The sequence below is a fragment of the Ranitomeya imitator genome, chromosome 1 (genome assembly GCF_032444005.1).
Source record: "Ranitomeya imitator isolate aRanImi1 chromosome 1, aRanImi1.pri, whole genome shotgun sequence".
Classification (NCBI taxonomy): domain Eukaryota; kingdom Metazoa; phylum Chordata; class Amphibia; order Anura; family Dendrobatidae; genus Ranitomeya; species Ranitomeya imitator.
In genome coordinates, this window is record NC_091282.1 from 592,270,190 (window position 1) to 592,414,368 (window position 144,179).

General features: G+C 47.6%; 1 protein-coding gene and 1 long non-coding RNA gene across 2 annotated transcripts; one reads left to right on the forward strand and one right to left on the reverse strand.

The window, feature by feature from the left end:
* Positions 1–8,642: 8,642 nt before the first annotated feature.
* LOC138680672 (acyl-coenzyme A thioesterase THEM4-like) lies at positions 8,643–117,529 on the reverse strand. The gene is made up of 7 exons (XM_069767981.1): positions 117,481–117,529; positions 91,582–91,693; positions 91,355–91,511; positions 15,628–15,781; positions 15,444–15,554; positions 15,244–15,368; positions 8,643–10,260 (listed from the first exon to the last, which is right to left on the reverse strand). The coding sequence occupies exons 2-7, from the start codon at positions 91,678–91,680 to the stop codon at positions 10,211–10,213; spliced, it is 696 nt and encodes a 231-aa protein (XP_069624082.1). The 5' UTR covers positions 91,681–91,693; positions 117,481–117,529; the 3' UTR covers positions 8,643–10,210.
* LOC138680682 (uncharacterized) lies at positions 98,309–106,692 on the forward strand. The gene is made up of 2 exons (XR_011321730.1): positions 98,309–98,403; positions 105,168–106,692. It is a non-coding gene; the product is annotated as an uncharacterized lncRNA (long non-coding RNA).
* Positions 117,530–144,179: the final 26,650 nt, after the last annotated feature.

Below are 144,179 nucleotides of genomic sequence, written 5' to 3' on the forward strand. Positions count from 1 at the left end.
GAAGAATGTGAAATGGGTTTTCCTGTGGCCATCCAGTACCTGGATTCAAAGGCTTATTGGGGTGCATATGATTTGACAGCAGGGCAGGCCTTGCAGGTAATATATAAGAAAATAGTATGGCAGGACCAACTGAAGAATGTGAAGTGGGTTTTCCTGCAGCCATCCAGTACCTGTGTTCAAAGGCTTATTGGGGTGCATATGACTTGATAGCAGGGCAGGCCTTGCAGGTAATACATAAGAAAACAGTATGGCAGGACCAACTGAAGAATGTGAAGTGGGTTTTCCTGTGGCCATCCAGTACCTGTGTTCAAAGGCTTATTGGAGTGCATATAACTTGATAGCAGGGCAGTTTTTTATGCGGCCCTCCTCCATGTTTCTTCCAAGGGGGATTGGGGTGCGTGCAAATTTTGGTCAAGGTGGCCTTTGCATTCAATGCATAAGGAAACAGCATGGCAGGACCAACTGAAGAATGTGAAGTGGGTTTTCCTGTGGTCATCCAGTACCTTGGTTCCAAAGGCTTATTGGGGTGCACATGACTTGATAGCAGGGCAGGCCTTGCAGGTAATACATAAGAAAACAGTATGGCAGGACCAACTGAAGAATGTGAAGTGGGTTTTCCTGTGGCCATCCAGTACCTGGGTTCAAAGGCTTATTGGAGTGCATATAACTTGATAGCAGGGCAGGCCTTGCAGGTTATACATAAGAAAACAGTATGACAGGACCACCTGAAGAATGTGAAGTTGGTTTTCCTGTGGCCATCCAGTACCTGGGTTCAAAGGCTTATTGGGGTGTATATGACTTGATAGGAGGGCAGGCCTTGCAGGTAATACATAAGAAAACAGTATGGCAGGACCAACTGAAGAATGTGAAGTGGGTTTTCCTGTGGCCATCCAGTACCTGGGTTCAATGGCTTATTGAGGTGCATATAACTTGATAGCAGGGCAGGCCTTGCATTCAATGCAACATTTTGGAAGCCCTCCTGTATCTCTCGTGAATGGGGTATTGGGGTGCGTTGTAATTGTTGGCAGCCCAGCCACTCACTTCATAGGCAATAACAGCATAGGAGACCCACTGTTTAATAATGGCCCTTTAAGAATATTAATACAGCCTGATGCCCCTCTAAAATGGGCTTTGAGACTTTAAGACTAAGTCCCTCTTTCATAAATGAAAAAAGATGTGTCTCCTTATGTGTCACACACCACATGGCCAGCTAGGGTTGTTAAATGTTACAATGACCATTCCCAGTGAAGATACAGGAAAGATATATATCTTGGTACCGTGTTAGCCAGTAGATAGAAAAATATTTAGAATTGAGAGTCCTCAGTGGTTGATACTTTATCTAAGAACTGGTCCAATATATATGGACATACTGTAACTATTTATCACTCATGGTAATTCTGCTTCATGTCACCTGTCTTATCCATGGTTTTTTTTTCTGTGATGTGTTGTGCATAAATATGTGATTCTCCAGAATTTCTTTTAGTCTATGCCTGATGAAGAGACCTGAGTAGTCTCGAAAGCTTGCAATTTGTTACCATTTTTTCAGTTAGCCATTAAAAGGTATCAACCACTGAGGACTCTCAATACTAAATATTTTTCATTCCCAGTGAATGCATTTGTATTGGTTGAAAGCAATGTGAAAGTTGAAAAAAGCATCAAAAATGCTGCGTGTGAACATAGCTCAAGTGGTGGAGGAACATTTCGGTCTGTGGTTCATTATTTTGCATTATATACAAGTCATTACCCTGGAAAGGATGTACTTTAACATATTTCCCAGAAAAAATCCGTTTTGGTTTCGTTTTTGTATGTTTTTGGTGCAACTGTAAAAATGACAACATTGCTTACAGCTGTGACCTTGGAGTTAGAAATGCTTCCAGGGACGATCCCCATGATGTTCCCATGTCATTTGAGCAGTGTTTCCATCATTTTCAGATGTTTTAAGACCTTAAAAGGACCCCCGGGTGGGATTGCGGTAAAAATACTCAGGTTTCCCATAGACTTACATTGGGCTCGTTGCTCGGGTCGAGTACCCGAGTATTCCTATCTGCTCGACCCGAGCAATAAGCACTTGAGCATTTTAGTGCTCGCTCATCACTAGCAGACATCCCTAAAGTGGCATCAGTTTTTCCAGAGCCATGAGAAACGTGTCACAGACTGCAATAAGAGTATTAAACAGCACATTCTTCATTGATGCAAAAAGAGTTTATTTGTGGGAGCCAGTAAAGACAAAATTATAGATCTGATTGAGTGACAAAGTTTAGACGTTTTGACCCCAACAACAACAGAATAATAGACCACAATACAGTCACATTCTTAACTAATACACATCCCATCATCCGTGTATTCTGTATTTATATAACCCCTGTAAGGGGGGCTCGGTTAGCTTTAAAATGGGAGTGATCGGATGCATTCCATGGGTTAGTGGGTTGGGAAATGAGCAAGTCCATGGGTGGATCCATGAGGTCATCAGGGTGGGTTGGTCCATGAGGTCATCAAGGTGGGCGTCACTGTGGGTGAATCCATGAGGTCATCAGGGTGGGCGTCATCTTGGAAACCAGCACATGGCTCTGATACAGGAAATGGCAGCCATCTTTAGTGTCTCACTTTGATCTGAGAAAGCTTATGTAAGGTTAAACAATACACGTTATGGGTTGCTTCTCTCAATCTCTTATGTCTTGAGGTTAATTAAGTATTTGATCTTTTGGCTCTCCTCAACAGATCCATCAGGCAGTCCAATTGTGGCTTCTACGGACTCCATTCTGTCACTTCTATCAATTTTCCTGGAAAAGATTTTAACTACACTTATCAAAAATACATGCTCCTTCCTACTGGACACGGACCACTTCCTTCAAATCATTAGGGACCTCACATCTGTACTCCCCAACAGTATTTTGATCACATTTGATGCTAATAGGGTCACGATACAGCTGTCGGGTCCCTAACACTAGGAGGCGCCTTAGCTTGCCCATTTTTCCTGGCTAGAGATGGGCGAAACCGAACAGTAAAGTTCGGCGTCTGTACTGAACACCTACTGTTTGGGCACGAACACCAAACACGGACGTCACCAGGAAGTCCGTGTTACTGTTCGGGTTCGGCTGCCTGAACACCACATGTTTGTCAAGCTGTCATGTGCATGGGAGCATGGCAAATACTGCTTCTGATCGCCGGTGAAATCATCCCTGCCGGTCAGAAAGCCACGGTTCCCACGCTGTCAAAAGACAGAGTCAGAGCACAGTCGAGATCAGAGGTATAAAGTTTTCCTCCGGTCACTGGTGTCAGTTGTTGGGACTACAGCTCCCATCATCGGACATCTGCTGCCACTAATAACAGCGAGAGCACGATCGGCTGCAACCCTCAGCTGTCAGCTTCAGCAAGGCTGGTTATCAAGAATACAGGGGTCCCCATGCTGTTTTTTAAATTATTTAAATAAATAATTTTAAAAAATGGCGTGGGGTTCTCCCATTTTTGACAATCAGCCTTATTAAAGCAAACAGCTGGGGGCTGGTATTCTCAGGCTCATAAAAGGCCATGGATATTGCGCCCTCCCCACAGCCTAAAAATAGCAGCCCACAGCTGCCCAGAAAAGGCACATCTATTAGATGCACCAATTCTGGCGCTTTGCCCAGCTCTTCCCACATGCCCTGTAGCGGTGGCAAGTGGGGTTCATATTTGTGGGGTTGATGTCACCTTTGTATTGTCAGGTGACAACAAGCCCATGGCTTAGTAATAGAGAGGCGTCTATAAGACACCTATCCATTACTAATCCTGTGGTGGTATGGTAAATAAAGACACAGCCAGAATAAAGTATTTCATTAGAAATAAGATAAAACACAGTTTTCCTTTTAAAAAAAAAAAATAACAAACACAGTTATACTTCCCAAACGCCTATTCCACCAAAGCCCTCTATCTCCTGTAATGAAACAAAAATAAAAAAACAGTATCTCTCACCTCTCTGTTGTTCTCTCCCACGGCGTAATCCATGTCTAGGGGATAAACAGTTTTCAACCTAAACGGTGCTAATATGCGACCGTCCAGGCTGAGAACCACTGGTGACTGAACTGCTGGAAGAGCAGCCTCAGTGACCATTGGTGACGTCATCGAGGTTAACTCCGGTCACTGAGGCTGCGTTCCCTGCGGGGCTGAACTGCCGTGATCTCCGCTAGCACCGTGAGAGTTTCTCACTGCTGCACTCCCAGCACATAAAGTGACACTGGTCAGATTTTTAAAATTTGGCTCTGTCTCTAAGGGGTTAATGTTCCTAGAGGACAACCACACCAAGTCCCCAACACACAGGTCCGGACCCACCAAACGTCTCTGATCAGCCGCACTCTTATATCTAGATCCCATCTTCCTCAAATTATTAGTAACCCCCTGCCATACGGACGTAATAGAAGATGAAAACCGCTCCTCCTCAGGTAACCCAGAAGGACAATTTTTATTAAATGAACTGACCTTAGCACCCATATGCCCCGAAAAGCGAGGACTTACCTATGGATTCATGATGATTACAGCAAATTCGGCTAACAGTAAATAAGCCATTCCTGCTTATTTTCAGACACAAAACACCTGAGATAAGTCTCCAGATTCTGGTTAACCCGCTCAGTTTGCCCATTAGACTGTGAGTAAAAAGTGGAAGTGACAGATGTATTCCCGAACGAGTGCAAAATGCCCTCCAAAAATTGGAGACAAACTAACACTGGGTCAGAAACTATATTGGTCAGGATTCCATGTAACCTTAAAGGGACTCTGTCACCTGAATTTGGCGGGACTGGTTTTGGGTCATATGGGCGGAGTTTTCTGGTGTTTGATTCACCCTTTCCTTACCCACTGGCTGCATGCTGGGTGCAATATTGGATTGAAGTTCATTCTCTGTCCTCCATAGTACACGCCTGCGCAAAACAATCTTGCCTTGTGCAGGCGTGTACTACGGAGGACAGAGAATGAACTTCAATCCAATATTGCAGCCAGCATGCAGCCAGTGGGTAAGGAAAGGGTGAATCAAACACCAGAAAACTCCGCCCATATGACCCAAAACCAGTCCCGCCAAATTCAGGTGACAGGTTCCCTTTAAAATTTCCCTGACGAAAATTTGCACCAAGGACTTGGCATTCAGCAAGGCTGGTAAAGCGATAAAACAAAATATCTTACTGAATTTATCTACCACCACCAGAATTACAGTATTCCCTGCCGACACAGGTAGATCGGTGATAAAATCGACTGACAAGTGAGTTCAAGGTCTGCCCGGAATCTGCAACGGTTGGAGAGCCCCCAAAGATGAGTATGAGAGGTCTTAGAACACACACAGACACTGCAGTCGACTACATACTCCCAGACATCCTGATTAACACCTGGCCACCAAAAACGCCAAGTAAGAAGATCAGTGGTGTCTTAATTACCAGAATGTCAGGCCAAAACCAAATCGTGATGTTCACTAAGGACTCTAAGAAGAAGATTAACAGGAAGCAATAGTTTAACAAGTGGACAGGCAGCATGGGTGTCCCCTGAGTTTCAATAACCTCTCTTTCCAGATTGGAGCATATAAATGCTACTAGATGGTGGCCCGATTCTAATGCATCGGGTATTCTAGAATATGTATGTCCACGTAGTATATTGCCCTGTCACGTAGTATATTGCCCAGTCATGTAGTATATTGCCCAGCCACGTAGTATATTGCCCAGCCACGTAGTATATTGCCCAGCCACGTAGTATATTGCCCAGTCACGTAGTATATTGCCCAGTGAGGTAGTATATTGCCCAGTGAGGTAGTATATTGCTCAGTCACTTAGTATATTGCCCAGTGAGGTAGTATATTGCCCAGCCACATAGTATATAGCAGAGCCACGTAGTACGGTATATTGCCCAGTCACGTAGTATATTGCCCAGTCACGTAGTATATAGCAGAGCCACGTAGTATATTGCCCAGCCACATAGTATCGACGTAGTATATTGTCCAGGCACATAGTATATTGCACAGCGCCACGTAGTAAAGAGTATTAAAAAAAAAAAAAACATATACTCACCTTCCGAAGGCCCGTTGAAGTCCTGCTATACTCACCATCCGCCGCCTTTCCCGCTCCTCGTGTCGCTCCCGGGACCGCTCCTTTGCAAGCGGCAGCTTCCGGTTCCAGGGCTGGTATGAGCAGGACCTGTGGTGACGTCGCGGTCACATAAATGCCCCTCCCATATGCCTCCATGAAGACTTGCTCCCTGATGGCTCTGTGAAGTTCCGCTACCCTATGACGTCGTGAAGCCCCATTGCCTGATGGCTCCGTGAAGCCCCCTCCTTGATGGCACCATGAAGCCCCCTCCCTGAGGGGACGGTGAAGCCCCCTCCCTGATGGCACCATGAAGTCCTCTTCCGAACGGCACCGTGAAGCCCTGTACCTGATGGCTCCACAAAGGTTGCAATCTGAGAGCTCTGTGAAGCCAAGCTCCCCAATGGCTCCGCTAAGCCATGCTTCCCTATAAGACCATGAAGCCTCCTTCTTGATGACTCCATGAAGGCCACTCCCACATGGCTTCATAAAGGCTGCTCCCAGATGGTTCTACGAAACCCCCTCCATGATTACTTCACAAAACCCCATTCCTGATGGCTCCACGAATGTAGTTCTCTAAGGGTTCCACAAAGGCCCTTCCCCAATGGCTCCGTGAAATCTCTCTCCCCGATGGCGTGGTGATTCCCCGCTGTCCGATGGTGCCATGAAGCCCCCTCCCTGGTGGAACCGTGAAGCACCCTTCCTGGCACTGTGAAGCCCCCATCCCTGATGGCTCCAACAAAGGTTGTATTCTGAGGGCTCCAAGAAGCCACACTCCTCAATGTCTCAGTGAAGCCTCGCTTACCAATGGCAGTGTGAAGACCCTCCTGATGGCTCCATGAAGGCCGCTCCCATGTGGCTCCACGAAGCCCCCTCCATGATGGCCACGAAGGTTGCTCTGTAAGAACTCCGTGAAGGCCTCTCCCTGATGGCTCTGTGAAGCTACGCTCCCGATGGCTCCAGGAAGGCCGCTCCCCAATGCCACCATGAAGCCTGGTCCCTCATGGCTTTACGAAAGTTGCTCTGTAACAGCTCTGTGATGCCCCATCCCCAATGGCTCCATGAAGCCATGCTTCCTGTTGGCTTTGTGAAGCCACTCTTCTCGATGGCTCAATGAATCCTCGCTTCCTGATGGCACTGCGAAGCCCCCTCCTTGATGGCTCCATGAAGGCCGCTCCCAAATGGTTCATGAAGACAGCTCCCAGATGGCTCCACAAAGCCCCCTCCCTGATGGCTCCACGAATGTTTCTCTCTAAGGCCTTCATAAATGCACCTCTCCATGATGGCTCCATGAAGCCACGTTGCCCGATGGCACCATGAAACCCCCTACCTGATGGTACCGAGAAGCCCCCTCCAATGATGGCACTGTGAAACCCCGTACCTGATGGCTCCACAAAAATTGCATTGTGAGGGCTCCGTGAAGCCACGATCCCCGATGGTTCAGTGAAGCCCCTTCCCTGATAGCTCCATGAAGGCCGCTCCCATGTGGCTCTAAAGACTTGGAGAAGGCCCATCCTTGATGCCATCGTGATGCCCCATCTCTATGGCTCCGTGAAGCCACAATTCCCGATGTCTCCGTGAAGCCCCCTCCTTAATGGCACCGTGAAGTCTTGTCCCTGATAGCTCCACAATGATTGCATTCTGAGGGCTCCGGGAAGTCCCACTTCCCCACGGCAATGTGAAGCCACCTCCCTGATGGCTCCATGAAGGCCACTCCCATGTGGTTCCACGAAGCCCCTTCCATGATGGCCACGAAGGTTACTCTGTTTGGGATCCGTGAAGCCTCTCTCCCTGATGGCTACATGAAGGCTGCTCCCTGATGGCTTTACGAAGGTTGCTCTCTAAGGGCACCGTGACGCCCTGTCATCGATGGCTCCATGAAGCCATGCTCCCCGATGGCTCCGTGTAGTCCCACTCCCCGATGGCTCTGTGTAGTCCCGCTCCCCAATGGCACTGTGAAGCCCCCTCCCTGATGGCTCCACGAAAGCCACAAAGGTTGCTCTATAAATCTCTGTGAAGGCCCCTCCCCGATCCCTTCACGAAGGTTGTATCCCGATGGCCGCTCCCCGATGCCTCCGTGAAGGCCCATCTCCGATGGCTCCGTGAAGGCTCATCTCCGATGGCTCCGTGAAGCACCATGAAGTTTGCTCTGTAAGGCTCCTTGAATGCCCCTCCCTGATGGCTTTGAAGCCCCACTTCCCGATGGCTCTGTGAAGTTCTCTCTCTGATAGCTTCATAAAGGTCGCTCCCAGATGGATTCACGAATGTTGCTCACTAAGGGCTCCATAAAGCCCCCTTCCTGATGGGTCCGTGAAGCCCCGTCTTTGATGGCTCCTCAAAGGTTGCTCGCTAGGGCTCTATGAAGCCACTTTCCTGATGGCTCCATAAAAGCTGCCCCTAGATGGATCCATGAAGCCCCCTACCTGATGGCTTCACGAAGGATGTTCTCCAAGGGCTCTGTGAAGCCCCACTGCCCTCGATGGTTACGTGAAGGCCACTCTCAGATGGATCCACGATACCCTCCCTCAGGGCTCCATGAAGCTCCACTCCCCAATGGCTCCATGAAGGTCGCACCCTGGAGTTTATAGCGGAAGGATTTTGTAGTCATTCTCTTAATACATAACGCACGTTTATTCTTTTGCACAGAACGTGGCAAAGTCCAGTCACTGCCAAAAGTAACACAATATGAGGTCATTCCTCAATCTGCGTGGTACAGAGGATGTGGAGTACAGCACAGAGACAATGGGCCACAGTAAGGAAACCATGGGCAGAGCACAAACACGTGAAGGATACTATGAGGATGTGAGGTACAGTACAGACACGTGAAACACAGTATATTAAGAGCAACTCGCAATATGGAAGCTGTGAGGTACATGAGGGAGGCTGTGGAGTAGGGTGCAGAGGATGTAGAGTATGGTGCGGAGACCGTGAGACACAATGAGGAGATGGCAGAGAATGGTCCAAAAAGTGTTGAGTACAGTGCAGAAACTGAAATGCAGTAAGAAGTTAGCAAAGTTTGGTGCGGAGCATGTGGAGTACGGTGCGGAGCCAGTAAGATACAGTAAAGAGTCAGCAGAGTACAGTACGGAAGACGTGTAGTACGGTGCAGAGACAGTGAGATGCAGTAAGGAGGATGTTCAGTATGGTGCGGGTGATGATGGCGTATGATGTGGAGTATGGTGGAGTGTGGTCCGGAGGATGTGGAGTATGGTGCGGAGACAGTGAGATGCAGAAAGGAGTCAGCAGAGTACAGTACAGAAGATGTGGAGTATGATGCGGAGACATTGAGATGCAGTAAGGAGTCAGCAGAGCACAGTATGAAGGATGTGGAGTATGGTGCGGAGCTTATGGAGTATGGTGTGGAGACAGTGAGATAGAGTAAGGAGTCAGCAGACTGCAGTATGGAGGATGTGGAGTATGGTGCGGAGACAGTGAGATGCAATAAGAAATCAGCAGAGTACAGTGCGGAGGATGTGGAATATGGTGCAAAAACAGTGAGATGCAGTAAGCTGTGGACAGAATAATATGGAGACCTTTCTGTAAAACAGATTCAATAACTTATGTAAAAACAAGAAATAAACTTTCACTAAAAAGCAAGTGCAAATCCCGCATTGTCTGGCAGGACTTGACCGCACACTGTCTGTGCCGGGAACAACATCATATACAGAAAAGTTCTGCCTCATGCTTCACTAGTGTCAATATCTCTGTTCGCCATAACCAAAATGAAACATTTCCATATTACATGTGAAAATGATCCTGACCTAATCCTTCTCACAGCTGGGGACTTGCTACATGTACTCACAATCCTGTGAGAAAACACGTCAGCAGCACAAATCTGGCACTTGTGTAACAAGCCGGAGGCCAGACTGGCCAGGTCACAGCAGATCCTCCAGACTGGATGCAACAGTTACAAACCCTGAGAGAAATATTGCAGGTTTTGAAAAAAATATCTTCTACTTCTATGATAACAAAGATCTTGTTGAGGAATTCAAGAAAATGATATTAGTTAATATTAAGAACTAGTAGGCACAGAACTTTTCATACGTCCCCGAGAGTGAATCTGTACAGGTAGTCAAGGAGTCATATACGGCCAAGAAGTGACTATGGTAGAGCCACAACGAGCCGCTCCTCTGATCACCCGTGGTCCCGGGCAGCGTGCAAAGCTCCGATGTAACTCAGCCACTCCTGAACTCAACGCCACACAGGTCCAACTTTATGAAGAGACCTAGAAAGACATAACAAGCATTAAAGGAACACTGTCACCTGAATTTGGAGGGAACAATCTTCAGCCATGGAGGCGGGGTTTTTGGCTGAAGATTGTTCCCTCCAAATTCAGGTGACAGTGTCCCTTTAAGAAAGTGGAGACGATTGCGTGTGACAAGCAGTGGACATCATGCAGGGGATGAGCGGCGGAGACCATGCAGGGGGACAAGCGGCGGAGACCATGTGGGGGAGAGAGCAGTGCAGCAGCTATAGCGTATGGAGAACAGCACAGAAGTTGTGTAGGGACAGAGGAGCGAGCACCGAGCACCGCACCAGTTGTGCCCTGCGGAGGAGTGAGAAACACACCATTTGTGCCCTGCAGAAGGGAGAGTAGCACACCAGTTGTGCCCTGCGGAGGATAGAGTAGCGCACTAGTTGTGCCCTACAGGTTTGCGAACATAGCAGCAGTTGTGCCCCGTGGAGGGGCAAGTAGGGCAGCAGTTGTGCCCTGCGGAGGAGAGAGCATCGCAGCAATTTTGCTGTGTGGAGGAGAGGGCACGCAGCGATTGTGTGGGGATGGAGGAGAGAGCAGTGCAGCAGCTGAGTAGGGACGGAGGAGTAGTGAAGAAATTATGTAGGGGAGGAGGAGAGAGCAGAACAGAAGTTGTGTAGGAGCAGAGGAGAGAGCAGCGCAGCAGTTGTATAGGGACAGAGGAGAGAGCAGGGCAGAATTGGTGTTGGGGAGGTGGAGAGAGCAGCGCAGCAGTTGTGTAGGGACGGAGGACAGAGCAGCGCAGCTGTTATGTAGGGAGGAGAAGGAACAGCGCATTAGTTGTGTAGGGGAGGAGAGCAGCGCCGCAGCTGTGTAGGAACAGAGGAGGAGCAGAGCATCACAGCAGTTGTGTAGGGACGGAGGAAAGCAGGGCAGCAATTGTGTAGGGACAGATGAGAGAGCAGAGCAGCAGCTGTGAACGGGTAGAAGAGAAAGAAGCGCAGCAGTTGTGTAGGAACGGAAGACAGAGCAAAGCAGCAGTTGTGTAGGGGAGGAGGAGAGAGCAGCACAGCAGTTGTGTAGGAGTGGAGGAGAGAGCAGCACAGAAGTTGTGTAAGGGCTGAGAAGAGAGCAGAGCAGCAGTTGTGTAGGAGCGGAGAGAGCAGCACAGTAGTTGCGTAGGGGAGAAGGAGAGAGCAGGGCAGCAGTTGTGTAGTGTGGAGAAGAGAGCAGCGCAGCAGTTGGGGACGGAGGAGGAGAGAGCAGCGCAGCAGTTGTGGATGGAGGAGGAGAGAGCAGTGCAGCAGTTGTGTAGTGGAGGAGGAGAGAACTACGCAGTTGTGTAGGGATGGAGGACAGAGCAGCGCAGCAGTTGTGTAAGGACAGAGGAGAGCAGCGCAGCAGTTGTGTAGGGGAGGAGAACAGAGTAGCGGAGCAGTTGTGCCGTGTGGAGGAGAGAGCAGTGCAGTTGTGCTGTGTTAAGGAAAGAGCAGAGCAGTTCTGTAGGGACGGAGGAGAGAGCAGCGCAGCATTTGTATAGGGGAGGAGGAGAGAGCAGCGCAGCAATTGTGCCGTGCGGAGTTGAGACCAGTGCAGCAATTGCGCTGTGTAGAGGAGAGGGAAGCGCAACAGTTGTGCCGTGTAAAGAAGAAAGCAGCACAGCAGTTGTACAGTGCTGAGGAGAGGGCGATTGTGTGGGGACGGAGGAGAGAGCAGTGCAGCAGTGGTGTAGGGACAGAGGAGAGAGTAGTGGAGAAGTTGTGTAGAGGCAGAGGAGAGAGCAGTGCAGAAGTTGTGTAGGGGAGGAGGAGAGAGCAGCGCAGCAGTTGTGTAGGGACGGAGGACAGAGCAGCCCAACGGGCAGCAGTTGTGTAGGGGAGGAGGAGACAGCAGTGCAGCATTTGTGTAGGAACGGAGGACAGAGCAGCGCAGCAGTTGTGTAGGGGGGGAGGAGAGCAGCGCAGCAGTTGTGTAGGAATAGAGGAGAGAGCAGGGCAGCAGTTGTGTTGGGACGGAGGAGAGAGCAGGGCAGCAATTGTGTAGGGACAGATGAGTTCCATAACATGTGCCACCCTGTTTTTAAAGGGACCAAAATTAATTGGACAGATTCAATAATTGTAAATAAAATGTTCATTTTTAGTACTTCGCTGAAAACCCTTTGTTGGCAATGACTGCCTGAAGTCTTGAACTCATGGACATCACCAGACGCTGTGTTTCCTCCTTTTTGACGCTCTGCCAGGCCTTCACTGCGGTGGTTTTTAGTTGCTGTTTGTTTGTGGGCCTTTCTGTCTGAAGTTTAGTCTTTAACAAGTGAAATGCATGCTCAATTGGGTTGAGATCAGGTGACTGACTTGGCCATTCAAGAATATTCCACTTCTTTGCTTTAATAAACTCCTGGGTTGCTTTGGCTTTATGTTTTGGGTCATTGTCCATCTGTAGTATGAAACGACGACCAATCAGTTTGGCTGCATTTGGCTGGATCTGAGCACACAGTATGGCTCTGAATACCTCAGAATTAATTTGGCTGCTTCTGTCCTGTGTCACATCATCAATAAACACTAGTGACCCAGTGCCACTGGCAGCCATGCATGCCCAAGCCATCACACTGCCTCTGCCGTGTTTTACAGATGATGTGGTATGCTTTGGATCATGAGCTGTACCACGCCTTCACCATACTTTTCTCTTTCCATCATTCTGGTAGAGGTTGATGTTGGTTTCAACTGTCCAAAGAATGTTCTTCCAGAATTGTGCTGGCTTTTTTAGATGTTTTTTCAGTAAAGTCCAGTCTAGTCTTCTATTCTTGATGCTTATGAGTGGCTTGCACCGTGCAGTGAACCCTCTGTATTTACTTTCATGCAGTCTTCTCTTTATGGTAGATTTGGATATTGATACGCCGACCTCCTGGAGAGTGTTGGTCACTTGGTTGGCTGTTATGAAGGGGTTTCTCTTCACCATGGAGATTATTCTGCGATCATCCACCACTGTTGTCTTCCGTGGGCGCCCAAGTCTTTTTGCATTGATGAGTTCACTAGTGCTTTCTTTCATTCTCAGGATGTACCAGACTGTAGATTTTGCCACTCCTAATATTGTAGCAATTTCTCGGATGGGTTTTTTCTGTTTCTGCAGCTTAAGGATGGCTTGTTTCACCTTCATGGAGAGCTCCTTTGACCGCATGTTTACTTCACAGCAAAACCTTCCAAATGCAAGCACCACACCTCAGATCAACTCCAGGCCTTTTATCTGCTTAATTGAGAATGACATAATGAAGGGATTGCCCACCCCTGTCCATGAAATAGCCTTGGAGACAATTGTCCAATTACTTTGGGTCCCTTTAAAAACAGGGTGGCACATGTTAAGGAGCTGAAACTCCTAAACCCTTCATCCAATTTTAATGTGGATACCCTCAAATGAAAGCTGAAAGTCTGAACTTCAACTGCATCTGAATTGTTTTGTTTAAAATTCATTGTGGTAATGTCTATAACCAAAATGAGAAAAATGTTGACTCTGTCCAAATATATATGGACCTAACTGTATGTAGGATCAGAGAAGAGAGCAGCGCAGCAGTTGTGCAGGAGCAGAGGAGAGAGCAGCGCAGCAGTTGTGCCGTGTCGAAGAGAGAGCAGCGCAACAGTTGCTCCATGTGGAGGAGAGCGCAGCAGTTGTGTGGGGACGAAGGAGAGAGCAGCACAGCAGTTGTGCAGGGATGGAGGAGAGAGCAGCACAGCAGTTGTGTAGGGATGGAGGAGAGAGCAGCACAGCAGTTGTGTAGGGGCAGAGGAGAGAGAAATGCAGCAGTTGTGTAGGGACAGAGGAGAGAGCAGCGCAGCAGTTGTGTGGGGACGAAGGAGAGAGCAGCACAGCAGTTGTGCAGGGATGGAGGAGAGAGCAGCACAGCAGTTGTGTAGGGGCAGAGGAGAGAGAAGTGCAGCAGTTGTGTAGGGACAGAGGAGAGAGCAGCGCAGCAGTTGTGTGGGGACGAAGGAGAGAGCAGCACAGCAGTTGTGCAGGGATGGAGGAGAGAGCAGCACAGCAGTTGTGTAGGGGCAGAGGAGAGAGAAGTGCAGCAGTTGTGTAGGGACAGAGGAGAGAGCAGCGCAGCAGTTGTGTGGGGACGAAGGAGAGAGCAGCACAGCAGTTGTGCAGGGATGGAGGAGAGAGCAGCACAGCTGTTTTGTAGGGGCAGAGGAGAGAGAAGTGCAGCAGTTGTGTAGGGACAGAGGAGAGAGCAGCGCAGCAGTTGTGCAGAGGTGGAGGAGAGAGCAGCGCAGCAGTTGTGCAGAGGTGGAGGAGAGAGCAGTGCAGCAGTTGTGTAGGGGCAGAGGAGAGAGAAGTGCAGCAGTTGTGTAGGGACAGAGGAGAGCGCAGCGCAGCAGTTGTACAGGGATGGAGGAGAGAGCAGCGCAGCAGTTGTGCAGAGGTGGAGGAGAGAGCAGTGCAGCAGTTGTGTAGGGGCAGAGGAGAGAGAAGTGCAGCAGTTGTGTAGGGACAGAGGAGAGAGCAGCGCAGCAGTTGTGCAGGGATGGAGGAGAGAGCAGTGCAGCAGTTGTGTAGGGGCAGAGGAGAGAGAAGTGCAGCAGTTGTGTAGAGGTGGAGGAGAGAGCAGTGCAGCAGTTGAGTAGGAGCGGAGAAGAGATCAGCCCAGCAGTTGTGTAGGGGTGGAGGAGAGCGCAGCGCAGCAGTTGTGCTGTGTGGAGAGAGCAGGGCAGCAGTTGTGTAGGGGCGGAGGAGAGATAGGAGCAGCAGTTGTGACCTGTGTAGGAGCGAACAGCGCAGCAGTTGTGTAGCGGCGGAGGAGAGAGATGTACAGCAGTTGTGTAGGGGAGGAGGAGAGAACACAGCACCTGCAGAATAAAGGCAGGGCACCAGTAGTGCTATGCGGAGGAGCGAGCAGCGCTTGTACCCTGCGGCTTTGAGAACAGTGCAGCAGTTGCGCCCAGCGGAGCAGCTCGGGAGGGGGCACTGATGGTGTGGGGTTTAGGGACAGTTGCAGATGTATATATTATAAAGCCAGACCTGTGGCCTCCGTGTGCAGGAGCTGGTCATCGTGGCTCCGGATCTGGCCGCGGGCATACACCTTCCGACCTTCTTCTTTCTCCACATGACTGTCCACAATCACAGTACACCCTAAGGGGATGGGACTGCAGAGAGAGAAGTGGAATATAAGACCCCTGGAGAGGAAAGCGCAGAGCGATGATGGTGATTAAGCCTCTTACTTCCGGTAGTCTATATTCAGATTGGCGGTCATGACGGGTCCTGCGATGTACACCGCTCCCGCACCGAGGGTGCTATCTAGGATGGTAGCAATGCAGCCGCCATGTGTGAACCTGAGGAATAGAGATGATGTGAGGGCACAGGGTGACATTACAGTCAGGAATCACATACCTGAGCAGGACTCACCCCGGAGGGCCCTCTAGGAAGGGGCCTGGCTGGAAAATACAGATCATCCTCCTCTCATCTGCATTATAAAACATGGAGTACTCAAACCCCGCACCGTCATGCTCAGTATTCCTGGTGAAGAGACGGGTGATCCGGCCACCCTCCGGGGGTGAATCTGTGACAGGGAAGGAAGAAGACAGGTAAAACCGCGGGGATGACAAGGAAAGACGAAGACGCACAGTGGGGGGATGAAAGTTGTTATCACCTGATATGTGGGGAAATGGGCCGATAGCTGCCATGTAACCGCCAGATCCTGAGCCGATATAGACTCAGAGCCCACAAACTGGCCTTTGAGGTCGTCTGGCACAGACAGAGCTACAAGCCAGGGAGGACAGACTGTGCCTACACTGTGACAAGGAGGCCCTGGAGGATGAGACCAACTTAGGCTACGTTCACACTAGCGTTCGGCTAGTGTGCGTCGCGCTAGCGTCGGGCGACGCAGCGGCGACGCACGCGTCATGCGCCCCTATGTTTAACATGGGGGACGCATGCGTTTTTGCTTGTTGCGTTTTCCGACACATGCGTCTTTTTTGACGCTAGCGTCGGACCAAGAAAACGCAACAAGTTGCATTTTTCTTGCGTCCGATTTTCGTCAAAAAACGACGCACGCGTCGAAAAACGTTGTGCGTTGTGCGTCGCCGACGCAGCGGCGCACAACGCTAGTGTGAACGTAGCCTTACTGCTACACTGCACCATATACTCAGCAGTGAGGGACACCCACCTCAGGAGACTATCCGATCTCTTCCCAGATTTCAGCTCCATGAATGAGGAAGAGAAAACATATATCTTGCTGGGGAAAGAAGAGAGCGCGGTGGAGATAGCAGCGCAGTATGTGAGCGCGTGCCATAGATTGCGAGAAAGACAACCATGATATGCCATGAACTTCCTTAGCCCCCAACCTGCAACCGATCCATCGTTCCTACAGTCCCCACCAATTATTCCAACAGTCCCTACTTTCTATTGCACATGTGCCTTGGCCAAACTAATGTTTATGTGGTCCTGCCAATAAAGCTTCTTTGAATTTGAGTTTATATATAGCGGCTGGTATATATGGTATTTTTTTGAAAAATAATTATATACCTAACACTATAATACTGCTGTAGTGGTTAAGGTGTACAACCACCAATGTGGGAGACTGGGGTTCAAATCCCTGCTCTGCCCTATTGGAAATAATATACCAGTAGTGGTCCTACCTCAATAATCCGGCTTGGACGTCGCCGAGATTAACAAGATTCGCATCTGACATGACAAAACATAGTTTTTAAGCTTGAAGGAAATCCATCTAGTTCATCCCATATCCTAATCTAACATGCTCTAATATGTTGATCCAGAGGAAGCCAAAAAACCCATGTGGCAAAGAGTGAGCTCCACATTGGGGAAAAAAATTCCTTCCCGACTCCACATAAGGCAATCAGACTAGTTCCCTGGATCAACGCCCTATCAAGGAATCTAATATGTATAAGCTGTAACATTATACTTTTTAAGAAAGGCATCCAGTCCCCTCTTAAATTTAAGTTATGAATAACTCATTACAACATCATACGGCAGAGAGTTCCATAGTCTCACTGCTCTTACAGTAAAGAATCCGCGTCTGTGATTATGATTAAACTTTCTTTCCTCCAGATGTAGAGGATGCCCCCTTGTCCCTGTCTCAGGTCTATGATTAAAAAGATCATCAGAAAGGTCCTTGTACTGTCCCCTCATATATTTATACATTAAAATAAGATCACCCCTAAGTCTCCATTTTTCCAAACTAAATAACCCCAAGTGTAATAATCTGTCTTGGTGCTTTGGTCGCTCTTGGTGCCTTGATCGCTCTTCTCTGCACCCGCTCTAGTTCAGCTACAGGGGCGGATTATAAGAGGGTCAATCTGGGCGGTAGCCCAGGGCCCAGTGGTGTGGGGGGGCCCTGGGCTACCGCACAGATTGCCCGCCGGCCGCCGCCATCAGGGCATTACTGCATGTGCCCAGGGGCAGGTTGGGCCAGGTTGCAGGAATGCATATGCCCCCCGGGTCGGTGTGTAAGCAGCTGCTGAGGGCTGCTGGAGGACCTGCACTGCAGTGTGTGATGAGCAGGAACAGGAAGGCGGGACAGGTAGCCTGCACCTGTGGCCGGAGCCATGGCCGGCTTCAGTGATGTGCAGGCTGCGGTGAGTGGGGGCAGCTCCTGGCACACAGAAGAGGAGGATGGGTGCAATACTTACATAGTGATCACACCCAGTCTCCTCCTCTTCTGTGTGCAGCACTGTGCAGATCTGTCTCTGATGTCTGATCTGCCAGGACCTGGAGGGGGAGGAGCTACAGTGTGCAGAGCAGCAGCACAGGACAGGAGGGCAGGAGAAGATGAGAGGTAGGCAGCTCTGTGTTTCCACTGCCCAGCACATTCCAGCTACTCTCTCCAGCTGCTCATCTCAAGGTTTGCTGTGCTAAGTAGCAGGGGGGAGGGGGCATTTGACAAAATAAATATGGCAGGTCAGAGTATGTGTTTTTTTTCTGAGTATGTGTGGTTTCCTATGTGTGTTTTCCTGGGTGTGTTTGTGTGCAGGGGTGTAACTACACACTGACTGGGGCAATACTGGAGGACACACTGGGGCAGATGATTGCTGGAGACACTGGGGCAGATTGCTGGACACACTGGGGGCAATGCTAGAGGACACACTGGGGCAGATGATTGCTGGACAGGAGACACTGGGGGCAATGCTGGACATACTGGGGCAGATTGCTGGACACACTAGGGGCAATGCTGGAGGACACACTGGGGCAGATGATTTCTGGACACACTGGGGCAATGCTGGAGGACACACTGGGGCAGATGATTGCTGGACACACTGGGGCAATGCTGGAGACACTGGGGCAATGCTGGAGACACTGGGGCAATGCTGGAGGACACACTGGGGCAGATGATTGCTGGACACACTAGGGCAATACTGGAGACACTGGGGCAATGCTGGAGACACTGGGGCAGATTGCTGGACACACTGGGGGCAATGCTGGAGGACACACTGGGGTAGATGATTGCTGGACACACTGGGGCAATGCTGGAGACACTGGGGCAGATTGCTGGACACACTGGGGGCAATGCTGGAGGACACACTGGGGCAGATGATTGCTGGAGACACTGGGGCAGATTGCTAAACACACTGTGGGCAATGCTGGACAATTGGACATACTGGGGCATATTGCTGCTGGACAGGAGACACTGGGGGCAATGCTGGACATACTGGGGCAGATTGCTGGACACACTGGGGGCAATGCTGAAGGATACACTGGGGCAGATGATTGCTGGACACACTGGGGCAATGCTGGAGACACTGGGGCAATGCTGGACACACTGGGGCAGATTGCTGGACACACTGTGGGCAATGCTGGACAATTGGACATACTGGGGCATATTGCTGGACAGGACACACTGGGGGCAATGCTGGACACACTGGTGGTAATATGCTGGACACACTGGGGGCAATGCTGCACATACTGGGACAGATTGCTGGACACACTGGTGGTAATATGCTATGCTGGACACACTGGTGGTAATATGCTGGACACACTGGGGCAGATTGCTGGACACACTGGGGGCAATGCTGGAGACACTGGGGCAATGCTGGAGACCCTGGGGCAATGCTGGACACACTGGGGCAGATTGCTGGACACACTGGGCAATGCTGGACAATTGGACATACTTGGGCAGATTGTTGAACACACTGTCTGGGGGCAATGCTGGACACACTGGGGCAATGCTGGAGACACTGGAGCAATGCTGGACACTGGGGCAGATTGCTGGACACACTGTGGGCAATGCTGGACAATTGGACATACTGGGGCAGATTGTTGAACACACTGTCTGGGGGCAATGTTGGAGACACTGGGGCAATGCTGGAGACACTAGGGCAATGCTGGACACTGGGGCAGATTGCTGGACACACTGTGGGTAATGCTGGACAATTGGACATACTGGGGCAGATTGTTGAACACACTGTCTGGGGGCAATGCTGGACACATTGGGGCAAGGCTGGAGACACTGGGGCAATGCTGGAGACACTGGGGCAATGATGGACACTGGGGCAGATTGCTGGACACACTGGGGGCAGGACTGGAGGCATGGGCAGAATGTAGACATGGGGCAGGATTGGATCATGGGGCAGGATGGATACGATGGAGACAGATGGGGCAGGATGGGGAGATCATATGGGGTAGAATGGATACTCATGAGGGCAGGATGCGAGAACATATGGCTGGAGCCAGGAATGAGATAAACGGGGCCAGGATGGGGAATATTATTACCATAGGGGCTAATTAAGGGATATTATTACTGCAGCGATGTATTTATTTTATTTTTTGAGTATACGGTTTTAAATGGGGGGGCGGTCCTGTTACTGTGTAGAGTGACACTATATCGCCTTTTTTTCTTCACGTGGTGTAATGTAGAAGTTGTGAAAGTAATGTGTTCTGCAAGCGGAGCTTGAGATACCTGTGTTATTTCCTGCAGAAACGAGTCCTGGCTGGAAGAAAGATGAAGGACTTCACCTAGAGACGTCACTGGTGAGTCAGTGTTACCTATACACTGACACTATACACTGTGTACTATATACAGAGGTCCTGTGTACAATGTCACCAGTGATCACTATATTACCTATACATTATATACAGAGCTCCTGTGTATAATGCCACCAGTGATCTCTGTATTACCTCTACACAGACACTGCATACTAAATACAGATCTCCTGTGAATACTGACACTTATGGTGATAGTATTGTGTTTTTATATATTTTTTATTACTGATCAGTATTGTAGTATTCAGTCACTATGTGGTGGTAATATGTGGTCTGGAAATGTTGTTGTGGTATTTGTCCCTTGTATGTGCTATTTGGTCACCAAGAGGTGGCAATATGTGGTCTTGACATGGTGCGGTGGAATTTGTTCCTTGTATGTGATATTATTCGATCACTGCGGTTGTAATTTGTGGTCTGGTCATGGTTCGGTGGTATTTGTTCCTTGTATGTGATATTGGTCAAAATATACCTAAATTGTAATGCATATTTTAACAAATATTTAATAGGTTACAGTAGAGTAGGGCCCGGCCATTTTGCTGAAATAATCTGGTTCAGGTATAACATGACCCCCGTCACATGACCCCCGTCACATGACCGCTCCTGCATCGTTCTGGAGTTGCTGTGTTTGATGTCTCTACAGCGACCTAACAGCGACGCTCCAGCGATCTAGTTTAGGTCGGATCATTGTCTATATCGCTGGAGCGTCGCTTAGTGTAACGGTACCTTAACCCCTTAGCGACCGCCGATACGCCTTTTAACGGCGGCCGCTAAGGGTACTTAAACCACAGCGCTGTTAATTAACGTCGCTGTGGAAAAAGTAAATAGCGCCCCCCAGAGTCGGAATTTCTCCTGTGTCTCGGCTGCCGGGGGTAGCCGAGACCCCAAAGAACATGATTCGGGGGGTTTTTTACCGACCCCGCATTTGCGATCGCCGGTAATTAACCGTTTACCGGCGATCGCAAAAAAACAAACAAAAGCGATTTCTTTTAAAAAAAGGGGTCCCTGATTGCCCCCCGATACTCACCTGTCTCCCCCGGTGCTCCTCGTGGCTCCCGATGGGCGCCGCCATCTTCAAAATGGCGGGCGCATACGGGGGTAGCCGAGACCCCAAAGAGCATGATCGGGGTCGGTTTTACCGACCTCTGTTTTGCGATCGCCGGTAATTAACTGTTTACCAGCGACCGCAAAAAAAAAAAAAGCAAAGTGTAATTCTCTGTCCTCTGATGTGATCGCACATCAGAGGACAGAGAAATAGGGGGATTCGGGGACCCTATCATACTCACTGGTGTTCCTGGGTCCTCCTGCTGCTCCTCCTGGCCGCCGGGGAAAAGAAAATGGTGGGCGCATGCGCAGTGCGCCCGCCATCTGTCTCCATCTGCCGGCCGGCAGAAGAGCAGTTGGGGCTAAAATTAGGGTTAGGGCTAGGGTTAAGGATAGGGTTGGGGTTAGGGCTAGGGTTAGGGCTAGGATTAGGGTTAGGGCTAGGGTTAGGGCTAAATTTAGGGTTAGGGTTGGGGCTAAATTTAGGGTTAGGGTTGGGGCTAAATTTAGGGTTAGGGTTGGCGCTAAATTTAGGGTTAGGCTTGGCGCTAAATTTAGGGTTAGGCTTCTTACGTCGGTACGGGGCCGTCGCAATGCATCGGCCCGACATACCGACGCACGTTGTGAAAATTGTGCACAACGTGGGCAGCGGATGTAGTTTTTCAACGCATCCGCTGCCCAATCTATGTCCTGGGAAGGAGGGGGCGGAGTTACGGCCACGCATGCGCGGTCAGAAATGGCGGATGCGACGTACAAAAAAAAACATTACATTGAACGTTTTTTTTGTGCTGACGGTCCGCCAAAACACTGATCCAGTGCATGACGGACGCGACGTGTGGCCATCCGTCACGATCCGTCGGCAATACAAGTCCAATTTCTCCTGTTACCCTTGTGAAAATAAAAACTTGGGGGCTACAATATCTTTTTTGTGGAAAAAAGAAAAAAATTTTATTTTCACGACTCTGCATTTTAAACTTCTGTGAAGCACTTGGGCATTCAAAGTTCTCACCACACATCTAGATAAGTTCCTTGGGGGGGTCTAGTTTCCAAAATGGGGTCACTTGTGGAGGGTTTCTACTGGTTAGGTACATCAGGGGCTCTCCAAACGCGACATGGCGTCCGATCTCAATTCCAGACAATTCTACATTGAAAAAGGAAAATGGCACTCCTTCTCTTCCAAGCTCTGCGGTGCGCCCAAACAGTGGTTTACCCCCACATATTGGGTATCAACGTACCCAGGAGAAATCACACAACAACTTTTGTGGTCTAATTTCTCCTGTTACCCTTGTGAAAATAAGAATTTGTGGGCGAAAAGATCATTTTTGTGTAAACAAAAGCGATTTTTTATTTTCACGGCTCTACGTTATAAACTTCCGTGAAGCACTTGGGGGTTCAAAGTGCTCACCACACATCTAGATAAGTTCCTTAAGGGGTCTAGTTTCCAAAATGGTGTCACTTGTGGGGGGTTTCCACTGTTTAGGCACACCAGGGGCTCTCTAAACGTGACATGGCGTCCGATCTCAATTCCAGCCAATTCTGCATTGAAAAAGTCAAACGGCGCTCCTTCACTTCCAAGCTCTGCGGTGCGCCCAAACAGTGGTTTACCCCCACATATGGGGTATTGGCTGTCTCTTTGTTTTGACAGGTTTTTTACATCTGTTACTATCCATACTCCCCCCGGCCTGGCTCTTGTCATGCCTTGGTTACTCAGCAAGGCGCACTATGCAGTGAATGCCCTGGGAGGCGGCGTCGGGTAGGAGGTATTTGCTGTTCCAACGCTGTGGTTATCACAGCGGGGTCTGTGTCAGGGGGTGTGTTTCCCCCTGTGACGATCTATGCACAAACTCTGGGAGGTGGCGCCGGTAAAGAGTTTCTTGCTTCAGCAAATATAATGGGGCTGGTGTCTTCTTTGGGGGGTGTGTTCTCCCCGCATCATAATTGACGTTTGGAATGGCGTATCTCCGCCTTGTGTAGCCGAGAAACTGGTTGGTGTACGGCATTTGGGAGTGGTTAGCCAATGGGTGCGGATGCAGGGTGACCTGCCGGGGACAGCCCCTGCATTTGATTGGTGGATGAATGGACATTGTCTCTGGGTAACGTGCTGGGGACAGCCCCCTGTATTTGATTGGTGTTTCTGTATGATGCACCAGGGATATCCCCGTACAAGGAATCTGATTGGTGTGATTGGGCTTTAAATATCTTATGATGCCTGACTTTAGACACGCCCCCAGGAGGAAGCAGATGCGAAACGCGCGTCGGGGTAGTCAAGGTGTAGCGTGCCACGAGGCAGGGGAGCAGCGGGTTAATTCAGGTAATATGTACCGAGCAGATTGCTCATAAAACTTTGTGTGATGTCTTCAGATGTGACAGACATTTTTTGATGGCGGGACTTCTCGCCCCAGGTTCTACTGATGTAGTATGAGACTACGGGATACGGAAATGTGCAATATTATTATGTGGTCCCACTTTGACTGTTTGAAAAAAGGATCGGTCTTGGGTTGTGGGTATAACCCCCCCTCTTGGTACCATCCATTGACTTATGATCATGTCTGCACTGTCACTTTGAAATTCTGAGCATTTAATGTGGGTAATTTATAGGGGCATCAGAAGTTGGTGTACCCCTTAAAGAGCAGTTACGGGTATACATGCAGTAGCAATCTTGCAAACGTCACTAGAGATTTGTGGTATTGACCACAAGGGAATGCCCTTCTGGTGATTATTAAAATCTTTACTACGAGTATGATTTCCAATTAATTAGGTGTGATATACCTGCTGCTCCTTTTGCTTACCTTGATATGAAAGTTTGATCTGATTTTGAGGCACTGTTTTAATGTTTTGTATTGTTTATATGTGAATAAAGGTTCTTTTAGTATTAAACACTTCATGACTGAGTATAGTTTAATAACTCTACGGTCATTATGTTCAAATGTGAAGACATGAAAGCTCCCCACAATGCATGGAGGTCTCCACCCTAAGCTCAACACCCAAAGATTGTATACCAACAGAAAGGAAGGTGGGAGAGGCTTGATAAGCATCTAAGCTACCATCACAGATGAAACAAGGAGTATCCAGAAATACATCAGAAAAATGGCACCAAATATGAGATGCTGAGAAAAAGCCTAAGGCAGCAATAACAACAGATCTGGAAGGAAGAACAGTAACATGAAGCGCCATGGCAAAGACAAGCCGTGCCATGGGATGTACCAATAGTGAAGTATATCGTGGCACAACTGTGTCGGTGCTCAAGAAAGGTTTCCCACACCAGTTATCATATAGTAAGTAAATAACTTGGCACTCAACTTAGTGGATAGTGATAATAAAGAAAATTATTTTATTACTTAAATAGCAGTCCAGCATAAACGTTTCGGTCAAACATTTAGACCTTCTTCAGTAAACCGACTGCTGGTATAACGGTGAGTATGGGGCACTGATAAATGTAGATAGGGTCCTATGGTGGTGTTTCTGCTGGTTTCTGCTGGTTATTTACTTACTATGGGATGTACCATTGACAGATAATGGAGGTGGCTGACATGGAGAAATCCTATCAATGGCTGGAGAAAGCTGGACTCCGAGACAGCACAGAGGCACTAATTATAGCGGCACAAGAGCAAGCACTAAGTACCAGATCCATAGAAGCAGGAATCTATCACACGAAACAAGACCCAAGGTGAAGACTATGCAAAGAAACCCCAGAAACTGTCCAACACATAGTGGCAGAATGAAAAATGCAAGCAGGACAGCGTATATGGAACACCACAATCAAGGAGCGGGGATTGTATAGTAGACAAGGATCAGAAGACAGTAATGATAATAGATGTGGCAGTGCCAGGTGTCAGCAATGTCAGAAAGAAGGAAGAATATGAGAAGCTGGAGATATTCTAGGGCCTCGAAGGACAACTCGAGAAGACCTTCCACATCTTCTCGAGTGGAAGGAGAAGGCAACAGTGATTCCAGTGATGATAGGAGCACTTGAAGCAGTGACCCCTAAGAGGTGAGAAGGAAGTTTTTTAATATATATATATATATATATATATATATATGGTACAGGGCCAATACCTGTCACGTATATACGTGTATATATATATATATATATATATATATATATATATATATATATATATACAGTACAGACCAAAGGTTTGGGCACACCTTCTCATTTAAAGATTTTTCTGTATTTTCATGACTATGAAAATTGTAAATTCACACTGAAGGCATCAAAACTATGAATTAACACATGTGGAATTATATACTTAACAAAAAAGTGTGAAACAACTGAAAATATGTCTTATATTCTTGGTTCTTCAAAGTTGCCACCTTTTGCTTTGATGACTGCTTTGCACACTCTTGGCATTCTCTTGACGGGATAGTACATTCTCTTAAGTCGCAGGGTACCTTGATGGGATAGTACGTCATATGGGATTAAGGGGTTAAAAAATGAAGGTCAGTCAGTCCGAAAAATTGTGAAAACTTTGAAAGTGTCCCCAAGTGCACTTGCAAAAACCATCAAGCAATACAAAGAAACTGGCTCACATGAGGACCGCCCCAGGAAAGGAAGACCAAGAGTCACCTCTGCTTCTGAGGATAAGTTTATCCGAGTTACCAGCCTCGGAAATTGCAGGTTAACAGCCGCTCAGTTTAGAGACCAGGTCAATGCCACACAGAGTTCTAGCAGCAGACACATCTCTACAACAACTGTTAAGAGGAGACTTTGTGCAGCAGGCCTTCATGGTAAAATAGCTGCTAGGAAACCACTGCTAAGGACAGGCAACGAGCAGAAGAGACTTGTTTTGGCTAAAGAACACAAGGAATGGACATTAGACCAGTGGAAATCTGTGCTTTGATCTGATGAGTCCAAATTTGAGATCTTTGGTTCCAACCACTGTGTCTTTGTGCGATGCAGAAAAGGTGAACGGATGGACTCTACATGCCTGGTTCTCACCATGAAGCATGGAGGAGGTGTGATGGTGTGGGAGGTGCTTTGCTGGTGACACTGTTGGGGATTTATTCAAAATTGAAGGCATACTGAACCAGCATGGCTACCACAGCATCTTGCAACGGCAAGTTATTCCATCCGGTTTGCGTTTAGTTGCACCATCATTTATTTTTCAACAGGACAATGACCCCAAACACACCTCCAGGCTGTGTAAGGGCTATCTGACCAAGAAGGAGAGTGATGGGGTGCTACGCCAGATGACCTGGCCTCCACAGTCACCAGACCTGAACCCAATCAAGACGGTTTGGGGTGAGCTGGACCGCAGAGTGAAGGCAAAAGGGCCAACAAGTGCTAAGCATCTCTGGGAACTCCTTCAAGATTGTTGGGATTCCATTTCCGGTGACTACCTCTTGAAGCTCATCAAGAGAATGCCAAGAGTGTGCAAAGCAGTTATCAAAGCAAAAGGTGGCTACTTTGAAGAACCTAGAATATAAGGCCGGGTTCACATTGCATTAACAGCAGCCCGTTCAACACATACGTTAACGGGCTGCTGTTAACGTAAGTGCCGACATTCCATTGCGCTAGCGCAGATAGAGCATCTGCTATCTCTATCTGCACTAGCAGTGACGGACCCGGAAATGCTGCAGCCCGCGTCTCAGGGTTCGTCACTCAATGACGGCACATCGTTAGCGCACACCCATTGTGGGCGTGTGCTAGCGATACGTCCAACATAGGATATAATGGCGGCCGTAAAGGAACTGCGCTACACCGCGGTGTAACGTAGTCCGTCTAACGGACGCCATTAACGCAATGTGAACCCGGCCTAAGACATATTTTCAGTTGTTTCACACTTTTTTGTTAAGTATATAATTCCACATGTGTTAATTCATAGTTTTGATGCCTTCAGTGTGAATGTACAATTTTCATAGTCATGAAAATACAGAATATTCTTTAAATGAGAAGGTGTGTCCAAACTTTTGGTCTGTACTGTATATACACATACATACATATATACATACATACACACACATACAAGCTGAAGAGTCCGGCATTGCCCAACAAATTATAATGATTATAACGCACACAAAAAATTTCACATCATATATTCAACACTACAGATTTGCAACACAAATTAACGTAACGATTACCTAAGTACTGAAAGTATTTATTTTCAACTCAATCAAGAGCCTTTTGATAAACATTTTTGCTTTTTCCTTCTGGTGCAAAGATGAACATATTACTGTCAGTTCCAACTCTGGAACAGGCCACGTAAAGTTGACCATGAGAAAAGCATGGAGATTGCAAATCGATCCCTACTAATTTCAAGGACTGTCCCTGAGCCTTGTTAATGGACATTGCAAAAGCCAGTCGAAGTGGAAACTGGAGGCATTTAAAATCAAAAGGCAAATCAGATGGAATGAGAGGAATTCTTGGAATGAAAAGGTCCTCTCCTTTGGCACATCCTGTTGCTGAGCTGTGTATCTCATCCTATCCTGTGTGATACCATCTGCTGAGCTGTGTATCTAATTCTGTCCTGTGTGATACTGTCTGCTGAGCTGTGTACCTAATTCTATCCTGTGTGATACTGTCTCCAGAGCTGTGTATCTAATCCTATCCTGTGTGATAGTGTCTGCTGAGCTGTGTATCTAATCTTATCCTTTGTGTCACTGTCTGCTGAGCTGTGTATTTAAACCTCTCCTGTGTGATTCTGGGCTGTGTATCTAATCCTATCCTGTGTGATACTGGGCTGTGTATCTAATTCTATCCTGTGCGATATAGTCTGCTGAACTGTGTATCTAATCCTATCCTGTGTGATACAGTCTGCTGAACTGTGTATCTAATCCTATCCTGTGTGATACTGAGATCCCCCTGCAGTCTGTGTGGTAGGGTGATCTGTGTCGGCACGGCAATAAATTATGTTATTTCCATATTTACAGCAGGATGATAACACCATCGAAATGATAAGAATAATTGGCCTCAGTTACCACAACTGTCTACAAGAAAAATTGCAAATCACTCACTTGTCCAGCTCATGCAAATATTGAATGGAGAAGATGAAAATAGAATAAAATCTTGTCCTTTATTAGTGCATCATAAAAACAGGTAATACTGCCCTTAGTCATAACATAATAAAAACACATTACAACACAACATATAAAGGCACATAACAAAAGGCTACAACCAATCACAATACATGTCAGTTAACCATATGTCAAACACCTGAGTACCCATTGGACGAAGTCACACTCCCTGCCCAACCTGAGTGTTATACAAATGTTATAGCCACAAAGTCTATATACAATACTGCAAATACAAATTGTAAGAATACAATACCCTTCGCCAATATATGTAAATACATATAAATACCCCCACATATATACATAAACCACATATCTTTATTATATTTATACATGAGAACATCACTTAATAAAAGTACATCAGATCTGTTTTGTAATTCATTCCTTTGGGGAAACAAGTATCTAATTTTAAGATCCAGGCTGCATCTGTGGCTTGTAGAGTAGATACTGTATCCCCTCCTCTGACTGCCCTCTTACTTGCTCAATGGCAGTTACTCTCATAGAAGTCGTTTCACCAGCATGAACCTCCTTAAAGTGTCTGGACACTCCTGACAAACAACATTTATCATTGCTACTAGATGGTGGCCCGATTCTAACGCATCGGGTATTCTAGAATATGTGTGTATGTATGTATATAGCAGCCACATAGTATATAACACAGGCCACGTAGTAGATAGGAGTACTACGTGGCCTGTGGTATATACCATGTGGCTGCTATATACATACATACTGTTATGAAAGGTAATTCAGTACCACAATGGACATAGAGGTCAGCGCACATACAGTGACCTGGCAATAACCCAAAAAACAAGAACGAGCTCTGAGACGTGGGAACTCTGTTGACCGCAATCCCTAATCCTTTCCAACCACACTAAAGGCAGCCGTGGATTGCGCCTAACGCTCCCTATGCAACTCGGCACGGCCTGAGAAACTAGCTAGCCTGAAGATAGAAAATAAGCCTACCTTGCCTCAGAGAAATATCCCCAAAGGAAAAGGCAGCCCCCCACATATAATGACTGTGAGTTAAGATGAAAAGACAAACGTAGAGATGAAATAGATTTAGCAAAGCGAGGCCCAACTTTCTGAACAGAGCGAGGATAGGAAAGGTAACTCTGCGGTCAACACAAAACCCTACAAAAACCACGCAAAGGGGGCAAAAAGACCCTCCGTACCGAACTAACGGCACGGAGGTACACCCTCTGCGTCCCAGAGCTTCCAGCAAGCAGGAAAAAACAAATAGACAAGCTGGACAGAAAAAAACAGCAAACAAATAGCAAAGACTAACTTAGCTATGCAGAGCAGCAGGCCACAGGAACGATCCAGGAGGAGACAGGTCCAATACTAGAACATTGACTGGAGGCCAGGATCAAAGCACTAGGTGGAGTTAAATAGAGCAGCACCTAATGACTTCACCATATCACCTGAGGAAGGAAACTCAGAAGCCGCAGTACCACTTTCCTCCACCAACGGAAGCTCACAGAGAGAATCAGCCGAAGTACCACTTGTGACCACAAGAGGGAGCTCTGCCACAAAATTCACAACTGTACCCCCCCTTGAGGAGGGGTCACCGAACCCTCACCAGAGCTCCCAGGACGACCAGGATGAGCCATATGAAAGGCACGAACAAGATCGGGAGCATGGACATCAGAGGCAAAGACCCAGGAATTATCTTCCTGAGCATAACCCTTCCACTTAACCAGATACTGGAGTTTCCGTCTAGAAACACGAGAATCCAAAATCTTCTCCACAATATACTCCAACTCCCCCTCCACCAAAACCGGGGCAGGAGGATCAACAGATGGAACCACGGGTGCCACGTATCTCCGCAACAATGACCTATGGAATACGTTATGTATGGAAAAAGAATCTGGAAGGGTCAGACGAAAAGACACAGGATTAAGAACCTCAGAAATCCTATACGGACCAATAAAACGAGGTTTAAACTTAGGAGAGGAAACCTTCATAGGAATATGACGAGAAGATAACCAAACCAAGTCCCCAACCCGAAGTCGGGGACCCACACAGCGTCTGCGATTAGCGAAACGTTGAGCCTTCTCCTGGGACAAGGTCAAATTGTCCACTACATGAGTCCAAATCTGCTGCAACCTGTCCACCACAGTATCCACACCAGGACAGTCCGAAGACTCAACCTGCCCTGAAGAGAAACGAGGATGGAACCCAGAGTTGCAGAAAAACGGTGAAACCAAGGTAGCCGAGCTGGCCCGATTATTAAGGGCGAACTCAGCCAAAGGCAAAAAGGACACCCAGTCATCCTGATCAGCAGAAACAAAGCATCTCAGATATGTTTCCAAGGTCTGATTGGTTCGTTCGGTCTGGCCATTAGTCTGAGGATGGAAAGCCGAGGAAAAAGACAAGTCAATGCCCATCCTTGCACAAAAGGCTCGCCAAAACCTCGAAACAAACTGGGAACCTCTGTCAGAAACGATATTCTCTGGAATGCCATGTAAACGAACCACATGCTGGAAAAACAATGGCACCAAATCAGAGGAGGAAGGCAATTTAGACAAGGGTACCAAATGGACCATCTTAGAGAAGCGATCACAGACCACCCAAATGACTGACATCTTTTGAGAGACGGGAAGATCTGAAATAAAATCCATAGAGATATGTGTCCAAGGTCTCTTCGGGACCGGCAAGGGCAAAAGCAACCCACTGGCACGAGAACAGCAGGGCTTAGCCCGAGCACAAATCCCACAGGACTGCACAAAAGTACGCACATCCCGCGACAGAGATGGCCACCAAAAGGATCTAGCCACTAACTCTCTGGTACCAAAGATTCCAGGATGACCAGCCAACACCGAACAATGAACCTCAGAGATAACTTTATTCGTCCACCTATCAGGGACAAACAGTTTCTCCGCTGGGCAACGATCAGGTTTATCAGCCTGAAATTTTTGCAGCACCCGCCGCAAATCAGGGGAGATGGCAGACACAATTACTCCCTCTTTGAGGATACCTGCCGGCTCAGATACACCCGGAGAGTCGGGCACAAAACTACTAGACAGAGCATCCGCCTTCACATTTTTAGAGCCCGGAAGATATGAAATCACAAAGTCAAAACGGGCAAAAAACAACGACCAACGAGCTTGTCTAGGATTCAACATCTTGGCGGACTCGAGATAAGTCAAGTTCCTATGATCAGTCAAGACCACCACGCGATGCTTAGCTCCTTCAAGCCAATGACGCCACTCCTCAAATGCCCACTTCATGGCCAGCAACTCTCGATTGCCCACATCATAATTTCGCTCAGCAGGCGAAAACTTCCTGGAAAAGAAGGCGCATGGTTTCATCACCGAGCAATCAGAACTTCTCTGCGACAAAACAGCCCCTGCTCCAATCTCAGAAGCATCAACCTCGACCTGGAACGGAAGCGAAACATCTGGTTGACACAACACAGGGGCAGAAGAAAAACGACGCTTCAACTCTTGAAAAGCTTCCACAGCAGCAGAAGACCAATTGACCACATCAGCACCTTTCTTGGTCAAATCGGTCAATGGTTTAGCAATACTAGAAAAATTGCAGATGAAGCGACGATAAAAATTAGCAAAGCCCAGGAACTTTTGCAGACTTTTCAGAGATGTCGGCTGAGTCCAATTATGGATGGCTTGGACCTTAACAGGGTCCATCTCAATAGTAGAAGGGGAAAAGATGAACCCCAAAAATGAAACCTTCTGGACACCAAAGAGACACTTTGATCCCTTCACAAACAAAGAATTAGCACGCAGGACCTGAAACACCGTTCTGACCTGCTTCACATGAGACTCCCAATCATCCGAGAAGATCAAAATGTCATCTAAGTACACAATCAGGAATTTATCCAGGTACTCTCGGAAGATGTCATGCATAAAGGACTGAAACACTGATGGAGCATTGGCAAGTCCGAATGGCATTACTAGATACTCAAAATGGCCCTCAGGCGTATTAAATGCAGTTTTCCACTCATCGCCTCGCTTAATACGCACAAGATTATACGCACCACGAAGATCTATCTTGGTGAACCAACTAGCCCCCTTAATGTGAGCAAACAAATCAGATAATAATGGCAAAGGGTACTGAAATTTAACCGTGATCTTATTTAGAAGGCGGTAATCTATACAAGGTCTCAGTGAACCATCCTTCTTGGCTACAAAAAAGAACCCTGCTCCTAATGGCGACGATGACGGGCGAATATGCCCCTTCTCCAAAGACTCCTTCACATAACTCCGCATAGCGGCGTACTCAGGCACAGATAAATTAAACAGTCGACCTTTTGGGAATTTACTACGAGGAATCAAATTGATAGCACAATCACAATCCCTATGCGGAGGTAGGGTATCGGACTTGGGCTCATCAAATAAATCCCGGTAATCAGACAAGAACTCAGGAACCTCAGAAGGGGTGGATGACGAAATAGTCAGAAATGGGACATCACCATGTACCCCCTGACAACCCCAGCTGGACACAGACATGGATTTCCAATCTAATACTGGATTATGGACTTGTAGCCATGGCAACCCCAACACGACCACATCATGCAGATTATGCAACACCAGAAAGCGAATAACCTCCTGATGTGCAGGAGCCATGCACATGGTCAGCTGGGTCCAGTACTGAGGCTTATTCTTGGCCAAAGGCGTAGCATCAATTCCTCTCAATGGAATAGGACACTGCAAGGGCTCCAAGAAAAACCCACAACGCCTAGCATACTCCAAGTCCATCAAATTCAGAGCAGCGCCTGAGTCCACAAATGCCATGACAGAATACGATGACAAAGAGCAGATCAAGGTAACGGACAGAAGAAATTTTGACTGTACCGTACCAATGGTGGCAGACCTAGCGAACCGCTTAGTGCGCTTAGGACAATCAGAGATAGCATGAGTGGAATCACCACAGTAGAGACACAGCCCATTCAGACGTCTGTGTTCTTGCCGTTCAACTCTGGTCAAAGTCCTATCGCACTGCATAGGCTCAGGTTTAAGCTCAGGTAATACCGCCAAATGGTGCACAGATTTACGCTCGAGCAAGCGTCGACCGATCTGAATGGCCAAAGACATAGACTCACTCAGACCAGCAGGCATAGGAAATGGCAACCATGACATCCTTAAGGGATTCAGAGAGACCTCTTCTGAAAATTAGCCGCGAGCGCACCTTCATTCCACTGAGTGAGTACGGACCACTTTCTAAATTTCTGACAATATACCTCTATCTCATCCTGACCCTGACACAGAGCCAGCAAATTCTTCTCTGCCTGATCCACAGAATTAGGCACATCGTACAGCAATCCGAGCGCCAGGAAAAACGCATCAATATTACTTAATGCAGGATCCCCTGGCGCAAGGGAAAATGCCCAGTCCTGAGGGTCGCCACGCAAAAAAGAAATAACAATTCTCACTTGTTGAACTGGATCACCAGAGGAGCGAGATTTCAAGGCCAGAAACAGTTTGAAATTATTTTTGAAATTCACAAACTTGGCTCTATCACCATAAAACAAATCAGGAATAGGAATTCTTGGTTCTAACATAGGATTCTGAACCACCAAATCTTGAATCTTTTGTACATTTATAACGAGATTATCCATTGAAGAGCATAGACCCTGAATGTCCATGTCCACACCTGTGTCCTGAACCACCCAAATGTCTAGGGGAAAAAAAAGGCAAAACACAGTGCAAAGAAAAAAAAATGGTCTCAGAACTTCTTTTTTCCCTCTATTGAGAATCATTAGTACTTTTGGCCTCCAGTACTGTTATGAAAGGTAATTCAGTACCACAATGGACATAGAGGTCAGCGCACATACAGTGACCTGGCAATAACCCAAAAAACAAGAACGAGCTCTGAGACGTGGGAACTCTGTTGACCGCAATCCCTAATCCTCTCCAACCACACTAAAGGCAGCCGTGGATTGCGCCTAACGCTCCCTATGCAACTCGGCACGGCCTGAGAAACTAGCTAGCCTGAAGATAGAAAATAAGCCTACCTTGCCTCAGAGAAATATCCCCAAAGGAAAAGGCAGCCCCCCACATATAATGACTGTGAGTTAAGATGAAAAGACAAACGTAGAGATGAAATAGATTTAGCAAAGCGAGGCCCAACTTTCTGAACAGAGCGAGGATAGGAAAGGTAACTTTGCGGTCAACACAAAACCCTACAAAAACCACGCAAAGGGGGCAAAAAGACCCTCCGTACCGAACTAACGACACGGAGGTACACCCTCTGCGTCCCAGAGCTTCCAGCAAGCAGGAAAAAACAAATAGACAAGCTGGACAGAAAAAAACAGCAAACAAATAGCAAAGAATAACTTAGCTATGCAGAGCAGCAGGCCACAGGAACGATCCAGGAGGAGACAGGTCCAATACTAGAACATTGACTGGAGGCCAGGATCAAAGCACTAGGTGGAGTTAAATAGAGCAGCACCTAACGACTTCACCATATCACCTGAGGAAGGAAACTCAGAAGCCGCAGTACCACTTTCCTCCACCAACGGAAGCTCACAGAGAGAATCAGCCGAAGTACCACTTGTGACCACAAGAGGGAGCTCTGCCACAGAATTCACAACAACATACAGTGTAGAATACCCGATGCGTTAATATAGGCCACACAGTAAATAACACAGCCCACGTAGTATATAACACAGCCCACACAGTATATAGCAGCCAAATATAGGCCACACAGAAAATAACACAGCCCACGTAGTATATAACACAGCCCACACAGTACATAGCAGCCACGCAGTATATAACGCAGCCCACGTAGTATGTAACACTGGCCACTTAATATATAGCACAGCCCACATAGTATCTATCAGTGGCCACGTAGTATATAGCACACAGTATAGAACACAGCCACGTAGTATATAACCCTGCCCACATAGTATATAGCAGCCATGTAGTATATAACGCAGCCCACGCAGTATAGAACACAGCCCACATAGTATCTAACACTGGCCAGGTAGTATATAGCAGCCACGCGGTATCTAACACAGCCGACGTAGTATTTAGCAGTGTGGGGCCATATCCTTCTTTATAAAAATAAATAAAATAAAAAATAGTTATATAATCACCCGCCGGGATCCAGCGTAGATCCAGCGAACCTCTAGCAATGGGCGCGCGGCTGCCGCCATCTTTCGTTCCCAGGATGCATTGCGAAATTACCCAGATCACTTAGCAGTCTCGCGAGACCGCTAAGTCTTCTGGGTAATTTCGCAATGCATCTCTATGGAAACGGAAGCTGGCGGCTGGCGCGAGCGCATTGTCGGACAACGGAAGGTGAGAATAGCAGGTTTTTTGTTTTTTTATTATTTTTAACATTAGATCTTTTTACTATTGATGCTGCTTAGGCAGCATCACTAGTAAAAACTTGGTCACACAGGGCTGATAGCGGCGGTAACGGAGTGAGTTACCCGGGGCATAACACAGTCCATTACCGCTGGCATTATCCCTGTGTGAGCGGTGACTGGAGGGGAGTATGGAGCGGGCGCCGGGCACTGACTGCAGGGGAGTAGGGAGGGACTAATCGGACTGTGGCCGTCGCTGATTGGCGTGGGACTTAAATCCCGCTTCGCTGATTGATCGCTCCGGCTGGGCGCGACCAATCAGCGACATTGGGCGCTACCATTCAGCAAAGCGGGATTCAAATCCCGCGCCAATGTCGCTGATTCGTCGCGCCGGCTGGGCGCGAGCAATCAGCGAAGCGGGATTCAAATCCCGCGCCAATGTCGCTGATTGGTCGCACACGCCAGCTGGGCGTGACTAATCAGCGAAGCGGGATTTAAATCCCACGCCAATGTGGCTGATTGTGCGCAACCAATCAGCGAAGCGGGATTTGAATCCCGCGGCAATGTCGCTGATTGGTCGCGTGGTGCATTGCGGTCTCGCGAGATGATGACGTAGTGGTCTCGCGAGACCGCAATGCATGGACCAATCACCGGAGCATCGCGAGGAGCGGGAAAGGCCTGGGCTGGATCCGGAAGGTGAGTATATAATGATTTTTTATTTTTTAAATTATTTTTAACATTAGATCTTTTTACTATTGATGCTGCATAGGCACCATCAATAGTAAAAAGTTGGTCACACAGGGTTAATGGCAGCTTTAACAGAGTGCGTTACACTGCGGCATAACGCGGTGTAACACAGCCATTAACCCTGTGTGAGCGCTAACTGGAGGGGAGTATGGACCGGGCGCCAGGCACTGACTGTGGGGAGGAAGGAGCGGACATTTTTCCGCCGGACTGTGCCCGTCGCTGATTGGTCGTGGCTATTTTGCCGTGACCAATCAGCGACTTGGGATTTGTGACAGACAGACAGAAAGACGGAAGTGACCCTTAGACAATCATTACTATTACCTGTAGCATCTCCTGATACATGCTCTTTAATTCTCTGCCTAAGGCCGGAGTCACACTACAGCGAGATACGGCCGAGTCTCGCAGGTTAAAAACAAGCTCTGGCACCGGCACTCCGGAGCGGAGCGTGCGGCTCCATGTATTGCTATGCGGCCGCAAACTCCGCTCCGGAGTGCCGGTGCCAGAGCTTGTTTTTAACCTGCGAGACTCGGCCGTATCTCGCTGTGTGTGACTCTGGCCTTAAATTACGTGTGGTCGATCCACCACATATATACATGAACCACATATCTTTATTATATTTATACATGAGAACATCACTTAATAAAAGTACATCAGATCTGTTTTATAATTCATTCCTCTGGGGAAACAAGTATCTAATTTTAAGATCCAGACTGCCTCTCTGGCTTGTAGAGTAGATACTGTATCCCCTCCTCTGACTGCCCTCTTACTTGCTCAATGGCATTTACTCTCATAGAAGTCGTGTCACCAGCATGAACCTCCTTAAAGTGTCTGGACACTCCTGACAAAGAGCATTTATCATGTTCTTTAATTCTCTGCTTTAATTTACGTGTGGTCGATCCCACATATTGCACATTACATGCCTGACAAGAAACCAAATATATTGCAGATCTGGAATTACAATTAGCAAAAAATGTGATAGTATAATCATGCTGTGCATCTTTTGCTCTAAATTTGGTGTTTTTTGCATATATTGACACAATCCACAGCTACTCATGCCACATTTGTAGTTACCCGTATTTTCTAACCAGGAATAAGCTTTTTTCTAAATTACTTGATCCCACATATAAACTGGGTGACAACATGCTGGCTAAGGCCGGCCTCACACTCAGCGTAAGATAATACGGTCCGTATATTACGGCCGTAATACGCTGAAAAGTCCCCAAAATAGTGGTCCGTAGCTCCTCCGTACGCAGGGTGTGTCAGCGTTTTTTGCGCATGGCATCCTCTGTATGTAATCCGTATGGCATCCGTACTGCGTGTTTTTCTCGCCGGCTTGCAAAACCAACATACGGATATACAATGGATCCATGTTTAAAAAAAAATAAAAACAACATATATACTGTCTATATATATATATACGTCAGTGGACACATATGTATATATATTATTACTTCATACAGCACTAGATAGCTTTAAAGCCGGTAATTCAATTGCCGGCTTTTGCTATGTCCTTCCTAAACCCGACATGATATGAGACCTGGTTTACATACAGTAAACCATCTCATATCACCTTTTTTTTTGCATATTCCACACTACTAATGTTAGTAGGGTGTATATGCAAAATTTGGCCGTTCTAGCCATTAAATTAAAGGGTTAAATGGCAGAAAAAATTGGCATGGGCTCCCGCGCAATTTTCTCCGCCAGAGTAGTAAAGCCAGTGACTGAGGGCAAATATTATTATTATTTATTATTATAGCGCCATTTATTCCATGGCGCTTTACATGTGAGGAGGGGTATACATAATAAAACAAGTACAGTAATCTTGAACAATACAAGTCACAACTGGTACAGGAGGACCCTGCCCACGAGGGCTCACAATATAGATATTAACAGCCTGGAGAGGGTCCACGGTTATTGACCCCCCCTGGCTAAAAACATCTGCCCCCAGCCACCCCAGAAAAGGCACATCTGGAAGATGCGCCTATTCTGGCACTTGGCCACTCTCTTCCCATTCCCGTGTAGTGGTGGGATATGGGGTAATGAAGGGTTAGGCTATGTTCACACATTCCTGATTTCCCTCCTTTTTTTTCAGGACTAAAAACCGCAGCTCTTGGCAGAAAACGAAGGTCCTTTTTTTGGTGCTTTTTTGGTGCGTTTTTTGATGCGTTTTTTTATGCAGTTTTCTATGCAGAGTCTGTGTGTTTTCTAGGAAGTTTTTTAGGGTTAAAATGGCTGAAAATACACTAACACTACCCCTAACCCTACCCCTATCCCTATTCTAGCCTTAGTGAAAAAAAAAAAATTCTTAATTTTTTTATTGTCCCTACCTATGGGGGTGACAAAGGAGGGGGGGGGGGGGGTCATTTACTATTTTTTTTAATTTGATCACTGAGATAGGTTATATCTCAGCGATCAAAATGCACTTTGTAACGAATCTGCCGGCCGGCAGATTCGGCGGGCGCACTGCGCATGCGCCCGCCATTTTGCAAGATGGAGAAGACGGCCGGACAGACACCGGGAGGCCGGGTAAGTATAAGGGGGGGAGATGAGGGCACAGGGGGGGGGGGGGCGTCGGAGCACGGGGGGGTGGCATCGGAGCATGGGGGGGTGGGATTGGGGCACGGGGGGGCAGCCACACTGCAGCGGTTCTGCACCACAAACCACAAACCGCTGAAAACCCGCAGATATTTTTTTTCATCTGCGGGTTTTACTGCGGGTTTGACCTCATAATGGAGGTCTATGGGTGCAGAACCGCTGCAGTTCCGCAAAAAGAAGTGACATGGTACTTCTTTTTTACCGCGGCTATTCAGTGCGGCTTTTTTCGCGATTTTCCGCAATGTGGGCACAGCAGTTCCTGTTTTCCATAGGGTACATTGTAATGTACCCTGCATGGAAAACAGCTGCGGACCCGCAGCGGGAAAATCGCGGCGATTCCGCATGAAAAAAAGGATGGTGTGAACATGGCCTTAATGTCACCTTGCTGTTGTAAGGTGACATTAAGCCAAATTAATAATGGAGAGGCGTCAATTATGACACCTATCCATTATTAATCCAATACTAATAAAAGGTTAAAAAAAACACACACATTATTAAAAATTATTTTAATGAAAAAATCACCCCCCTGGCAGGTGTTTTTAGCCAGGGGGGGGCCAATAACCGTAGACCCTCTCCAGGCTATTAATATCTGCCCTGAGTCACTGGCTTTACTACTCTGGCGGAGAAAATTGCGTGGGAGCCCACGCCAATTTTTTCCGCCATTAAACCCTTTAATTTACTAGCTAGAACGGCCAAATTTTGCATAGACACACTACTAACATTAGTAGTGTGGAATATGCAAAAAAAAAAGGTGATATGAGATGGTTTACTGTATGTAAACCAGGTCTCATATCATGTCGGGTTTAGGAAGGAGATAGCAAAAGCCGGTAATTGAATTACCGGCTTTCTGCTATATCGCGCTGGATGAAATATTAATATATATATATATATATATGTGTCTCACTGACATTAGATATATATTTATCCCTATACTATGTGTAGACATTTATTCTACCTATTCTATTGTAAGCTGTCAGTGTGATTTTACTGTACACCGCACTGAATTACCGGCTTTTCTCTCACCGCTGCGTATTTCTCGCAAGTCACACTGCTGGTCCGTGTGTAATCCGTATTTTTGGAGCTTCCATAGACTTTCATTGGCGTTTTATTTGCGCAATACGGTGACAAACGCAGCATGCTGCGATTTTCTACGGCCGTAGAAAGCCGTATAATACGGATCAGTAAAATACGGCAGATAGGAGCAGGGGCATAGAGAATAATTGGGACGTTTGTTTTGCGAGTTTTACGGACGTATTTTCTGCGCTCATACGTCCGTAAAACTCGCTAGTGTGACGCCGGTCTAAAGGTTTGGATTTTTTGGCTACAAGTCGCGCTCCATTATCCAAAATGGTGTTAGTTTTTTATCCTACCTCAAAACTGGAAGATGCTGTTTTATTCTATTAACTATTTGTGGATATTCCATGGAAAACGGTGTAGAAAAAACGACTTGTGATTGAGAATCACGTATACTGCGATCCATTAAACACTTTGCTCTGTTTCTACTGCATGCTATATTTCTGGCCCTGCTCACACACACCTGGGAATAACCTTGCTGCTTGGATCTCCTTGCAATTGCTTTGCACTCCTGATTGAATTCAACATCATTAGAACTCACCCTAAAAAATTCTCCTATGGGCACATTCTTTGGGCTATGTGCACACGTTGCGGTTTTTACTGCGGATCCGCAGCGTTTCGCAGCAGTTTTCCAATTGGTGTACAGTACCATGTTAACCTATGGAAAACAAAAACCGCGGTGCACATGCTGCGGAAAAAAACGCGCGGAAACGCAGCGGTTTATTTTCCGCAGCATGTCAATTCTTTGTGCGGATTCCACAGCAGTTTTTTATCTGCTCCAATAGAAAACTGCAGATGGAAAACCGCAGCAGAATCCGCATTAAAAACCGCAGTAAATCCGCAGTAAAAACCGCAGCGGTTTTTCACTCCGGATTTTGCAAATCCGCTGCGGAAAATTCCGCAATGGAATCAGCAACGTGTGCACATAGCCTTATAGTGTGAACAAAAAAGTGTGAGCAAAAAACACTTGGTGATCTCCTGCCATTTCTTTTTTGATAATAAAAATTAAATCATCAATGTTGCGTCCTGTCCACACAATCCTGTCATAATATGGCTTAGATTTTCAAATCCAATAATCATATTCCCAGCATATCATGTAAATATTTGCCAAAGAAGGGGAGCATTTGCCCCATCGGGCAACCTTTAACCTGTTTATAGTATTTTTTATTGAATAGAAAAATAACTATGGGATAGAAAAACGGACACCACATTCACAATCTTACCTATGATCCACTCTGGCACCATAGTATACATTTCCATCACCCTGAATACAGCCGCTAATGTTTCCTGATGCGGCATAGATCAATAAAGCGAAACAACATCACGGGTAACCCATCCATATTCTTGTTTCCATTTTAATTATTTAATACTATTCAAAAACGCTTTTGTATCTTTGATATGCGTGGGGGTATGCAATACCAAAGGTTGAATAAAGCGATCTACCCAGGCAGATAATCTCTCAGGCCAGTCTCACACGTCCAAATAATTCCGGTACCGGAAAAATCGGTACCGGAATTATCTGTGTCCGTGTGCCGGTGCGTTTCTGTGGTACATCAGTGTGGCACACGTGTGCCCACTGGGTACCATACGCACCGTGTCGGAGACAGCACTAAAGTTTAGCGCTGTCCCCTGCATCGTGCTGAAGCCCCATTCATATCTTCTGTGCAGCAGCGTTTGCTGTAAAGAAGATATGAATAATCCATTTTTTTAGTGGTTTTTCGTGTTTAAAATAAAGCTCCATGTCCCCACCCCCTGTGCGCCTCCCCCAGCTGTTCTGAAAATACTCACCCAGCTCCCTTGTTGGCTGTCGCTGCATCCTGTCCTGGCCGCATCTTCTCCTGCATGCGGTCACGTGGGGCCGCCGATTTGTCATGAATATGCGGCTCCACCTCCCATAGGGGAGTAGTCGCATGTTCATTACTGTAAATGAGCGGCCCCACGTGACTGCATACAGGAGAAGATGCGGCCAGGACAGGAAGCAGCGACAGCCAACGAGGTAGCTGGGTGAGTATTTTCAGAACAGCGGGCGGGCGCACAGGGGGTGGGGACATGGAGCTTTATTTTAAACACAAAAAAACACTAAAAAATGGATTATTCATATCTTCTTTACAGCAAACGCTGCTGCACAGAAGATATGAATCGCAGCTTCAGCACCATGTGGGGGGGACAGCGCTTACTGGAGCGCTGTCTCCTGCACGGCACATGGACTGCACACGGACAACGTCTGTGTGCGGTACGTGTTTTACACGGACCCATTGACTTTAATGGGTCCGTGTAATACGTGCGCTCCCACGAACACTGACATGTCTCCGTGTTTGGCACACGGAGACACGGTCCGCAAAATATCAATGACATCTGCACAGATGCATTGATTTTAATATGTCTACGTGTGTCAGTGGCTCCGGTACGTGAGGAAACTGTCACCTCACGTACCGGAGCCACTGACGTGTGAAACCGGCCTCAGAGAAAGATCCAATGCCAATACAATTAAGGGCAGTCTCACACGTCCAGATAATTCCGGTACCTGAAAAATCGGTACCGGAATTATCCATGTCCGTGTGCCCGTGCGTTTCTGTGGCACATCAGTGTGGCACACGTGTGCCGCCCGTATGCCGACTGGCAGGTACGGACTGGGACTGAAATTCAGCCCTGGCATTTAAAATCACACAGGCCCATGCCGTCCCCGCCCCCGAGCACTAGATGAGCTATATTACTAATATTACTCTGGATTGAAGAAAGCAAGATTTACTACAAGACCAATATTTCTAATGATACCCGTGGCTGCTGGGGTAAGTGACGGAGTCATCGACTTTGTGCTCCATCACAACTCTTAACATTATGGGTGTCTTGAGAACACCAATTCTGTTAATAATGTAGCAGACAAGGCGGCCCACAACCAGACAGGCCCTTCTGGCATTTGCCAGAATTGCCAGATGGCCAGTCCGGCCCTGCCGACTGGGTACCACACGCACCGTGCAGGAGACAGCGCTAGAGATAAGCGCTGTCCCCTGCATCTTGCTGTCACCTCAGCTGGCGGGCGCACAAGGGGTGGGAGGGGGGTGGGGACAGGGATCTTTATTTTAAACACGAACAAAAAAAAAAAAAAGGATTTTTCATATCTTCTCTACAGCAAACGCTGCTGCAGAGAAGATATGAATACCGGCTTCAGCACCACGTGGGGGGACAGTGCTTACAGCAGCGCTGTCTCCTGCACGGCACACGGACTGCACACGGACAACGTCCGTGTGCGGTACGTGTTTTACACGGACCCATTGACTTTAATGGGTCCGTGTAATCCGTGCGCTCCCACGAAAACTGACATGTCTCCGTGTTTTGCACACGGACACACGGTCCATGAAAACACGCTGACATGTGCAGAGACACATTGATTTCAATGTGTCTACGTGAGTCAGTGTCTCCGGTACGTGAGGAAACTGTCACCTCACGTACCGGAGCCACTGACGTGTGAAACCGGCCTAAATATTGGTATTTTAGGATCATGTACCCACACATACTGTATTGTTTTTCTTTAGCCGACATGATATTGCATTCCACCAAATCCAACAGCAGACTTTTCAATTCATCCGGATATTTTGCAGTCGGATCACCACTCAATACTTGATATGTGTCATCCGAATTCAATATTACAGTAACCTCACGTTCATATAAGGCCCTGTCCAATATCACTACCTTGCTATCTTTGACTGACGAATCATAATGAGCTCATTAGCTTCAAGGGATTGTATTGCCTGAAATTCATCATATCTCATATTATATTTTTTATTTTCCCCATTATTTTTTACATCTAACAGCTCTTTAATTTCTTCCATCATCTGTTTTTGGAATATATCCATACCTTTAGACCTGGATCGCACAGGATAGAACAATGCATTCAGAATATTTTTTTGTGTAGACTACCAATGTCAAAACTATTTTCATTATCACTGAACCCTAATGATTCAGTGTATCCATTGAAACAATTTCATCCATAGAATTTTCTTTGCTGAACTCAACATTTTTGTACACTGAAACTAAATCACAATTATTATGCATATTCGGTTCATATGAACAATCAGTATCTTGTGCAAAATGTCTTTTTTCAGTAATCCCTCTTACAAATTTGTTTATATCACACATTGTAGTGAATAAATCTGCATGTGTAGCCGGGGCAAAATTGAGACCCTGACTTAATACATCAATCTGTGTTTGAGATAATACACATTTTGTTCATTGTAATATTCAGTTTCTCCTGCAATTTCTCGTATTCCATGTCATTCTGATTTTCCATTAATTTCGTCTGGATTTGTGCAACATTTTCTTCTACATCTGCCAGTTTCTGATTTTCAGATCTAATTGTCAACTGCATTAATATGACAGAACAGTTCGATAGTATATCATCCCATTGTTTTTCATATTGGTCGCCAAAATCAATATTTAATCGTTTATTAATATGAAGGCCACGCGGTATCATATTTGCCTCAGTGTATCTCTGCAATGTGGTAATGTCCCACCAGACACGAAGTCTCTGAGATAAAGTTTTTTCTAAATCCCACATATGTTGCTTTATCTTGGATGAGACACCAGATAATGGTACATCAACCTTAGAAAATAACTGTTCCACGCGGTCCTTCCGAGCCTTATTGTTAATCGGCAACAAAAACGCTGGTACTTCTTGTTATGTCATATTGGCATTAACCCCTTCCCGACCTGTGACACAGCGTATGCGTCATGAAAGTCGGTGCCAATCCGACCTGTGACGCATATGCTGTGTCACAGAATGATCGCGTCCCTGCAGATCGGGTGAAAGGGTTAACTCCCATTTCACCCGACCTGCAGGGACAGGGGGAGTGGTACTACAGCCCAGGGTACTACCCCCCCCGTGGCTACGATCGCTATGATTGGCTGTTGAAAGTGAAACAGCCAATCAGAGCAATCTGTAATATTTCACCTATGAAAATTGGTGAAATATTACAATCCAGCCATGGCCGATGCTGCAATAGCATCGGCCATGGATGGAGACCCCGATCTGACCCCCCCCACCGACTGATGGCGGCGATCTGCAGCCGCCGTCAGTGTTCTGTTCCCCCCCGTCCGGTCCTAAGCGCCTTCCTCTGCCCTCCGACCCTCACCCGTCCTCCCCCCCCACACCGCTGTCTGATCGCACCCCCTCATACTTACCTAGTCCTGGTGTCCCTCCCGGTGTCCTCGGTCTTCTCGCATGGGCGCCGCCATCTTGGAAAATGGCGGGCGCATGCGCAGTGCGCCCGCCGAATCTACCGGCCGGCAGATTCGTTCCCTGTACATTTTGATCGCTGTGACAGGTTCTATCACAGCGATCAAAATAAAAAAAATAGTAAATAACCCCCCCCCCCCTTTATCCCCCCCATAGGTAGGGAAAATAATAAAATACAGAAAATATATTTATTTTTCCGTTAGGGGTAAGGGTAGGGTTGCACTTAGGGTTAGGGTTGCACTTAGTTATAGGGTTGCACTTAGGGATAGGGTTGCACTTAGGGATAGGGTTGCACTTAGGGTTGCACTTAGGGTTGAGGTTGCACTTAGGGCTAGGGTTGCACTTAGGGATATCGTTGCACTTAGGGTTGCACTTAGGGTTGGGGTTGCACTTAGGGTTAGTGTTGCACTTAGGGCTAGGGTTGCACTTAGGGATATCGTTGCACTTAGGGTTGCACTTAGGGTTGGGGTTGCACTTAGGGTTAGGGTTGCACTTAGGGCTAGGGTTGCACTTAGGGCTAGGGTTGCACTTAGGGCTAGGGTTGCACTTAGGGCTAGGGTTAGAATTAGGGTTAGAATTAAGCCGGGATCACACATGCGAGAAACACATCCGTGTCTCACATGTGAAATCCAAGCTCTGGTGCCGGCACTCCAGAGCGGAGCGTGTGGCTCCATGTGTTGCTATGTGGCCGCACGTTCCGCTCCACAGTGCCGGCGCCAGAGCTTGGATTTCACATGCGAGACACGGATGTGTTTCTCGCATGTGTCATCCTGGCCTTAGGGTTAGAATTAGGGTTAGGGTTGCAATTAGGGTTAGGGTTGCAATTAGGGTTAGGGTTAGAATTAGGGCTAGGGTTGGAATTAGGGTTAGAATTAGGCTATGTGCACACGGTGTGGATTGGTCGCTGCGGATTCGTAGTTTTCCATCACGTTTACAGTACCACGTAAAACTATGGAAAACCAAATCCGCTGTGCCCATGGTGCAGAAAATACAGCGCGGAAACGCTGGGTTGTATTTTCCGCAGCATGTCAATTCTTTGTGCAGATTCCACAGCGTTTTGCACCTGCTCCATAATAGGAATCCGCAAGTGATATCCACACAAAGAACACTGGAAATCCGCAGGTAAAGCGCAGTGCGTTTTACCTGCAGATTTTTCAAAGACGGTGTGCGGAAAAATCCGCACACAAATCCGCAACGTGGGCACATAGCCTTAGGGTTAGGGCTGGAATTAGAGTTAGGGTTGGAATTAGGGTTAAGACTAGGGTTAGGGGTGTGTTGGGGTTAGGGTTGTGGTTAGGGTTGGGATTAGGGTTAGGGGTGTGTTGGGGTTAGTGTTGGAGTTAGAATTGAGGGGTTTCCATTGTTTTGGCACATCAGGGGGTCTCCAAACGCGACATGGCGCCACCATTGATTCCAGCCAATCTTGCATTGAAAAAGTCAAATGGTGCTCTCTCCCTTCCGAGCCCCGACGTGTGCCCAAACAGTGGTTTACCCCCACATATGGGGTATCAGCGTACTCAGGAGAAACTGGACAACAACTGTTGGGGTCCAATTTCTCCTGTTACCCTTGGGAAAATAAAAAATTGCGGGCTAAAAATCATTTTTGAGAAAAATTATTTATTTTCATGCCTCTGCGTTATAAACTTCTGTGAAGCACTTGGGGGTTCAAAGTGCTCACCACACATCTAGATTAGTTCCTTGGGAGGTCTAATTCCAAAATGGGGTCACTTGTGGGGGAGCTCCAATATTTAGGCACACAGGGGCTCTCCAAACGTGACATGGTGTCTGCTAATGATTGGAGCTAATTTTCCATTCAAAAAGCCAAATGGCATGCCTTCCCTTCCGAGCCCTGCCGTGCGCCCAAACAGTGGTTTACCCCCACATATGGGGTATCAGCGTACTCAGGACAAACTGGACAACAACATTTGGGGTCCAATTTCTCCTGTTACCCTTGGGAAAATAAAAAATTCCGGGCTAAAAAATCATTTTTGAGGAAAGAAAAATTATAACACTTGGGGGTTTAAAGTGTTCACTATGCATCTAGATAAGTTCCTTGGGGGGTCTAGTTTCCAAAATGGGGTCACTTGTGGGGGAGCTCCAATGTTTAGGCACACGGGGGCTCTCCAAACACGACATGGTGTCCGCTAAACATTGGAGTAAATTTTTCATTAAAAAAGTCAAATGGCGCTCCTTCCCTTCCGAGCCCTGCCATGCGCCCAAACAGTGGTTTACCCCCACATGTCAGGTATTAGCGTACTCAGGACAAATTGGACAACAACTTTCGTGGTCCAGTTTCTCCTTTTACCCTTGGGAAAATAAAAAAATTGTTGCTAAAAATCATTTTTGTGACTAAAGAGTTAAATGTTCATTTTTTCCTTCCATGTTGCTTCTGCTGCTGTGAAACACCTGAAGGGTTAATAAACTTCTTGAATGTGGTTTTGAGCACCTTGAGGGGTGCAGTTTTTAGAATGGTGTCACTTTTGGGTATTTTCAGCCATATAGACCCCTCAAACTGACTTCAAATCAGAGGCGTAGCTAGAGCTTTTGCCGCCCGGGGCTGTTCCCGAGTTTGCCCCCCCCCCCCGGCTCAATACACACAAAGGTTACCAAAAACGGTTTTCCTGTTTTGTAGAACTTAAACTGGGCCTAATGGTGTCACCCCCACATGCCACACCTGTGACTTAATACCACCACACCATGACCAGACCACATAGTGACCGAATAATACTACATACAAGGGACAAATACCACAACACCATTTCCAGACCACATATTACCACCACATAGTGACTGAATACTACAATACTGATCAGTAATAAAAAAAAAACCACAATACTATCACCATAAGTGCCAGTATTCACAGGAGATCTGTACTTAGTATGCAGTGTCTGTGTAGAGGTAATACAGAGATCACTGGTGACATTATACACAGGACCTCTATATAGTATACAGTGTATAGTGTCAGTGTATAGGTAACACTGACTCACCAGTGACGTCTCTAGGTGAAGTCCTTCATCTTTCATCCAGCACAGACCGCCATCATTCCTTCCAGCCAGGACTCGTTTCTGCAGGAAATAACACAGTTATCTCGAGCTCCGCTTGCAGAACACATTACTTAATTTTTCACAACTTCTACATTACATCACATGAAGAAAAAAAGGTGATATAGTCTCACTCTGCACAGTAACAGGACCGCCCCCCCATTTAAAACAGTATACTCAAAAAATAAAATAAATACATCACTGCAGTAATAATATCCCTTAATTAGCCCCTATGGTAATAATATTCCCCACCCTGGCCCCGTTTCTCATTCCTGGCTCCAGCCATATGTTCTCGCATCCTGCCCTCATGAGTATCCATTCTACCCCATATGATTTCCACATCCTGCCCCACCAGCCTCCATCGTATCCGTCCTGCCCCATGATCCAATCCTGCCCCGTGTCTCCAATCATGCCCCGTATCTACATTCTGCCCATGCCTCAAGTCCTGCCCCCAGTGTGTCCAGCATATTACCCCCATGTTGTCCAGCAATCTGCCCCAGTGTGTCCAGCATATTACCCCCATGTTGTCCAGCAATCTGCCCCAGTGTGTCCAGCATATTACCCCCAGTGTGTCCAGCAATCTGCCCCAGTATGTCCAGCACTGCCCCCAGTGTGTCCAGCAATCTGCCCCAGTGTCCAGCCTTTCCCCAGTGTGTCCAGCAGTCTGCCCCAGTGTGTCCAGCATATTACCCCCAGTGTCCAGCATTGCCCCAGTGTGTCCAGCAATCTGCCCCAGTGTCCAGCATTGCCCCAGTGTGTCCAGAAGTCTGCCCCAGGGTCTCCAGCATTGCCTCAATGTGTCCAGAAATCTGCCCCAGGGTCTCCAGTATTGCCCCAGTGTGTCCAGCAATCTGCCCCATGGTCTCCTGTATTGCCCCAGTGTGTCCAGCATTCTGCCCCATGGTCTCCAGTATTGCCCCGGTGTATCCAGCAATCTGCCCCATGGTCTCCTGTATTGCCCCAGTGTGTCCAGCATTCTGCCCCATGGTCTCCAGTATTGCCCCGGTGTGTCCAGCAATCTGCCCCATGGTCTCCAGTATTGCCCCAGTATGTCCAGAAGTCTGCCCAGGGTCTCCAGCATTGCCTCAATGTGTCCTGAAATCTGCCCCATGGTCTCCAGTATTCAGTGTGTCCAGCAATCTGCCCCATAGTCTCCTGTATTGCCCCAGTGTGTCCAGCATTCTGCCCCATGGTCTCCAGTATTTCCCCAGTGTGTCCAGCATTCTGCCCCATGGTCTCCAGTATTTCCCCAGTGTGTCCAGCATTCTGCCCCATGGTCTCCAGTATTGCCCCAGTGTGTCCCGCAATCTGCCCCATGGTCTCCTGTATTGCCCCAGTGTGTCCAGCATTCTGCCACATGGTCTCCTGTATTGCCCCAGTGTATCCAGCAATCTGCCCCATGGTCTCCAGTATTGCCCCAGTGTGTCCAGCAATCTGCCCCATAGTCTCCTGTATTGCCCCAGTGTGTCCAGCAATCTGCCCCATGGTCTCATGTATTGCCCCAGTGTGTCCAGCAATCTGCCCCATGGTCTCATGTATTGCCCCAGTGTGTCCAGCAATCTGCCCCATGGTCTCCAGTATTGCCCCAGTGTGTCCAGCATTGCCCCAGCCCCAGACAGTCAGACATAAAGAAAAAAAAAAAAAGTAAAATCCTCACCTCTCCCGTTCCTAGCGCAGGTCCGGTGCAGTCAGCGTCTCTCCGGCTCTGCGACGCTCAGGACAGAGAGGCAGAGCGGCGCGCACAGTAGTGACGTCATCGCGCCCTCTGCTCTGAGACGTCGCAGAGTCAGAGGACGCTGCAGCTGCCGGCGCCGCAGGAACCAGGAGAGGTGAGTATAGAGCGGGGGGCGGGGTCCGGTGGTGGGGGGAGCTGGCCCTGGTCGTGGCGGCGGACGGCGCCGCCCGAAGATTTAAAGGGGCGTCTTTTTTTTTTTTTTTTCTTCTCCTGCAGCGCCGGCCGCCCCCCGCATTGTGCCGCCCGGGGCGGACCGCCCCCCCCGCACCCCCCTTCCTACGCCACTGCTTCAAATGTGAGGTGGTCCCTAAAAAAAATGGTTTTGTAAATGTTGTTGTAAAAATGAGAAATCACTGGTCAAATATTAACCTTATAACTTCCTAGCAAAAAAAAAAATTGTTTCCAAAATTGTGCTGATGTAAAGTAGACATGTGGGTAATGTTATTTAATAACTATTTTGTGTCACATAACTTTCTGGTTTAACAGAATAAAAATTAAAAACGTGAAAATTGCAAAATTTTCAAATTTTTCGCCAAATTTCCATTTTTTTCACAAATAAATGCAGAAATTATCGACCTAAATTTACCACTAACATGAAGCCCAATATGTCACGAAAAAACAATCTCAGAATCGCTAGGATCCGTTGAAGCGTTCCTGAGTTATTACCTCATAAAGGGACACTGGTCAGAATTGCAAAAAATGGCCAGGTCATTAAGGTCAAAATAGGCAGGGTCATGAAGGGGTTAATATGGCACTTCAGGGGGGCATGATGAGCGGTATACAAACTTGCAAATACTAGGATTTCATCAGCTCATTCAACCAGACTATTAGAATCCAGTTCACAAAAGACATGTGCAGAGCACGGATCACCACTAAGTTCCTGCCGGCCGACTCCCAGGTGAAAATGCAAATCACTCACTTGTCCAGCTCATGTAAATATTGAAAGGAGGAGAAGAAAATAGAAGAAAAATCGTGTCCTTTATTAGTGCATCATAAAAACAAGCTGACGCGTTTCAGGTAATACTGCCCTTAGTCATAGCATAATAAAAACACATTACAACACAATATATAAAGGGATATAACAAAAGGCTACAACCAATCACAATATATGTCAGTTAACCATATGTCAAACACCTGAGTACCCATTGGATGAAGTCACACTCCCTGCCCAACCTGAGTGTTATACAAATGTTATAGCCACAAAGTCTATATACAATACTGCAAATACAAATTGTAAGAATACAATACCCTTCGCCAATATATGTAAATACATATAAATACTCCCACATCTACTATATAATTGTCCAAGGGTCACTTCCATCTTTCTGTCCTTCTGTCTTTCTGTCTGTCACGGATATTCATTGGTCGCGGCCTCTGTCTGTCATGGAATCCAAGTCGCTGATTGGTCTCGCCAGCTGCCTGTCATGGATGCCGCAACCAATCAGCGACGGCCACAGTCCAATTAGTCCCTCCCCTACTCCCCTACTCCCCTGCAGTCACAGTGCCCGCTCCATACTCCCCGCAGTCAGTGTCCCCAGCACCCGCTCCATACTCCCCGCAGTCAGTGTCCCCGGTGCCCGCTCCATACTCCCCGCTCCATACTCCCCGCAGTCAGTGTCCCCGGTGCCCGCTCCATACTCCCCGCTCCTTACTCCCCGCAGTCAGTGTCCCCGGTGCCCGCTCCATACTCCCCTCCGGTCACCTCTCACACAGGGTAAATGCCAGCGGTAACGGACCGCGTTATGCCACGGGTAACGCACTCCGTAACCGCTGCTATTAACCCTGTGTGACCAAGTTTTTACTATTGATGCTGCCTATGCAGCGTCAATAGTAAAAAGATCTAATGTTAAAAATAATAAAAAAACAAAAAACCTGCTATTCTCACCTTCCGTCATCGGACGATGCTCTTGCGCCGGCTGCCATCTTCCGTTCCCAGAAATGCATTGCGAACTTGCCCAGAAGACTTAGCGGTCTCGCGAGACCGCTAAGTCATCTGGGTAATTCCGCAATGCATCCTGGGAACGGAAGACGGAGGCCGCATCACACAGCTTCGCTGGATCCCAGGGGTGAGTATTTAACTATTTTTTATTTTAATAATTTGTTTTAAAAGGGATATGATGCGCACACTGCTAAATACTGCGTGGGCAGTGTTATATACCTACGTGTCTGGGCAATATACTACGTGACTGGGCAATATACTATGTCGCTGGGCAATATACTACGTCGCTGGGCAATATACTATGTGGCTTGGCAATATACTACATGACTGGGCAATATACTACATGGCTCTCTGCTGAATACTACGTCGCTGGGCAATATACTACGTGGCTGGGGAATATACGACTAGGCAATATACTACGTAACTGGGCAATATACTACGTGACTGGGCAATATACCACGTGGCTGGGCAATATACGACGTGGCTGGGCAATATACGACGTGGCTGGGCAATATACGACGTGGCTGGGCAATATACGACGTGGCTGGGCAATATACTACGTGGCTGGGCAATATACTACGTGGCTGGGCAATATACTACGTGGCTGGGCAATATACTATGTGGCTGTGCAATATACTACATGGCTGAGCAATATACTACGTGACTGGGCAATATACTACGTGGCTGGGCAATATACTACGAGGTTGGACAATATACTACGTGGGCTGTGCAATGTACTACGTGACTGGGCAATATACTATGTGGCTTGGCAATATACTACATGACTGGGCAATATACTACATGGCTCTCTGCTGAATACTACGTCGCTGGGCAATATACTACGTGGCTGGGGAATATACGACTAGGCAATATACTACGTAACTGGGCAATATACTACGTGACTGGGCAATATACCACGTGGCTGGGCAATATACGACGTGGCTGGGCAATATACAACGTGGCTGGGCAATATACGACGTGGCTGGGCAATATACGACGTGGCTGGGCAATATACTACGTGGCTGGGCAATATACTACGTGGCTGGGCAATATACTACGTGGTTGGGCAATATACTACGTGGCTGGGCAATATACTATGTGGCTGTGCAATATACTACATGGCTGAGCAATATACTACGTGACTGGGCAATATACTACGTGGCTGGGCAATATACTACGAGGTTGGACAATATACTACGTGGGCTGTGCAATGTACTACGTGACTGGGCAATATACTACGTGACTGGGCAATATACTACATGACTGGGCAATATACTACATGGCTCTCTGCTGAATACTACGTCGCTGGGCAATATACTACGTGGCTGGGGAATATACTTTGAGACTGGGCAATATACTACGTAACTGGGCAATATACCACGTGGCTGGGCAATATACCACGTGGTTGGGCAATATACTACGTGGTTGGACAATATACTACGTGGCTGTGCAATATACTACATGGCTGGGCAATATACTACGTGACTGGGCAATATACTACGTGGCTGGGCAATATACTACGAGGTTGGACAATATACTACGTGGGCTGTGCAATGTACTACGTGGGCTGTGCAATATATTACGGGACTGGGCAATATACTACGTGACTGGGCAATACACTACATGGCTGGACAATATACTACGTGGCTGGGCAATATACTATGTCGCTGGGCAATATACTATGTGGCTGGGCAATACACTACGTGACTGGGCAATATACTACGTGACTGGGCAATACACTACGTGGCTGGGCAATATACTATGTGGCTGGGCAATATACTATGTGGCTGGGCAATACACTACGTGGACATGCATATGCTAGAATACCCGATGCGTTAGAATCGGGCCACCATCTAGTATATACATAAACCACATATCTTTATTATATTTATACATGAGAACATCACTTAATAAAAATACATCAGATCTGTTTTATAATTCATTCCTCTGTTGCACAAATCCAGACGAAATTATTGGAAAATCATAATGACATGGAATACAAAAAATTGCAGGAGAAACTGAATATTACAATGCAGAACATTGGAGGAGGAAATTATGGCTACAAAAAAACGTAAATATGAACGAGACACTGATTACAGTAGCAATTGCGTATACAGTTTGAGGAAGATGATTTACCCTAAGCCCATTTTGAAATATGGTATGAACAGTGGTTCTGGACATTTTGGTAGATGAAAAGTTATGTTTGGCCCCAGTGATGCTGAAGCCTCAGATTTTTTAGGAGACAATACAGAGGATCCTGATACAGATAGTGGGTCAGAAGCATGGAAAAAATCAAAAAACGACCAGGTCGCAGAGGGGACAGAAAGCACAGAAAGGGGAAGAAATATTCGCGCACGTGTTACTCGGAGTCGGATGACACATATCAAATATTGAGTGGTGATCCGACTGTAAAATATCAGGCTAATTTAATTGTATTGGCATTGGATCTTTCTCTGAGAGATTATCTGCCTGGGTAGATCGCTTTATTCAACCTTTGGTATTGCATACCCCCACACATATCAAAGATACAAAAGCGTTTTGAATAGTATTAAATAATTAAAATGGAAACAAGAATATGGATGGGTTACCGGTGATGTTGTTTCGCTTTATTGATCTATGCCGCATCAGGAAACATTAGCGGCTGTATTCAGGGTGATGGAAATGTACACTATGGTGCCAGAGTGGATCATAGGTAAGATTGTGAATGTGGTGTCCGTTTTTCTATCCCATAGTTATTTTTTTATTCTATAAAAAATACTATAAACAGGTTAAAGGTTGCCCGATGGGGCAAATGCTCCCCTTCTTTGGCAAATATTTACATGATATGCTGGGAATATGATTATTGGATTTGAAAATCTAAGCCATATTATGACAGGATTGTGTGGATAGGACGCGACATTGATGATTTAATTTTTATTATCAAAAAAGAAATGGCAGGAGATCAAGTGTTTTTTGAATTCTTGAATTGTAATGATCGGAATTTACAGTTTGTTTCAGAATACAAGGACCAAAGTTCCTCTTTAATAGATGTATTTGTTGAAGGACAAGCGGACAGTGGTAAAATCTGTAGCAGATTATACCGTAAGCCATGCGTCCAGTGCACACCCTGTTCACACTATAAAGAATCTGCCCATAGGAGAATTTTTTAGGGCAAGACGTGCTTGTTCTAATGATGTTGAATTCAATCAGGAGTGCAAAGCAATTACAAGGAGATCCAAGCAGCAAGGTTATTCCCAGGCATATGTGAGCAGGGCCAGAAATATAGCATGCAGTAGAAACAGAGCACAGTGTTTAATGGATCGCAGTATACGTGATTCAAAATCACAAGTCGTTTTTTTGACACCATCTTCCATTGAATATCCACAAATAGTTAATAGAATAAAACAGCATCTTCCAGTTTTGAGGCAGGATAAAAAACTAACACCATTTTGGATAATGGAGCGCGACTTGTAGCCAAAAAATCCAAACGACTTCTATGAGAGTAAATGCCATTGAGTAAGTAAGAGGGCAGTCAGAGGAGGGGATACAGTATCTACTCTACGAGCCAGGGAGGCAGTCTGGATCTTAAAATTAGATACTTGTTTCCCCAGAGGAATGAATTATAAAACAGATCTGATGTACTTTTATTAAGTGATGTTCTCATGTATAAATATAATAAAGATATGTGGTTTACGTATATATGTGGGGGTATTTATATGTATTTATATATATTGGCGAAGGGTATTGTATTCTTACAATTTGTATTTGCAGTATTGTCTATAGACTTAGTGGCTATAACATTTGTATAAGGCTAGGGTCACATTGCGTTTCTCTCTGAGCGCTAACGGACAGCGTTGCACGGCGAAATTAACGCCGTGCAACGCGCCCGTTAGCGCTTCCATTGCCTGCAATGTAACAGCGCATTGCTAGTGCGTGTCATTTTCAGCACGCGCTAGCGATGTGCCGGTCTTTTGCAGCGCGCCTCGGACACTGCTTGCAGCGTCCGCGGCGTGCCTGAGGTCCGTTCCCCGCTCTCGCAGATCGGGGATCTGCGAGAGCGGGGACGTTAACGCGACCCCCGAAACGCGGCCCCTTAAAAAACATTACGTTAGCGCAATCCGCTAGCGCTAAACGGATTGCCCTAGCGCAATGTGACCCTAGCCTAACACTCAGGTTGGGCAGGGAGTGTGACTTCGTCCAATGGGTACTCAGGTGTTTGATATATGGTTAATTAACATGTATTGTGATTGGTTGTAGCCTTTTGTTATGTGCCTTTATATATTGTGTTGTAATGTGTTTTTTTTTAATTATGCTATGACTAAGGGCAGTATTGCCTGAAACACGTCAGCTTGTTTTTATGATGCACTAATAAAGGACAAGATTTTATTCTATTTTCATCTCCTCCATTCAATATTTGCATGAGCTGGACAAGTGAGTAATTTGCAGTTTTTCTTGTAGACAGTTGTGGTAACTGAGGCCAATTATTCTTATCATTTCTATGGTGTTATCCTCCTTCTGTAAAGCTAGAAGAGAAGTAGTAAGGGATTAAAGGGGAAGTGACATAGGGGAAGTGACCTAGGACGGGGGGAAAGAGGGGGGCCAAAGGGGGATAAAAAGGACGCAGGGAGGAGCCGTGATCCTCTTTCGCTCCCAGGACGGCCGGACATCAAGCTCTCCCACCCCGTAGGCACATCTTAGGCTAATTTCACACTAGCGTTGTTTGGCCTCCGTCGCAATGCGTCGTTTTGGAAAAAAAACGCATCCTGCAAAGTTGCCCGCAGGATGCGTTTTTTTCTCCACAGACATTCATCAGCGACGGATTGCCACACGTCGCATCCGTCGTGCGACGGATGCATCGTGTTTTGGCGGACCGTCGGCACAAAAAACCGCTACATGTAACGTTTTTGTGCGTCGTGTCCGCCATTTCCGACCGCGCATGCGCCGCTGGAACTCCGCCCCCTCCTCCCCGGACCTTACAATGGAGCAGCGGATGCATTGAAAAACTGCATCCGCTGCCCCCATTGTGCTTTTACTTCACAGCATGCGTCGGTACGACGCACTGCGACGGGCCCATACCGACGCTAGTGTGAAAGTAGCCTTACCAGGCATGGACGTCATCTCCAGGCTTCAGGCGGCTGCCAGCGCTCACCCCCCAGGATGGTTGGAAAGCATTGCGGAAGGTATCCTGGGGGTGAGCGGTGGTGGTAGTAGCAGGGAGTCCTCGTGCTGGCTGGGGGTCAGGTCCGGGGCGCAGGAGTGAGGGCAGCTCAGGCTCCCGCAGGAGCGCGGGGGGTTCCACCGGTAATAGTCGCAGGAGTGCGCCGGCGAGCAGGCGTCAGATGCTGCATGCTCCAACTGGGCAGGAAAGGCAGGGAGAACGGGGGCCGGAGCCTACGGGGAAGGGGGGGGGGGGAGGGCGGAGGAGGGAGACCGCGAGACCCACCGCAGCGCAGCAGCAGGGCCAGGGATAACCAGGGAGGCTTCCGGCAGCAGTTCCAACTGCACAAGCGGCCGGGGCTGTGAGCGTTCCCCCTGCGGCCAGGCAGGAGAGCCAGGACACATGGGCGGCGCCATCTTGTTTCCGGGGTCCTTCTCAAAGGCCCCCGGGAAGCAGGCTGCCCAACGAGGTGCCTGTCGAAAAACTGCAGATTCCGGGGTTGTCCAGCCAGATGCCCATGGGGGAAGAGGGGGGGAGGAGAACAATACGCAGAACTAGGCCCCCGAAAGGCTGTCCATGGAGATGGCGGTAAGGGGGCAACAGCGCAGGGAAAGGAGCCCTTCGAGGGATCGGGGGCCAAGCGATAACAGAAGGCGACGGCCCAGGGCTGTGAGCACCCCCAGGCAGCCAGGGCCCCGCATCGGGTTGCAGGGCCAGAGCCACCAGCAAAACACCCAGGGCAGAGCCAGGCAGGCGAATAGAACTAGGGACAGCGTGGCCACCACGCAATATAGCCACGGGAGCCAAGAAAGAACGGGAGACAAGTGCGCTGAGGACGGACGCTGGTCGCAAGGAATAAGATGGCCCTCATCCCTTGACGTGGACAGCGACGGCGAGGAGGATTCCAGGAGCATAGCGGCCGGGGGGAGGATGACTCCCGCACGGCCTGGTAACTATGAATCCATGTTTTCTTCATATCCAGATGCAGGCCCATTGCAAGTGGATGGGGGGAACCAGAGATCACAACGGGATAGTTGTAGCCCCTATTTTAGGGTCCTTGGAGTCCACCGCTAGGGAAATCAGGGCAATGATAGCGAGCTTAGCAGACAGAATGGATCGGTTTGAGGTACGCGGGCGTGGGCATCTATCAGCTTGGACGAGCCCATACTTGCGGCCTGGTGCCGATGGGGGTGGGGAAGATATAACCAGGGCCCCCGAGTCGGCGGCAGCCGGGGATGAGGAGAGCGAGCAGTTAGATGACAGCGCGGGGGAATATATATTTTTGTTTTACGGGTAACTTGGGTATCCACCTTAAGAAAGAGATGAAGGAAAAAATATGGAAGGACGAGTATGTGGACATCTTCTCGCTTTTGCCTGTAGAGAGGTTGAGCACAAAGTTAGGAAAGGAAGGAGGGAGGAAAGAAGAGGAGCGACCAAGTACGGTGGTGCATACGTTTACAAATTGGTGGCATGCCTTCACGATATTAGGTAGCGTCATTGGGGAAAAGGCAACAGAAAACTGCTCTCAATTGTTTTGCTACATGGACGCCATTGAGGACGCTCACAAGTCGTATGGGTGGACAAGCTTGGCTGCGGTATGACGAACAGTTTCGTCAGCGCAAGGCCATGCGTCCATCTATTGGATGGGATCAGAAAGATATTGGCCTGTGGCTTCAGGTTCTGTCTCAAAACCACAGACATTGGATGCCCTTCCAGGGAGGGGCCGGTGGTGCCGGCCATACAGGATACAGCGCAGGAGCCCTGGCAAGGGGGAGCTTCCAAGGCCGGGGCGGGAATCAGAAACATCGGCTTTGCTGGCAATTCAATGAGGGACAGTGCAAATTCGGAACAGGCTGTAAATTTAGGCACACGCACTCCATTTGTAACGGATCGGCACATGGGGCCAATAGGTGTCCTAGGAAGTACGGTGGTAGGGTGGGAGGAGCCGGTCATGGTCAAGAGACAAACACCAGTAAAGCTACACGCGATGCTCCCTTATCTAAGTAGATACCCGGATAGGAAAAAAGCAGACTTATTAAGCAAAGGTTTCAAGGATGGGTTTTCTATCCCTTCCCCGGTGTGCCAAACGCCACGGAAGCTGAAGAATCTCAGTTCGGCCTATCAATACCCCGCAGTTGTAAAACAGAAACTTGAGAAAGAGGTGCTGATGGGCCGAATGGGGGGTCCGTTTAGTTTCCCACCCATATCGGGCTTGGTGGTTTCTCCATTGGGCATTGTACCAAAGAAGGAACCAAACAAGTTCCGAATGATCCATCACCTGTCATATCCTCGTGGTAAGTCCGTCAACGACGGCATCGATCCGGAGTTATGTGCGGTGCTATACGCATCATTTGACCTGGCGTTAGATTGGGTAAGAAAATGCGGAAAGGGGGCGCTGATGGTAAAAACTGATGTGGAGTCTGCTTTTTGGTTACTGCCGATACACCCGGATAGTCAGCGGTTGCTCGGGTGCTATTGGGAGGGAGAGTATTTCATAGACAGGTGTTTGCCAATGGGATGCTCGTTGTCGTGTTTGTTGTTCGAAGCATTTAGCACATTCCTGGAGTGGGTGGTGAAGGATATCACAGAATTGGGATCGGTGATCCAATACCTTGATGATTTTTGGTGCGTAGGTCCTGCACAATCAAAGGTGTGCAATACCATGTTAAAAAGATTGCAGTGGGTTGCTAAGGAGTTCGGGGTGCCATTGGCTCCCGAAAAAACTGTCGGCCCAACGTCGTGTGTCGCCTTTCTGGGAATCATGATCGACACTATATGGTGGGAGTGTCGTCTCCCCCGGGAGAGAAGGTGGCAGCCCTGAAATCTGAAATAGGCAGGGCTAGGAGAGTTAAAAAACTGAAGCTGGGGGAGGTGCAGTCCTTGCTGGGGAGTTTAAATTTCGCATGTCGAGTCATGCCGATGGGCGTAAAATCGCCGCATCATTATGTGCGATTGACGGCGGATAACAAAGCAGATCTGGCGGTTTGGAACACATTCTTAGAAAAGTACAATGGGCTTTCCCTGTTGATGAAAGGGGGCTGTTGTAATTCGGATATTGAATTATACTCGGATGCAGCGGGCAGTCATGGTTTTGGAGCTTACTGTTAGGGGCAGTAGTGCGCAGCAGCATAGCCAGAGGAGTGGGTGCGCTCAGGGCTGATAAAAAACATTGCACTACTGGAAATTTTCCCAATCCTGGTGGCGGTAACACTATGGGGAGATCGGCTGAAGAACCGAAAAGTTAGGTTTAAGTGCGATAACATGGGAGTGGTCATGGCCATAAATAACATCACCGTGTCTTCGCTGCCAGTAATTAGAGTGTTGAGGCAGCTGGTGTTGGAATGCTTAGTTATCAATGCTCATGTTACAGCATCTCATGTTCCAGGAGAATTTAACTCAGTCGCTGATGCGCTTTCTCGTTTTCAGTGGCAGCGGTTTCGGGCGTTGGCCCCCAAAGCGGAAGAAAAGGGCTTACCCTGCCCTCCCGGACTATGGAACGTGGCATCAGGACTGCAGAACCGCTGATCAAGTCATCCGTAACAAGTAGCACGTGGGCGGCGTACGGACGGTCATGGAGGCAGTGGGAACAATGGCTAGGCCAAGGGAGCGAGGACTTGTCAGAAGAGAAACAGATTAGGGTGTTATTGATGGGAATTAGGCGGGTCGCAGATGATAGTTGGTCAGCGGCAAAAATGAGTCAACTAATTGCAGGATTAGCATTTGGGTTTAAACTAAGGAACAGAACTGATGTGACAAAGAGTTTTTTAGTCAGACAGGCCATACAAGGTTACCGTAAGGGAAAGGTTAGAAAGGACAGCAGGCGGCCGGTGTCATTCGGCATGTTAGAAGAAATAGGAGGGCAGTTAGAGGTGGTGTGCAGGACACAATTTGAGGTTGGCCTATTTAGGCTGGCTTTTTCACTTGCATTCTTTGGAGCTAGGAGTATAGGGGAAATAGTAGCACCAGGCAAGGCGATAGCAGGGGGGCATTCTAGCTGAAGACATTATGAAGACAAAAGGGGGGTTGGAATTTTGGATTAGGAGATCAAAGACGGACCAAAGGGGAAAAGGAAAAAGGGTGTTATTGGGAAAAGGAAAAAGGGTGTTATTGGGAAAAGTAAGCGGTTCTATCATGTGTCCATGGAAATGTTTCGGGATATTCTCGGCAGCCGTGCCTAAACAGGGGGGACCGCTGCTATGTCACGAGGATGGGTCATTTTTGTCCAGGTATCAATTTATTAAAGTATTCCGGACGTGTGTGGTAAGGGCAGGAGTGGATCCTGGCAGATACACAGGCCATTCCTTTCGGATCGTGGCGGCAACGGAGGCCGCGGTGGGTGGGCTGAGCCCTGAAACAGTAAAGCGAATTTGCCGGTGGGAGTCGCGACGGTACAGGTCTTACGTCCGACCTCAAGGTTATGAGGCAGCGATCCCCCCCAGAGTTGGTACATCACACTAATTTCTTTTGGTTTGTTACAGGACAAGTCCCGATCGTCATTTGGATTTTAGGACATTCATACATTTACTGGGGAGCACAGTGGGCTGACAGATGGACGGGCGGGAGACAGTTAGGTATTGCAAGAAATAGGGCGGTGATTAGGTGGTTGGGATATCGGGGTTTAACCGGGTACTGCACGAGTTTTACCGGGCAGTATACCTCTACGGGGTCCCAGATATATTGGTATTACATGCAGGGGGTAATGACTTGGGGTCTAGCTCGGGAAAAAGGCTGAGTGCCAAAATCAGAAGGGATGTAAGACAGCTTGGATTAGCATGTCCAAACATGAGGCTAGTGTCGTCTGACATGGTACCTAGAAGAAAGTGGCGAGGGGCACGGTCAGTGGGAAAGATTAACAAAGCTCGGGTAAAAGTTAACAAAGGGGTATCTAAGTTTGTGTCACGAAACGGAGGGGTGACGACACGTCACGCAAGCTTGGATTCTAAGAGAGAGATTGCTGGTTAGGGGACGGGGTGCATTTGAACACCGCGGGGACTGACTTATGGATTGAGGGCTTGCTTGAAGGGATACGGAAGGCCACAGCAGGGTTGGTTGGTGGGGTCTCGAGCACTTGAAGGGGGGGTCAAATGCTCTCAGTGTGGCGTTGGTGGGTCCTCAAAGCTGGCAAAAAAGTTCGGTTTAGGGGGGATTCTTGCATTGCGGGACCCCCCCTACTGTGGATAGTTACTTTGTTGGTGGTCTGGTGATACTTGGGTGATACCCGACGAGGCAGGTCGGGGTCACATTATCGTGGGACCCGGAGGGCCACCTGATGTTGGAGGTCGGGTGCGCGGTACCGATGGGTGGGTACCCGACGATGGAAGTCAGGTACAGGTTAACGGTGTGGAGGCAACCTCTTCCCTCAACTCATGGTGCTTCCGAGCTTGGAGAAAAACCCAGCTGGAAGTAAGGCTGAGAGGGAAGAGGCAGTGCCGACGGGATAATCACCAGACCAGGATCGGGTTAGCTTTGAGGGCCTCACCAAGGGTCTTTTTATTATTATCAATAATAAATTGGCTGCTGTGGCCATTATTATCCAAAATACAGGTGTGGTGTGGTTATTCAAGAAAGGTGGGGGGGAGTCACGGGGAGTCAACCTTGCCAAGGTCATGGTAACTGTGGCCTATTATTCTTATCATTTCTATGGTGTTATCCTCCTTCTGTAAAGCTGGAAATAACATAATTTATTACCGTGCTGACACAGACCACCCTACGACAGACTGCAGGGGAGCCCAGTATCACACAGGAGAGGTTTAAATACACAGCCTAGTATCACACAGGATAGGATTAGATACACAGCCCAGCATCACACAGGATAGAATTAGATACACAGCCCAGTATCACACAGGAAAGGATTAGATACACAGCCCAGTATCACACAGGAGAGGTTTAAATACACAGCTCAGCAGACAGTATCACACAGGATAGGATTAGAATTTTCACCTGGGAGTCGGCCGGCAGGAACTTGGTGGTGATCCATTCTCTGCACATGTCTATTGAGAATTGGATTCGAATACGTCTGGTTGGGTGAGCTGATGAAATCCTAGTATTTGCAAGTACTAGAAAAACAGTTGCTCAGAGCAACCAATCACAGCTCAGCTTCTTGAAAGATGCTTAGTAATCGGTTGCCGATACATACAAACACATACAATCATGAGATAGATATATATCTACAGTACAGTCCAAAAGTTTGGACACACCTAATTTAAATATTTTTCTGCATTTTCATGACTATGAAAATTGTGCATTCACACTGAAGGCATCACAACTATGAATTAATACATGTGGAATTATATACTTAACAAAAAAGTGTGAAACAACTGAAATTATGTCTTATATTCTAGGTTCTTCAAAGTAGCCACCTTTTGCTTTGATGACTGTTTTGCACACTCTTGGCATTCTCTTGATGAGCTTCAAGAGGTAGTCACCGGGAATGGTCTTCCAACAATCTTGAAGGAGTTCACAGAGATGCTTAGCACTTGTTGGCCCTTTTGCCTTCACTCTGCAGTCCAGCTCACCCCAAACCATCTCGATTGGGTTCAGGTCTGGTGACTGTGGAGGCCAGGTCATCCGGCGGAGCACCCCATCACTCTCCTTCTTGGTCAAATAGATATTACACAACCTTGAGGTGTGTTTGGGGTCATTGTCCGGTTGAAAAATAAATGATGGTCCAACTAAACGCAAACCGGATGGAATAGCATGCCGCTGCAAGATGCTGTGGTAGCCATGCTGGTTCAGTATGCCTTCAATTTTGAATAAATCCCCAACAGTGTCACCAGCAAAGCACCCCCACACAATCACACCTCCTCCATGCTTCACTGTGGGAACCAGGCATGTAGAGCAGGGGTGTCAAACTGCATTCCTCGAGGGCTGCAAACAGGTCAGGTTTTCAGGATTTCCTTGTACTGCACAGGTGATAATTTAATCACCAACTCATTATTTGTGTAGGTGATTAAATTATCACCTCTGCAGTACAAGGAAATCCTGAAAACATGACCTGTTTGCAGCCCTCCAGGAATGCAGTTTGACACCCCTGATGTAGAGTCCATCCGTTCACCTTTTCTGCGTTTCACAAAGACACGGTGGTTGGAACCAAAGATCTCAAATCTGGACTCATCAGACCAAAGCACAGATTTCCACTGGTCTAATGTCCATTCCTTGTGTTCTTTAGCCCAAACAAGTCTCTTCTGCTTGTTGCCTGACCTTAGCAGTGGTTTCCTAGCAGCTATTTTACCATGAAGGCCTGCTGCACAAAGTCTCCTTTTAACAGGTGTTGTAGAGATGTGTCTGCTGCTAGAACTCTGTGTGGCATTGACCTGGTCTCTAATCTAAGCTGCTGTTAACCTGCAATTTCTGAGGCTGGTGACTCGGATAAACTTACCCTCAGAAGCAGAGGTGACTCTTGGGTCTTCCCTTCCCTTCCTGGGGCGGTCCTCATGTCAGCCAGTTTCTTTGTATTGCTTGATGGTTTTTGCAGCTGCACTTGGGGACACTTTCAAAGTTTTCCCAAATTTCGGACTGACTGACCTTCATTTCTTAAACCCTTAATCCCAATGACATACTATCCCGTCTAGGTGCCCTGGGACTTAATTCCCAGTGACGGGATAGTATGTCATATGCAATCGGCCGCGCTCACGGGGGAGCACAGCCGATCGCGGCCGGGTGTCAGCTGCCTATCGCAGCTGACATCCGGCACTATGTGCCAGGAGCGGTCACGGACCGCTCCCGGCACATTGACCCCCGGCACACCGCGATCAAACATGATCGCGGTGTGCCGGCGGTGCAGGGAAGCATCGCGCAGGGAGGGGGCTCCCTGCGGGCTTCCCTGAGACCCCCGCAGCAACGCGATGTGATCGCGTTGCTGCGAGGGTCTCCTACCTTCCTCCCTGCAGCAAGGCCCGGATCCAAAATGGCCACGGCATCCGGGTCCTGCAGGGAGGGAGGTGGCTTACCAAGTGCCTGCTCAGAGCCGGCGCTTGGTAAGCCTGCAGCACTGCAAGTCAGATCGTTGATCTGACAGAGTGCTGTGCAAACTGTCAGATCAATGATCTGTGATGTCCCCCCCTGGGACAAAGTAAGGCTGGTTTCATATTTGCGTTTAAATCTGCAGCGTTTTAAACGCATCCGCAAGTGGTGGAAAAAACGCATGTAAATGCGTACAAACGCTGCGTTTTTTAGACTCATGCGTTAACGCATGCGGCTAAAAAAATGACACGTTTGTACGCGTTTACATGCGTTTTTTCCTGCGTTTGCGTTTTTGGTGCGCAAGAAGAGAAATTTGACAAGAGAAAAATCAAGATAACCAGACACCGCCAATGGGACTAGAGAGGACGTATATGATGGGATCTCTATATATAGACCCTAGGGCTACTTAAATTTTAACAGTTTGCTACTGTATCCTGTGCCATGATGGATCTTCGCATGGAGAGCTTTTATTTCAACCTGGATATCAGCTTCAAGCTGTTTCTTGCCTGTGCTTTTGCTTGGGAGCAAGACAGAAATCGCGAAAGATGGAGAAGGAGACAACGTAGGCGTTTTTGGAGGCACCCCATTATTGAACTACGTGAGAGCCGTGGAGCCTATCACACGCTCTATGCCGAGCTTAATGCCAACCCGGAGAAATTCCAGGAGTACACGCGAATGTCGCAAGACTCGTTCCGGGATTTGCTTTTTCGTGTCCAAGGAGCCATACGGCGACAGGACACCCAGCTCCGTAGAGCGATTCCACCCGAGGAACGTCTGCTGGTTACAGAGGTCGGCATTGAGGTTAATCGTGACAGTGAAGGCACAGTTGGATATGCCACCACTGTCTGCTGGAAATACTGACTCTGCTGCATAGCCTGCACGTAAGCAGCATTGCAGGCCTGCATGACACTGAGCTGGAGATCAGGAGTAAGGTGTTCCAACATGCCCTGCTCAATTTGGTTAAAAAAATGATGAGCTGGCCTCTGGAGGTTGTCTTTCACTTGATCAAGGTTTTTGGTGACCTCCTGGATACGGGCATTCAAGAGGTTATGTGAAACATCCATTCGGTCAGCCAAAGCCTTGATTGCTTCGTGTAAAACCGAGCTCAAGTGCAAAAACTCGGGCATGAGTGACCTGTCTGAAGCCCTCTGCCGCTGCCGGGATGAGCCCCAAAAAAAGGGGGCAGTGGAAGAGGACTGCGAAAGGGGAAGACCTGATGGACCAGCTCCCTGGTCTCCAGCTAGTGTGGAAGGCCCACTTGCTGCTGGGCTGCTGGATGGCTGGGACGGGTCCGTGGCTGTCGGATGAAGGACCGCTCCAGAACCTGGGCCGACAGTCGTGCTGTATGTGCTGTGAAAAAAGGAAAAATAGAATTATTTTCAAAAATTTACCAGACGAAAAATCCTGTGGAATTTAAAAATACAGATTATGACAATACAATACAACCTAAAGCATGTGATAAATACTTACGTTCTCTGGGCAAGGACCGGTCTTAAAAATGCCAGAACGCGATGGTACTTCTACGTTCGGATCCTTGCTCCTGAACCGCTGGCAACACGACTCTCTTGACGCAGGTCCTTGTTGAAGCGGTCCTTCATCGAACGCCAACGTGTTTTTACTTTGTCCACTGTTAAAAAAAAAACCACATTATGGTCAGGAAATTGACTTTTTGCCGTGCTCAGACAACTGTGTGTGATGAGATAAACTCTGGAGAGTTTCTTTCATCACAGACAGTCGAGTGAGCACGGCCAAGGTCTCTGCTACTTCACACTGCAGTGCAATACTTACCAAATGCACTACGGACCCGTGGTGGGGCGTTGTCCCAGCCATCCCACATCGCTTGGGCCACCTCATTCCATAAACGCCGGAGCGTGGTGTTGATCGAATGCAGTGGATCCCGGCTGTCCCACAACGGGACTCGCTCCAGGACCAGGGTGATTAGGAGGTCATTGTCGATCAGGTCATCGTCCCGTTGTGAAACCTAAAAATTAAAGAAAGTCATCAAAGTTTGCTCAATTACATAAGGAAAGGAAAGACAAAAGATGCTGAAAAATGGCATGAATAGGAAAGTCAACATACAAAAGGATTCCAGAAGAAAAAAATTAAAGAAATACGAGTGAAAAGAAAGGAAGATTCAAGAATATTACACTGAGGACAGTCAGCCTTGTATACGTACCCGCTGCCGTCTTCCCACCGGACCTTGACTCCGCTGCTCCTGCCCTGTCTGTGCCTCAGTAGAGGAGCTCTAAAAAAAGGAAAAATCAAATTGTCACATGTGTCGATGTGACAGTGAATACTTACCAATCTGACGAGGCAAATACTCACCTCACTGACATGCTCCACTTCCGACTGACGTGGCTGAAACTCCTCACCAGATGAAGACTCCGAAGAAGACATTCTGATGCATGTAGAAAGAAAGAAATGGAAGAAATTAGGACATGTAGAGCCAAAAAATAGAAAATAAAGGCATTGGCTAGGATATACTCACATTGTTCATGGACTTGTCCTCCAAGATGCGGCCTGTCCGTGTCTCGTCTTCTTCAGAGTCCGGTGAGAAGTGACCTGCAACTGTCCACACCCTCCCTTTTATCACCTTGATGGTAGGGGGTGGCTTATCAGTGTCTAGACATGGTTATCTCAATTGAAACGCATGCGTTCAAAAACGCAACCAAACGCATGTGCGTAAAAACGCATGCGTTTACATAGACAGCAATGTATTTTTTGGACGCAATCGTAACGCAAACGAACGCATGCGTTCAAAAACGCAACCAAACGCATGTGCGCAAAAACGCATGCGTTTACATAGACAGCAATGTATTTTTTGGACACAATCGTAACGCAAACGAACGCATGCGTTTTCTTGCGCCTCTAGAAATTACTACATGTTGCATTTCCACAGCAAGACGCAAGCAGCGAAAAGACGCATGCGTTGTCAAACGCGGCCAAATGCGTACAAAAAAAACGTGTTTTTAGTGTTAAATATAGGAAAACATGACGCATGCGTTTATATGCGGTACAAACGCAGCGTCACAAAATGCAAAAGTGAAAGCAACCGAGTCAAAAAAAAAATTTCCACATGTGTAAAAAAAAAATAGAAAAAAAAAATTCCTAAATAAAGGGGAAAAAAAATTAGTCCCACAAATACATCTTTAAATAAATAAAAACAATAAAAGTACACATATTTAGTATCGCCGTGTCCGTAACGACCCCACCTATAAAACTGGCCCACTAATTAACCCGTTCAGTAAACACCGTAAAAAAAAAAAAAAAAAAGAGGCAAAAAACAACGCTTTATTATCTTACAGCCGAACAAAAAGTGGAATAACACGCGATCAAAAAGACAGATATAAATAACCATGGTACCGCTGAAAATGTCATCTTGTTCCGCAAAAAACGAGCCACCATACAGCATCATCAGCAAAAAAATAAAAAAGTTATAGTCCTGAGAATAAAGCGATGTAAAACTAATTATTTTTTCTATAAAATAGTCTTTATCGTATAAAAGCGCCAAAACATAAAAGATATAAATGAGGTATCGCTGTAATCATACTGACCCGAAGAATAAAACTGCTTTATCCATTTACCAAATGCGGAACGATATAAACGCCTCCCCCAAAATAAATTCATGAATAGCTGGTTTTTGGTCATTCTGCCTCACAAAAATCGGAATAAAAATCAATCAAAAACTGTCACGTGTCAGAAAATGTTACCAATAAAAACGTCAACTTGTCCCGCAAAAAACAAGACCTCACATGACTCTGTGGACCAAAATATGGAAAAATTATAGGTCTCAAAATGTGGAGACGCAAAAACTTTTTGGCTATAAAAAGTCTTTTAGTGTGTGACAGCTGCCAATCATAAAAATCCGCTATAAAAAACGCTATAAAAGTAAATCAAACCCCCCTTCATCACCCCCTTAGTTAGGGAAAAATAATAAAATTAAAAAATGTATTTATTTCCATTTTCCCGTTAGGGCTAGGGTTAGGGTTAGGACTAAGGTTAGGGTTAGGGCTAGGGTGGGAGCTAAAGTCAGGGTTAGGGTTGGGGCTAAAGTTAGGGTTAGGGTTGGGGCTAAAGTTAGGGTTAGAGTTGGGGCTAAAGTTAGGGTTAGGGTTGGGGCTAAAGTTAGGGTTTGGATTACATTTACGGTTGGGATTAGGGTTTGGATTAGAGTTAGGGGTGTGTCAGGGTTAGGGGTGTGGTTAGGGTTACTGTTGGGATTAGGGTTGGTGTGTGTTTGGATTAGGGTTTCAGTTAGAATTGGGGGTTTCCATTGTTTAGGCACATCAGGGGCTCTCCAAACGCGACATGGCGTCTGATCTCAATTCCAGCCAATTCTGCGTTGAAAAAGTAAAACAGTGCTACTTCCCTTCCGAGCTCTCCTGTGCGCCCAAACAGGGGTTTACCACAACATATGGGGTATCAGCGTACTCGGGACAAATTGGACAACTTTTGGGGTCCAAGTTCTCTTGTTACCCTTGGGAAAATAAAAATTTGGGGGGGCTAAAAATCATTTTTGTGAGAAAATTTAGATTTTTTATTTTCACGGCTCTGCGTTGTAAACTGTAGGGGTCTACTTTCCAAAATGGAGTCACTTGTGGGGGGTTTCAATGTTTAGGCACATCAGGGGCTCTCCAAACGCAACATAGCGTCCCATCTCAATTCCAGTCAATTTTGCATTAAAAAGTCAAATGGCGCTCCTTCCCTTCCGAGCTCTGCCATGCGCCCAAACAGTGGTTTACACCCACATATGGGGTATCAGCGTATTCAGGACAAATTGCACAACTTTTGGGGTCCAATTTCTTCTCTTACCCTTGGGAAAAGAAAAAATTGGGGGCGAAAAGATCATTTTTGTGAAAAAAATATGATTTTTTATTTTTACGGCTCTGCATTATAAACTTCTGTGAAGCACTTGGTGGGTCAAAGTGCTCACCACACATCTAGATAAGTTCCTTAGGGGTCTACTTTCCAAAATGATGTCACTTGTGGGGGGTTTCAATGTTTAGGCACATCAGGGGCTCTCCAAACGCGACATGGCGTCCCATCTCAATTCCAGTCAATTTTGCATTGAAAAGTCAAATGGCGCTCCTTCCATTCCGAGCTCTGCCGTGCGCCCAAACAGTGATTCACCCCCACATATGGGGTATCAGCGTACTCAGGACGAATTGTACAACAACTTTTGGGGTCCATTTTCTCCGGTTACCCTTGGTAAAATAAATCAAATTGGAGCTGAAGTAAATTGTTTATGAAAAAAAGTTAAATGTTCATTTTTATTTAACCCCTTCCAGACCTGTGACACAGCGTATGCGTCATGAAAGTCGGTGCCAATCCGACCTGTGACGCATATGCTGTGTCACAGAAAGATCGCATCCCTGCAGGCCGGGTGAAAGGGTTAACTCCCATTTCACCCGATCTGCAGGGACAGGGGGAGTGGTAGTTTAGCCCAGGGGGGGTGGCTTCACCCCCCCGTGGCTACGATCGCTCTGATTGGCTGTTGAAAGTGAAACTGCCAATTAGAGCGATTTGTAATATTTCACCTAAAAAACTGGTGAAATATTACAATCCAGCCATGGCCGATGCTGCAATATCATCGGCCATGGCTGGAAACACTTATGTGCCCCCACCCCACCGATCGCCCCCCCACGCCACCCGATCTGTGGTCCGCTCCCCTCCGTCCTGTGCTCCGCTCCCCCGTCCTCCTGTCCGCTCCCCCCGTGCTCCAATCACACCCCCGTGCTCCAATCAAACCCCCCCGCACTCCGATCACCCCCCCCCGCATAGCGATCCCCCCCCGTGCTCCGATTCCCCCCCCCGTGCTCCGATCCACCCCCTGCACAGCGATCCCCCACCCCGTGCTCCAATCCACCCCCCCGTGTTCCGATCCACCCCCCCATGCTCCGATCCACCCCCCCCCCCCCGTGCTCCGACGCTCCCCCCGTGCCCTGATCTCCCCCCCCCCCCCCCCCCCTTATACTTACCTCCCGGGATCCGTCCGTCTTCTTTCCTGGGCGCCGCCATCTTCCAAAATGGCGGGCGCATGTGCAGTGCGCCCGCCGAATCTGCCGGCCGGCAGATTCGTTCCAAAGTGAGTTTTGATCACTGAGGTAAAACCTATCTCAGTGATCAAAATAAAAAAAAATAGTAAATGACCCCCCCCCCTTTGTCACCCCCATAGGTAGGGACAATAAAAAAATAAAGAATTTTTTTTTTTTTTACACTGAGGTTAGAATAGGGTTAGGGTTAGGGGTAGGGTTAGGGTTAGGGGTAGGGTTAGGGTTAGGGGTAGGGATAGGGGTAGGGTTAGGGGTAGGGTTAGGGTTAGGGCTAGGGGTAGGGTTAGGGCTAGGGTTAGGGTTTCGGTATGTGCACACGTATTCTGTTCCTCTGCGGATTTTTCCGCTGCGGATTTGATAAATCCGCAGTGCTAAACCGCTGTGGATTTACTGCGATTTTCTATTGGAGCAGTTGTAAAACCGCTGCGGAATCCGCAGAAAGAAGTGACATGCTGTGGAATGTAAACCGCTGCGTTTCCGTGCAGTTTTTCCGCAGCATGTGTACAGCGATTTTTGTTTCCCATAGGTTTACATTGAACTGTAAACTCATGGGAAACTGCTGCGGATCCGCAGCGTTTTCCGCAGCGTGTGCACATACCTTTAGAATTAGGCTATGTGCACACGGTGCGGATTTTGCTGCGGATCTGCAGCGGATTGGCCGCTGCGGATTCGCAGCAGTGTTCCATCAGGTTTGCAGTTCCATGTAAACATATGGAAAACCAAATCCGCTGTGCCCATGGTGCGGAAAATACCACGCGGAAATGCTGCGTTGTATTTTCCGCAGCATGTCAATTCTTTGTGCGGATTCCGCAGCGTTTTACACCTGTTCCTCAATAGGAATCCACAGGTGAAATCCGCACAAAAAACACTGGAAATCCACGGTAAATCCGCAGGTAAAACGCAGTGCCCTTTACCCGCGGATTTTTCAAAAATGATGCTGAAAAATCTCACACGAATCCGCAACGTGGGCACATAGCCTTAGGGTTAGGGTTTGTGGTTAGGGGTGTGATTAGGGTTATGGCTACAGTTGGGATTAGGGTTAGGGGTGTGTTGGGGTTAGTGTTGGAGTTAGAATTGAGGGGTTTCCACTGTTTAGGCACATCAGGGGTCTCCAAACGCAACATGGCGCCACCATTGATTCCAGCCAATCTTGTATTCATAAAGTCAAATGGTGCTCCCTCAATTCCGAGCCCCGACGTGTGCCCAAACAGTGGTTTACCCCCACATATGGGGTACCAGCATACTCAGGACAAACTGCGCAACAATTACTGGGGTCCAATTTCTCCTGTTACCCTTGTGAAAATAAAAAAATGCTTGCTAAAACATAATTTTTGAGGAAAGAAAAATTATTTTTTATTTTCACGGCTCTGCGTTGTAAACGTCTGTGAAACACTTGGGAGTTCAAAGTGCTCACCACATATCTAGATAAGTTCCTTGCGGGGTCTAGTTTCTAAAATGGGGTCACTTGTGGGGGGTTTCTACTGTTTAGGCACACCAGGGGCTCTGCAAACGCAACGTGACGTCCGCAGACCATTCCATCAAAGTCTGCATTTCAAAAGTCACTACTTCCCTTTGGAGCCCCGACGTGTGCCCAAACAGTGGTTTACCCCCACACATGGGGTATCAGCATACTCAGGACAAACTGGACAACAACTTTTGTGGTCCAATTTCTCCTGTAACCCTTGGGAAAATAAAAAATTCTGGGCTAAAAAATTATTTTTGAGGAAAGAAAACATATTTATTATTTTCACGGCTCTGTGTTATAAACTTCTGTAAAGCACTTGGGGGTTGAAAGTGCTCACCACATATCTAGATAAGTTCCTTTGGGGGTCTAGTTTCCAAAATGGGGTCATTTGTGGGGGGTTTCTACTGTTTAGGCACACCAGGGGCTCTGCAAACGCAACGTGACGCCCGCAGACCATTCCATCAAAGTCTGCATTTCAAAAGTCACTACTTCCCTTCGGAGCCCCGACGTGTGCCCAAACAATGGTTTACCCCCACACATGGGGTATCAGCGTACTCAGGACAAACTGGACAACAACTTTTGTGGTCCAATTTCTCCTGTAACCCTTGGGAAAATAAAAAATTCTGGGCTAAATAATTATTTTTGAGGAAAGAAAACATATTTATTATTTTCACTGCTCTGTGTTATGAACTTCTGTGAAGCACTTGGGGGTTCAAAGTGCTCACCTCACATCTAGATAAGTTCCTTTCGGGGTCTAGTTTCCAAAATGGGGTCACTTGTGGGGGGTTTCTACTGTTTAGCCACATCAGGGGCTCTGCAAACGCAACGTGATGCCCACAGAGCATTCCATCAAAGTCTGCATTTCAAAACGTCACTTCTTCACTTCCGAGCCCCAACATGTGCCTAAACAGTGGTTTACCCCCACATATGGGGTATCAGCGTACTCAGGAGAAACTGGACAACAACTTTTGGGGTCAAATTTCTCCTGTTACCCTTGGGAAAATAAAAAATAGCGGGCTAAAAAATCATTTTTGAGAAAAGAATTTTTTTTTTTAATTTTCATGGCTCTGCGTTATAAACTTCTGTGAAGCACTTGAGGGTTCAAAGTGCTCACCACACATCTAGATTAGTTCCTTTGGGGGTCTAGTTTCCAAAATGGGGTCATTTGTGGGGGATCTCCAATGTTTAGGCACACAGGGGCTCTCCAAACGCGACATGGTGTCCGCTAATGATTGGAGCTAATTTTCCATTTAAAAAGCCAAATGGCGTGCCTTCCCTTCTGAGCCCTGCCGTGCGCCCAAACAGTGGTTTACCCCCACATATGGGGTATCTGCGTACTCAGGACAAACTGGACAACAACATTTGTGGTCCAATTTCTCCTATTACCATTGGCGAAATAGGAAATTCCAGGCTAAAAAATCATTTTTGAGAAAAGAAAAATTATTTTTTATTTTCATGGCTCTGCATTATAAACTTCTGTGAAGCACCTGGGGGTTTAAAGTGCTCAGTATGCATCTAGATAAGTTCCTTGGGGGGTCTAGTTTCCAAAATGGGGTCACTTGTGGGGGAGCTCCAATGCATAGGCACACAGGGGCTCACCAAACGCGACATGGTGTCTGCTAACAATTGGAGCTAATTTTCCATTCAAAAAGTCAAAAGGCGCGCCTTCCCTTCCGAGCCCTGCCGTGTGCCCAAACAGTGGTTTACCCCCACATATGAGGTATCGGCGTACTCGGGAGAAATTGCTCAACAAATTTTAGGATCCATTTTATCCTATTGCCCATGTGAAAATGAAAAAATTGAGGCGAAAATAACTTTTTTGTGAAAAAAAAGTACTTTTTCATTTTTACGGATCAATTTGTGAAGCACCTGAGGGTTTAAAGTGCTCACTAGGCATCTAGATAAGTTCCTTGGGGGGTCCAGTTTCCAAAATGGGGTCACTTGTGGGGGAGCTCCAATGTTTAGGCACACAGGGTCTCTCCAAATACGACATGGTGTCCGCTAACGATGGAGATAATTTTTCATTCAAAAAGTCAAATGGCGCTCCTTCCCTTCCGAGCCTTACCATGTGCCCAAACAGTGGTTTACCTCCACATGTGAGGTATCAATGTACTCAGGAGAAATTGCCCAACAAATTTTAGGATCCATTTTATCCTGTTGTCCATGTGAAAATGAAAAAATTGAGGGTAAAAGAATTTTTTTGTGAAAAAAAAGTACTTTTTCATTTTTACGGATCAATTTGTGAAGCACCTGGGGGTTTAAAGGGCTCACTATGCATGTAGATAAGTTCCTTGGGGCGTCTAGTTTCCAAAATGGGGTCACTTGTGGGGGAGCTCCAATTTTTAGGCACACGGGGGCTCTCCAAATGTGACATGGTGTCCGCTAAAGAGTGCAGCCAATTTTTCATTCAAAAAGTCAAATGGCGCTCCTTCCCTTCCAAGCCCTGCCGTGCGCCCAAACAGTGGTTTACCCCCACATATGAGGTATCAGCGTACTCAGGACAAATTGGACAACAACTTTCGTGGTTCAGTTTCTCCTTTTACCATTGGGAAAATAAAAAAAATTGTTGCTGAAAAATCATTTTTGTGACTAAAAAGTTAAATGTTCATTTTTTCCTTCCATGTTGCTTCTGCTGCTGTGAAGCACCTGAAGGGTTAATAAACTTCTTGAATGTGGTTTTGTGCACCTTGAGGGGTGCAGTTTTTAGAATGGTGTCACTTTTGGGTATTTTCAGCCATATAGACCCCTCAAACTGACTTCAAATGTGAGGTGGTCCCTAAAAAAAATGGTTTTGTAAATTTCGTTGTAAAAATGAGAAATCGCTGGTCAAATTTTAACCCTTATAACTTCCTAGCAAAAAAAAATTTTGTTTCCCAAATTGTGCTGATGTAAAGCACACATGTGGGAAATGTTATTTATTAACTATTTTGTGTCACATAACTCTCTGGTTTAACAGAATAAAAATTCAAAATGTGAAAATTGCGAAATTTTCAAAATTTTCGCCAAATTTCCGTTTTTATCACAAATAAACACAGAATTTATTGACCTAAATTTACCACTAACATGAAGCCCAATATGTCACGAAAAAACAATCTCAGAACCGCTAGGACCATTGAAGCGTTTCTGAGTTATTACCTCACAAAGGGACACTGGTCAGAATTGCAAAAAACGGCAAGGTCTTTAAGGTCAAAATAGGCTGGGTCTTGAAGGGGTTAATGTCAAAACCATCCATTCTTCTTAATGAAGCTTGTCAAGCGTAATTTACCTTATAATAATTGGAAGGCATTTGAAATTGGGGGTCATTTGGCTAAAGTTGTGGTGGGTACGGCTGGTTCAAGTAATTAGTGGGCCCAGGAAATCTGGACCACGTCACGGCTGGGTCATGAAGGGGTTAAACATTCCAAAAATTCCTGTAAAACACCTGAAGGGTTAATAAACTTCTTGAATGTGGTTTTGAGCACCTTGAGGGGTGCAGATTTTAGAATGGTATCGACACTTGGTTATTTTCTATCATATAGACCCCTCAAAATGACTTCAAATGTGATGTGGTCCCTAAAAAATATTGGTGTTGTAAAAATGAGAAATTGCTGGTCAACTTTTAACCCTTATAACTCCCTAACAAAAAAAATTTTGGTTCCAAAATTGTGCTGATGTAGACATGTGGGAAATGTTACTTATTAATTATTTTGTGTGACATATCTCTGTGATTTAAGGGCATAACAATTCAAAGTTGGAAAATTGCAAAATTTTCAAAATTTTCGCCAAATTTCCGTTTTTTCACAAATAAACGCACGTTATATCGAATAAATTTTACCACTAACATGTAGTACAATATATCACGAGAAAACAATGTCAGAATCGCCAAGATCCGTTGAAGCGTTCCAGAGTTATAACCTCATAAAGGGACAGTGGTCAGAATTGTAAAAATTGTCCCGCTCATTAACGTGCAAACCACCCTCGGGGCTTAAGGGGTTAAAGTAATGATGGCCACTCGTTTTTCTTAACTTAGCTGCTTTTTTCTTGCCAAAATACAAATTCTAACAGTCTATTCAGTAGGACTATCAGCTGTGTATCCACCAGACTTCTGCTCAACACAACTGATGGTTCCAATCCCATTTATAAGGCAAGAAATCCCACTTATTAAACCTGACAGGGCACACCTGTGAAGTGAAAACCATTTCCGGTGACTACCCCTTGAAGCTCATCAAGAGGATGCCAAGAGTGTGCAAAGCAGTCATCAAAGCAAAAGGTGGCTACTTTGAAGAACCTAGAATATAAGACATCATTTCAGTTGTTTTACACTTTTTTGTTAAGTATATAATTCCACATGTGTTAATTCATAATTTTGATGCCTTCAGTGTGAATTTGCAATTTTCATAGTCATGAAAATACAGAAAATCTTTAAATGAGAAGGTGTGTCCAAACTTGTGGTCTGTACTGTGTGTACATATATATATATATATTTATATTTATAATCTATCTATATACATAATTGTCTAAGGGGTACTTCCGTCTGTCTGTCTGTCCTTCTGTCATGGATATTCATTGGTCCTGGCCTCTGTCTATCATGGAAGTCGCTGATTGGTCGTGGCTGTTTTGAGGAGACCAATCAGCGACGGGCACAGTCTGGAAGAAAATGGCCGCTCCATACTCCCCGTAGTCAGTGGCCGGCGCCCTCTCCCCGCAGTCACTGTCCCCGGCGCTCCGCTCCCCGTAGTCTGTGTCCCCGGCGCTCCGCTCCCCACACTGTGTCCCCAGCGCTCCGCTCCCCGGAGCGGCCATTTTCTTCCGGACTGTGCCCGTCGCTGATTGGTCGCGGCTGTTTTGCTGCGACCAATCAGCGACTTGGATTTCCACGATAGACAGAGGCCAGGACCAATGAATATCCGTGACAGAAGGACAGACAGACAGACGGAAGTACCCCTTAGACAATTATGTATATATATATCTACTATATAAAGCTGAATGTGTGTGTGTGTGTGTGTGTGTGTGTGTGTGTGTGTGTGTGTGTGTGTGTGTGTGTGTGTGTGTGTGTGTGTATGTCTGGGATTGGCATCTGCACTGTCGCAGCTACAGCCACAAAATTTTGCACAGTCACACGTCTGGACCCCGGGAGCGTCATAGGCTATGTTGTGAGGCGAAATTTTAACCCCGCGCGTTCCAATTCACCAAACAATTTTGCCCCTATCTACATAATGGGGAAAAAAGTGAAAGGAAAAGTGTTGGAAGCGTCGCAGCTACAGAAACAAAATTATGCACAGTCACACGTCTGGACTCTGAGAGCGTCATAGGCTACGTTGTGAGGTGAAATTTTAACCCCGCGCTTTCCAATTCACCAAACAATTTTGCCCCTATCTACATAATGGGGAAAAAGTGAAATGAAAAGTGTTGGAGGCGTCGCAGCTACAGCCACAAAATTTTGCACAGTCACACGTCTGGACCCTGAGGGCGTCATAGGCTATGTTGTGAGGTGAAATTTTAACTCCGCGCTTTCCAATTCACCAAACAATTTTGCCCCTATCTACATAATGGGGAAAAGTGAAAGGAAAAGTGTAGGAGGCAAATTGACAGCTGCCAGATGTGAACAAGAGCGATGGCGCCAAAGAGTATATACCGTACAGTTGCTAAGGTGGGGCCCCGACATGAGATACTCACCACACATGGGGATATGAACACACACACAAAATGCGCCACACACTACCACGTGCTTGAACACATATACCACCCTCAGCACACATTTCACCACACATACACCAACCTCGCCACATAAAAGTCGAAACACAAAAGTCGCCGCTCAAAACTCACCACGCGCAAAACTCGCCACATGCAAAAACTAGGCTCACGCAAAACGCGCCACAAGTGCAAAACTCACCTCATGGAAAACTCGCCACACGCAAAACTTGCACACGCGCAAAAATTGCCACATGCACAAAATTTGCAACACATGCAAAAGTTGCCTCACACAAAACTTGCACATACTCAAAAGGCACCAGACATAAAACTCGCCACGCGCAAAACTTGCTGCACACAACTTGCTATACTAACCTGTCACATGCAACTCGACACACAAAAAGTTGCTACACGCATGTTGCCACACAAAACTCATCTCACAAAATTCGCTACATGCATGTCGCCACACACAACTCAACACACACAACTTGACAAACGAAACTCGCCCTAAAACACACACAAGTCTGGTATTAGCCTTCAAAAATAAAAATCTGATTAATAAGCAGACAAACTACAAGAGCAACAAATGTACCATATAGGAAATACGGCAGCTGTCAGTCACATGACCTGTCTATTATGTGTATGTGTGAGCTAATATATACTGCCAGGGGGGAGGGCTTCCTGTTGGCTGGGGATCAGGCTGCCAATTTATCTTACAAATACTGAGGTAAAAATACTGAGCAAATAACGTGTGAACGAGGTCTAATGCAGGAGATCACACAGGTATATACTATATACAAGGGAGATGACACACAGATATATACTATATACAGGAGAGATGACACACAGGTATATACTATATAGAGGAGGAGATGACATACAGGTACATACTATATACAGGAGGACATGACATACAGGTATATACTATATACAGGAGGAGATGACACACAGGTATATACTATATACAGGAGCAGATTACCTACAGGTATATACTATATACAAGATGAGATGACATACAGGTATATGCTATATATAGAAGATGACATACAGGTATATACTATATACAGGAGGAGATGACACACAGATATATACTATATACAGGGGAGATGACACACAGGTATATACTATATACAGGAGGAGATGACATACAGGTATATACTATATATAGAAGGAGATGACATACAGGTATATACTATATATAGGAGGAGATGACATACAGGTATATACTATATATAGGAGGAGATGACATACAGGTATATACTATATATAGGAGAAGATGACATACAGGTATATACTATATATAGGAGGAGATGACATACAGGTATATACTATATACAGGGGAGATGACACACAGCAGGTACATACTATATACAGGGGACATGACATACAGGTATATACTATATATAGGAGATGACATACAGGTGTATACTATATATAAGAGATGACAAACATGTATATACTTAGGTGAAAATGAGAGGTGTGAGGTGAAAATGAAAAGGTGTGAGTGCAAAATGAGAAGAGTGAGGGAAAATAGTGTAGTGATCAGAAAATGACAGATGTGAGGTCGAAATGACAAGTGTTAGGCGGGAATGAGAGGAGTGAGGGAGAAAATGAGAGGTGTGAGGGAGAAAATGAGAGATGTGAGGGGGAAAATTAAAGATGTGATTGGGAAAATGAGAGGTGTGATGGGAAAATAAGAGAAGTGACGTGCTATAACTAACAACAGATATTTACTATGCCCAGGCAACGCCGGGCTCTTCAGCTAGTCTAATATATAAAGCTGAATGTGTGTGTGTGTGTGTGTGTGTGTGTGTGTGTGTGTGTATGTCCGGGATTGGCATCTGCACCGTCGCAGCTACAGCCACAAAATTTTGCACAGTCACACATCTGGACCCCGAGAGCGTCATAGGCTATGTTGTGAAGCGAAATTTTAACCCCGCGCGTTCCAATTCACCAAACAATTTTGCCCCTATCTACATAATGGGGAAAAAAGTGAAAGGAAAAGTGTTGGAGGCGTCGCAGCTACAGCCACAAAATTTTGCAGAGTCACACGTCTGGACCCGGAGAGCGTCATAGGCTATGTTGTGAGGTGAAATTTTAACCCCGTGCTTTCCAATTCACCAAACAATTTTGCCCCTATCTACATAATGGGGAAAAAGTGAAAGGAAAAGTGTTGGAGGCGTCGCAGCTACAGCCACAAAATTTTGCACAGTCACACGTCTGGACCCCGAGAGCGTCATAGGCTATGTTGTGAGGTGAAATTTTAACCCCGCGCTTTCCAATTCACCAAACAATTTTGCCCCTATCTACATAATGGGAAAAAATGAAAGGAAAAGTGTAGGAGCCAAATTGACAGCTGCCAGATGTGAACAAGGGGGACTTAAAGAATGAGAGCGATGGCGCCAAAGAGTATATACCGTACAGTTGCTAAGGTGGGGCCCCGACATGGGATACTCACCACACAAGGGGATATGAACACACACACAAAATGCGCCACACACTACCACGTGCTTGAACACATATTACCCTCAGCACACATTTCACCACAAATACACCAACCTCGCCACATAAAAGTCGAAACACAAAAGTCGCCGCTCAAAACTCGCCACGCGCAGAACTCGCCACATGCAAAAACTAGGCTCTTGCAAAACTCGCCACAAGTGCAAAACTCACCTCATGGAAAACTCGCCACACGCAAAACTTGCACACGCGGAAAAATTGCCACATGCACAAAAGTTGCAACACATGCAAAACTTGCTTCACACAAAATTTGCACATACTCAAAAGGCACCACACATAAAACTCGCCACGCGCAAAACTTGCTGCACACAACTTGCTATACTAACCTGTCACATGCAACTCGACACACAAAAAGTTGCTACACGCATGTTGCCACACAAAACTCATCTCACAAAATTCGCTACATGCATGTCGCCACACACAACTCAACACACACAACTTGACAAACGAAACTCGCCCTAAAACACACACAAGTCTGGTATTAGCCTTCAAAAATAAAAATCTGATTAATAAGCAGACAAACTACAAGAGCAACAAATGTACCATATAGGAAATACGGCAGCTGTCAGTCACATGACCTGTCTATTATGTGTATGTGTGAGCTAATATATACTGCCAGGGGGGAGGGCTTCCTGTTGGCTGGGGATCAGGCTGCCAATTTATCTTACAAATACTGAGGTAAAAATACTGAGCAAATAACGTGTGAACGAGGTCTAATGCAGGAGATCACACAGGTATATACTATATACAAGGGAGATGACACACAGATATATACTATATACAGGAGAGATGACACACAGGTATATACTATATAGTGGAGGAGATGACATACAGGTACATACTATATACAGGAGGACATGACATACAGGTATATACTATATACAGGAGGAGATGACACACAGGTATATACTATATACAGGAGCAGATTACCTACAGGTATATACTATATACAAGATGAGATGACATACAGGTATATGCTATATATAGAAGATGACATACAGGTATATACTATATACAGGAGGAGATGACACACAGATATATACTATATACAGGGGAGATGACACACAGGTATATACTATATACAGGAGGAGATGACATACAGGTATATACTATATATAGAAGGAGATGACATACAGGTATATACTATATATAGGAGGAGATGACATACAGGTATATACTATATATAGGAGGAGATGACATACAGGTATATACTATATATAGGAGAAGATGACATACAGGTATATACTATATATAGGAGGAGATGACATACAGGTATATACTATATACAGGGGAGATGACACACAGCAGGTACATACTATATACAGGGGACATGACATACAGGTATATACTATATATAGGAGATGACATACAGGTGTATACTATATATAAGAGATGACAAACATGTATATACTTAGGTGAAAATGAGAGGTGTGAGGTGAAAATGAAAAGGTGTGAGTGCAAAATGAGAGGAGTGAGGGGAAATAGTGTAGTGATCAGAAAATGACAGATGTGAGGTCGAAATGACAAGTGTTAGGCGGGAATGAGAGGAGTGAGGGAGAAAATGAGAGGTGTGAGGGAGAAAATGAGAGATGTGAGGGGGAAAATTAAAGATGTGATTGGGAAAATGAGAGGTGTGATGGGAAAATAAGAGAAGTGACGTGCTATAACTAACAACAGATATTTACTATGCCCAGGCAACGCCGGGCTCTTCAGCTAGTCTAATATATAAAGCTGAATGTGTGTGTGTGTGTGTGTGTGTGTGTGTGTATGTCCGGGATTGGCATCTGCACCGTCGCAGCTACAGCCACAAAATTTTGCACAGTCACACATCTGGACCCCGAGAGCGTCATAGGCTATGTTGTGAAGCGAAATTTTAACCCCGCGCGTTCCAATTCACCAAACAATTTTGCCCCTATCTACATAATGGGGAAAAAAGTGAAAGGAAAAGTGTTGGAGGCGTCGCAGCTACAGCCACAAAATTTTGCAGAGTCACACGTCTGGACCCGGAGAGCGTCATAGGCTATGTTGTGAGGTGAAATTTTAACCCCGTGCTTTCCAATTCACCAAACAATTTTGCCCCTATCTACATAATGGGGAAAAAGTGAAAGGAAAAGTGTTGGAGGCGTCGCAGCTACAGCCACAAAATTTTGCACAGTCACACGTCTGGACCCCGAGAGCGTCATAGGCTATGTTGTGAGGTGAAATTTTAACCCCGCGCTTTCCAATTCACCAAACAATTTTGCCCCTATCTACATAATGGGAAAAAATGAAAGGAAAAGTGTAGGAGCCAAATTGACAGCTGCCAGATGTGAACAAGGGGGACTTAAAGAATGAGAGCGATGGCGCCAAAGAGTATATACCGTACAGTTGCTAAGGTGGGGCCCCGACATGGGATACTCACCACACAAGGGGATATGAACACACACACAAAATGCGCCACACACTACCACGTGCTTGAACACATATTACCCTCAGCACACATTTCACCACAAATACACCAACCTCGCCACATAAAAGTCGAAACACAAAAGTCGCCGCTCAAAACTCGCCACGCGCAGAACTCGCCACATGCAAAAACTAGGCTCTTGCAAAACTCGCCACAAGTGCAAAACTCACCTCATGGAAAACTCGCCACACGCAAAACTTGCACACGCGGAAAAATTGCCACATGCACAAAAGTTGCAACACATGCAAAACTTGCTTCACACAAAATTTGCACATACTCAAAAGGCACCACACATAAAACTCGCCACGCGCAAAACTCGCCATGCGCAAAACTTGCTGCACACAACTTGCTACACTAACCTGTCACATGCAACTTGACGCACAAAAAGTTGCTACACGCATGTTGGCACACAAAACTCATCTCACAAAAGTCGCTACATGCATGTCGCCACACGCAACTCAACACACACAACTTGACACATGAAACTCGCCCTAAAACACACACAAGTCTGGTATTATCCTTCAAAAATAAAAATCTGATTAATAAGCAGACAAACTACAACAAATGTACCATATAGGAAATACGGCAGCTGTCAGTCACATGACCTGTCTATTATGTGTATGTGTGAGCTAATATATACTGCCAGGGGGAGGGCTTCCTGTTGGCTGGGGATTTATCAGGCTGCCAATTTAGCTTACAAATACTGAGGTAAAAATACTGAGCAAATAACGTGTGAACGAGGTCTAATACAGGAGGAGATGACACACAGGTATATACTATATACAGGAGGAGATGACATACAGGTATATACTATATATAGGAGATGACATTCAGGTATATACTATATATAGGGGAGATGACACACAGCAGGTATATACTATATACAGGGGAGATGACATACAGGTATATACTATATACAGGCGATGACATACAGATGTATACTATATAAGGGTGATGACAAACATGTATATACTGAGGTGATGAGGTGAAAATGAGAGGTGTGAGGTGAAAATGGAAAGGTGTGAGTGCAAAATGAGAGGAGTGAGGAAAAATAGTGGAGTGATCAGAAAATGACAGATGTGAGGTTGAAATGACAAGTGTTAGGGGGGAATGAGAGGAGTGAGGGAGAAAATGAGAGGTGTGAGGGAGAAAATGAGAGGTGTGATTGGCAAAATGAGAGGCGTGATGGGAAAATAAGAGAAGTGACGTGCTATAACTAACCACAGATATTTACTATGGCAACGCTGGGCTCTTCAGCTAGTATATATATATATATATATATAAAATAAATTCAATTCAAAGAAGCTTTACAGGATCAAATAAACATTAGTTTTGCCAAAGCACGTATACAGTAGGGAGTAGGGACTGTGGGGATCATTGGTGGAGTCCCCATCCTGTCATGTGCTGCTCCATCCTGCGTCCCCATCCTGTCATGTGCTCCGATCCTGCGCCCCCGTCTTGTCATGTGCTGCTCCCATCCTGCCCCCATCCTGTCATGTGGTGCTCCCATCCTGCGCAACCATTCTGTCATGTGCTGTTCCCATCCTGCGTCCCCATTTTGTCATGTTCTGCTCCCATCCTGTGCCCCCATTCTGTTGTAATGTGCTGCACCCATTCTGCCTGTTCCTGCTTACATTCTGCCATATGTTGCTCCCATCTTTCTCTCTCTGGCTGTACTGCCCGAGTGCGGCTGAGCTGAGTGCGGCTGTGCTGAGTGCGTGTGGCTGTGCTGAGTGCGTGTGGCTGTACTGTGTGAGTGTGGCTGTACTGAGTGTGGCTGTACTGTGTGAGTGTGGCTGTGCTGAGTGCGGCTGTGCTGAGTGTGTGTGGCTGTACTGTGTGAGTGTGGCTGTACTGTGAGTGTGGCTGTACTGTGTGAGTGTGGCTGTACTGTGTGAGTGTGGCTGTACTGTGTGAGTGTGGCTGTACTGTGTGAGTGTGGCTGTGCTGAGTGCGGCTGTGCTGAGTGTGTGTGGCTGTACTGTGTGAGTGTGGCTGTACTGTGTCAGTGTGGCTGTACTGTGAGTGTGGCTGTACTGTGTGAGTGTGGCTGTACTGTGTGAGTGTGGCTGTACTGTATGAGTGCGGGCGAGTGTGGCTGTACTTACTGCTTGAGTGCGGCGCTGGCTATAATGGATACAGCACCCCTGCAGCCAGCACAGCGAGGGCCGACTCCGCCCACTCGCATCACTGGTCACATGCTGGTGACATCATAGAAGGTCCTGGAGCTCTGCTGGGCTCTACATCAACCCTGACCGGAGCTACAGTGCACGGAGCCCCCATGGCCGCTATATTATGGGGGATACACGGGTGTGTGGAGCCCCCATGGCCAGTATATAGGAGGGGAGGATAAGTAAGTTCGGCTGCGTCACTCTGGTCCAGACTGCGCAGGCGTGGTGCGTCGCGCTTGCACAGTCTATAAAGGCTTCGGACAGAGTGACGCTCAGACCGTTATATTATAGATATATAGAGATATAGATATATATCTACTATATAATTGTCTAAGGGTCACTTCCGTATTTCTGTCTGTCACGGATATTCATTGGTCGCGGCCTCTGTCTGTCATGTAATCCAATTCGCTGATTTGTCTCGCCAGCTGCCTGTCATGGCTGCCGCGACCAATCAGCAACGGGCACAGTCCGATTAGTCCCTCCCTACTCCCCTGCAGTTACTGCCCGGCGCCCGCTCGCTCCATACTCCCCTCCGGTCACCGCTCACACAGGGTTAATGCCAGCGGAGACGGACCGCGTTATGCCACGGGTTACGCACTCCGTTACCGCTGCTATCAACCCTGTGTGTCCCCAACGTTTTAGGCAGCATCAATAGTAAAAAAAACCTAATGTTAAAAATAATAATAAAAAAAAACTTGCTATACTCACCCTCCGTTGTCCGAGGATGCGCTCGCGCCTTCCGCCAGCTTGCGGTCCCAGAGATGCATTGCGAAATTACCCAGAAGACTTAGCGGTCTCGCGAGACCGCTAAGTCTACTGGGTAATTTCGCAATGCATCCTGGGAACGGAAGATGGCGGCAGCCACGCGCCCATCGCCACAGCGCCGTTGGATCCCAGGGGGTGAGTATGTAACTACTGTATTTTTTATTTTAATTCTTTTTTTTTAACAGGGATATGTGCCCACACTGCTAAATACTGTGTGGGCTGCGTTGGCTACATGGCTGCTATATACTACGTGGGCAGTACTATATACTACATGGCTGCTATATACTACGTGGGCAGTACTATATACTACATGGCTGCTATATACTACGGGGGCAGTACTATATACTACATGGCTGCTATATACTACGGGGGCAGTACTATATACTACATGGCTGCTATATACTACGTGGGCAGTACTATATACTACATGACTGCTATATACTACGTGGGCAGTACTATATACTACATGGCTGCTATATACTACGTGGGCAGTACTATATACTACGTGGGCAGTGTTATATACAACATGGCTGCTGTATACTACGTGGCCTGTGTTAGATACTGCGTGGGCTGCGTTATATACAAAGCATAGGGTATTCTACAATATGTATGTATGTATATAGCAGCCACATACTATATAGCACAGGCCACGTACTATTTGTATGCTATATACTACATGGCTCCTATATACTACATGGCCTATGCTATATAGTATGTGGCTGCGATATAGATACATATTCTAGAATACCCAATGCGTTAGAATCGGGCCACCATTTAGTATACATATAAATATGGTACAGGGCCTGGCCACCTGCCATGTGGTGTACAGTGATATATATACAGTACAGACCAAAAGTTTGGACACACCTTCTCATTTAAAGATTTTTCTGTATTTTCATGACTATGAAAATTGTAAATTCACACTGAAGGCATCAAAACTATGAATTAACACATGTGGAATTATATGCTTAACAAAAAAGTGTGAAACAACTGAAAATATGTCTTATATTCTAGGTTCTTCAAAGTAGCCACCTTTTGCTTTGATAACTGCTTTGCACACTCTTGGCATTCTCTTGATGAACTTCAAGAGGTAGTCACCGGAAATGGTTTTCCAACAATCTTGAAGGAGTTCCCAGAAATGCTTGGCACTTGTTGGCCCTTTTGCCTTCACTCTGCGGTCCAGCTCACCCCAAACCATCTCTATCGGGTTCAGGTCTGGTGACTGTGGAGATCAGGTCATCTGGCGTAGCACCACATCACTCTCCTTCTTGGTCAAATAGCCTTTACACAGCCTGGAGGTGTGTTTGGGGTCATTGTCCTGTTGAAAAATAAATGATGGTCCAATTAAACGCAAACCGGATGGAATAGCATGCCTCAAGACGCTGTGGTAGCCATGCTGGTTCAGTATGCCTTCAATTTTGAATAAATCCCCAACAGTGTCACCAGCAAAGCACCCCCACACCATCACACCTCCTCCTCCATGCTTCACGGTGGGAACCAGGCATGTAGAGTCCATCCATTCACCTTTTCTGCGTCGCACAAAGACACGGTGGTTGGAACCAAAGATCTCAAATTTGGACTCATCAGACCAAAGCACAGATTTCCACTGGTCTAATGTCCATTCCTTGTGTTCTTTAGCCCAAACAAGTCTCTTCTGCTTGTTTCCTGTCCTTAGCAGTGGTTTTCTAGCAGCTATTTTATCATGAACGCCTGCTGCCCAAAGTCTCCTCTTATCAGTTGTTGTAGAGATGTGTCTGCTGCTAGAACTCTGTGTGGCATTGACCTGGTCTCTAATCTGAGCTGATGTTAACCTGCGATTTCTGAGGCTGGTGACTCGGATAAATATATCCTCAGAAGCAGAGGTGACTCTTGGTTTTCCTTTCCTGGGGCGGTCCTCATGTGAGACAGTTTCTTTGCAGCGCTTGATGGTTTTTGCAACTGCTCTTGGGGACACTTTCAAAGTTTTCCCAATTTTTTGGACTGACTGACCTTCATTTCTTAAAGTAATGATGGCCACTCGTTTTTCTTTACTTAGCTGCTTTTTTCTTGCCATAATACAAATTCTAACAGTCTATTCAGTAGGACTATCAGCTGTGTATCCACCAGACTTCTGCTCAACACAACTGATGGTTCCAACCCAATTTATAAGGCAAATCCCACTTATTAAATCTGACAGGGCACACCTGTGAAGTGAAAACCATTTCCGGTGACTACCTCTTGAAGCTCAAGAGAATGCCAAGAGTGTGCAAAGCAGTCATCAAAGTAAAAGGTGGCTACTTTGAAGAACCTAGAATATAAGACATAATTTCAGTTGTTTCACATATTTTTGTTAATTATATAATTCCACATGTGTTAATTCATAATTTTGATGCCTTCAGTGTGAATGTACAATTTTCATAGTCATGAAAATACAGAAAAATCTTTAAATGAGAAGGTGTGTCCAAACTTTTGGTCTGTATTGTATGTATATATATATATATAGTACAGGCAGGGCCGGCGTCAGTACCCGGGCAAGTGTCGGGGCCCTGACGAGACGGAGGGGGCCCATAACGGTAAGACACTGCTGCCGACACTAATGCGCATCATGCGCTCCTGAGGGGGCCCCGAAGCCGGACTTCATCCCTCCCTGCAGGGCCGCCATCAGGGCATTACAGCCCTTACTGGCGTATGGTGCCCGCCCGGTGAGCAGAGAGGGGCCCCTCACTTCTGCTCTCCTGGTACAGCCAGCGTGCTGGAACACACGGTATCAGCGCGGTGGCGCGCACTCATTCTCTGCTCCTTCCTCTCTGCATAGTGAGGACTGGAGCAGAGCGCTGGCAGTGCATGTGGCTGTGCAGAGAGTTGCCGGCTGCAGTGTAGCAGGGGCACACAGTCACACACGCTGTGACACTAGTACTCACCCCGCACCTGCAGTCAGGAGCAGAAGCATCGGATCCCTCCCTTCCAGCAGCGTCACAGCTCTCACACTGTGAAGAGCCATTGAGGGGCGGGGCTAAATGTCAGGGGTGGAGCCAGAGACAAGCAGGGAGAAGAGGCAGACGGAAATATAAAAATCAGAGCGGGAGAGAGAAAAGATGTAAGAAGACAGAAAACACAACAGAGAGGCAAGACACAGGTGAGAAGTGTGTGTGTGTGTATGTATGTATATATATATATATATATATATATATATATATATATATATATATATATATATATACATATACACTATATAATTGTCTAAGGGTCACACTTCTTCAGTTCCGTCTTTCTGTCTGTCCTTCTGTCTTTCTTTCTGTCACGGATATTCATTGGTCGCGGCCTCTGTCTGTCGTCGCTGATTTGTCTCGGCAGCTGCCTGTCATGGCTGCCGCGACCAATCAGCGATGGGCACAGTCCGATTAGTCCCTCCCCTGCAGTCAGTGCCCGGCGCCCGCTCCATACTCCCAACAATCAGTGCCCGCTCCATAATCCCCTCCAGTCACCGCTTACACAGGGTTAATGGCAGCGGTAACGGGCCGCGGTGTAACGCACTCCATTACTGCTGCTATTAACCCTGTGTGTCCCCAACTATTTACTATTGATGCTGCCTATGCAACATCAATAGTAAAAATATGTCATGTTAAAAATAATAAAAAAACAAAAAACCTGCTATTCTCACCCTCCGTCGCCTTTCCCGCTCCTTGCAACGCTCCGGTGACCGCTCCGTGCAAGCGGCAGGTTCCAGTGCCAAGGATGCTATGCGAGAAGGACCAGCCATGACGTCACGGTCATGTGACCGCAACGTCATCACAGGTCCTGCGCTCATACCAACCCTGGGACTGGAAGCTGCCGCGTGCGGTACAAGGCCAGAACTTCAACGGAGGGTGAGTATATGTTTATTTTTTATTTTAAGTCTGTATACTATGTGACTCTGTGCTGTATACTCCGTCACTGGGCAATATACTACGTGGCTGGGCAATATACTACGTGGCTGGGCAATATACTACGTGGCTGGGCAATATACTACGTGGCTGGGCAATATACTACGTGGCTGGGCAATATACTACGTGGCTGGGCAATATACTACTTGGCTGGGCAATATACTACGTGGCTGGGCAATATACTACGTGGCTGGGCAATATACTACGTGGCTGGGCAATATACTACGTGGCTGGGCAATATACTACGTGACTGGGCAATATACTACGTAGCTGGGCAATATACTACGTGACTGGGCAATATACTACATGGCTGGGCAATATACCACGTGGCTGGGCAGTATACTACGTGGCTGGGCAATATACCACGTGGCTGGGCAATATACTACGTGACTAGGCAATATACTACATAGCTGGGCAATATACTACGTGACTGGGCAATATACTACATGGCTGGGCAATATACCACGTGGCTGGGCAATATACCACGTAGCTGGGCAATATACTACGTGGCTGGGCAATATACTACGTGGCTGGGCAATATACGTGGCTGGGCAATATACTACGTGGCTGGGCAATATACTACGTGGCTGGGCAATATACTACGTGGCTGGGCAATATACTACGTGGCTGGGCAATATACTACGTGGCTGGGCAATATACCACGAGGCTGGGCAATATACTACGTGACTAGGCAATATACTACGTAGCTGGGCAATATACTACGTGACTGGGCAATATACTACGTGGCTGTGCAATATACTACGTAACTGGGCAATATACCACGTGGCTGGGCAATATACCACGTGGCTGGGCAATATACTACGTGGCTGGGCAATATACTACGTGGCTGGGCAATATACTACGTGACTGGGCAATATACTACATGGCTGGGCAATATACCACGTGGCTGGGCAATATACTACGTGACTAGGCAATATACTACGTAGCTGGGCAATATACTACGTGACTGGGCAATATACTACGTGGCTGGGCAATATACTACGTGGCTGGCCAATATACTACATGGCTGAGCAATATGCTACGTGGACTGTGCAATATATTACATGGCTGCGTTATATACTACGTGGCTGTGTTATATACTATGTGGCTGTGTTATATACTACATGGCTGTGATATACGCTACGTGGGCTGTATTATATACTGTGTGGGCTGTGTTATACACTACGTGGCTGTGCTATATGCTACGTGGGCTGTGTTATATGCTATGTGGCTATGCTATATTTCTCTGCTGTATCTGTGCATCATGAATCGTGCTATGTGTTAAAGAGGGGGCCCACTGAGACTCTTTCGCCCGGGGCCCTATAAAACCTGGAGCCGGCCCTGGGTACAGGGCCAATACCTGCCATGTGGTGCACTGTGCTGTTATAGGACGGGATCCTCCTCCATGGTCCACTGCCACTCAGCTCCTCATACTTCTTGTAGAGGGCACGGGTGTCCGGGCTCCACGCCTCGTTCGGGAGGCCATAGTCTCGTTTTTGAGGAGATGATGGATAGACCTGCGACACAGGACACAGAAATCACCTTATGTCCAGTAATAGCCGCAGCAAACAGGAAGTAACTACTTACCGAAAACCATCGTAGAGTTGAGGGGCTAGTGTGCGACTGTAAAGTCAGGTGACCAAAGACCCCACGTCCACGGAGCAAGCAGGTGCGGATGGGAATCATGATCAGCAGCAAGCTGGAGGTAGAAAGAACAGCAATAACAGGACCGCCACTACAATAATCAGACGAGTGGGGGGGGCTTACACTATTCTGGGGTGGGTGTCACCAAAGGTGAGAGGTGTGTGGCTGAGGGGCCCCTGCTCTCCTGGGATGTAGGTGGCCGAGGGGCCCCTGCTCTCCTGAGATGTAGGTGGCCGAGGGGCCCCTGCTCTCCCGGGATGTAGGTGGCCGAGGGGCCCCTGCTCTCCTGAGATGTAGGTGGCCGAGGGGCCCCTGCTCTCCCGGGATGTAGGTGGCCGAGGGGCCTCTGCTCTCCCGGGATGTAGGTGGCCGAGGGACCCCTGCTCTCCCGGGATGTAGGTGGCCGAGGGGCCCCTGCTCTCCCGGGATGTACAGTGCCTTGCAAAAGTATTCGGCCCCCTGGAACTTTTCAACCTTTTCCCACATATCATGCAAAGATACCAAATGTAAATTTTTGGTGAAGTATCAACAACAAGTGGAACATAATTGTGAAGTTGAACGAAATTTATTGGTTATTTTAAATTTTTTCTCCCGGGGTGTATGTGGCTAAGGGGCCCCTGCTCTCCCGGGGTGTATGTGGCTGAGGGGTCCCTGCTCTCCCGGGGTGTATGTGGCTGAGGGGCCCCTGCTCTCCCGGGGTGTATGTGGCTGAGGGGTCCCTGCTCTCCCGGGGTGTATGTGGCTGAGGGGCCCCTGCTCTCCCGTGATATATAAGCCAAAGGAACCCCTTCTCTCTCGTAATGTATGTGGCTGAGGGGCCCCTGATCTCCTGGAATGTATAAGATTGAGAGGTCCCTGCACTCCCAGGGTGTACGTGGCTGAGGGGCCCCTGCTCTCCCGGGGTGTACATGGCTGAGGGGCCCCTGCTCTCCCGGGGTGTATGTGGCTGAGGGGCCCCTGCTCTCCCATGATATATAAGCCAAAGGAACCCCTTCTCTCTCGTAATGTATGTGGCTGAGGGGCCCCTGATCTCCTGGAATGTATAAGATTGAGAGGTCCCTGCTCTCCCGGGGTGTATGTGGCTGAGGGGCCCCTGCTCTCCCGGGGTGTACGTGGCTGAGGGACCTCTGCTCTCCCGGTGTGTATGTGGCTGAGGGGCCCCTGCTCTCCCGGGGTGTATGTGGCTGAGGGGCCCCTGCTCTCCCGGGGTGTACGTGGCTGTGGGGCCCCTGCTCTCCCGGGGTGTATGTGGCTGAGGGGCCCCTGCTCTCCCGGGGTGTACGTGACTGAGGGGCCCCTGCTCTCCCGGGGTGTACGTGGCTGAGGGGCCCCTGCTCTCCCGGGGTGTACGTGGCTGAGGGGCCCCTGCTCTCCCGGGGTGTACGTGGCTGAGGGGCCCCTGCTCTCCCGGGGTGTACGTGGCTGAGGGGCCCCTGCTCTCCCGGGGTGTACGTGGCTGAGGGGCCCCTGCTCTCCCGGGGTGTACATGGCTGAGGGGCCCCTGCTCTCCCGGGGTGTATGTGGCTGAGGGGCCCCTGCTCTCCCGGGGTGTACATGGCTGAGGGGCCCCTGCTCTCCCGGGGTGTATGTGGCTGAGGGGCCCCTGCTCTCCCATGATATATAAGCCAAAGGAACCCCTTCTCTCTCGTAATGTATGTGGCTGAGGGGCCCCTGATCTCCTGGAATGTATAAGATTGAGAGGTCCCTGCTCTCCCGGGGTGTAAGTGGCTGAGGGGCCCCTGCTCTCCCGGGGTGTACATGGCTGAGGGGCCCCTGCTCTCCCGGGGTGTATGTGGCTGAGGGGCCCCTGCTCTCCCATGATATATAAGCCAAAGGAACCCCTTCTCTCTCGTAATGTATGTGGCTGAGGGGCCCCTGATCTCCTGGAATGTATAAGATTGAGAGGTCCCTGCACTCCCGGGGTGTACGTGGCTGAGGGGCCCCTGCTCTCCCGGGGTGTACATGGCTGAGGGGCCCCTGCTCTCCCGGGGTGTATGTGGCTGAGGGGCCCCTGCTCTCCCATGATATATAAGCCAAAGGAACCCCTTCTCTCTCGTAATGTATGTGGCTGAGGGGCCCCTGATCTCCTGGAATGTATAAGATTGAGAGGTCCCTGCTCTCCCGGGGTGTATGTGGCTGAGGGGCCCCTGCTCTCCCGGGGTGTACGTGGCTGAGGGACCTCTGCTCTCCCGGTGTGTACGTGGCTGAGGGGCCCCTGCTCTCCCGGGGTGTATGTGGCTGAGGGGCCCCTGCTCTCCCGGGGTGTACATGGCTGAGGGGCCCCTGCTCTCCCGGGGTGTATGTGGCTGAGGGGCCCCTGCTCTCCCATGATATATAAGCCAAAGGAACCCCTTCTCTCTCGTAATGTATGTGGCTGAGGGGCCCCTGATCTCCTGGAATGTATAAGATTGAGAGGTCCCTGCTCTCCCGGGGTGTAAGTGGCTGAGGGGCCCCTGCTCTCCCGGGGTGTACATGGCTGAGGGGCCCCTGCTCTCCCGGGGTGTATGTGGCTGAGGGGCCCCTGCTCTCCCATGATATATAAGCCAAAGGAACCCCTTCTCTCTCGTAATGTATGTGGCTGAGGGGCCCCTGATCTCCTGGAATGTATAAGATTGAGAGGTCCCTGCACTCCCGGGGTGTACGTGGCTGAGGGGCCCCTGCTCTCCCGGGGTGTACATGGCTGAGGGGCCCCTGCTCTCCCGGGGTGTATGTGGCTGAGGGGCCCCTGCTCTCCCATGATATATAAGCCAAAGGAACCCCTTCTCTCTCGTAATGTATGTGGCTGAGGGGCCCCTGATCTCCTGGAATGTATAAGATTGAGAGGTCCCTGCTCTCCCGGGGTGTATGTGGCTGAGGGGCCCCTGCTCTCCCGGGGTGTACGTGGCTGAGGGACCTCTGCTCTCCCGGTGTGTACGTGGCTGAGGGGCCCCTGCTCTCCCGGGGTGTATGTGGCTGAGGGGCCCCTGCTCTCCCGGGGTGTACATGGCTGAGGGGCCCCTGCTCTCCCGGGGTGTATGTGGCTGAGGGGCCCCTGCTCTCCCATGATATATAAGCCAAAGGAACCCCTTCTCTCTCGTAATGTATGTGGCTGAGGGGCCCCTGATCTCCTGGAATGTATAAGATTGAGAGGTCCCTGCTCTCCCGGGGTGTAAGTGGCTGAGGGGCCCCTGCTCTCCCGGGGTGTACATGGCTGAGGGGCCCCTGCTCTCCCGGGGTGTATGTGGCTGAGGGGCCCCTGCTCTCCCATGATATATAAGCCAAAGGAACCCCTTCTCTCTCGTAATGTATGTGGCTGAGGGGCCCCTGATCTCCTGGAATGTATAAGATTGAGAGGTCCCTGCTCTCCCGGGGTGTATGTGGCTGAGGGGCCCCTGCTCTCCCGGGGTGTACGTGGCTGTGGGGCCCCTGCTCTCCCGGAGTGTATGTGGCTGAGGGGCCCCTGCTCTCCCGGGGTGTACGTGGCTGAGGGGCCCCTGCTCTCCCGGGGTGTACGTGGCTGAGGGGCCCCTGCTCTCCCGGGGTGTACGTGGCTGAGGGGCCCCTGCTCTCCCGGGGTGTACGTGGCTGAGGGGCCCCTGCTCTCCCGGGGTGTACGTGGCTGAGGGGCCCCTGCTCTCCCGGGGTGTACGTGGCTGAGGGGCCCCTGCTCTCCCGGGGTGTACATGGCTGAGGGGCCCCTGCTCTCCCGGGGTGTATGTGGCTGAGGGGCCCCTGCTCTCCCGGGGTGTACATGGCTGAGGGGCCCCTGCTCTCCCGGGGTGTATGTGGCTGAGGGGCCCCTGCTCTCCCATGATATATAAGCCAAAGGAACCCCTTCTCTCTCGTAATGTATGTGGCTGAGGGGCCCCTGATCTCCTGGAATGTATAAGATTGAGAGGTCCCTGCTCTCCCGGGGTGTAAGTGGCTGAGGGGCCCCTGCTCTCCCGGGGTGTACATGGCTGAGGGGCCCCTGCTCTCCCGGGGTGTATGTGGCTGAGGGGCCCCTGCTCTCCCATGATATATAAGCCAAAGGAACCCCTTCTCTCTCGTAATGTATGTGGCTAAGGGGCCCCTGATCTCCTGGAATGTATAAGATTGAGAGGTCCCTGCACTCCCGGGGTGTACGTGGCTGAGGGGCCCCTGCTCTCCCGGGGTGTACATGGCTGAGGGGCCCCTGCTCTCCCGGGGTGTATGTGGCTGAGGGGCCCCTGCTCTCCCATGATATATAAGCCAAAGGAACCCCTTCTCTCTCGTAATGTATGTGGCTGAGGGGCCCCTGATCTCCTGGAATGTATAAGATTGAGAGGTCCCTGCTCTCCCGGGGTGTAAGTGGCTGAGGGGCCCCTGCTCTCCCGGGGTGTACATGGCTGAGGGGCCCCTGCTCTCCCGGGGTGTATGTGGCTGAGGGGCCCCTGCTCTCCCATGATATATAAGCCAAAGGAACCCCTTCTCTCTCGTAATGTATGTGGCTGAGGGGCCCCTGATCTCCTGGAATGTATAAGATTGAGAGGTCCCTGCACTCCCGGGGTGTACGTGGCTGAGGGGCCCCTGCTCTCCCGGGGTGTACATGGCTGAGGGGCCCCTGCTCTCCCGGGGTGTATGTGGCTGAGGGGCCCCTGCTCTCCCATGATATATAAGCCAAAGGAACCCCTTCTCTCTCGTAATGTATGTGGCTGAGGGGCCCCTGATCTCCTGGAATGTATAAGATTGAGAGGTCCCTGCTCTCCCGGGGTGTATGTGGCTGAGGGGCCCCTGCTCTCCCGGGGTGTACGTGGCTGAGGGACCTCTGCTCTCCCGGTGTGTACGTGGCTGAGGGGCCCCTGCTCTCCCGGGGTGTATGTGGCTGAGGGGCCCCTGCTCTCCCGGGGTGTACATGGCTGAGGGGCCCCTGCTCTCCCGGGGTGTATGTGGCTGAGGGGCCCCTGCTCTCCCATGATATATAAGCCAAAGGAACCCCTTCTCTCTCGTAATGTATGTGGCTGAGGGGCCCCTGATCTCCTGGAATGTATAAGATTGAGAGGTCCCTGCTCTCCCGGGGTGTAAGTGGCTGAGGGGCCCCTGCTCTCCCGGGGTGTACATGGCTGAGGGGCCCCTGCTCTCCCGGGGTGTATGTGGCTGAGGGGCCCCTGCTCTCCCATGATATATAAGCCAAAGGAACCCCTTCTCTCTCGTAATGTATGTGGCTGAGGGGCCCCTGATCTCCTGGAATGTATAAGATTGAGAGGTCCCTGCACTCCCGGGGTGTACATGGCTGAGGGGCCCCTGCTCTCCCGGGGTGTACATGGCTGAGGGGCCCCTGCTCTCCCGGGGTGTATGTGGCTGAGGGGCCCCTGCTCTCCCATGATATATAAGCCAAAGGAACCCCTTCTCTCTCGTAATGTATGTGGCTGAGGGGCCCCTGATCTCCTGGAATGTATAAGATTGAGAGGTCCCTGCTCTCCCGGGGTGTATGTGGCTGAGGGGCCCCTGCTCTCCCGGGGTGTACGTGGCTGAGGGACCTCTGCTCTCCCGGTGTGTACGTGGCTGAGGGGCCCCTGCTCTCCCGGGGTGTATGTGGCTGAGGGGCCCCTGCTCTCCCGGGGTGTACGTGGCTGTGGGGCCCCTGCTCTCCCGGGGTGTACGTGGCTGAGGGGCCCCTGCTCTCCTGGGGTGTACGTGGCTGAGGAGCCCCTGCTCTCCCGGGGTGTACGTGGCTGAGGGGCCCCTGCTCTCCCGGGGTGTACGTGGCTGAGGGGCCCCTGCTCTCCCGGGGTGTACGTGGCTGAGGGGCCCCTGCTCTCCCGGGGTGTACGTGGCTGAGGGGCCCCTGCTCTCCCGGGGTGTACGTGGCTGAGGGGCCCCTGCTCTCCCGGGGTGTACGTGGCTGAGGGGCCCCTGCTCTCCCGGGGTGTACGTGGCTGAGGGGCCCCTGCTCTCCCGGGGTGTACGTGGCTGAGGGGCCCCTGCTCTCCCGGGGTGTACGTGGCTGAGGGGCCCCTGCTCTCCCGGGGTGTACGTGGCTGAGGGGCCCCTGCTCTCCCGGGGTGTACGTGGCTGAGGGGCCCCTGCTCTCCCGGGGTGTACGTGGCTGAGGGGCCCCTGCTCTCCCGGGGTGTACGTGGCTGAGGGGCCCCTGCTCTCCCGGGGTGTACGTGGCTGAGGGGCCCCTGCTCTCCCGGGGTGTATGTGGCTGAGGGGCCCCTGCTCTCCCGGGGTATACAGGCTGAGGGGCCCCTGATCTCCTGGAATGTATAAGATTGAGAGGTCCCTGCACTCCCGGTGTGTATGTAGCTGAAGTGTCCCTGCTCTCCGGGGGGGGGGGGAATACAAGGTTGAGGTGCCCCTGATCACCCGGGATGTGTGTGGCAGAGGAGACCCTGCTCCCGGGATGTATGTAGATGAGGGGCCCCTGCTCTCCCGGGGTATATGTGGCCGTGGGGCGCCTGTGTTGCTGGGGTGAATGAAGATGGGGGACCCCTGAGCTCCCGGGACTGCGGTGTGTGGTTGGGTTTACGGCTCTGAACGTTTCTCTCAGTGACATAGACGGCAGCAGGGATAATCGCGGACTGTGCAGCCATCGTCTGCTCCAGACACCTCACCTGAGGAGCGCCTAAATTTATTAGAGTTGATTTCTTGGGGAGGAGTGATGTGATGGTATGGTAAATGCTAGAGTGTATGGGCTCCTTCCAGGTGTGACGTCATTTCCGGGGGCGTGTCCTATCGGGAGGGGGCGTGTTTCAGTCACATCATAAAGGCGGCAAAGCAAAGCAGCATGATTATAGCTTGTGGACGCCATGGTACATGGAGGTTAGTGGTTTCAGGGTGAAAGAAATGCTACTTGCTGATCGCTTTTGGGGGGAGGCTCTGTGGTGGGCGACCTGCTTGTCTGTGTGGGGGGACCCCTGTGGTGGGCTTTTTGGGGGGTGGCACCGCTGCTGTTGTGGGGGACCCCCGTGGAGGGCTTTTTTTGGGGGGGGCACCGCTGCTGCTGGCTGTTGTGGGGGACCCCCATGGTGGGCTTTTTGGGGGGGTGCCGCTGCTGCTGTGGGGGACCCCCCTGGTGATCTTTTTGGGGTGGCACCGCTGCTGTTGTGGGGGACCCCCGTGGAGGGCTTTTTTTTGGGGGGGCACCGCTGCTGCTGGCTGTTGTGGGGGACCCCCATGGTGGGCTTTTTGGGGGGGGTGCCGCTGCTGCTGTGGGGGACCCCCCTGGTGATCTTTTTGGGGGGCACCGCTGCTGCTGTGGGGGACATCTGTGGTGGGCTTGTGGGGGGGCACCGCTGCTGTGGGGGACCCCTGTGGTGGGCTTTTGGGGGGGCACTGCTGCTGCTGGCTGCTGTGGGGGACGGGGACCCCTGTGGTGGGATTCTGGGGAAAATACTAAAACCCTATGTGTCATATTAGTCTATACCTATGGTAGATTTTTTTACAGTGTGCGGGAAATCAGCAATTCCGCAGAATTAATGAACATGTTGCTTTTTTTTTCCTCGATTTGTTTTTTTTTGGCGGAAAAAAATCGCAACATTTGCACAAGTTTTGCGGATTACATTGAAATGATTGGGAACCATATGTAAGCGTTTTTTTCACGTTTTTATCGCATTTTTATAGAAAAAAACCGCGAAAAATACGGAACGTGTGCACATAGCCTTACAACTCCCTTCTCTGTGTACCTGAACAGAGAGGGAGGGGGATGTTTTGAGTGAGATAATATTAAGGCTAGGTTCTCATTTCGTTTTCGGGTGAGCGCTAACAGACAGCGTTGCACGGCGAAATTAACGCCGTGCAACGTTTCCGTTAGTGCTCCCATTGCCAGCAATGTTAAAGCGCATTGCTAGTGCGTGCCATTTTCGGCACGCGCTAGCGATGTGCCGTTCTTTTGTGGCGCGCCTCGGACGCTGCTTGTAGCTAGCGGGGACATTTAACGCGACCCCTAAAAAGACATTGCGTTAGCGCAATCCACTAGCGCTTAGCGCTAAACGGATTGCCCTGACGCAATGAGAACCTAGCCTAATATTGTTTACCTTGAGATAGTTTATAAACCCTCCTCTCACACATCCAGTACCCAGCAACCACAGAATGCAGAGTAAGTGGACATGCTGGCTGGGGCATATCTTAAGGTACCGTCACACTCAGCAACTTTACAACGAGAACGACAACAATCCGTGACGTTGCAGCGTCCTGGATAGCGATCTCGTTGTGTTTGACACGCAGCAGTGATCTGGATCCCGCTGTGCCATCGCTGGTCGGAGCTAGAAGTCCGGAACTTCATTTGGTCGCTAGATCGGCGCGTATCGTCATGTTTGACATCAAAAACGACTACGCCAGCAACGTTTTACATGGAGCGAGAACAATAAGCGAGTCGCCGTTACGTCACTGGATCGCTCCTGCATCGTTCTGTTTGACGTCTCTACAGCGACATAAACAGCGACGCTCCAGTGATCGGCTCGTTGTCTATATCGCTGCAGCGTCGCTATGTGTGACTGTACCTTACTGAAGTCAAGCATCAACACCAGGCTCTCCCATCATCACTTTGGTAAGAATTACGAATAACGGTTTTAAGCTCCGTTTTTTTTATTGGAATAAGTTCATATTAGTACAACAACGTTATCTTCCAAGTTTCATTAAGATCATTTTAGGGATTCAGTCGTTATGCGCCATTTTCTGCCATACCTATGCCTACAGTGTTATCACGGTTGGAAACGGAAAAACGGTTTTGAGCTCCGTTTTTTTTATTGGAATATGTTCATATTAGTACAATGACGTTATCATTAAGATCTTTTTAGGGATTCAGTCTTTATGCGCCATATTCTGCCATACCTATTCCTATGGTAGTTTTTTTTCTAAAGTTGAATTTTTTGAATCTATTTTTTCTTTCCACTTCACTATTTAAAAATAAATTAGCGGAGGTTAAACTTTAATTGCGTTTTCCACAAGGCAAACCCATACATTTCTATATAGTAACTTTACATTTGAAATAAACACTGAATCCCTAAGTATATCTTTATCGAAAATTTTTGCCTTAGGCCGACCTCACACCTGCGAGTTTTACAGACGTATGAGCGGTTCATAAAATACGGATTGCATACGGTACAATGCTTCTCTATGGCCCAGCTCCTATCAGCCGTGTTTTACTGATCCGTATTATACGGTCTTCTACGGCCATAGAAAATTGCAGTATGCTGCGTTTGTCACCGTATTGCGCAAAAAATCCACTAATGAAAGTCTATGGGGGCCAGAAAAATACGGATTACACACGGACCAACAGTGTGACTTGCGAGAAATACGCAGCGGTGTTAGAGAGAAAAGCCGGAAATTCAGTGCGGTGTACAGTAAAATCACACTGACAGCTTACAGTAGAATAGGTGGAATAAATGTGTACACATAGAATAGGTGTATATATATATATATATATATGTAGATATACTAGATGGTGGCCCGATTCTAACGCATCGGGTATTCTAGAATATGCATGTCCACGTAGTATATTGCCCAGCCCACGTAGTATATTGCCCAGCCCACGTAGTATATTGCCCAGCCCACGTAGTATATTGCCCAGCCCACGTAGTATATTGCCTGTGACCACAACGTCATCACAGGTCCTGCGCTCATACCAACCCTGGGACCGGAAGCTGCCGTGGACTACAAGGGGCCCTCAGAAAGGTGAGTATATTTTTATTTTTTTAAATGTGACAAACCTGGCTGGGCAATATACTACGTGGCTAGGCAATATACTACGTGACTGGGCAATATACTACGTGTGCTGGGCAATATACTACGTGGCTGGGCAATATACTACGTGGCTGGGCAATGTACTACATGGCTGGGCAATATACTACGTGGCTGGGCAATATACTACGTGGCTGGGCAATATACTACGTGGCTGGGCAATGTACTACGTGGCTGGGCAATGTACTACGTGGCTGGGCAATGTACTACGTGGCTGGGCAATGTACTACGTGGCTGGGCAATATAGTACGTGGCTGGGCAATATACTACGTGGACATGCATATTCTAGAATACCCGATGCGTTAGAATCGGGCCACCATCTAGTGTGTGTGTATATAGATATATATATATATAGATATAGATATAGAGACATTTATCTTAGCTATTCTAACCTGTCAGTGTGATTTTACTGTACACGGCACTGAATTGCCGGCTTTTCTATAGAACACCGCTGCGTATTTCTCACAAGTCACACTGCTGGTCTGTGTGTAATCCGTATTTTTCTGGCCCCCATAGCGGCCCTGCACTTAGTAACCCGATATTTACCCTGGTTACAGGTGAACACATCGCTAGATCGGCGTCACACATGCCGATCCAGCGATGACAGCGGGTGATCAGCGACCAAAAAAAAGGTCCTGATCATTCCCCACGACCAACGATCTCCCAGCAGGGGCCTGATCGTTGGTCGCTGTCACACATAACGAGATCGTTAGCGGGATCGTTGTTACGTCACAAAAAGCGTGACGTTGCAACGATATCCTTAACGTTATCGTTGTGTGTGAAGGTACCTTAAGGCAAACATTTTCGATAAAGATATACTTAGGGATTCACTGTTTATTTGAAATGTAAAGTTATTATATAGGAATGTATGAATTAACATTGTTGAAAACAGAATTACATTTTTAAGCTTTGTTTTTCTTGCTGGAAAAAGTTCATATTAATGACAAACTTATTTTCAAAGTTTCATCAAGATCTTCTTAGGGATTGTGTTTATTTCAAATTTAAAGTTACTATATAGAAATGTATGGGTTTGCCTTGTGGAAAACGCAATTAAAGTTTAACCTCCGCTAATTTATTTTTAAATAGTGAAGTGGAAAGAAAAAATAGATTCAAAAAATTCAACTTTAGAAAAAAAACTACCATAGGAATAGGTATGGCAGAATATGGCGCATAAAGACGGAATCCCTAAAAAGATCCTAATGAAACTTGGAAGATAACGTCGTTGTACTAATATGAACTAATTCCAATAAAAAAAACGGAGCTCAAAACCGTTTTTCCGTTTCCAACCGTGATAACACACTAGGCATAGGTATGGCAGAAAATGGCGCATAACGACTGAATCCCTAAAAAGATCTTAATGAAACTTGGAAGATAACGTTGTTGTACTAACATGAACATATTCCAATAAAAAAAAACGGAGCTCAAAACCGTTATTCCGTTTCCAAAAAATTTGACCCCTACATTCATGTATTGCAACTTTATGTCAAATACATATGTAAATAAATTGGTTACTCTGCTTCAAATGGAGTGAAGTGGAAAGGAAAACTAAATTAAGAAAATGAAACGGTAAAAAAAAATCTAAAATAGGCAGAGATGAATACGACTAAAATATCTACCATAGGCATAGGTAAATTTGCCACATAGGGTTTTAGTATGCACCGGATTCTGGGGGGTGGCGCTGCTGCGGGGGACCCCTGTGGTGGGCTTTTTGGGGGGGCACCGCTGCTGCTGTGGGGGACCCCTGTGGTGGGCTTTTTGGGGGGCACTGCTGCTGGCTGCTGTGGGGGACCCCTGTGGTGGGCTTTTTGGGGGCACTGCTGCTGGCTGCTGTGGGGGACCCCTGTGGTGGGCTTTTTGGGGGGACGCTGCTGTGGGGGACCCCTGTGGTGGGCTTTTTTGGGGGGGCACCGCTGCTGCTGTGGGGGGACCCCTGTGGTGGGATTTTTGAGGGGGCACCGCTGCTGGCTGCTGTGGGGAACCCTGTGGTGGGCTTTTGGGGGGGCACCGCTGCTGCTGTTGGGGACCCCTGTGGTGGGCTTTTTGGGGGGCACTGCTGCTGGCTGCTGTGGGGGACCCCTGTGGTGGGCTTTTTGAGGGGGCGCGGCTGCTGTGGGGGACCCCTGTGGTGGGCTTTTTGGGGGACGCTGCTGTGGGGGACCCCTGTGGTGGGCTTTTTGGGGGGGCACCGCTGCTGCTGTGGGGGACCCCTGTGGTGGGCTTTTTGGGGGGCACTGCTGCTGGCTGCTGTGGGGGACCCCTGTGGTGGGCTTTTTGAGGGGGTGCGGCTGCTGTGGGGGACCCCTGTGGTGGGCTTTTTGGGGGGACGCTGCTGTGGGGGACCCTTGTGGTGGGCTTTTTGGGGGGGGCACCGCTGCTGCTGTGGGGGGAACCCTGTGGTGGGCTTTTGGGGGGGCACCGCTGCTGGCTGTTGTGGGGGACCCCTGTGGTGGGCTTTTGGGGGGCACCGCTGCTGCTGTGGGGGACCCCTGTGGCGGGCTTTTTGGGGGTTACCTGCTGCTTATGGGGTGACCCCCTATGGTGGGAACCCTGTGGTGTGATTTGAGGGCGACTTGCTTGCGGGGGACCACTTTTAGTGGGGGCGACCTGCTAGTGGGGGGGGGGTGACCTACTAATGGCTATTGATGGGGCCCCTGTGGTGGGCTTTGGGGGTGACCTGCTGCTTACAGGGAGGACCCCATTTAGTGGGGGCAACCTGCTGCTGGCTATTGGGGGGACCCCTGTGGTGGGGTTTGAGGGCGACATTCTTGTGGTCGAGTTTTGGGGGGCGGGACCTGCTGTCTATGTGGGGGGGACCCCTGTGGTGGGTTTTGAGGGTGACCTGCTTGTGGTGGGATTTGAGGGCGATCTGCTTGTGGGATGTGGGGGTTTGTGCTGGGTGGGTGGTCCGCATCTGGGCGTTTGTGCTGGGTGGGGGGGTCCGCATCTGGGGGGTTGTGCTGGGTGGGGGGTGTTTGCTTCCGATGGGGGTTTGTGCTGGGTGGGGGGTCCGCATCTGGGGGTTTGTGCTGGGTGGGGGGGGTGTCCGCTTCTGATGGGGGTTTGTGCTGGGTGGGGGGGTCCGCTTCTGATGGGGGTTTGTGCTGGGTGGGGGGGTCCGCTTCTGATGGGGGTTTGTGCTGGGCGGGTGGGGGTTTTCCACTTCGGGTGGGGGTTTGTGCTGGGCGGGTGGGGGTTTTCCACTTCCGATGGGGGTTTGTGCTGGGGGGGTGGGGGGTTTCCACTTCCGATGGGGGTTTGTGCTGCGGGGGTGAGGGTTTTCCACTTCCGATGGGGGTTTGTGCTGGGCGGGTGGGGGTTTTCCACTTCGGGTGGGGGTTTTCCACTTCCGATGGGGGTTTGTGCTGGGCGGGTGGGGGTTTTCCACTTCCGATGGGGGTTTGTGCTGGGTGGGTGGGGGTTTTCCACTTCCGATGGGGGTTTGTGCTGGGCGGGTGGGGGTTTTCCACTTCCGATGGGGGTTTAAATGTCCGGGTTTATGCTGGGGGGTAAGCTGGGGTGGCATCCGATGGGGGGTTTCTGATGGGATTTACGGTTGGGGCAGGGGGCGTCATATGGGGATTTACGCTGTGGGGGGAGGGAATGTCTGGTGGGCTTTGGATTTATCCTGTGCGGTCCTCTGGTTGATATGGGGGGGGGCTAATGCTTCATTGGGGTACACAAAAAAACATGGGTGTATGCTGCTTATGCTATGTCCAAAAAAGGGCACAAAACTAATCCGTTTTAGCTTAATGTCAGTAGGAGGCACATGGGTCTGGACCGCCCAGCCCAGTTTCTGCCTTAGGTTTTGTTTTTTTATTAACGATTTTCCCTTTTTCTTTTTCCAGATGCGGCTTTTGAGGGCGACAGTGGAATTGTCACTCTAATCTCCCACCTAGAATTGTCACTACCATATCATCTGTGGTCTACGAGGCAAGGCCCTAACACATCAAGTGTTTCGGGCTCCCCGGAGGACGGTCCATGCCTTGAATCCCCCTACCCTCTCGCCCCCCCAGAGCCAGATAGAGTAGGGAGGGAAGGTGAATTCGTTATGTGCCAGCCGCCGAAAAGTCTTCATCCAGGTTATTCTATGCCCATCTTCATCATCGGACTGCGAAGAAGGATTTGTGATCTTCGGGCCAGGTGTATCCTACTAGGCAGTGAGGAGGCTACTTTAAAAAAAAAAAAAAAAAAAAAAAAAAGATAGGACAAAAATGTCCTAGTTTTCCCCTGAGCAATATGGACGTCTCCTGGGGAAGCCTTCCTATTCATGCAGCCTCCATGTTTTCCAGAGGCTCCTGTGACCCTGCTCTTAAAATATCCAGACTTCGGTCTAGGCCTTCTCTGGTGGACGGTCCACACTGCCAGCTCCCTGAACAATCATGCACGCCAACTTTCTAGTGCGTCCTAATATCAGTTTGAGTACTTCACTTCTGCAACAGAGGACTAAAGTCTGCCTCCCAAGAGATCTGCTGTTCAATTTTGGTTGTTTTGGAAATGTTCTGTCCAAAAAAACGACGGGACAACTCTGACCCACCAGGAAAAGACGAGACCTTCCTTTAGTCCAGCCCTCTCCTAGCATCCATGAACCCACCAGCACTGGTCTGCTAGGCCTGGATCTAGCAGACTTTCTTCGACATGATGGGCCGTTCCCACCTTGGATGTTTCTCAGGGTCGGCTGCCGTGTCCTTCACTATTCAAGGCCGGTATTATGATCTCTGGTCCGGGACACCGAAATCTCAGACTTCGGAGGCAGGCCTGGGGGGGGCAGAGCCACATACCAAACCGACAGTCCTGCCCGCATGCACCAACAGCATATTACAGTTTTACAATACTTTAGAAATACATAAAATCAACATACATAAAATCAAATTAAAAAAAAAAAAAAAAAAAATTAATTAACTGGTTCATGCAACTTTACATGAACACCCAAGCCTTACACTATGGCTGGTCCGAATAACTATAGCAATTGTTACCATCCACCTCTCGTGTCTCCCCTTTTCCTCATAGTTTGTAAGCTTACGAGCAGGGCCCTCACTCCTCTTGGTATCTGTTTTGAACTGTATTTCTGTTATGCTGTAATGTCTATTGTATGTACAAGTCCCCTCTATAATTTGTAAAGCGCTGCGGAATATGTTGGCGCTATATAAATAAAAATTATTATTATTATTAAACAAGCAAAGGCATAAAGTTATTCACTGCAAAAAAATGCAGTTTGATAAAATTAGAAATGTTTCCATATCTAATGTTAAAATGATATTTATCCAGTATTTCTATAAGTAAAAGTCTGATATTTCTGTGGGAAAATGGTAATTTTTTACCTCTTAAACCAATTCTAAAGGTAAATAAAACAGTGCTCTGATTAAGTCTCCACATTGTATTTTAGCCTTTCATTTCATGCGTAGGGCAGGACAAGACCATGATGTATCTGTATAACCCATGTAAGGTGCTATAATAACAGCCTTAGGCCGGTTTCATACGTCGGTGGCTCCGGTACGTGAGGTGACCCCCCCCCCCCCCCCCCCCCCCCCGCTGTTAATAAAATACTTACCCGACTCCCTCGCTGCTTACTCTCCTGGCCGCAGCTTCTCCTGTATGAGCGGTCACGTGGTGCCGCGCATTACAGTGATGAATATGCGGCTCCACCTCTTCCTTCAGCTCCACCTAGGGTATGCAGGATGCATGCAGACATATCTTTAACATTGGGTACGCAGGACAAGCGGATGCCTCCGCATGCGTTGTTTAGACGCTGCGCCGACCGCAACATGTTGCGTTCAACTGAGTTCAGCGCATCGTCAAAACGACGCAGGCCTGCGTACCCAATGTTAAAGATAAAGGACGTAGGCGGAGTTGAAAGAAGAGGTGCAGCAGTGGGTGGGGCTCAACGGAGGAAGAAGGCTGCCGGACGCTGGTGTGAAACCAGCCTTAGACTACTTTCACACTTGCGTCGTGCACCGCACGTCGCTATGTGACGTTGCGGCGCACCGACGCAAGCAGCAAAAGCGCCGCACAACGGGGGCAGCAGATGCATTTTTCCAGCGCATCCGCTGCCCCATTGTGAGAGGCGGGGAGGTGGGGGCAGAGCACCGGCCGTGCATGCGCAGTCGGAAAAAGCGGACCGTCTGCAGCAAAAAACGTTACATGTAACGTTTTTTGCTCCCGTCAGACCGCCACAACACGGCGCAATCGTCGCACGACTGTTGCAACGTGTGTCAATGCGTCGCTAATGTTAGTCTATGGGGCAAAAACGCATCCTGCAGACAACTTTGCAGGATGCGTTTTTTTTCCCCTAAACGACGCATTGCGACGTATTGAAAAAAAACGCTAGTGTGAAAGTAGCCTTAGACAGGTAAACCACTTTTGAAACAATATTCACTTGTGCAAGCACTTAACCCCTTAGTGACGGGGCCAATTTTTAAAAATCTGACCAGTGTCACTTTATATAGTAAGGCTAGGTTCACATTGCGTTAGGGCAATCTGTTTAGCGCATAGCGCTAACACAATGTCTTTATAGGGGTCGCGTTTGTAGTTCCCGCTAGCGCAGATCCCCGATCTGCGCTAGCGAGGAACGCACATCGGACGCTGCAAGCAGCGTCCGAGGTCCGTCACAAAATAACGGCACATCGCTAGCGCGTGCCGAAAATGGCATGCACTAGCGATGCGCTACAGAGAAAAATCACATTGCTGTCAATGGGTGCGCTAACGGACCCGTTGCATGGCGTTAATTGCGACAATTTCGCCGTGCAACGCAGTCCGTTAGCGTTAACCCAATGTGAACCTAGCCTAATAACTCTGGAATGCGTCAACATATCCCATTGACTTTGAGATTTTTTTTTTTTTTGTGACATATTAGACTTTAAGATAATGGTAAACTCGGGTTGATATGTTTTGCTTTATTTTGTAAAAAATCAGAAATGTTAGAAATTTAAAAAAAATAGAAATTTTCATATTTTGAATTATTTTCCCTTTAAGGCAATAATCACAGGTGGCAACGCGGAGGAGGGGCGACGCTAGGGTCCCTATAAAATAGCCTCAGGCCACCACCATTATACGGGTTGGTCCTATCCATCTGGGGGACCGAGAGAAGAGTAACAAGAGTGAGGACCCTATGGGAGCTAATGCACGTAGGGACCTACTACGTTACTGTGCGCAAGGGGTAGGCTACTGATTTCCACCTGGATAAGGGGACTCTGGAATTGCCCTCAGACCGGCCGGACTCTGCCTACCCTGTGATCCGGCACTCTGGACTGTGGATGCTGAAGCCTTCAGTGAGGCCGGCCTCACACTAGCGAGTTTTACGGACGTAAGAGAGGTGCAGAAAATATGGATTGCATACGGTACAATGCTTCTCTATGGCCCAGCCGTATTTTACTGATCCGTATTATACGGTCTTCTACGGCCGTAGAAAATTGCAGCATGCTGCGTTTGTCACCATATTGCGCAAAAAATCCGCCAATGAAAGTCTATGGGGGCGAGGAAAATACGGAATACACACGGACCCACAGTGTGACTTGCGAGAAATACGCAGCGGTGTTCTATAGAAAAGCCGGCAATTCAGTGCGGTGTACGGTAAAATCACACTGACAGCTTACAATAGAATAGGTAGAATAAATGTGTACACATAGTATAGGGGGGTGTGTGTATATGTGTGTAATATATATATTTCTCTAGTCACCTTCCACGACAGCCACTTCGGAGGATGTCTTCCCCGCCCTAATAGGGGACAGGAACACAAGAGGTTAAATTCCCCTTCCTGCACCGCCAGTGTTTTCCTGTCCCCTATGGGGCATGAAGAGATTCCGAAGGGGCTGCCGTGGCCGGCGACGGAGCTCCTCTTACCAGTAAAGCCGGGCGGCTTGAAGGTCGGGCTTCCCTCCTCGGATATGCCGCTCCAGTCTCCTCTCTCTGAGGGACTCGGGACCTTCCCGCCCCTCCGGCGCTCCCTTCGGGAGTAATGCGGGGCGGTGATGTGCTTGCCGGGGGCCTCCTGCAGCCCCCCGGTTCCCTCCTCCCATGGCTGCGGTGCTGGAGGTGGCGCGCGTCCCGGGCTGTGGCCGGAGGCCTGATGACTTCCGGGTTAACGCGCGACATTTCCGGTTCATAAAGGAAGCGCTCTATGGAGCGCACGCCGGCCGGCAATGGCGTCTAGCAGCAAAAGCACGCCATACAGACAGCGTTTTGGGGGCGTTCCAGGACCCTACCCCAATCGGGCCACACGTGGGGGGAGGAGCACTACACGCTGGGACCACCGATCCTTTATAAAGAGATCCGGGTAGCAAGGTAAGCTGTCTGACTGTTACACTGACGGACATGGACGGTGACAGACCCCCTTGCTCTGCATCTGCAGATGCCAGCGTTCCCCCTCCTACCAAAGTAAGTAGCAGGTGTCGGGCCCAGCTATCCCTTATATACATATGTGCATGCGTGTATATATGTAGATATATACCTCTAAGTGGCTTAGCTAACCCTCTCTCTCATAGGGAGAAAAGGTTTCCGACCCTAAAAAGTCAAGCCGCAAATGTAAAGTGTGTACGGCCAGACTCCCATCAACATACGGGAAAAAGCTCTGCCAATCCTGTACGGATGAGGTCCTACGCGCTGAACAACCCTCGCTGTTGGATAGCATTAGATCCCTCATTAAAGATGAGGTCCATTCTTCTATGGCTACCTTCTCTCAGATGTCGGTGCCTCAGCCACCCCCTCCAAAAAAGAGGAAAAAAGCCCCAGTAGAATCCGACCCGGACTCGGGAGAGATCCAGTCCTCAGGTTCAGAGGATAACTGGGAAAACGAAGGCTCCACTTCTACCCCCACTTGTAAATCAGAAAACAAGAAATATTATTTTAGTTCTGAGGACATGAGTGACCTAATCGGTTTAGTAAGAAGCACCATGGGGGTAGAGGATGAAGAAGTTACACTCACAGTACATGATGAGATGTTTGAGGGTCTGAAACCCAAAGATCAAAAGGGGTTTCCAGTGCATAAGAATTTACGAGATCTAATTCTGCATGACTGGGACCTCCCTGAAAAAGGTCTGACTGTACCATCGGAACTAAAAAACCGATACCCATTGGATGGTGATAACTCCTTATGGGAGACCCCGAAAGTGGATGCTCAGGTGTCTAAGGTAACTAAAAAAACTGCCCTTCCCTTTGAGGACTCTTCGCAACTCAAGGATCCGATGGATCGTAAAATAGAGAGTTTATTAAAAAAGTCCTGGGACACCTCAACAAATCTGCTGAAGTCTAATATAGCCTCTACTTGCGTGGCCAGATCTCTATTTATCTGGCTACGCAAACTTGAGGATCACTTGACTCAAGGCACCCCAAGAGAGGAGATTTTAGACTCCCTACCCTTACTACAGAAAGCAACGGGGTTCCTAGCCGATGCTTCTGCTGAATAGGTTCGAGTAGCCGCAAAAGCTGCCGTTCTCTCTAACTCGTCCAGGAGATCACTCTGGATAAAATCCTGGGGAGGCGATTTTGTCTCCAAGTCCAAATTATGTAGCATACCCTTTCAGGGTCATAATGTATTTGGACCCGTTCTGGACGATATTTTGGATAAGGCGGCAGATAAAAAGAAATCTCTCCCTGAGCAGAAAATCCCCAAAAAACGCTTTTTTCGTCCCTCCCGTGATCAATCCTCACAGAGAGGAAAAGGCAAAACGGGAAGGTGGAGTTATCCTAAGGGAGGCAGGGGAAAAAATATCCTGGCCCCTCAGGCCCAGCAAACCCCAGATAAGCAATGACTGTACTCCGGTCGGGGGTCGACTCTCACGATTTTTCACCGAGTGGCAAAACATCTCCACAAATCAGTGGGTCCTTCGTACCATTCAAGAGGGATTAAAAATAGAATTCGTGAGACCACCCCCACAATGCTTAAAAATAACCTCCCTTCAAAACCCAGATCTCCAAAACTCATTGTTACAAGATCTACAAAAACTGATGCAATCAAATGTGATTTCTCAGGTGCCGAAGTTAGAGGAAGGACGTGGTCATTATTCACGCCTTTTTCTAATAACCAAGCCGTCGGGGAAAAACAGAATTATCATAAATTTGAAACCCTTAAACGAATCAGTCCGATACAGGAGATTCAAAATGGAGACAGTCAAATCAGTAATCCCCCTCATCGGTCAAAATTGGATGATGGCGACTGTGGACCTGAGGGATGCGTATTACCATGTGCCAATCCATCCAGAGCACAGGAAATTCCTCAGGTTCGCAGTCTCCAAGGGTCACCAAATCAAACATTTTCAGTTCAATGTTCTCCCCTTCGGCATATCTTCGGCCCCTCGGGTTTTCACAAAGATTATGGCGGAAGCAATAATCTTCATCCGTCAACAGGGAATATGCATAGACCCGTATCTAGACGACCTGCTTATCATGGCTCCATCTGCCTCCCGTCTGGAAACAGATGTATCAAAGTCCCTAGAAATATTACAAACCCTGGGTTGGATCCCAAATCTGGAGAAATCGGAGGTCCATCCCTCCACAAGAAGGAAATTTCTGGGGGTGCTACTGGACTCGGATGTAAGAACATCTTTTCTACCCAAAGATCATCAAATCAACCTTGTCCGCAAGGTAACCAAGTTCAGAGGCCAGCGTGCACCGACCCTCAGAGAATCGATGTCTGTACTAGGGTCCCTGACCGCATGTATACAATCGGTGTCCTGGGCCCAGGCTCACACACGAACTCTCCAAACTTATGTTCTCCTACACTCCAGGAGACGACAGACTCCATTGAGTCAGAAAATATTTCTCCCTGGCCATGTGAAATCAGCTCTAAAATGGTGGCTAGATTACCAAAATCTCCAGAGAGGGGTCAGCTGGGACCACCTTCCCCTAAAAACACTCCGCTCAGATGCCAGCAAAAGAGGCTGGGGTGCGGTGGTAGAGGGTTTCCACTTTCAGGGACAATGGACATCAAACATCAGCAGCAGCTCAAATTTAAGAGAGTTGAAAGCTGTGGAGGAGGCCCTAAAGGCATCATCGGCACTGATCAAAAATCATCACGTTCGTATTTACTCGGACAATATGACCACAGTAGCCTATCTACGACACCAGGGGGGGACAAAGTATGCCTCTCTAAAAGAAGTGGCTGCAAGAATATTTTTCTGGGCAGAGAAAAACCTATCGGTCACAGCAGTTCATCTGAGGGGATTGGACAACACTCAGGCGGATTTCCTCAGCAGGAAGGACGTTCATCCGGGAGAGTGGTCCCTGGACCAAGCAGTGTTCCAGTCCCTAACCGAAAAATGGGGTACTCCAGAGGTGGATTTATTCGCCAACAGGCAAAATACGAAGGTAGAAACATTTTTCTCCCTTCATCACAAAGACAAGGCACAAGGAATTTTCACACCAGTGGAGATTCAACCTTGCATATGCCTTTCCTCCCATTCCCATGCTGGCGAAAACTCTGCAAAAAATCAGGACAGACGAAGTGACCACAATCTTGATTGCCCCATTGTGGCCCGGGAGGAGTTGGTACGGCGCCCTATTAGATATGGCCCTGGAAGGTCCCTGCCTTCTACCTCAAAAGACCGATCTCCTACACCAGGGTCCTCTACTACATCCGGACCTAAACAGATTGAACTTGGCTGCATGGCTACTGAAGCCACAATCTTAAAAGCTAAAGGACTCTCAGATGACGTAATCCAGACCCTTCAAAAAAGCAAAAAGGCGGTAACCAATGCCATCTAACATAGTAACATAGTTAGTAAGGCTGAAAAAAGACATTTGTCCATCCAGTTCAGCCTATATTCCATCATAATAAATACCCAGATCTACGTCCTTCTACAGAACCTAATAATTGAATCTACACTAAGGTCTGGAAAAAATTTTCGTCCTGGTGCTCCCCAGAAGTTCCAGACCCCTTCAATCCTGATATAGCGAGGATCTTACAATTTTTACAGAAGGGCTTGGACATAGGCCTTACTTCTAGCACACTCAAAGTGCAAGTATCGGCCCTTAGTAGCTTTTTTGACTCGAATTTAGCCAATCACCGCTGGATCAAGCGATTTATGACAGCCGCATCCAGAATTCGTCCTACACTCCGTAATAAGGTACCCTCCTGGGACCTCAATACTGTACTTAACGCACTAACCCAGGATCCATTTGAACCCCTGGATACCATAACCATAAAAAACGTAACTTTAAAAACAGTCTTTCTAGTCGCAATCACGACAGCTAGACGTATTGGTGAATTACAGGCCCTGTCAATACAGGAACCCTATCTAACGGTCACTGCGGATAGCATTGTACTAAAGCTAGACCGGTCCTTTTTACCTAAAGTGGTCTCGAATTTCCATAGAGATCAGGACATTCTACTACCTTCCTTTTGCCCAAACCCCTCCAACCCTAAAGAACAGACCTTCCACACCTTGGATGTTCGCAGGGTGGTCCTATTTTACTTACAGCAAACTGAAACCTGGCGAATTGATCAAAATTTATTCATTCAGTTCTCGGGACGAAATAAGGGAAAGAAGGCGGCAAAAAACACCATCGCAAACTGGTTCAAACAGTCTATTTGCTTAGCTTATTCATCGCAGGGACTGGATCCACCTGCCTCTCTGAAAGCACACTCTACCCGAGCAATGGCAACATCGTGGGCAGAGAGGGGGAATGCCTCATCAGAGCAGATATGCAGAGCCGCCACCTGGTCGTCCATCCATACGTTCACCAGACATTACCGGCTAAATAGGGATTTAACGTTTGGCAGACGTGTTCTGCAGGCTGTAGTCCCTCCCTAGAGAAATTAGCTGTTGGTACTACTCCGAAGTGGCTGTCGTGGAAGGTGACTAGAGAAAATGGAATTATTCTTACCATTAATTCGGTTTCTAGGAACCTTCCACGACAGCACTAATTTCCCTCCCTACCTGATATTCTTATTGGATGATTCCTGCACTTTTGTGGTAACTATACATGCTACTGTGACCAGGAAAACACTGGCGGTGCAGGAAGGGGAGGGGTATTTAACCTCTTGTGTTCCTGTCCCCTATTAGGGCGGGGAAGACATCCTCCGAAGTGGCTGTCGTGGAAGGTTCCTAGAAACCGAATTAACGGTAAGAATAATTCTATTATATGTCATTGAGACACATATATGTATATATATTAATATTTCATCCAGCGCGAGATAGCTTTAAAGCCGGTAATTCAATTGTCGGCTTTTGCTATCTCCTTCCTAAACCCGACATGATATGAGACATGGTTTACATACAGTAAACCATCTCATATCCCCATTTTTTTTTGCATATTACACACTACTAATGTTAGTAGTATGTATGTGCAAAATTTGTGCGCTCTAGCCATTAAATTAAAGGGTTAAATGGCGGAAAAAATTGTTGTGGGCTCCCGCACAATTTTCTCTGCCAGAGTAGTAAAGCCAGTGACTGAGGGCAGATATTAATAGCCTGGAGAGGGTCTATGGTTATTGCCCCCCCCCCCCCCCCCCCCTGGCTAAAAACATCTGCACCCAGCCACCCCAGAAAAGGCACATCTGGAAGATGCGCCTATTCTGGCACTTGGCCACTCTCTTCCCATTCCCGTGTAGTGGTGGGATATGGGGTAATGAAGGGTTAATGTCACCTTGCTATTGTAAGGTGACATTAAGCCAGATTAATAATGGAGAGGCGTCAATTATGACACCTATCCATTATTAATCCAATTGTATGAAAGAGTTAAAAAAAAACACATTATTAAAAATTATTTTAATGAAATAAACAGTTTGTTTTAATATTTTATTGTTCTCCCAATCCACCTGAAGACCCTCGCTCTGTAACAAAGGAAAAATAATAAACCAACAATATACATACCTTCTGTCACCACCTCGCGGTCCGGGGCGCCTACCTTCTCTTCCCCGCCTGTTCTTACCTCCTCCGGTCCTGTCCTGAGCCAGCAGGGTCATGCTCCGGTCGTCCGCCGGCGCTCCGGGGTCCGTCCCTGCAGACATGCTGTCCGGGTTCTTGCTCCCTTGTCTGCTGCACTTCCTCCTTCCTCTCCCTCTCCTAGGGAGTGCATAGGGGGCGGGCAGGCCAGCTCTCTGGCTTCTTAAAGGGCCAGCTCGACCTTACTCACCGCCCCTCCTCCCGGCCTATCACTTTGAGGCTGGAGGGATAAAAGGATCTCAGTTACTTCTGGTCGCCGCCTGGGCAACTTCTACTATCCTGAAGTTGCTTTTCCAGGTCTGCTCTAAGCTAGTCTTTCCAGTCTCATTTCCCTGACTTACTCTGTGTACCTTTTTCCTTAGGTTCGAGCCTGGACGTCTCAGCAACTCTAGTTCCTGCCTCCTAGGTCGGTTTTACACAGGTAACTGTCTCATCGGACCCTCTATTGGTGGTCAAGGGGAAATCCCTGTATAGGGGTCACTCCAAGCCTTGGACTCCTTAGAGGTTCTCAGGTGTTTTGGTCCTGTGGCCTTCCTTTGGGGAGTCTTCCTAGTATATTGGTATTTTTGTACAATAAAGCTTTTGAACCTGCTTTCCTAGTCTGGCTCTCCCTTCCTGGTATCAGCAATCGTTGTACTTGCGGTCCAGTGGGTCCACCCGATAGATCCATATATAGGGCGTCACACCTTCCGATGATCTGTAACGTCCCACGATGTAAATCCATCTGAAGGGGTTAAAATATTTTACAGGCAGGAGCTCTGCTATAATGCAGCTGTGCTCTTGCCTGTAAAACCCCAGGGAATGAAGGTAATTTAGGTCAATGACCTGTAGTTACCTTCATTCGTGGTGAGGCGCCCTCTGCTGGTTGTCCTCATATGAACTCGAGCCTGGGAGCTTTCCAGGAAAGTTCCCACGCTCGAGGGACATCCAGCAGAAGGCGCCTCACCGCGAATGAAGGTAACTACAGGTCATTGACCTACATTACCTTCATTCCCCGGGGTTTTACAGGCAGCACAGCTGCATTATAGCAGAGCTACTGCCTGTAAAATATTTTAACCCCTTCAGATGGATTTACATCGTGGGACGTTACAGATCATCGGAAGGTATGTATATTGTTGGTTTATTATTTTTCCTTTGTTACAGAGCGAGGGTCTTCCGGTGGATTGGGAGAACAATAAAATATTAAAACAAACTGCGTGTTTATTTCATTAAAATAATTTTTAATAATGTGTGTGTGTTTTTTTAACCCTTTCATACAATTGGATTAATAATGGATAGGTGTCATAATTGACGCCTCTCCATTATTAATCTGGCTTAATGTCACCTTACAATAGCAAGGTGACATTAATCCTTCATTACCCCATATCCCACTGCTACACGGGAATGGGAAGAGAGTGGCCAAGTGCCAGAATAGGCGCATCTGGGGTGCAATAACCATGGACCCTCTCCAGGCTATTAATATCTGCCCTCAGTCACTGGCTTTACTACTCTGGTGGAGAAAATTGCACGGGAGCCCACGCCAATTTTTTCTGCCATTTAACCCTTTAATTTAAAGGGAACCTGTCACCCCGTTTTTTCAAGAGGAGCTAAAAATAGCGTTAAATAGGGGCAGAGCTGAGCTTTACATTAGGCTGGAGTCACACTAGCGAGTTTTACGGACGTAAGAGCGCAGATAATACGTCCGTAAAACTCGCCAAACAAACGGCACAATTATTCTCTATGCCCCTGCTCCTATCTGCCGTATTTTACTGATCAGTATTATACGGCTTTCTTCGGCGGTAGAAAATCGCAGCATGCTGTGTTTGTCACCGTATTGCGCAAAAAAACGCCAATGAAAGTCTATGGAAGCCCCAAAAATACGGATTACACACGGACCAGCAGTGTGACTTGCGAGAAATACGCAGTGGTGTTAGAGAGAAAAGCCGGCAATTCAGTGCGGTGTACAGTAAAATCACACTGACAGCTTACAATAGAATAGGTAGAATAAATGTGTACACATAGAATAGGTATATATATATATATATATATTGTGGGACTATAGCTCATCAGGGATCTCTGCTTTGGCCCAAGCAGGTGGCTATGGAGTCACAACGAACAATAGCAGGCTAGCGAGTTCCACACAGGTATGTGTCAGGTGTATTTATTGTACACATTTGCCGTACAATGTTACACGTGCCAAACATGAAATAAAATGTCTAAAGCCGTCTGGCCACTAACTAACAACAAGATAGTAACTGCAAAATAAACCTACACAACAAGAAAGAAGTTTGTGCAACCTTACTGTGTCAGCTTCCCAGACCAGCAGATGAGAGACTGAGATCCCAGCAGTTCCTGATTATATATGCGGAAGCAAAAGCTGGATTGTATGTGTGGAAGGGAAGCACCAGAGCTTTCAGGCTGATCACTAAAGAAACCAGGACCGGATTACAGAGAAATAAACAGCTTCACAATCAATACCGTGATACAAATGAAATGAAACGGGGAGAAACATCTAGTACTTCTCCCCTTTGCACCTCACATACCCCCTTCCTTTGTTCGAGCCTGTAGGGTCGGACACGATGAGTCACTAAGCAGTGTGTTCTGGATAACGCATCTGCATTCCCGTGCGCTGCGCATGCCCTGTGCTCAACGGAAAAGTTAAAAGGTTGTAATGCCAAGAACCAGCGTGTCACCCTCGCATTGCCCTCTTTTGCGCGGGACATCCATGTTAGGGGTGAATGGTCCGTTACTAGCCTAAATTGGCAACCTAGTAAATAATAGCGTAAGGTGAATAAGGCCCATTTCACAGCCAGGGCTTCGCGCTCAACCACGCTATAATTCTTTTCTGCCCTGGTAAGCTTCCTGCTCAGATAGCTTACTGGGTGTTCCTCGCCATTCACTTCCTGTGACAACACTGCACCGAGGCCGACACCAGAGGCGTCCGTTTGGACAATAAACTCCCGTTTAAAGTCAGGGGCAACCAACACTGGTTGGTCACAGAGGACCGTTTTCAAATACTGAAAGGCCTTCTCTGCTTCTGCGTTCCACTTTATTGTGATAGATTTCGAGCCCTTGGTAAGCTCTGTGAGAGGGGCCGCGATGGTGGCAAAATTTTTAATGAAGCGCCTATAATAGCCAACGATCCCTAAAAAGGCTCCGACCTGTTTTTTGTTGACCGGTCGTGGCCAATTCTGAATAGCGTCCACTTTATTGGTCTGTGGCTTTACGACTCGCCCTATGCTATATCCCAGATAGCGAGCCTCTTCCAATCCCAAGGTACATTTCTTAGGATTGGCAGTTAACCCAGCAGTTTTTATCGAGTCTAAGACGGCTTGTACTTTTGACAAATGTGTGTCCCAGTCATCACTAAAGACAATGATATCGTCCAAGTATGCGGACGCATACTGGACGTGGGGTTTAAGGACAATATCTATTAGATGTTGGAAGGTGGCTGCAGCACCATGCAACCCAAATGGCATATCACGGTACTGGAACAGTCCCTGGGGCATTACAAAGGCCGTTTTCTCTTTTGCTGAATCCGTGAGGGGAATCTGCCAATAACCTTTTGTTAAGTCGATAGTAGATATGTACCTGGCCGAACCCAGTCTCTCTATAAGTTCATCAACTCTCGGCATCGGGTAGGCATCGAATTTCGATACCTCATTTAATTTCCGAAAATCATTACAAAATCTAATAGTCCCATCGGGTTTGGGCACTAGCACGATTGGGCTAGCCCAATCACTCCGGGACTCTTCAATGACTCCAAGTTCTAACATTTTATCGACTTCCTGGGCAATGGCTTGTCTCCGAGCCTCAGGAATTCGATATGGTTTTGGTCGTACACGGACTTGTGGATCAGTAACAATGTCGTGTTTAATTAAGTGAGTACGACCAGGAAGCTCTGAAAAAACCTCTGCGTTTTTCTGTATAAATTCCTTAGTCTCTCGTTTTTGACTTTCGGATAGTGTCTCTGCAATACCCACCTCTGGCAATGCTACCTGGAGGTCATTTACCACAGATGGGGGTGCCCTACGAGGTCCATCATTAAGGGTGGCTTTTGTCATTAGACTCTCCCTATCCCGCCAGGCCTTAAGGAAGTTTATGTGGTAGATTTGTTCGGTTTTCCTCTTGTCTGGTTGATATATCTTATAATTAACTTCACCTATTCTCTCCAACACCTCGTATGGGCCCTGCCACTTCGCAAGAAATTTATTTTCTACAGTAGGTACTAATACTAACACCCTGTCTCCGGGTTGAAAGACTCGTGTTTTAGCCGCTCGGTTATATACCGTGGTTTGGGCCTGCTGCGCACGTTCTAAACATTCCTTAACTATTGGCATGACCGCCTCAATTCTATCTTGCATAAGCATTACGTGTTCAATTACACTGCGATAAGGAGTCACCTCTTGTTCCCAAGTCTCTTTAGCAATATCTAACAGGCCTCTAGGACATCGCCCGTAAACTAACTCAAAAGGCGAAAAGCCTGTGGAGGATTGGGGTACTTCCCGTATAGCGAACAGGAGATATGGTAGAAGAGCATCCCAATCCCTCCCGTCCTTATCTACCACCCTTTTCAACATTCCCTAGAGGGTTTTATTAAATCGCTCCACCAACCCGTCAGTCTGAGGGTGATATACTGAAGTACGCAAGTGGGAGATTTTTAGTAGCTTACACAATTCCTTAAGTATTCGAGATATAAAGGGGGTTCCCTGATCTGTTAGTATTTCTTTCGGAATGCCGGTGCGAGAAAACATATTAACAAGCTCCTTTGAAATTGCTTTCGCATTGGCATTCCGCAGAGGCACTACTTCAGGGTAACGAGTGGCATAATCTAGTACTACCAAAATGTACTGATGTCCCATGGCAGATTTAACTAATGGACCCACTATATCCATTGCTATCCTCTCGAAGGGCACCTCTATTATTGGTAAGGGCACAAGGGGGCTTCTAAAATGTGACATAGATGTGGTCAATTGTCACGTAGGACTGACAATACCGGGTCACGTCCCCCCTAGACCCGGCCAAAAGAAACGCTGCAGAATACGGTGTTTTGTTTTTTCTCCAGGTGTCCCCCCAAGGGATGTTTATGTGCCAGTTCCAGAACTACCTGGCGAAAGGACTTGGGCACCACTAGTTGCTCTACCGCCACCCCCCCCCGCACTTTGTCTATATGATACAGCACACCCTGTTGCACAGCTAGATGTGGGAACTCATTTTGAGCCCCTGGGTACAATGGTCTTCCCTCAGAGACCTTTACATTTTCCCATGCCCTTGCCAGAGTAGGGTCCTGGTGTTGAGCGGTCCCTAACTTAACACGGGCCACCTCAAGACCTGGCATTTCTATAGCCTCCTCTAGTTCACTTGCGTCGCCTGCATATACAGCCAGAGGTGAGTTTACAGATTCTGGAGTTACCTCTGAGATGGACTCCCCCCCCCCCCCTCTTGCTGCAATAGCTCAGGGGTTAGCCCCACGGTACCCTCCTCAACTAGAGTGCTCATGCCATTTTTAAGGCCCCACAAGTCCCAAAATAAGGGAAAGTCTCTCCCCAATATTACATCATGTCCAATAGACTTTAGGACTGCCGCTTGATGTCTTTTGGTTCCTACTGGCGTGGCAAGGGTGACCCAGGCAGTGGGGTAGTTTTTTATATCGCCATGGATGCAACTAATGCCCAGGGTTGAGTTCGCTAGGGCTCTAGGGTTCACCAAACTGGCATGTACCAGAGTTACTTGACTGCCGGAATCCAAGACGGCATTCACACTATGGCCGTCGACCTCGAGGCAACACACGTGTCGTTCATTTCCTGTGAGGACCTCTGCAACACAGACCGACTGTACATATAACGAAAGGCGTCTCATAGCGTTACAGTCCATTGGCTCTGTAGTCATTGGGCAGTTAGCTGCTACATGGCCAAGCCCGCGACATCGCCAAAATTGTATAGGTCCTTGCTTCCTCGCCGGAGACGCCTGATAGGGCCTGCTGAATTGCTGTGAGACCGTACCGCCTCCATAGTTCTTTGTGGGTCTGCTACCCTTTATTGCAACGTTCTCTTCTTTTGAAGATGAAGTAGGTTTCGCAGTATTTTCTGGCGATTTCTTGGGAGCCCAGCGAGGTGATAACGTCCCTTGGAGTAGGCTTTTGGAAGCATTGTAGCGTTCGACCATATTCACCAACTGGTCGGCTGTATATGGTTCACCTTGTCCAACCCACCTCTGTATCTTAGGGGGCAAGGACCGCAGGTACTTGTCTAGAACAACACGTTCCACCATCTCTGCAGATGTCAAAATCTCTGGTTGCAGCCATTTTTTTACTAGATGGATAAGATCATGCATTTGTGAGCGGGCTGGCTGATCTTCCACAAAAGTCCATAAATGTACCCTCTGTGCTCGTACATATGTGTTTACTCCCAGCCTTGCCAGGATTTCGCTTTTTAATTTGGTATAGTCCATAGCATCCACTCCACTTAAATCGTAATAGGCCTTTTGTGGATCTCCACTCAGAAATGGCGCAACCACTTCAGCCCACATGTCCACCGGTAAATGCTCACGTTCTGCAATACGTTCAAATACGGTGAGATACGCTTCTACATCATCGTCAGCAGTCATTTTAAGCAGGGTTTTTTGTACGGCTTTCCGTGCACCAGCAACACTTTGTGCATGATCCCTCTCATCTCGGGGCTGCCGAATCAAAGCCTGCTTTATTGCATTCAACTGCTCTTGCTGAATCTGGTTTTGCTGGTCCAGGGCTTGCTGGAAGTAAGTATTGGTCTGCTGTTGTTGCACATTTGCCTGCAATAACTGTTTCACTAGTTCCTCCATATTACTGGACTCTTGGCTCTTCAAAAGCACATGAGCTTTCAGCCAGGACATACACAGAGCACTTTATCTGCAGTCACAGTCCAACAGCCACTATGCCGCATTCTCAAAACCATTTGTGGAGATATAGCTCATCAGGGATCTCTGCTTTGGCCCAAGCAGGTGGCTATGGAGTCACAACGAACAATAGCAGGCTAGCGAGTTCCACACAGGTATGTGTCAGGTGTATTTATTGTACACATTTGCCGTACAATGTTACACGTGCCAAACATGAAATAAAATGTCTAAGGCCGTCTGGCCACTAACAACAAGATACTAACTGCAAAATAAACCTACACAACAAGAAAGAAGTTTGTGCAACCTTACTGTGTCAGCTTCCCAGACCAGCAGATGAGAGACTGAGATCCCAGCAGTTCCTGATTATATATGTGGAAGCAAAAGCTGGATTGTATGTGTGGAAGGGAAGCACCAGAGCTTTCAGGCTGATCACTAAAGAAACCAGGACCGGATTACAGAGAAATAAACAGCTTCACAATCAATACCGTGATACATATGAAATGAAACGGGGAGAAACATATCTGTTTTCTAGTACTTCTCCCCTTGGCACCTCACAATATATATATATGTATATATATATATCAGTGAGACACATATATGTATATATATTATTATTTCATACGGCGCTAGATAGCTTTAAAGCCGGTAATTCAATTACCGGCTTTTGCTATCTCCTTCCTAAACCCGACATGATATCAGACATGGTATACATACAGTAAACCATCTCATATCCCCCTTTTTTTTGCATATTCCACACTACTAATGTTAGTAGTGTGTATATGCAAAATTTGGCCGTTCTAGCTATTAAATTAAAGGGTTAAATGGCAGAAAAAATTGGCGTGGGCTCCCGCGCAATTTTCTCCGCCAGAGTAGTAAAGCCAGTGACTGAGGGCAGATATTAATAGCCTAGAGAGGGTCCATGGTTATTGCCCCCCCCCTGGCTAAAAACATCTGCCCCCAGCCACCCCAGAAAAGGCACATCTGGAATATGCGCCTATTCTGGCACTTAGCCACTCTCTTCCCATTCCCGTGTAGCGGTGGGATATGGGGTAATGAAGGGTTAATGCCACCTTGCTATTGTAAGGTGACATTAAGCCAAATTAATAATGGAGAGGCGTCAATTATGACATCTATCCATTATTAATCCAATACTAGTAAAGGGTTAAAAAAACCACACACATTAATAAAAATTATTTTAATTAAATAAAAACAAAGGTTGTTGTAATAATTTATTCTTCGCTCAATCCTTCTGAAGACCCTCGCTCTGTGACAAAGAAAAAATAATAAACCAACAATATACATACCTTCCGATGATCTGTAACGTCCCACGATGTAAATCCATCTGAAGGGGTTAAAATATTTTGCAGCCAGGAGCTCTGCTAATGCAGCTGCTCCTGGCTGCAAAACCCAGGGGAATGAAGGTAATGTAGGTCAATGACCTATATTTACCTACATTTGTGGTGAGGCACCCTCTGCTGGCTGTTCCTGGAGCGTGGGAACTTTCCTAGAAAGCTCCCAGGCTCGAGTTCATATGAGGACAACCAGCAGAGGGCGCCCTCATATGAACTCGAGCCTGGGAGCTTTCTAGGAATGTTCCCACGCTCCTGGAACAGCCAGCAGAGGGTGCCTCACCACAAATGAAGGTAAATATAGGTCATTGACCTACATTACCTTCATTCCCCGGGTTTTGCAGCAAGGAGCAGCGCTGCATTAGCAGAGCTCCTGGCTGCAAAATATTTTAACCCCTTCAGATGGATTTACATCGTGGGACGTTACAGATCTTCGGAAGGTATGTATATTGTTGGTTTATTATTTTTTCTTTGTCACAGAGCGAGGGTCTTCAGAAGGATTGAGCGAAGAATAAATTATTACAACAACCTTTGTTTTTATTTCATTAAAATAATTTTTATTAGTGTGTGTGTGTTTTTTTTTAACCATTTACTAGTATTGGATTAATAATGGATAGGTGTCATAATTGACGCCTCTCCATTATTAATTTGGCTTAATGTCACCTTACAATAGCAAGGTGGCATTAACCCTTCATTACCCCATATCCCACCGCTACACGGGAATGGGAAGAGAGTGGCCAAGTGCCAGAATAGGCGCATCTTCCAGATGTGCCTTTTCTGGGGTGGCTGGGGGCAGATGTTTTTAGCCGGGGGGGGAAGGGCAATAACCATGGACCCTCTCCAGGCTATTAATATCTGCCCTCAGTCACTGGCTTTACTACTCTGGCGGAGAAAATTGCGCGGGAGCCCACGCCAATTTTTTCCGCCATTTAACCCTTTAATTTAATAGCTAGAACGGCCAAATTTTGCATATACACACTACTAACATTAGTAGTGTGGAATATGCAAAAAAATGGGGATATGAGATGGTTTACTGTATGTAAACCATGTCTCATATCATGTCGGGTTTAGGAAGGAGATAGCAAAAGCCGGTAATTGAATTACCGGCTTTAGGGTATGTTCACACGTTCCTGATTTCCCTCCTTTTTTTTTCAGGACTGAAACCGCAGCTCTTTGCAGAAAACGCAGGTCGTTTTTTTGGTGCTTTTTTGGTGTGTTTTTTGATGCGTTTTTTTATGCAGTTTTCTATGCAGAGTCTGTGTGTTTTCTAGGAATTTTTTTAGGGTTAAAATGGCTGAAAATACCCTAACCCTACACCTAACCCTACCCCTACCCCTAACCCTACCCCTACCCCTAACCCTACCCCTACCCCTAACCCTAACCCTACCCCTAACCCTACCCCTAACCCTACCCCTAACCCTAACCCTATTCTAACCTTAGTGGAAAAAAAAAATTCTTAATTTTTTTTATTGTCCCTACCTATGGGGGTGACAAAGGGGGGGGGGTGTCATTTACTATTTTTTTTATTTTGATCACTGAGATAGGTTATATCTCAGTGATCAAAATGCACTTTGGAACGAATCTGCGAATTTTGCAAGATGGCGGCGCCCAGGGAGAAGACGGCCGGACGGACACCGGGAGGCCGGGTAAGTATAAGGGGGGGAGATTAGGGCACGGGGGGGCATTGAAGCACGGGGGGGGCATCGGAGCACGGGGGGGGCATCGGAGCACGGGGGGGGCATCGGAGCATGGGGGGGTGGGATCGGGGCAGCCACACTCCGCCCACGCACTTCCGCCCGCTTCCCCGCACTTCCTGCTGCAGCGGTTCGGCACCACAAACCGCAATAAAACCCGCAGATATATTTTTGATCTGCGGGTTTTACTGCGGGTTTGACCTCACAATGGAGGTCTATGGGTGCAGAACCGCTGCGGCTCCGAAAAAAAGAAGTGACATGGTACTTCTTTTTTACCGCGGCTATTCAGCGCGGCTTTTTTTCCCGATTCCCGCATCATGTGCACAGTGGTTCCTGTTTTCCATAGGGTACATTGTACTGTACCCTGCATGGAAAACAGCTGCGGAACCGCAGCGGCAAAAACGCTGCGGTTCCGCAGAAAAAAACGCACTGTGTGAACATGGCCTTAAAGCTATCTAGCGCTGTATGAAGTAATAATATATATACATATATGTATCAAAAAGGACTCTAGGCCTAGGAAAGTGGCACTTCCATTATAATCACATCCCATATAGAAACAAGGAACTTAAATGCCAAGTTATTGAAAAATAAGACAAATTTTATTTCAAGATTTCTAAACATAACATTTAAAATACATATAGTACATATAAAGGGGACACAACCACAAAGTAAACTGCAACACAATAATATGTACCAAAAGGTATTACAGCATCTATTTATGGAAAAAAAATCCATTTAACACTATATAATATTTTGTATTGGCCCACTCTGTGGTGTCCAAACCCCATCATCCATAGATTCACTAGATAAGTGATTCCAAAAGGTATCCTATATATAAAATGCCCAGTGTAAAATGCTAGTGCTAAACCACTGATACAATTAAAGTACTATATATGGATGAATGGACTTGGATCCACAGTGTGCTACATTCAGGCTTGATGCTCATACATTATATAACCAGCACCTATTTTCCATAGTTTACCAATGTGTATACTACAATGAGCAATGTACGATCTCATATATTTATAAAGTGCTTTACTATTGTACATAAAGTGCAAAGTGCTACCTACAAAAAAGCCTTCAGTATAGACAATATATTGCTATAGTAAGCAGGAACACATAGTTTATATAGAAAGTACAAGTTACAATCGAAGGTGCAGCATGGTACATAACCTGTGTCAGCAGTGAAGACCCCGACGCGCGTTTCGCGGTAGCTTTTTCCAGGGGGAATGTCGTGTGAGGTATCATAGATCTGTGCTCCTTATATATACCCTCCTGCTAATGTATACCGCGGCTAGGTAGTGGCGCTTCCGTTACTTTGGACCGGATGTGACGTCCTCTCAGCTCAGCGTCTCACGCGGCAGGTCCACTCCCCCTCCGACGCGTCAGAGAGAGGGCGGAATCTGCAGCGTTGTGGACGCGTTACCAAGGTGACACACTAAGCCGGAAGTCTCGTGAAGCGCTCTGCCGCTGTACTATAGACGCTGGCTAAAGGACTACAATTCTAATAGTAACGCTGGCTAAAGGACTCAGTTGTCCATCATAGTATAACGCTGGAGCGTTGTTATAGTGGAAAGCACAAGCTTTCTTGGTCAGAGTCACCTATGGAGCAGTGTAGCGCTACTTTGCAGCGTAGGCTTTTTAACCAGCGCCACTATTAGATTGACATAGCGCCACTATGATGGACAACTGAGTCCTTTAGCCAGCGTTACTATTAGAATTGTAGTCCTTTAGCCAGCGTCTATAGTACAGCGGCAGAGCGCTTCACGAGACTTCCGGCTTAGTGTGTCACCTTGGTAACGCGTCCACAACGCTGCAGATTCCGCCCTCTCTCTGACGCGTCGGAGGGGGAGTGGACCTGCCGCGTGAGACGCTGAGCTGAGAGGACGTCACATCCGGTCCAAAGTAACGGAAGCGCCACTACCTAGCCGCGGTATACATTAGCAGGAGGGTATATATAAGGAGCACAGATCTATGATACCTCACACGACATTCCCCCTGGAAAAAGCTACCGCGAAACGCGCGTCGGGGTCTTCACTGCTGACACAGGTTATGTACCATGCTGCACCTTCGATTGTAACTTGTACTTTCTATATAAACTATGTGTTCCTGCTTACTATAGCAATATATTGTCTATACTGAAGGCTTTTTTGTAGGTAGCACTTTGCACTTTATGTACAATAGAATGCAGTAAGCACTTTATAAATATATGAGATCGTACATTGCTCATTGTAGTATACACATTGGTAAACTATGGAAAATAGGTGCTGGTTATATAATGTATGAGCATCAAGCCTGAATGTAGCACACTGTGGATCCAAGTCCATTCATCCATATATAGTACTTTAATTGTATCAGTGGTTTAGCACTAGCATTTTAAACTGGGCATTTTATATATAGGATACCTTTTGGAATCACTTATCTAGTGAATCTATGGATGATGGGGTTTGGACACCACAGAGTGGGCCAATACAAAATATTATATAGTGTTAAATGGATTTTTTTCCATAAATAGATGCTGTAATACCTTTTGGTACATATTATTGTGTTGCAGTTTACTTTGTGGTTGTGTCCCCTTTATATGTACTATATGTATTTTAAATGTTATGTTTAGAAATCTTGAAATAAAATTTGTCTTATTTTTCAATAACTTGGCATTTAACTTCCTTATATACATATATGTGTCTACTGACATATATATATATATATATATATATATATAGACAGTATATATGTTTGTTTTGTTTTTTTACACATGGATCCCTTGTATAGCCGTATGTCGGTTTTGCAAGCCTGTGAGAAAAACACGCAGTACGGATGCCATACGGATTACATACGGAAGATGCCATGCGCAAAATACGCTGACACACCCTGCCTACGGAGGAGCTACGGACCACTATTTTGGGGACTTTTCAGCGTATTACGGCCGTAATATATGGACCGTATTGTCTTACACTGAGTGTGACTCCAGCCTTAGTGTATTTTGGAGCCTTTATTCCCCACCTATGCTGCCGAAATACCTTTGTAAAGTCGCCGTTTTGGGCTGTCACTCACGCTGGTCAGGTCATATGGGCGTGGTGACAGCGCTGTTTCTCCCCCAGATCTCCGTTGGTGGCGTAGTGGTGTGCACATGTCCAAGTGGCGAATCCACTGCGCAGCTTCAAGGAAAATAGCGCGATCTGCGCTATTCAGCTGTTTATCGGTGGGCGCGGCCATCTTTGTGAGGCTGCGCGTGCGCAGATGGTTCTTCTCGGCTTCCTGGGGCTTCAGGAAAATGGCTGCGGGATGCCGCGCGTGCGCAGATGGAGATCGCGGCGGCCATTTTCCTGCAGCCGAGATGCGAACTCGGCTTCAAGAAAATGGCCGCCGAGATCTCCATCTGCGCACGCGCGGCCTCACAAAGATGGCCGCGCCCACCGATAAACGGCTGAATAGCGCAGATCTCGCTATTTTCCTTGAAGCTGCGCAGTGGATTCGCCACTTGGACATGCGCACACCACTACGCCACCAACGGAGATCTGGGGGAGAAACAGCGCTGTCACCACGCCCATATGACCTGACCAGCGTGAGTGACAGCCCAAAACGGCGACTTTACAAAGGTATTTCAGCAGCATAGGTGGGGAATAAAGGCTCCAAAATACACTAATGTAAAGCCCAGCTCTGCCCCTATTTAACGCTATTTTTAGCTCATCTTGAAAAAACGGGGTGACAGGTTCCCTTTAATAGCTAGAGCGCACAAATTTTGCACATACACACTACTAACATTAGTAGTGTGGAATATGCAAAAAAATGGGGCTATGAGATGGTTTACTGTATGTAAACCATGTCTCATATTATGTCGAGTTTAGGAAGGAGAAAGCAAAAGCCGGTAATTGAATTACCGGCTTTAAAGCTATCTCGCGCTGCATAAAATAATAATATATATACATATATGTGTCTCAATGACATTATATATATATATATATATATATATATATATATATTTATGATTTTTTTAACACATGGATCCTTTGTATGTCCGTATGTCGGTTTTGCAAGCCTGCGAGAAAATCTCGCAGTACGGATGCCATACGGGTTACATACGGAGGATGCCATGTGCAAAATACGCTGACACACCCTGCCTACGGAGGAGATACGCACCACTATTTTGGGGACTTTTATGCGTATTCCGGCCGTAATTTACGGACCGTATTTTTATACGCTGAGTGTAAGGCCGGCCTAAAGGTAAAGAGACTGCACCCATTGTGTCCACGTTATTCACCGCGCCTTGCACCACCCACCATCACCAACTACACTTCTGGGAAGCCCTGGGGATATACTTCACCTGTGGGAAGGTATACCATCTAGCTGCCATAACATCACCCCAGCGGACCCCTAAGCAGCGTCGGTCACCCTGACCGAATACCACAGGTGGCGTCACGAACACTACCGTTTTCTACAAACTCTAACCCCTTTTATTGGGCGCCCCTCATAGGGCCACGGGCCGGGTCGGGCCACCGTGACATCCCAGCTGAGGGAACTGAATGACCCGGTACCAAGTACCCCATTGCCCTTACGTGGGGGCAATCCACGTGGACCAGTCACCATGGACAGGGACGATAACTTTCCCTCACTGCCCATTGGGTCAATGTTGTGGAGCCGGGTACAGACATGGCGAGTGGCGCTGTACGTGTACTGCCAACGCCAAGGATTGCAGGAATCCAGTCTGTGCACATTGACTCCTCCTTATACTCCAGTTCCTCAGAATCATCGCTGCAGGAGCCGTCACGGTCTACCTCCACCTTGACCCGTGAACGCTTACCTATTACAACAACCGATATGAGCACAGCTGTGGCCAAATGTCAACAGGCCATACTTAAATTAATTTCTTTGGGGAATCGAAGCCACACAGCGCAGGAGCTCTGGAATGCCATCAATTCTGAGAGCGACAAGTGGTTTGCGCCAGCGAATCTCCAGACAGGCATGGTAGTGTGTGACAATGGCCGAAATCTGGTGGCAGCTCTGGCCCTTGGCAACCTCACTCACATCCCATGCCTGGCACATGTGTTCAATTTGGTTGTGCAGAGTTTTCTGAGGGACTATCCGGATCTTGATGCACTGCTGCACAAGGTCCACCTTGAGTGTGCTCACTTGCAGCGTTCCAGCATGGCCAGATCGCGCATTGCAAGTCTGCAGCGCCGATTCCGTCTTCCGGAACATCGCATCATATGTGACCTCCCCACCAGGTGGAATTCCACATTACATATGTTGGAGCGGTTGTGTGAGCAGCAGCCAGCAGTAATGGAGTACCAGCTGCATCAGGCGCAAAAAAAGTCGCAATGCGCGCCGTTCAGACTTCACAACCACTGAGTGGGCCACTATGAAGGACATCTGCCAGGTTTTGCGGGCCTTTGATGAATCCACGCGGATGGCGAGTGCAGATGATGCACTAGTCAGCATGACTATCCCCGTTATCTGCCTGCTTGAAAGAACACTGCAAGCGCTAAGGGATGAGGTGGTGGAAGAGGTTGAGGATGAGGAGTCAGAAATGCCATCGGCTTCTGGACAGTCTGCGCGACGTGGTTCCTCACAAAGGAATCGGCAGGGGACCTTTTGTGAGGAGGATGAGGAGGAGTCAATGGAGGAGGAAGACATCTTTCCAGAGGAGGGAGTTACACAAATCTCCAGTAGTCAGTATGTAGAGCGAGGGTGGGGTGATGCAGAGCAGGCAGACATCAAGCCTCAAGCAGGGGGCAGCGTTTCTTGGCCAGTTGGCAGTCTGCAGCACATGGTTGATTTCATGCTGCAGTGCCTGAGAAATGACCGCCGCATCGCCTACAATCTTACCACGGCTGATTATTGGGTGTACACCCTCCTTGACCCGCGCTTCAGGGGCAATTTGCAAACCCTCATACCACCGTTGCAGCGGGAGAGTAAAATGCGGCTGTACCAAGACACACTGGTGCAGTCCATCATCTTCTCCAGTCCAATCGAGAGAAGTGCTGCGCCTGCTACTGCTAGTGCTTTACAAAGCAGCTCTGTGCGTAGAGGCAGTGGAGGAATCTCTGCACAAAGAGGTAGCAGGAGCAGTGGCCCAGCACAAGCCAAGACCAGTCTGTTCCAACAGTGGCAAAGTTTTGTGTGCCCGCCACAAATGTCTACACCATCACTGACGTTGACGGATCCAGTCAGCAGGAATAAGCTTACAAAAAAATCGATATAACAAAAAGGGAAAAGAACAGCTTACAACAAGAAAAAAACCCCATAAAATTTGATGCTTTATTAGATAACAAAAAAATAGACAAAAACCCAAAAGTAGCCCTCAAACCAAGGACAGTACGTTACGGGAGAAAAATAGACTCTCCCCAGATAGCCAATTGGTAGACTGGTAAAGATATAACCCAACAGATATATACATAAGTACTTATAATGGTGGTACACACGTGTATAACCCTATGCTAGGTACCAAGAGTGCCAGGATATAAGTGAGATATCCCTACAATAGATGAAAAAACCCCTATGGATGTACACCTACCTAGATGCGGAGGTTGGCACCCTAAGAGATAAAACGAGAATGGCGCCCCCGCTCGTGCGATGGCTATCCCTAACCTCCTAACATCCCCCTACAAGGTATATAGTAGGAAGAAGAGGCCAGATGGCTGGTAAGATCACATGAAGTTATGTGTCATATAATCATGCAACAGGCCCTCCCCTCCAATGTGATGTAAGGAAAGGGATAGCACTTATAGATACATAGCTACACAGCTTACTTCAACACATGGGGTTAACTAAACACAATATACCCTGACACATAGCACTAAAGTACAAAACAATAAACAGTCCTACCACAAAGGCACATATAAAACCATGTAAAACAAAAATATATACATATATGTCATGCCAAATACCTAGGTATATCACCATACAAAAACCACTACATATAGCAGCACACGTAAATATGCAATGTGCAGAAACGATATTCATTTGCTATATTCAAATAACATAAGTAGTGGAAAAAGCCAATACTGTGGCTCCTAGGTAGCTGAAAGCCCATACAGCTATCATATCACCACGCAAAACCACTACAACAGCACATATAAAGAGGTAGAAACGATACTTATCTGCTATGCCCATATGGGACAAGTTGTGGAGACAAGTAGTGGAAAAACCGAGACCGTGGCTCCTAAGCAGCTGAAGGCATGAAAACAACTCTCGACGCGTTTCCCCCAACACGGGTTCATCAGGAGAGATGAGATAACCTCATGGCAGTATGGAATTGTCCATTAGAATAGGGCTGCAAATGCTTACCGGCGGATCCGACTAAAATAACCACGCCATACACAGTCGCTTCCTGTTTGAAGAGTCATTTCCGGTTAAAAGACCTGCACACATGCGGTGTAACCAAACAGATGGAAAGGCGCCATTGTATTGAAGCCGCCGAGCGGGAACACACTAGAGGCTCCCGCACTAGGACGGACAGATACAGCGCATGCGCAGGGGGAAGGGAGTACCCGGGAATCACTAAAGCGCACGCGTAAGGCAAAGAAGTGCGCTCCCCACACACCGTCGCCAAATGACAGCGCTACAAAAGAGAAGAGCGCTACAGCGCATGCGCCACTCATAATGTTAAAAACAGGGCAGATACTCGACTGTAAGTAACACTCATGTATGGCACTAAGATGAGAATGCGCATATTAAAAACAGAAATACAGCAAACAGTGGTGCACGGAGAGAAAACACACATGCAGGTGTAACTAAACCCTGCACTGCCACCCTACCTAGATATCCTATAATAGTGGACCCTATATGAAAGCATACACAAATCTATATCAATTACAATCCTAAATGATAAACACAGTAATACACAATACAAAAAACCGGTCAACATATACCGGTAGAGCTGGCTAGTGATCCTAGACTACTGACTCATATAAAGCAGCAATAATTTTGCTGCTCATTTAGCCCGTCCGGAACAAGGGTCCGTAGTCTAAATATCCATTGACATTCTTTTTGAAGAAGTAATTTATCAAAATCCCCACCACGTGGGTTACGTCGCACCACCTCCAATACACAAAAGGAGATAGCCCTATTATCATTCTGATGAGCTATCCTAACATGTTTGGCCACAGGTGTGTCCCGTTTATGTTTTATATCACCCAGATGTTCACCAATGCGTCTCCGCAATTCCCTCTTGGTTTTACCAATATAATTAAGTGGACACGCACAAGTGGCCATGTAGATTACCCCCTCTGTTTTACAGTTAGCAAAATCCCTCATGCAATAAATCCTTGCTAAGGTCGTACCCTTGAAGACTTTTTCTTTCCTCACCCATGTACAGAATTTACAGTCTCCACACCTAAACGTACCACAAGGTTTACGATCTAACCAAGTTCCTGGGGGCTTAGGTTTATCATAAAAACTGTGAACCAACCGGTCCTTAATGGATCTACCTTTTCTGTAAGTGATCTTAGGAGTAGGTGGAATAAAGTCTTTCAAGTCGGGGTCCGCTCTAAGGATCCCCCAATGTCTGCTCAAGATATTATGTACCATACTCGATTGATTGTCAAACATTCCAATAATCCTTGGAACATCAGGCTCACTCGATTTAGGCAATGGATACAATAGATCATGACGAGCGCACCCTGCCGCATGTCTCCAAGCTCCGTCAAGGACCACTTCTGGGTACCCCCTTTGGCCAAATCTATTCTTCAAATCATGAGCCTGCGCAGTAAAATCATGATTATCGGAGCAATTCCTCCTAATGCGCAAAAACTGGCCTTTAGGGATACCTTTACGTAGGGTCCCAGGATGGAAGCTATCCCATCTGAGGAGACCATTAGTGGATGTTGGTTTTCTAAAAGTCCTGGTGGAAATCCCACCCCTAGCATTTTTGCTGATGTTAAGGTCGAGGAAATTGATGGACTTATCCTGTATCTCTGACGTGAACCTCATGTTGATCTCATTCTTATTAATGCACAGGATGAAATGATTAAATTCATCAACTGTGCCAGTCCACAACATGAACACGTCATCAATAAACCTCGACCAGAATAGTATTTTGGAAGACCACCGGGCTTCATCCACAAAAACAATGGTCTCCTCCCACCAGCCCAGGAAGAGGTTAGCATACGATGGGGCACAGGGACCCAGCAGAGTCAGCAGGAAGCCAAGTTTCCGTCAGATGGTGACAGACTACATGTCTTGCACTCTCAGCATACTCCCAGACGGCTCTACCCCCTTCAAGTTTTAATCTCTAAGCTGGATACATGGCCAGAGCTTAGCCAGTATGCATTGGAGGTGCTGGCTGGCCCTGCTGCCAGTGTATTATCGGAACGCGTCTTTAGTGCTGCAGGTGGTGTACTAACAGACCGTCGCATGCGACTATCATCCGATAACGTTGACCGGCTTACTTTGTTGAAAATGAACAAGGCCTGGATCTCACAGGAATTTGCCACTCCTCTTCCAGATTAAATAATTGGTTGCCAACACTATCCAGGTCTCCAGCTGTGTTCATGTTTCAACCACCTGAACTTTAATCCCTGGGCTCCAACACCTCCAGTTGCTGCCCAGAAGTGCCGGCTGCACAGACAACACATGACCCAGTGTTATTGGGTTTCAGTAACGTCCGCTGATCCCCTGCTGTGTATCCGGCAACGTGTCCAGCGACTGCCACACTGGCACTACAACAGCAATTAAAGGGAACCCCCCCCCAGGCGTCTGTAACTGAAAGAGCCACCTTGTGTAGCACAAATGCTGCACAAGGAACAGGTGGCTCCTTTAGTTCTGCTTCTTGCACACGCTGCACTTAAAACTTCTAAATTATGTGTCCCCTCATACCTTGAAACCGTCCCGTAGGTGGGACTTTCCTTTGCTATGAGACGTAGCACAGCCGGCATGGTGCCGAGCGCCGCCTCCTCAGCATTGTTTGCATTTGTCCTGGAGCCTGCACTGTTATGTTTAACCTTGGGCATGCACAGTTAGCGCAACCCATCTTCTGACATCATTTGATGTCATGCTGACTGTGCCTGTGCAGGCGCGCTGCCAGAGATCACGCCCCGCAGTGTCTTCTGATTTTGTCACAATGTGGGGCTGGGATTCCTGGGCATGCACAGTGCTCAAAAGTCGAGTCGAGTGAAATCGGCAGATTATGGCGAAAAGTCGGGGTCGGGGATCGGCCGAAACACGAAACCTAATGCAAGTCAATGGGGAAGCTTAGTCGGCAGTGAGTGGAGGCCAGGAAAACACCTACAGTGCCTATTTTAATGGCAAAAACATCCATTCTTGGTACTGAAGCTTGTCAATCTTAATGTACCTTATAATAATAGTTAGGCATTGGAAATTGGGGGTCATTTGGCTAAAGTTGTGGGGGGTATGGCTGGTTCAAGTATTTAGTGGGCCCAGGAAACGTGGACCATGTCACGGCAGTGGAGCAGAGAGAGGTAAGTATTTCAACTTTGCAAGTGCTGTGATCCTGAGCAAGCAGGGGGGCCCACTCATTCGCATTGGCACTGGCACAGGGCCCCTCAAAGTACGGCGGTGTGTTTGCACGGCGGGGGCGCCACTTTTGCGTACTATGATGGGCCCTGTGCCAGTGACATCGCCAACGAGTATCCCCCCCCACCTGATGAAGGAACCTGCACTTTCATCTGCACCTTCCTCTTTGTCCCCGTGTAAGGTGGTATAGTATGCGGGAAGGGGAACCTCACTTTCAGCAGGGTCAGAATCTGGCTGTGTAGCGTGCAAGGGGAATGTAGCGGTCTGGGTCAATGTACCAGCAGAGTTATCTAGCACTGGCTGGGCAATGGGCAGGATGAGGAGGAAACACAGATATAGTCCCAAATACAAAAGTAGGCTAAAAGCAGTTCAAAATTGTTAACAGGACTAAACAGGCGGCATTGCTTTGTTCAGTGGAGGACAACTGTAATGAGAGGCTGACACAGTGAGTAGGCCCAAATCAGTAAGTAGTCTAAATGCAGTTCAAAATTGGTAACAGTAGTAAACAGGCGGCACTGCTTTGTTCAGTGGAGGAGAACAGCAAGGAGCGGCAGACACCGTTAGTAGGCCCCAACCCAACTAGTAGGCCAAATGCAGTGTAATATTAACAACTACTTAACGAGAGCCTGAAAATGGAAGTTCAGGACAGGAAACCAGTAGAACAGCAAGGCGCGGCAGCCATCGTTAGTACGCCCCAACCCAACTAGTAGGCCAAATGCAGTGTGATATTAACAACTACTTAACGAGAGCCTGAAAATGGAAGTTCAGGACAGGAAACCAGGAGAACAGCAAGGAGCGGCAGACACCGTTAGAAGGCTCCAACCAAACTAGTAGCCCCACTGCAGTTTTAAAATTCCGATAGTCTGAAAATCTGATAATTGCAGGTCCTTTTTTTTAAGAGGACAGCTGTATTGAGAGGCGCAGCCAGACACTGCTAGTAGGCCTTACACCACAAAGTTGGCTCGATGCAGGTTTAAAAAAAGGTAACATGGATACACGGTCAGCATTGGTGTGGTCAGTGGAGCACAATTGGAAGGAGGGACCGCCGACAGACTTAGTAGGCCTAACATAAAAAAGGTGGCTCTATGCACTTTTAAATAGGTTCCAGGGGTACACAGGCAGCATTGGTGTGGTCAGCGGAGGACATTTGGAAGGAGGGACCGCAGACAGACTTAGTAGGTCTAACATAAAAAAGTAGGCTCAATGCAGTTTCAATTATCTTGCAGGGGTACACAGGCAGCATTGGTGTGATCAGCGGAGGACAATTGGAAGGAGTGTCTGACACAGTTAGTACTCCAAAATAATACATAGATGTTAATGTCTCGCAAAAAAACAAAACATAAAGAAAAAAAAGGGTGGCATACTTAGGTACAGGGGTGGGCTCCTCTGATGACTTTCAGACATTGTTATTTGGCGCAAAGTATTTACTGGTGTAAATGTAGGACACGGCCACTAAATATTTTAAGTAGCATCAAACATGTCAACAAATTGGTATGGTCAGTGCCAGGCATTGAAGGATTTCACCGCATAGACTAAACAGCGGTGGAGCAGTGACAGATAATTTTGCAAGTGGTAGAGCACAGTTTGAGCTGGGGGGTGGGGGGCAATCTCTCGTGCCCGGCGGTACTGGCCCAAGGCCCCTCATGTTACAACGGTGTGTCTGACGTTGGGTGCGCGCCACCACCGCCAGAGACACTTCATTGTACTATGAGGGACCCGGTGCCAGTGCCATCGACCAAAAGTGGGCACACCCACCTCTTCAGACAAACGGCACTCTCACGGGTGCTTTCGCCAAGTGGCGAGGCCACGGCCCCGTGGGGGGAGTCAGCCCATTTAGGGAGGTGTAAACATGCCGTATGCTGGACATACAGCAGCTGCAAATGGAGAAATTGGAACACTCAGTAAGACCAGTCCAAAAGCAAGACCTTTTTAAAGGAAAGCTAGGTGTCAGCCGGGAAAGGTGGGGCAAAATAATTAGAAATCCATGAATGGTTCATTTTAATGAAGGTTAGATCATCAACATTTTGGGTAGCCAGACGACTCCTTTTTTCGGTCAGTATTGAACCAGAGGCACTGAATACTCTTTCTGATAGCACACTAGCTGCTGGGCAAGTGAGCTCCTGCAATGCACATTCGGACAATTCAGGCCAGGTGTCTATTTTGGATGCCCAGTAATCAAATGGGAACGATGGGTGAGGGAGAACATCGATAGGGGAGGAAAAATAGTTAGGCTGCCGTCACACTAGCAGTGTTTGGTCAGTATTTTACATCAGTATCTGTAAGCCAAAACCAGGAGTGGAACAATTAGAGGAAAAGTATAATAGAAACATATGCACCACTTCTGTATTTATCACACACTCCTGGTTTTGGCTTACAAATACTGATGGAAAATACTGACCAAATACTGCTAGTGTGATGGCAGCCTTAGTAACCATGCTGGACAAATGTTGTCTCCTGTCACTTTGAATTGATGCTGCAGTACCTGTCTTGTCTGCGGTCATTGCGAAATTACTCCACAACCTGGTCAGAAAACCCCTCTGTTCAACGCCACTTCTGATTTGTGCACCTCTAACACCTCTGCCCTGTTGCCCCCTGCAGCTCGTGTGAGAACCATCACCGGCGCTGTGTGCTGGGAATGCCTGAAACAAATGGTCTACAAGAGTTGCTTGTTTAGTTGCCAATATTTGTTCAAGGTTCTCATGTGGCATGATGTTTTGCAGTTTCCCCTTATAGCGTGGATCCAGGAGGCAGGCCAACCAGTAATCATCATCGGTCATCATTTTTATAATGCGGGGGTCCATTTTTAGGATACGCAAGGCATAATCCGCCATGTGGGCCAATGTTCCAGTTGTCAATTCACTGCTTGTGCTGGGTTGAGGAGCACTTTCGGGCAAATCAACGTCACTTGCCTCCCTCAAAAACCCTGAACCTGGCTTTGCAACACCACCAGTTTCTATTGCTCCCTGAGAAGCTTCCTCATCCAAAAAATACTCATCCCCATCCTCCTCATCTTCACCCGCCACCTCGTCCAGTAGACTTCCCTGACCAGACAATGGCTGACTGTCATCATGGCTTCCCTCGTCCTCGGCTGCAGACGCCTGCTCCTTTACGTGCGTCAAACTTAGCATCAGCAGACGCATTAGGGGGATGCTCATGCTTATTATGGCGTTGTCTGCACTAACCAGCCGTGTGCATTTCTCAAAACACTGAAGGACTTGACAGAGGTCTTGTAGCTTTGACCACTGCACACCTGACAACTCCATGTCTGCCATTCAACTGCCTGCCCGTGCATGTGTATCCTCCCACAAATACATAACAGAACGCCTCTGTTCGCACAGTCTCTGAAGCATGTGCAGTGTGGAGTTCCACCTTGTTGCAACGTCGATGATTAGGCAATGCTGGGGAAGGTTCAAAGATCGCTGATGGTTCTGCATACGGCGGGAGTATACGGGCAAACGGCGGATGTGCGAGCAAAGTCTGCGCACCTTCAGGAGCAGGTCGGGTAACCCCGGATAACTTTTCAGGAAGCACTGCACCACCAGGTTTATGGTGTGAGCCAGGCAAGGAATGTGTTTCAGTTGTGAAAGGGCTATAGCAGCCATAACATTCCTTCCGTTATCACTCACTACCTTGCCTGCCTCAAGATGTACACTGCCCAGCCATGACTGAGTTTCTTGATGGAAGAACTCAGACAGAACTTCCGCGGTGTGTCTGTTGTCGCCCAAACACTTCATTGCCAATACAGAGGGCTGACGCTTGCCACTAGCTGTTCCATAATGGGACACCTCGTGTGCAACAGTGGCAGCTGCGGATGGAGTGGTCGTGCGACTGCGGTCTGTGGACGAGCTGTCGCTTCTGCTGGAGGACGAGGAGGAGGAGGGGGGGCAAACGCCTACAGCCAACTGTTTCCTAGACCGTGGGCTAGGCAGAACTGTCTCAATATTGCTGTCCCCTGTGGACCCGGCATCCACCACATTAACCCAGTGAGCAGTGATGGACACGTTACGCCCCTGGCCATGCCTACTGGTCCATGCATCTGTTGTCAGGTGCACCTTTCTACTCACAGATTGCCTGAGTGCATGGACAATGCGGTCTTTTACGTGCTGGCGGAGGGCTGGGATGGCTTTTCCCGAAAAGAAGTGTCGACTGGGTAGCTCGTAGCGTGGTACAGCGTAGTCCATCAGGGCTTTGAAAGCTTCGCTTTCAACTAACCGATAGGGCATCATCTCTAACGAGATTAGTCTAGCAATGTGGGCGTTCAAACCCTGTGTACGCGGAAGAGAGGATGAGTACTTTCTTTTCCTCACGAGAGTCTCTTGTAGGGTGAGCTGGACTGGAGAGCTGCATATGGTGGTACTAGCGGGGGTGCCGGTGGACATGGCAGACTGAGAGAGGGTTATTGATGGTATTCTTGCTGTTGGCCTACATACAGTGTTTCCTACCAAGAACCTTGTGATTCCCTGACTGTTTTGGCCTTGCGACGAAACCTCCACATTTGCTGCAGGTGGTGTGGTAAACGTTGGGCTTACAGTGAGGGAGGGGATGTAGCGTTGCTGACTAGCTTCACTGTGAGAGGGTGCAACAACGTTAACGGATGTTTGGTAGTTGGTCCAGGCTTGCAAGTGCATGGTGTTTAAATGTCTACGCATGCAACTTGTATTTAGACTTTTAACATTCTGACCTCTGCTGAAGGTCCTTGAGCATTTCTTACAGATTACTTTGCACTGATCATTTGGATGTTGGTTAAAAAAATGCCAGACTGCACTCTTCCTACTATTGGATACCTTTTCAGGCATTGCACACTGAGCTAATTTAACCGGATGTCCACGCTGTCCTACAACTGGTTTTGGTTTAGCCACATGTTTTTGGCCAGATATGGGCTTGCCAGATGGAACCTGTTGCGATGTTGATGCCTGCTGCGGCTCCTCCTCCGCTTCAGAGCTACTGCCGGCTGCATGCTGTTCCCCCAATGGCTGCCAATCGGGGTCAACAACCGGGTCATCTATGACCTCCTCTTCTATGTCCTGTGCACCTTCCTCTGTGTCACCGTGTAAGCCGGTGCTATAGTGTTCGTGACGGGGCTCCATAGTCTCATCTGGGTCAGATTCTGGATCAGTACACTGCAAGGGCATGTTGTGATCTGATTCAAAGGAACAGCATAAGAATCTGGCTGTGGCTGTGCATCTGTCCTATTCATCTTGTAATGGGCATGACCTGTTAACAATTTCCCTTTCTTCCCAGGAACGGTATGTGTAAAGAGCTCCATGGAGTAACCCGTTGTGTCACCTGACGCATCCTTCTCTGTTGTTTTGGGTGAAGAACGCAAGGAAGCGACTTGTCCCTGACCGGGAACATCCACTGACGACGCGCTGCTTTAACATCTTGCACTTTCCGAAGAGGAGGCAAAAGAGCTAGAGGCAGAGTCAGCAAGGAAAGCCAAAACTTGTTCCTGCTGCTCCGCCTTTAAAAGCGGTTTTCCTACTCCCAGAAAAGGGAGCGTTCGAGGCCTTGTGTAGCCAGACGATGACACTGGCTCAACAACTCAAGACTTAGGTGCTATATTGCTTTTCCCACGACCACCTGATGCTCCACCAGACCACCACCACTACCATCATTACCAGCTGGCAATGACCGCCCACGGCCACGACCTCTTCCACCAGACTTCCTCATTCTTGGAAATATGTAACCAAACTAACAAACGTTATTTGGTATTGTAAAACCAGTTACAAGGTGGACGCAAAATTGTTGTGAATTTAAATCTCCCTTTATAGGTGTGTGAGAGTGCAGGGAAAATAAGGCCCACTGTATTACAGTACACAGTTTCAGTGGCAGACAGTGCCTGACAGATATGCCACTAACAGGACTGATATTGAAAGATAGGAGACAAAAAAAGCGCAAACAGGGTCTTATCCCCAGGATTGTTCTTAATCAATTGGGAGAGAACTGCTCACCTGGTAGTATACAGTACAAGCGTGTAGTTGTCAACTGCTGCAGATCCACAGGTCGGCGTTGCGACCTCTCAGAACCGTTATAATAAATGAAATGTGGATTACATCTGCGCTGCTGCGACAAATAATAGATCCAGATATACTGTTAGGGTGTTCGGGTGGTTTATTCAACGCGTTTCGAAGCTCAAAGGCTTCTTCTTCAGGAAGTTTCCACACAAAGATATGACACATGCTACTATTGCCCCGCTTATATACATTCTGAATTCAAATAACGGCGCCAAGCAGTCTTCTGGCATGTGACAGGCAATGTCAAAGTTCAAATAAAGCCGTATTACATAGAAACAAGTTGTTTTTAACATATATGTAAATCATTACTATTATAATTATAATCGATGAACAATATACTAAAATTGCACTTATTTTTCAGATTCCAAGGTGGAAGGTATAAAAAATAAAAAATAAAAAAATGTGTGCGAGATCCCGGGACGCGAACTGATTTGATGGATCCAACCATCCCCATTCTACTCCCTTCACTTCCAATTTCGCCACCAGAGGAATTATTCCTGGTGAACAAATTCGGCTGACACCCTTCTATGCCTGCATATGTTTATTAAAAAATGTATTAAAATGTAGAATTAATAAAGATAAAAATCTAACTATAAAATTCTCCTTTTGGATTTATTTTTTCTTTTATATAAACTGTGATGTGATTTTTAAAACAATGGTGAAATAATCATTATATCCTCACTTGGACTGAACCAAGGAGAATTCCTTCTGTCCTTCTCGTGGGTTAAAATGTCAATGAAGTTCCGGTAAAAGATCAAGAGAAACTAGGAAGCTACAAGCAGATATATCCTATCACCCTGTACGATCCCTAGTACCATTGTGCCTTAGTGATTTCTTCCCCGTTCAAAGAGATTAGTGTGCCAGTAAATCATTAAGCCGGTGATGCGCCCCACAAATAGCCTGTGCAAGGTAATTATCTGGTCATGAGCTAAAAAGAAAAAAATCATGTTTGTTTGTGATAAGCTAAGTGAGTTTTATCTGACTGTGCAGTGGAGCCCAGCACAAGTAGGGGAAAAAAGCGAGAGGACCTGACGAGGAGCAGAAGTAAAGAACGGCTCCTTCCAGAGATCGCTCCATCTATTACCCCATAGGTAATAATGAATATAGTATAAACCCTTTGTGTACTTTGTGAATATTTAAAATTGGTACCTTTATTGAAATACAAGCCAAACTACCGTATTCCTAGAACTTATAGGGTTTTGATCTCCCTAATTGTTCTATTACTATGTGACTATTGCATCAAAGTTGCTGAAAGATTAGATATTGGTGGACTAATGAAGCTAGTGTTTTAATTAATATTAAAATTTAAAGTGCGTTATGCTGGGGTCTTCATGAGAGCAAACTTCTTATTGTTTAATTTATTCTTATAATATATCTATAGATGTGCAATTAATTATACCCCCTTTTTGATTAATACATTAATAATAATCTAAATGTTCCTCTACAATTAGGACCAACATTATCTAAATAAAAACTTCAGTGATTTCATTTAGACCCCCTGGTCTCAGGGTGCCTAGCTTATATATCCAGTAGACTTCTTTTCTATTTAGTTTCGTTACTCTATTGGGAACATTTGCTGGAATATGGTCAATAGGACTGATTTTTAATTTGTTAAAAAAATTTTCATGTAGCAAAGTACAGTGTCTTGACAAGCCATGGGCAAGGAAGCCTTTTTTAATATTGTGCCTGTGAGAATTTAGTCTTAAATGCAGAGGTTGTGTGGTTCTCCCCACATATTGTTTGCCACATTCACATTCTATTACATATATAACAAATTCCGAGTTACAATTTAGAAAGTGATTGATCATAAATTTCTCTTTCGTCACAAATGATGTTATACTATCAGATTTGTGTTTGATGCTGAAGCAACATAAACAGTTCTTTGAACCGCACTTAAAAATACCTTTAATTGTATTTATGATCTCATTGTTACATGTATCAGTGTGAGGTTTAAGGCGGCTGGGAGCTATCATATTTCTAATTGTAGGGGCTCTGCGAAAAGTAATTTTGGGGTTTCTAGGTAGAATTTTACTAAGAATGGGATCATTCATCAAAATATGCCAGTTTTTTTGAAGGATATTTCGTATTTCTTTATGTTCTGAACTGAACTGAGTAATAAAGTTGAGTGTATATTCTTTGTTGGCTGGGGTTTTGGTTTTATTATTTATTAATGATTCCTGGCTTCTATTCACAGTTATTAAAAGCATGTCTGGTTAAAAATGATGGATATTTTTGAGCTGAAAACCTCCTTTCTAATAGAGCCGCTTGTTCCCTAAAGTCTTGGTCTGTGGTACAATTTTTCCTAATTCTATGGTACTGATTGTTAGGAATATTATGCAGCCATTTTGAGTAGTGCCCACTATTAAAAAGAATATAGCTATTTTTGTCAATCTCCTTAAAACATGTTCTACTACAAATAGAAACATCTTTGATATAAAGGGAAATATCAAGAAAATTAATACAGTTCACATCATGATTAGCAGAAAAGGTCAGACCCCAATTATTATTATCAATATATTGGATAAATGAATTAATATTATTTTCTGTGTTGTCCCAAATAAAAATCAGATCATCAATAAACCTTTTATAAAAAATGAT

Excerpts from the sequence above, each read along its gene's own strand:
- LOC138680672 (XM_069767981.1), bottom strand. The coding sequence starts at position 91,680 with ATGATTCCCATCCGCACCTGCTTGCTCCGTGGACGTGGGGTCTTTGGT. Across the intron at positions 15,555-15,627 it reads TTCCTAGAGGGCCCTCCGGG|GTTCACACATGGCGGCTGCA; the intron begins GTGAGTCCTGCT and ends TCTATTCCTCAG. Across the intron at positions 10,261-15,243 it reads CCTGCACACGGAGGCCACAG|GTCTCTTCATAAAGTTGGAC; the intron begins GTCTGGCTTTAT and ends ATGTCTTTCTAG.